At 46.2% G+C, this 144,179-nt stretch overlaps 2 protein-coding genes across 3 annotated transcripts in view; both read left to right on the top strand.

The window, feature by feature from the left end:
* YIPF3 (Yip1 domain family member 3) overlaps positions 1 to 12,125 on the top strand; it is a 37,998-nt gene extending 25,873 nt beyond the window's left edge. The window contains exons 5-9 of the mRNA XM_068115103.2: positions 7,826 to 7,918; positions 8,217 to 8,348; positions 9,536 to 9,649; positions 9,886 to 10,009; positions 10,791 to 12,125. Coding sequence (XP_067971204.1) covers positions 7,826 to 7,918; positions 8,217 to 8,348; positions 9,536 to 9,649; positions 9,886 to 10,009; positions 10,791 to 10,933 — 606 coding nt within the window. The 3' untranslated portion in view covers positions 10,934 to 12,125. The remainder of the gene's footprint in view (positions 1 to 7,825; positions 7,919 to 8,216; positions 8,349 to 9,535; positions 9,650 to 9,885; positions 10,010 to 10,790) is intronic.
* Positions 12,126 to 24,380: 12,255 nt separating this feature from the next.
* LOC137426515 (uncharacterized) lies at positions 24,381 to 88,192 on the top strand. Of its 2 annotated transcripts, XM_078779375.1 has the most exons (17): positions 24,381 to 24,454; positions 34,076 to 34,166; positions 34,297 to 35,233; positions 36,568 to 38,690; positions 38,806 to 38,893; positions 46,461 to 46,549; positions 59,827 to 59,892; positions 59,993 to 60,178; positions 72,312 to 72,440; positions 72,529 to 72,711; positions 72,881 to 72,977; positions 75,161 to 75,284; positions 83,128 to 83,302; positions 83,818 to 84,006; positions 84,614 to 84,723; positions 85,342 to 85,441; positions 85,576 to 88,192. In XM_078779375.1, exons 3-17 carry the CDS (start codon positions 34,594 to 34,596, stop codon positions 85,693 to 85,695), a joined length of 4,419 nt encoding a protein of 1,472 aa, XP_078635501.1. In that variant the 5' UTR covers positions 24,381 to 24,454; positions 34,076 to 34,166; positions 34,297 to 34,593; the 3' UTR covers positions 85,696 to 88,192. The 2 variants fall into 2 exon arrangements, with proteins under 2 accessions (XP_078635501.1, XP_078635502.1); XM_078779376.1 differs by lacking the exon at positions 34,076 to 34,166 and having other exon boundaries at positions 24,396 to 24,454.
* Positions 88,193 to 144,179: the final 55,987 nt, after the last annotated feature.

Genomic DNA, 144,179 nt, shown 5'->3' with positions numbered 1-144,179 from the left:
TGAAGCCGAGCTAGGTGTGAGGCAGGAGCACCGGCCCATAGGGGAGAACAGTATTCCATTGAGCTGCGGATGAAAGCCTTGTATGTGGTGAGGAGCTCAGCTGTGCCGAGGAAGGACTTCGCACGACGGAGGATGCCCAGTCGGCGACTGGCTTTGGAGGCCAGCTTGGAAATGTGGTTTTCCCAAGAAAGATCATGGCAGATAGTGAGACCCAAAATCTTGAGCGACAGAACTTCTTGGAGAGGATTGTTGAGAAAGTAGATGGGAGGGTTGTCCAGTCGATCCTTTCGGAGAGACATAGTAAGAGTGTGAGATTTGTCAGGATTGAAAGACATGTTCCACTTGTTTGACCAGTCTGTGATTTTGTCCAGGTCTTCAGAGAGTGAGGAGGCAGCAGACTGCCGATCTGAGGGAAGAGGAATGGAGCGGCAGAGAGTGGAGTCATCAGCAAAGAGATAGAGAGGATTTTCGAGAGAGTCAGAGAGATCATTGATGAAGACCAGAAAAAGCACGGGGCCCAGAACACTGCCTTGGGGAACTCCAGCCTGAACAGGAAGAGGAGATGAGAGAAACCCATTCAGGGCCACACGTTGACGACGACGAGAGAGGAAGTCCGCCAGCCATGCGTGGAGATTTCCATGGATACCAAAGGAGGAGAGTTTGGTGAGCAGAGCGGGGTGCCAGACCGTGTCGAAGGCACGTGATATGTCGAGGGAGACAGCTCTAATTTCCTGTTTGGCATTGAGGACCTCCATCCATTGTTGAGACAGCAGAAGCAGCATGTCCAGAGTAGAGTGACCTGGTCTGAAACCAAATTGATGATCAGAGATCAAGCCATTGGAGAAGAGGAAAGATTTCATATCCGAAGCAATGATGGATTCCATGACTTTGCTGATAATTGGGAGAAGGCTGATTGGTCTGTAGTTGCTAGGATCTGTTTTTGCACCTTTTTTGTGCAAAGCGGTGATGTTGGCTGATTTCCAAGCAGATGGCAGTTGACCTTGAGCAAAAGAGAGGGTGAAGAGAACAGAGAGAGGGTGAGATAGAGCAGCAGAGCAGGATTTTAGGACCCGTGGGCTGATGCCGTCGGGTCCAGTTGCAGAATCAGAGTCGAGGGTTGACAGAAACTTTTCCACCTTGTCAGGAGGAAAGGACACGGAGTCCAGGAGCAGCAGGGTACGACTGGGTATGGTGGGTACAGAGAGGGATGGGTTTGGGACACAAGATTTAGAGGCAAACACAGAGTTGAGGCATTCAGCTTTTTCACGTGCGGAGTCAGCTGTGTAGCCGTTTGAAGTAAGGGAGGGGATGGAGGGGGAACAAACACCAGAAACGGATTTGACCAGACGCCACCAGGATTTGGAAGAGGGAGACAGATAAGAGAGTTCGGTCTTGAGAACGGAGAGATATTGTTTCCTGGCTCTCCTGAGGGTGGACACACACTTGTTTCGGGCTTTGTGAAAGGAAATGAGATTTCCTTCCGTTGGATTTGCTTTCCAGGAGACGAAGGCAAGTTGTTTCTGGGCAACAGCCTCACCACAAGATTCCGTGTACCATGGACGGGAGGAAGGGTATGACAACTGAAGACGAGATGGGATAAATCTGTGCATGAGAGAGAGCAATTTACTTTGGAAGAATTCCCAGGATGAGTTGATGTCAGAGGTGGTAGAGATGGGAGACCAGTCCAGATGATTGATGGCTGCTTGAAGACCGTGCCAGTTGGCCTGAGTGAAATGCCAGACTCGTCGACGCTGAGCAGGCTCCCTGACGATGGTCAGAGAGATGTCCACTTTAACAAGGACATGATCAGATGATCCGATCGGAGCAGAAGAAGAGCAGCAGACATTTTCAGGGAAGTTAGTCATAACCAAGTCCAGAAGAGAAGATGTTCCGTTGACTGAGATCCGGGTCGGGAAATTGACAGATTGTGTCAGTCCCAGTGAGTCGCAGAAGTCCTTTGCTGAAGAGCCATGGCTGGTGAGAGAGGTACCCACACCCAGCCAACTGGCATGGTGACAATTGAAATCACCACATATGAGGAAGAGAGAGTTGGGATGAGTAGATAGAAGTTGGTCCATATCATCAGACAGCGAGATGTAGATGGAGTCATCACTGTTTGGTGGACGGTACAACACACATATGAACAAGAGGTGGGAGCGAAGGGGAAGCCGTAGCCAGAGGTATTCCTGGGGGTGAGGTGGAGAGAGTGCAGTGCAGGGCGAGTGAGGAAGAGAGTTTTTGATAAAGATAGCAACCCCGCCTCCAGGACGAGGCTCAGGTCTATCATACCGGAGGAGGGAGTAGCCCGGGAGAGATACTATGGAATCAGAGACATCATAAAGGAGGAAAGTTTCTGTTAAGCAGATCACGTCTGGTTTGACAGAAGCAACCTGTATGGAGAGATCAGTTAAGTTTGAACGAAGGCCCCGGATGTTTGAGGTCCATACCGTTAATGAAGAGGAAGGGGGAGCATCAGATACAGAACAGGGGGGAGGAGGGGTAGGGTAAGATGTGGAAGAGGTGGAAGAGATAGGGAGAGCTGTTGAGGGTGTGTCAGAGATTTCAGAATAGCTCGGAGAAAGGGAAGGATGGGGCGGACAAAAGGTTTGATGGTGATTGGGTGAGCCACAATGAGGTGTTATTTGAGGAGGGGGAAGAGCGAGGCAGAAGGTTGGGGGAGATGGAGGTGAGAGTTTGAAGGGGGAAGAAGCGGGGAGGACGCTTTGAGGAGGGGGAGTGAGAGGGGGGAAATTGAGAAGCAATGAGGGTGGGGAGATTTGAAGGGGAGGGGTGAGGGGGGAGTTTGGGAGGGAAGGGACAAGGGGAGGGATTTGAAAGGGATGGGATATGGGGGAGATTTGGAGGGGAGGGGTGAGGCAGGAGTCTAGGAGGGGAGGGGCGAGGGGGCGTCTTGGCGGGGAGGGGTGAGGGGGTAGTTTAGGAAGGAGGGGGCAAGGGGGGAGATTTGAAAGGGATGGGTGATGGGGAAGATTTGGAGGGGAGGGGTGATGGGGAAGATTTGGAGGGGAGGGGTTATGGGGAAGATTTGGAGGGGAGGGGTGAGATTGGATTTTTGAAAGTGTACGATTTATGGGAAACGAACATTTATTGCAAAATGAGTTTCTTGTGACCTTCGAGTTAAAAATACGTTTAAGGACGCTGGATGGAGGATGGAGTGCAGGAGAGTTTAGGGAATGTAGAACAAAGGCACTATAGGAGATGGATATTTTTTTTGGGATGAATTGATTTGGTGAGCAAGTCGAAAGCAGCCTTTTAAAGAAGAAGAAGAAAAAGGTGTTATAAAATATGACGGAATACATAACTTGAGGGGAAAGTGTAAACATTGAAGGTTAATGAGTGAAAACTATCTGGGGAAATGGGGGAGAAACACGTGGTCGAAGAACGAACGAACGAATAAGAATGAATAAACGAATGAGAACAGAGAAGGAAATGTTTTTTTTTTTTTTTTTTTTTTTGAGTTGAGATTTACACAAGGAAGTAGGCTATGGGTGAAAAGCCTGGGAATACAGAGAACGAAAGTTATTGGATCACAAACGACGGACCGCTGAGAGAAAAACAAAGCCTCAAGGTTGTACAGTGCACACTGTACAAGGCCTCAAGACACGACACGGCAAACAGACGATCAATTTATGAAAGATAAACACCGAGAAACAACCAAAGTTGCACACAATAACTTCACACACCGAAAGATAAATACAGTTTCGACAAAATACAATTGTGAACAGACTTAACTTCGAAAAACGTGGAGACCGTGTGGAGCTTCGAAAATCCCTGCCGCCGTCTCCAAGATCTCGCGAGATCCATCATTAATTGCGAACAAATCATCAATGAACCTGAAGATGTTTCCGCATCTTCGTGCAGTTGTTAATTTATTCCTGCACATGTTCTGGACCCAAACTCGTACATGTGCAGAAACAAATTTGCAAAGAAAGGGGCCGGATCTGAACCCATGGGTATGCCCACTGTCTGCTGGAGTATCTTGGGATCTGAACCCATGGGTACGCCCACTGTCTGCTGGAGCATCTTGGGATCTGAACCCATGGGTACGCCCACTGTCTGCTGGAGCATCTTGGGATCTGAACCCATGGGTATGCCCACTGTCTGCTGGAGTATCTTGGGATCTGAACCCATGGGTACGCCCACTGTCTGCTGGAGCATCTTGGGATCTGAACCCATGGGTATGCCCACTGTCTGCTGGAGCATCTTGGGATCTGAACCCATGGGTATGCCCACTGTCTGCTGGAGTATCTTGGGATCTGAACCCATGGGTACGCCCACTGTCTGCTGGAGCATCTTGGGATCTGAACCCATGGGTATGCCCACTGTCTGCTGGAGCATCTTGGGATCTGAACCCATGGGTACGCCCACTGTCTGCTGGAGCATCTTGTTGCCAAATGTAAAGAAACTGTTGTTTAGCAGAAATCGAATACTTTCTTTGAGTTTACTTTTTGAAAAACTACATGAATATTGATTATCCTTTACAGACCAGTGTGCTCTGTTTTGATATACATTAATGTATACTCTATTACCTCCTGCAAATGCTTTATCTATTGGTCTGTCCAATGCGGTTACGAGCTTGTCATGTGGAATGTTTGTGTACAATGTGGAAAAATCAAAGGTTGAAAGACATTTTGCTTTACCTTTGTTATTAATGTTGTGGACACTGTCGATTACCGGTTTGGAATTGTCAATGATCCAGAATTTCTTAATACCAGAATAAAACTTCACTTTTTCATGGTAGTTTTTTAAAGCATTTATGGATTAGTTTCATTGCCGCTGTTACACTGCCCGACAAAGGTTTCAAACTTCATTCTCTACTTGCGATGATGAACCTCATCTTACAAGGGTGTTTGTGCATTTTTGGGATCCGGTAAATGAATGGTAATTCATGGTGTTTATCCGGAACGAGCAGTCTTCTCACCTTTGAGTGATTTGTATGGTGTTCTATCAAGTCTGTTTTGTTATCGTTACTTATTTTGTTGGTCTTTGAAATTCCCGTGTCGAAGCCCAATTCTTCCAAAAGTGTTTGAATGTAGAATGTTTTACATGCAAATGCGATATTATTATTTGCTTTGTCAATTGGAACAATAACATATTGTGTTTGAAGCTGCCTTAAGCAATCACGTGCCTCTGGATTGTTTAAAATTGCCTTCGGATTATTGATTCGAACTTTTCTTTTCAAATCGACAACTCTCCTTTTCACATGTTTCTCTACCTCCTCCAACCATGAAGCCATTTGTGTGTTTGATACTTTGTGTTTATCAATTTGTTCTTTCATCCATTCGCCCAGTCCCATCATTGTAAGTTCCATTGCTTTATTCCAGTTTATTCTTTTGTTTTCTCTATAATTTGGTCCTTTTGTAAGTAATGCACGTAATCTTTTATCTTTCACTATTCTGAGATCACCTGTGATGACGTGTTTATGATGTGGATCTTTGAATGCGGAATGTTCACAATTACAATGATGTGTGTTATTTAACCATTCCTCCACATCTATAGATTGCACAGTGTCCTTGTAGTTGAAGATCTTTCCCCGAATTGAATTTCCCAAAGTGTACACAACTCTTGGTCGCTCTCTCTGTTGTATTGTTTCTGGAAGTTTACTCCACACTTCCATATGTTGAATTATTTTCTCGATATTTATCATTTCCACCCCTTTGTTATCAAACATAATTTTGATGATATCGTTGTCTTTTTTACGATTCACTTTTTTAGGTTTCTCTTTGTACATTTTATGATCAATCATGTCCAGAATTGCTTCCATGTGTTGGATTGGGAGTTCCTCTTGATCGTCCTCTTCCATTAATCTGTTCACGATTTGCCAAACTTCTGTCAGTTTTTTTTAAAGGTATTGATCTTAATTCTGCTTTATTGATCTTAATTCTTATTAATCTTAATTCTGATCTTAATTAACACACACACACACACACACACATACACACACACACACACACACCGCACACCGCACATCGCACATGCACACGCACACGCACACACACAGTCAGCTGAAGGAGCAAAAGAATGTCATTGTCTTGCACGAATGGTTTATTTAATTGCAGAAGCATAGCCTGGTACTTTGTAAGGAGTTTGTCAGTGTAACTTCCATGGGATAGGGTGTCTGTCACTCCACTGCATCAGAGTCCACTGTACCTGCGATTTATTTTTTAAATTTGCTTTAGATAATGGACCCAGATTACGTGTATCATATTCCGGTCAGGAAGCGATTCATTGTTACCCAGCAACGCCGGGTACTTTTGCTCGTGGATAATATTCCTGGACTTAAAATGTGCATGAAATAATACCGGTAATACAGATGAAACTGCAGGTCCATGTGGATGCTTGTAATATGTTGGAGCCTTAAGCGAGTGCATGTGGTACGGGAACGATACCCAAGAGACAATGTCACTTCCCCCATTAGAATCATTGTAATCGCTTCAGCCATTATTGTGCTGGGCTCCTCTTCTTCTTTAACGACCACAATTATTCCCACGTTATTGTGGTGTTGGCCAGAGGAAACTTGGCCCAGGTCAAGATCTGTTTCATGAACTGGCTGGCCAGGCTTGACCGTTGACTGGGTTAGGGCAGGAATTTGTAATTTGTTCAGGGTGCCAGCGATAGCTCGCCTACTCAATAGGACACCATGGGAACTTTAACATCCACCAACTAATGCTGGCAGACTGGATGCTCATTTGATTGATTAATCACCTGTTTGATTGATTGATTTTGATATTTTTTCTGTACTGCTGTACTCCATGATATTCATAAAGTGTGGCCTTTCTCATCCCAGAATACCTTCCTGATTTGTTTAATTGAGAAATTGAGGGGTGTAAGTGTTTCAGTTTATTTGACTATGAAAAACTAGAGTTCAGATAACATCTTACCCCACGTAGTCTTGAGAAATAGGACATGGGACTTTATCGGAAACAGTTTTTGAAAGAAGAAGAAGAAGAATCTCAAAGTACCCCTGCCTTGAGATTGCGAGCGTTAATTTATATTTGACGATTTGTTAAATCTTTTGTTAATTTATATTTGACAAATAAAATTTGATTTATATTTGACGATTTGTTAAAATGATCTTTGAGAAAAAAGATGCACTAAACAGACATTTTTTTGGACGATGTTCACTCTGTTGTTGCATCGCTGGGTGCCCCCCATTGTGTCTGAATCTTGCTGTTACTGCACCCTCAGAGTGCGTGGCAAATTTGATTGGTCAAGACGGCGTACAATTTGCCCAAGTACTAATAAACTGAAGGTTTGTAGATGTACAAACAAGGCGATTTGTGTTTTACAGCATTAAGTATATACGTAATTCGATTGAAATAAATAAATAAAAGGCTGTAGAAAAACAACAACAACAACAAAGCATAGAATCGGAAGTTTACTGCCATTGATGCACCCTCTTTTGCACCATCTTATTTAACTCGTTAAATTAGTTATTTGTGACTGTTGTTTGTGTCCTTTATGATGTCCCTAAAAACATTACGCTTCCTGTTTAGAATGATTTTCAAGTTTGTTTCACTTCCAGACAGGCAGACGGACGGAAGCAATTGCCTTACCGTGCTGTGCGCATGTGTGCTCGGGACGAGACACCATACAATGTGTCGAACTCAGAGCCAAAGTACTGTTTGGCAGTAGTTTTGTGTTCCGGTTCATGTTCTACAGCGTTCAAAATGGAATATTCAATTGAAATTCAGTATTTTCTCAATCAGACAGCCTGAACCAATTGCTTAACCTTGCTTTGCGCTACGCACGTGCGATACTAACCAATATCCCTGAACTTCCCTTGTCTGCCCACTGTTCTTAGAAGCTTCCCAGGGAGCTGTACGGGCCTCTCATGCTGGTATTCACCATGGTGGCCATCCTGCTGCAGGGCATGAAGACTTCCGGCACCATTGTGGTACACCTCGCAGTGGACAGAATATGGCATGGCGGTAGAATCAATTGAAGGATAAACATTATAATGAAAAAGAACATTGAAAGGTTTTGGCGTAAGCTTGTCTCGAGAGAAAACAGGCTAGGAATGCAGATGGATGTCTGGATATAAGGAATGTAGAGAAACACGAAGATTCTTTCAGAGCTACAAGTTGGAGGTCCAAAAATATTATTTAAGAAAAAAAAAGTTTTACAAAGGAACTTTTTATAAACTTTTGAAGGACTGTTTGGTGGTTAAGCCATAATGCCATGGTGTATCTCAGAGTCAAGGCACCCTGATGGGGACGGCCATCGGGACCTGTTTTGGCTACTGGCTGGGTGTTTCTTCCCTCATGTACTTCCTGTCTTACATCTGCAACAGCAAGATCACCATGGTGCAAATGTTGTCCATGCTGGTACGATCATCTGTTGTATGTTGCCCATGATCTGAAATAGCACGGACTCTATTAATATTGATGGAAAGCATTCCAGTCGTAAGAATCCATTTTGTGAAATTGCCATTTTAATGCATGCGTACAATGACTGTATTTTGACGTACCAAAATACCATTTACGGAAGTATTATTGTACCGTATATCAGTCTGATAGGATGAAGCAGAGGTAGACGCACTTAGCTTTGAGCTGTCAAGTCGGATTTTGATTCTCGGCCTGACTATAAGGTGTCGGATTGGTTAGTCACTGGCAGGGCGTTGCGCCATCGAGTTCTCCCACCTCCGTCGGATGGACGTTAAGCTGGAGACCCGTCTGCTAGCATTAATTGATCGTGCTTCACGATCCCCGAATCTTTTGTTGAGTCTTAGGTGAGTTAGCCCAGGCACTCTGGTCAAATTCCAAATTCCTGCAGCTAATGTGCACCAGCGGCACCGTCGCACCTCAGCAGCAATGATGCAACCAGTAGACCCATTCTGTAATCTAATCCTGGTACAATTTACATTCACAAACGAGTACTGCAAAGCACATTATGCTTCCCCTGCCAACTTGAATACCCACAATAAAATCCATCGACTGGAATGGGTGGTGTTCATGTAGCCCAGTCTCACTAATTCTAACATTGCCGTTTGAAACATTTATTTAATTTTATTTAATTTGTTTATTTAATTTAAGCAATTTAAATTTAATTTAAAATTTTATTTAATTTAAAATAAATAATTTTAAAATGTTTATTTAAGAAAGCGTTTGTTTATTTAATTTAATCAGATCCATATACAAACATATGGTGGTTGGAGCCTGTATCTATTTTCCTCTGCTATTTGGCTGAAGGGGTTCATCACGTTCTCAAATAAGTGTCACATGTAATGATGGAATTGGTGGAGTAATTAATTGTTAGAGCGTCTGCTCTGAGTCTTGGAGGACGGTGGTTCGAACCCCGGTCGAGTCGTACCGAATATTTAAAAAATAGTATGTGCTGCTTCCTTGACAACCACTTAGCAACCACCGTGGAGGCCTGATGGGCCTGGCCTCCTGCGTCGAGGTTTCTTGTAAGGCAACTCGTGTTGGATATTAATGGCATCCGTTGTGTTGGGTTTTCAGTGTCATTTGGACGTCGTAGCCATTGAGCGGTCACGGTGTGCGTTTCCTTGCAGGGTTACGGCATGTTCGGTCCCTGCTTGGTCTTGTTCATCACTTACAACATCCATTTGCATTCATTGTTCTACGTGCTGTGGCTATTGGGTGGAGGACTTCCGACATTACGCATGGTAATGCTGAACCAACCTGTGCACTTCCGCTGCAAATAGACGTGTGATGTGTTGCCGTATGTGCAGTTTGTCTTGCTAACATTATTTATGAAAGATCCAGTTTCTTGAGTTCTTCTTTTTCTCATTACAATAAAAAATGGGAAACAAAGGACTGTTTGTCCGAAGTACAGATTGTAGTTTTGATTGCAGTTTTGTGCAGGTACTATTCCCGCCCCCATCCCTGTCCGCATGTGCAGGTGTGTGCACTAAGTTCGCGCACGACGGGACAGCGTCAGCGCCTTGTGCTCTGTTGCACACTTGCCTCGTTGCACCTTCTCTTCCTGCTCTACCTCCACTTTGCCTACCACAGGGTGATAGAAGGTCAGTTTCCTTTCCAGCCGCACCGTTCCTTTGAGACTTCGAGAGTGTCTGTTGCACACTTTGAGAGAGGAGTCGAAATTATCAGAATTTTGTTTCCACATGCATGTGCTTCATGTGTGTATTTGAATGATCAAAGATTGCCGTGTTCTCTACGTTATTGCTAATCCAAGAGTTTTTTTGTTTTGTTTTGTTTTTTTGTATACAAGATCGAGGCTCGTGTAAGAGTTAACATCAATCACAAAAAAACAAAAAACCGACACACACAACATACAATAAAGGGAGCGGGAGACAAGATGGGGAGAGAGAGGGAAGCACACAAGCACAACAGCAGAGAACAGGGACAACGGAAGATCCATGGGAGGGAGAGGGCTTGGGGGGAGGAGGCATGGGAAGGTGGGGGGGGTGGGGGGGTGTGGAAAAGGTATAAAACACATGGACACTGCAATAACTTCCAGGAAAGAGAGAAGACGGGATTAAAAAAAAAAAGTGGATCTGGGGTGAATTAGCAGGGGTAGAAAAGATCAAGGTTTTGGATGGGGGAAGATAAGAGATGGTGGTGAACAGCTGCTTTAAAGACCTGGAGGGAGGAGTGGGTGTGGGTGGAGGACTAAACCAGTTGCATTATATTATTACTTATTTTGACAACCCAAGTAACCAAAACTAAGTTTGAAATTGGATGTGAAAGGTTGACTGTTACCGTTGTCTATCAGAAGAATGCCATCAAAGATTACCTTCATTAAATGTCACCCCTTGCCCCCCATACACTCGCCACACGCAACAGAGTTGCTGGTCACGTTGGAGGAGCAGCCGGCTATTATCCCCCGGCAACAACGAGAACTGGTCCCTCCAGCGGTGGCCACCTCTCCTGCTTCGCTCCGAATTGCCACGATGTCCCTCATCCGCAGCTCCCCAATAATTTTGTAGCATCGCAGGACAATCTGCACCTCCTCTTTCGATCCGTTCCCGTCGGCCTTGCCATCATACCACATGTACTTCACCGCCAATGTTTTCTCTCCAAACCGATCACTTTTATCTTTGCATGTGTGTGCGCGCGTGTGCATACTTGTGTGTTAACTGTTTCAGTCCTTCGAATGTTCGAATGCACCACCATTCAGTCCTTCCACTTCGATTGTTACTGATTGGATGGTTACAGGTTGGCAGGAAGTTTAATTGTGGCCAATCATTATTCCTCATATGTGCATTATTTTATTTTTTGTTGATGTTTTATTGTTAATCTTAAACACCTGCGCCTTGAACAAAGTGCTTATTTGTTTATTTCACTGCAACCGTAACGTTTGCACTTTGGTAGCTTATTGAACTGTATATTGGGTTTGTAGTACTTGCGACTTGTAGTTGCATCTCACCTTTGCATTGTAGATTTGCTTTATTTTATTTGGACCCTTCAGAATAGTTGAGGCCGAGTGTTATTAAAACTACATGATTGTAAAGGATATGCTTGTTATCACACTGATGCTTACCTTGTTTCTCTTCTATTTAAGCCTCCTCGTAGAGGACAGCAAGGGCCGTATAGCTGTTTTGGCGTTTGTTACTACAATTAGCGCCCCCAATTTTAATGGTACCCCAGAGGTTCTCAAACCCCAAGAAGTACTAAACCACAATTTAGGGGGTTTGTTTTCTTTCTTTCTTATACACTCATAACTTCCTGAGCTGGATTTCGGAGCCGGTTGGGACTTTCGGAAAGAAAATTTGCATCAATAATGGGAATGTAAGGTATGTGGGGTTGACATATTTTTGTTTTGACCTTGACTTATTTTTTTAAGGCATGACCTAATTATAGACATTTTAACATTTTCCACCATAAGTCAACTGAGGTTTTTCCGATCAGCACAAAATTCCCCTTTCTTGATAGCCTGGAGCAAATCGCATTTACACATGATATACATCACGATTGGGGTCACCCGTGGGAATCCCACTGGCATGGACGTGTGTGACATTTGGACATCTTCATTTCGATGCTACACATTCAGTTTTACAAAATGGTTACTGGCAATTTATCAGATCCACAAATGATGTAATCGACACAATGTATTTACTTCTGATAACATGTGAATGCATGTGTGTACATGGGAAATACAGTTTGAAATGTGTTATTACATCTCATGGAAAATGTGACTTCAAGAGCTCAAATCCTCTCCCTCCCCGCCCCCATCCATCCCACATCACGCACACTGCACCGGGGAGTGGGTCACACACACACATGGGGGAGTGGGTCACGCACACACATGGGGGAGTGGGTCACGCACACACATGGGGGAGTGGGTCACACACACACATGGGGGAGTGGGTCACACACACACACGGGGGAGTGGGTCACACACACACACGGGGGAGTGGGTCACACACACACACGGGGGAGTGGGTCACACACACACACACACACACACACACACACACACACGGGGGAGTGGGTCACGCACACACACGGGGGAGTGGGTCACGCACACACACGGGGGAGTGGGTCACACACACGAGGGAGTGGGTCACACACACAAACACAGGGGAGTGGGTCACACACACACACACATGGGGGAGTGGGTCACACACACACACACACACACACACACACACACACACACACACACACACGGGGGAGTGGGTCACACACACACACACACACGGGGGAGTGGGTCACACACACACACACGGGGGAGTGGGTCACACACACACACACACACAGGGGAGTGGGTCACACACACACACACACACACAGGGGAATGGGTCACACACACACACACACACACACACACACACACACACGGGAGTGGGTCACACACATACACACACACACACACGTGGGAGTGGGTCACACACACACACACGGGGGAGTGGGTCACTGTTACGTGCTCCTCCCCAGACCCCGGTCATGGTGTACCTCCGAGCCCCGAGAGGAGCCACGGCAGAAAGATGTGTTATTCTGTGTCAAAGATCAATGGTGAAACCACACCAATTGTTACCAACAAACAAATATTGTATTAAGGTCACACAAGAATAACAACACAAAAACAATAGTAATCAATTGTACAACCAATATATATTTCCTATGATGGTACCATCATGTTTGTACAACATAACTCACTGTGCTCCAAATGAGCGAAAAGAAGTAGATTCCCAATGTCTCTATTCCCGGCTTCAAGCCAAAGTTTATTCCGGCTTCAAGCCAAAGTCGATCCGCTCCAGCAATCGTCCGTACGATGTCCTATCGAGACCAGAATCCCATTGGGTTGACAGCCACAGTCACGCGGCCAAAGCTGCGCAAAGGCACCCTCAAAGCGACTGGGAAATCCAAAGGCGCCCTCCAGGCGACTGGGAAATCACACCCTCGGGTATGGACGTTTCACAGCTCCCAATCGGCGAACCGCAGATTTTCCACTCAAAAGCCACGTCACACACACACCAGATCCACGTCTGAATGCGGTGACAATGATTAAAGCGAGGCGAAAAACCTTGAACGATGCAAACTCGCGCAGGCAAATCCTGCGCGAGTCAAAATGGCCGACGGCCCGTTCTCGTGGCGTAACAGCACTCTGATGATTCTCTCCGGAATCAACCACAAAACCTGACACGCAGGTTGATCTGTCACAGCGATAACAACTGTGTCGCAGGAATCCCTTTCCTGGGAAACCCAAAGTTCACTCGCGACTCTCGTTCGCCAATCGTTCGCTCCAGACCTCGAAGCAGCTAGATTTCTTGTCCAGCTCACTCACTCTGCCTTCTTCTCCTCCTCTTCCTCTTCTTCGGCGTCGTCCGGTTCTGGTTTCATTTAAAACATTCACTTTTTTACCTTTTGAAAATAGTAACCTCCATTTCCCTCAAACGACAACAATAATAGTACATGGAATCAAAAATGTTTACAGTGGATGAAAACCACAACAATGGAATTGACAAATCCGTAACACTTCCCCTCCTCAAGAAAGAAAGTTTGAACATAATGAAAACTTTCTTTGCAGGCAAAAACTCTTTTAACAAACAAAAGTAAAACTCACACCCAAATAATCAATTCACGTGAGCAACAATAATATTAATATTCCCCAAAATAAAGCAACAAAACTTCCAACAACCTACAGGCATTTCCAAAGTTAGTTAACTCTGGATAAAGCATCAGCAACGACATTGTCCCTGCCCTTTACATGCTCAATTTCCAAGTTGAACTCGTGCAAAGCCAAACTCCATCTCATCAACCTCTGGTTTCTATTTTTCATTTTTTGAATGAGGGTTAAGGGGTTGTGATCAGTGAAGACTTTTATCGGAAAGGTAGTAGCTCCCAGATACACCTCATAATGCTGAAGCGCTAGCAGGAGAGCATGGGTCTCTTTTTCCACGGTGGCATAATTTGCCTGGTGTTTGTTAAACTTTTTGGAATAGTAGCACACCGGGTGATCCACTCCATCCTCATCTTCCTGTAATAGAACTGCCCCAGCCCCCACATCACTTGCATCAATGGCCAACTTGAAAGGTGCTTGAAAATCCGGGGCTGCTAGGACAGGAGAGCTCATTAATATTGCTTTGACGTGGGCAAAGGCAGCCTGACATTTGTCATCCCAAATAAACTTGGTCTCTTTTCTCAGCAAATTCGTTAAAGGGGCTACCACATCAGAAAAAGTCCTGCAGAACCGCCGGTACCAACCAGCCATACCCAAGAATCTCATAAGCTCCTTCTTCCCTTTTGGAACTTGGAAGCGATCAATGGCTTCTGTCTTGGCTGTCACCGGTTGCACCTGACCCTGACCTACTACATGGCCTCAGAACACCACCTGTGCCTTTACAAACTCACTCTTAGATAAGTTGATGGTCAACCCTGCCTCGGTCAGTTTCTTGAAAAATGCCTGAATTTGTTTAATATGATCTTCCATGGTCATAGTGTGGATGATGACATCATCCAGATAAGGCTCCACCCCTTCAAGGTCTGCAATAAGCTTATTAATCAGCCGTTGAAATGTAGCAGGCTGGTTTTTCAATCCAAAGGGAAGAACCTTGTACTGATACAACCCATTTGGTGTGATGACTAAAGCCGAGATTTCCTTGGCTCTATCAGTAAGAGGAATCTGCCAATACCCTTTCAGCAAGTCAAACTTACAAATTTAGCTGGGCCTATTCTATCAATACAGTCATCAATCCTCGGGATGGGATATGAGTCGGTCTTGGTCACTGCATTAGCCCGTTTTAAATCCGTACAACAGCGAAAACTGCCATCGGGTTTTGGAACCAACACACATGGTGAGCTCCATTCACTGCTGCTTGGTTCGATGATGTCATTCTCCAACATATACTGAACCTCCTTCCGAAGATACTCCATCTTCACAGGGTTCATCCGATAAGGGTGTTGTTTCATAGGAGTGGCTTCCCCCACCTCAATATCATGATATACCAAGTCAGTATGACCAGGTACATCTGTGAACAAATGTGCAAACTCAAAAATTAGGCTGGATAGTTGTCCTTGTTGTTCCCTCGTCAAATGAGCTAATTTCTCATCTAAATGACTGAACACTTCAGTGTTCGTCAATCTGGGACAAGCCTGGTCATCAAAGTTATCAAACTTCACACCGGCGTCAACCTCTGGATTCTCTTGCACCCCGACTACAGGCACGACAGGTGAGACAGGAACCATTTTTTTCACAGGCTTCCTCTCATAATATTTCTTCAGTCGGTTGACATGACACAGCTGCCGCTTTTTCCGTTGGTCGGGAGTTGTCACCACGTAATCTGTTTCATTAACCCTCCTTTCGATTGCATAGGGACCAAAATATCTAGCCTGTAGTGGCTGACCTGGAACAGGAAGCAAGACGAACACTCGGTCCTCAGGATGGAAATTTCTTATCTGAGATGTCTTGTCATGTCTCACTTTCATTTTATCCTGTGTCACTTTCAAGTTTCTTCTCGCAACTTCACAAGCCTTTGCCAATCTGTGCCTAACCGTTGACACATACTCCACCACTGTTGACTGTGACTCCTCCTGTAGCCACTGTTCTTTCACCAATTCCAACGGTCCTCGCACTGCGTGTCCAAACACAAGTTCAAAAGGACTGAACCCCAATGACTCCTGAACAGATTCCCTCGTAGCAAACAACAATAAGGGTATTCCTTCATCACAATCCTTGTCACATTCAAAACAATACGTTCTAATCATATTCTTCAATGTCTGGTGAAACCTTTCCAAGGCCCCTTGGCTCTCGGGATGGTAAGTACTTGATCTTACTTGCTCCACTCCCAACAAGTGTACCACTTGCTGAAAAAGTGTTGACATGAAATTGGAACCCTGATCAGACTGGATGACCTTAGGTAGGCCAACCAAAGTGAAAAATTTAATCAAGGCCTTCGCAATAACTGCCGCAGTAATTTTTCTAAGAGGCGCTGCCTCTGGGAACCTTGTGGAAGCGCACATGATGGTCAACAAATACTGATGTCCAGCCTTAGTTTTAGGTAAAAGGCCTACACAGTCAATAATGACACGGCTGAATAGCTCTTCAAAAGCTGGAATTGGTTTTAAAGGTGTGGATGGGACTTTCTGATTAGGTTTTCCCACCAGCTGGCAAGAATGGCAAGATTTACAGAAATTCGCCACATCACGTCGCAATCCTGGCCAGAAAAAATGTACCAATATTCTGTCACAGGTCTTGTTCACTCCAAGGTGCCCGGCCAAAGGTGTCTCATGCGCCAAACTCAATATCTCCTTCCGGTACGGCGGTGGCACCACAATTTGGTAATGAACTTTCCACTCATCGTTTGCTGCCACCTCCGGTGGTCTCCATTTTCTCATGAGTATTTCCCCTTTCATGAAGTAACCAACAGGTATATTCATAGCCTATTCCTCTGTAACGGCTTTACCAATTAAACTCCGGATCTCCGAATCTCCGTGTTGTTCTTCAACAAGTCTCTTTCGGACCAGCACCGTTTGCTCCACCTCGCTCCCAGATGTCTCCGACGGACACTCCATTTCCTCTTTCGTTCCAGATGCCATCTTTTCCTTAAGTTCCTTGATGTCACTCCCTTTCCTATTACCTCTTTCAGAATTTTCCTCCAATACCTCTAAGGAACCCAAATCCACATCGCCTTCCTTCTCCTTCTCTTCAGAGCGCTTCCTACCCATAGCACGAGTCACTGCACAGGATGGAAAGATACCCGGAATCTCCTGCTCTAACTGTGCGGTGTTATTTTCCATACTGGGCTTCTCAACCAACATTGGATTACCAGAAACTCGACCAACGACCAATTCATTCCCGATAATAAAAGAGATTCCCTCTACAGGAAGAGTGGCTTGTAAACCTACGGTGACCGGTCCTGACACCAAATCAGACTTCAAATGGATGACATGAAGTGGAGCTTTAACATAGCCACCAACCCCCTGTAAAAGAACACTAACACCAGTTGCCGTCTTCTCTGACAGTGGCAAAATGCCTTCAAGCATGATGTGCTCCTGTGTCCCTCAATACCCTAACAGGTCTCTGGTTAGTCAAGTCTCCATCCAGTGACACAAACCCCTCTGAAACAAGTGAATCCTCTTGGATTGCGCTGAGGTTCGGGCATGGAATTTCGAGCCTCGATCATGGTTCGAGCCTCGATCTTGTATACAAAAATAATAAGAACCTTGGGCCGAATCTCGCGCTTCACCAGTGCGCGTGCGCGAATTTACGTCACGTCGGCAGCGAGAAGGGGTTCCCCAACACGAACCAATCAGGAACTGCCACGTCACACTTATATGATCTCAGAATTCCTGTGACAGGAATTCGCGTTACACTGGCTGGAAGTCATTCGCTAGAGGCGCTTCCTCAGCGCTAATAATAATTATAAGAACCTTGGGCCGAATCTCGCGCTTCACCAGTGCGCGTGCGCGAATTTACGTCACGTCGGCAGCGAGAAGGGGTTCCCCAACACGAACCAATCAGGAACTGCCACGTCACACTTATATGATCTCAGAATTCCTGTGACAGGAATTCGCGTTACACTGGCTGGAAGTCATTCGCTAGAGGTGCTTCCTCAGCGCTAATAAAAGGTTTGTAACCCTCTTGAACAAGGTCGTTCTGTGATGCCGTAACTTAGGCATGGGAACCTTCACAAGGCACTGTCCTCCAAGGACGATTTCTCACATTTGCCAATGCATTCGGAGTTGTACTAGTCTGACTCCGCTCCTGATTTTTCCTTTTCAGGGCGTAACATTGGGACATCAAATGTCCAGGTTTCTTGAAAAAAGCGCAAGTGGGCCCGGAGGAAAAACTCGTGGTCTGCCTCGGGCCCCCCGGAAGATAAGTCTGTCTTGGAACTGTAGTCTTCTGATCCCGAAAAGTCGCGGTATCAGATTTGTCCCCATAGTCATCTCTCGGCCGCCTCGATGAATATTTGTTCTCCGCACCTGATTTACCATAACTCCCCTGGCTAACTCTAGGCGGGAAGTTACGTTTGTGGAACCCCATCCTGTGTGTCAAGGCATAGTCATCTGCCACGGTTGCTGCCTCAAAAAACTCTTTTACTTTATTTTCATCCAGATGTACTTTAATGTCCGCATGGACACACTGTTTGAATTCCTCCACCAAGATCAATTGTCGCAACAGGTTGAAGTCTTTCCCAATCCCCTTCGAGTCACACCACCGATCAAACATGGTTTCCTTCATTCTGGCAAACTCCACATGGGTCTCACTCTCCCTCTTCCTGGCATTCCTGAATTTTTGCCAGTGAGCTTCAGGGACCAATTCATAGGCTTTGAGAATGGTTTTCTTCACTATATCATAATCTGCACATTGGTCAATCGGTAAAGCCGAATAGATATCTTGAGCTTTACCCACCAGAACACTTTGCACTAACATAGTCCAGGACCCCACAGGCCATTTTAGCATTTGAGCCACTTTCCCAAAGTGTAAAAAAAAAACTTGGCTACCTCCTTTTCATTGAAGGGTGGAACCAGCCTCACATGCCTACCAACATCCCAAGTGTTCTGACTAGTTGTCGAACTAGCCGGCATGGATACTACTTCTCTCCGTTCTCCCATTAATTCCAGCTCCTTGAGTTTAAGTTCCTTCTGATACTCCATGTCACGTTCCTTCAACTCCCTTTCGGCTCTCCTTTCCTCTGCTCTTTCCTCTGCTCTTCTTTCCTTGAGTTCTCGTTCCTGTTCTGCTCTTTCCTTTTCTGCTTTCCTTTCCTCTGCTTTTAACCTTTCCTGGCTCCGCAGTTGCATCTCCATTTTCCGGAGCTCCACATTTTCTTTTTCCTCGGGGTTCCAATCCAAGGCTACCTCTTTCGATGTTCCTTGTCCCACCAGAGATTCTACCACCAATGTCTGCATCTCTGCTTTCTTCCTATTAACTCGGACCTCCAAGTTAAAATATTTGGCCAATATCAAGAGTTCCGATCCTTTTAACGCTTGGAACTGTGCCTAATTAGGGAACGCCGCAAACCTTTCTGCGTCAAACACCATGGTGACTATTAGTTAGCACCTGTTAACCTTCACACAAAAAATTTCGAATTTTTTTGAAAAATTTGGGAATGTTAGAAAAATTCCAAATTTGGGAATTTTGGGAATGTTAGGGAATTCTATCCCAGACGAGGAAGTTAGGGAATTTAATCCCGGACGAGGATGTTAGGGAATTCTATCAGCAAAGACGAGCCCCCAATTTCTGTTACGTGCTCCTCCCCAGACCCCGGTCACGGTGTACCTCCGAGCCCCGAGAGGAGTCACGGCAGAAAGATGTGTTATTCTGTGTCAAAGATCAATGGTGAAACCACACCAATTGTTACCAACAAACAAATATTGTATTAAGGTCACACAAGAATAACAACACAAAAACAATAGTAATCAATTGTACAAGCAATATATATTTCCTATGATGGTCCCATCAGGTTCGTACAATATAACTCACTGTGCTCCAAATGAGCGAAAAGAAGAAGATTCCCAATGTCTCTATTCCCGGCTTCAAGCCAAAGTTGATTCCGGCTTCAAGCCAAAGTCGATCCGCTCCAGCAATCGTCCGTACGATGTCGTATCGAGACCAGAATCCCGTTGGGTTGACAGTCAGTCACGCGGCCAAAGCTGCGCAAAGGCGCCCTCAAGGCGACTGGGAAATCCAAAGGCGCCGTCCAGGCGACTGGGAAATCACACCCTCGGGTATGGACGTTTCACGGCTCCCAATCGGCGAACCTCAGATTTTCCACTCAAAAGCCATGTCACACACACACACCAGATCCACGTCTGAATGCGGTGACGATGATTAAAGCGAGGCGAAAAACCTTGAATGATGCGCAAATCCTGCGCGAGTCAAAATGGCCGACGGCCCGTTCTCGTGGCGTAATGGCACTCTGATGATTCTCTCCGGAATCAACCACAAAACCTGACACGCAGGTTGATCTGTCACAGCGATAACAACTCTGTCGCAGGAATCCCTTTCCTGGGAAACCCAAAGTTCACTCGCGACTCTCGTTCGCCAATCGTTCGCTCCAGACCTCGAAGCAGCTAGACTTCTTGTCCGACTCACTCGCTCCGCCTTCTTCGCCTCCTCTTCCTCTTCTTCATCGTCGTCCGGTTCCGGTTTCATTTAAAACATTAACTTTTTTGCCTTTTGAAAATAGTAACCTCCATTTCCCTCAAACGACAACAATAATAGTACATGGAATCAAAAATGTTTGCAGTGGATGAAAACCACAACAACGGAAGTGACGAATCCGTAACAGTCACACACACACACACACACACACACACACACACACACACACACACACACACACACATGGGGGAGTGGTTCAGACAAACACACATGGGGGAGTGGATCACACACACACACGGGGGAGTGGGTCTCAAAGACACACACGGGGGAGTGGGTCTCACACACACACACCCACGGGGGAGTGGGTCTTACACACACACACGGGGGAGTGGGTCTCACACACACACACACACACGGGGGAGTGGGTCTCACACACACGGGGGAGTGGGTCTCACGCACACACACACGGGGGAGTGGGTCTCACGCACACACACACGGGGGAGTGGGTCTCACACACACACACATGGGGGAGTGGGTCTCACACACACGGGGGAGTGGGTCTCACACACACGGGGGAGTGGGTCTCACACACACGGGGGAGTGGGTCTCTCACACACATGGGGGAGTGGGTCTCACACACACGGGGGGTGGGAGGGGGGGGGGGTTGGGACTGTTCTGAGACTGCTCGGAGTATAAAACCACCACTAAGGTTTTGCCGTTTTTTTTGTTTCCTTCTGCCAATGTCCGAGCTCTATCTCATATCCGTCTGGGACTTTCAGAATGACATTTTTCATCAATAATGGGAATAAAGAGTATGTGGGTTGACTTCTTCACCTAATTTTTAAGGTCATGATGTAATTATAGGCATTTTAACATTTTAAAACATAACTCGACTGAGGTTTGTCTGATGATAACTAAATGGCCCTTTCTAGATCGCCTCGGCCTTGGAGGAAGGCACATTTGCTCCTAATTTACATCAACCCCCTTCAGGTCAAAGTTCAAGGTCAAATGATGGTCTAAAAAAAAAAAGACGTGTTTTTTTGTCATAGCTCGATTTTGCCAATGCGGAATCTCAAAGAACGCTTGGCCCTCCAATATTTTTTTGCATCATAATAGTGTACCTGCACTGAAGTTGTGCACCTGATATTTGTTTCGTGTCCTTGACCTACTTTTTTCAAATTGTGACCTAATTAACAAAAAACACCTTTGTGATCATAAATGGAATAATTTTCCTCTGATTTTAATGATGTTGAGTTTTATTGATGTATATTCAATGGGGACACATTTTCTTAATTTACACTCTATCCCTAAATGTTGAAGGTCAAGGTCATGTGGTGATCCGAAACCAACATGGCTTTCAATGGATTCGGACCAATGATAAGTCACGGGCGATCGCCAAGGGTAAGGCTCCCCTGAGGCTTACCCTTTGGCGACCGTTTAAAGACGTTGCGGACTCTTTCTCTATCCAAGGTGAGGTTTATGCAAGCACTCAGAAAAAGTTTTAAAAAACAATTTTTCCAACACCTCTGTAACTACCTGAACAGGGGAAACCACATGTTTCTGGTTTTGATGGAGAAGTGCAGACAGGGCCTTTCACGAACATGCAAACATCTGACTTGACTTGCAGTCTAGTTAAGGGGCAGTGTAGAAGTGAACTCCATTACAGGTGATAAAACCCTAACGCAAGAGGCAAGGAGTAAGCAGGATGCTGCAAAATGAAGGCGAGAATATATTTTCATCCACCGAAGCACTCTCAGCATTACGTCCTATATCTTGATGGCACATATGGACTGTGATTGCTGCTTTTGGCAGGCAATGTACAGTGTGTTTTGAAATACAATGTAAACAATGCGGTGGGATTATCGTTATATTGCAATGGCGAATAATCCATAGAATCGGGATATGAGAATGATTGTGAAAGATTCTGTTATTTTTCGAGTATTTGCCTTTTTCGCTAAATAAATAAATGAAGGGCCCTTGCTCTCATCCTGTAGTCTGTGGAGCAAGGACAACAAGGGAGGACAAGAACAGTCTTTTTCTCTTTTTATGCAATTTCCCCACCCTTCACCTTTCATTCACCTTTCGACATTTCTCACCTTCACTCCTTCATTCCTCTTTTCTCCCGCCTCTGGAACAAACTCCCTCACTCTCTTCAATCCCTCTCCTCCCTCCAGGTCTTTAAAGCAGCTGTTCACCACTATCTCTTGTCTTCTCCCATCCAAAACCTTGATCTGTTCTACCCCCGTTAATTCACTCCAGATCCACTTTTTTTTTTTTGAAATCCTGACTTCTTTCTTTCCTGGAAGTTCTAGCAGTGTCCATGTGTTTTATACCTTTCCCACCCCCCACCTCCCCCATGCCTCCTCACCCCGCCTTCCCATGCCTCCTCTCCCTCCCACAGATCTCCCGATGTCCCTGTTCTCTGCTGTTGTACTTGTGTGCTTCCATCTCTCTCCCCATCTTGTCTCCCGCTCCCTTTATTGTATGTTTTGTGTCCTTTTTTTGTGTGATTGATGTTAGCTCTTCCACGAGCCTCGATCTTGAATACCAAAAAAATAAAATCTTGATATAATTTGTGTGCAATTTTCTTCTTCCTCTTCATGCACTGTCCCGCAAAGAAAGCTTCCTGCCATGTCCTCGTCCTTGGAGCTTCACCAAGCCCCCTCTCCAATTTCTGTGTGTAGGCAATACCTGTAAATAGATGGCAATCAGTCCCCTGCACCTGTCAGTCCAATATGAGAGTTGCGACTGAGGTAGTGACATGATGTCGACTGGATTTGCTTGCTTGTAGATGATATTGGGGCAACTGATGTTGCAGAAGATTTTGCAAGACATGTAATGTAATCCGACTTTGTAGGATCGATTGTATTTGGAAAATATCCCGACACACGTAAAGCTTACCTGGTATTACCTGGCGGGCTGGTATATTACAAATGTGTGAGTGCGCGGGGTAAGTATATTCTATGAATACCATCTACATTTGCATTCAGGACAATGGCAATTGCGCATATTATCTCTGAGGCGTGCGTACGTCGTGCGTACGTCGTGCATAAGTGTACGTGCATGCGTCAGTGCGTTTTCCAGCATTTATTGCGCCGTTACCTCATTTTTAGGCACCGAGCTAACAGCGTTTTGTTTCACATCGACAAGTGGACAAAAGCTTGGTGGGACACGACACCGTTCGTTAATCTATCTATAATTCCAGTAATCTCTCTGTGTGTGTGTGTGTGTGTGTGTGTTTGTCTGTGACCGCTGTTTCTCGACAACCACGGGTCCGATATACTTCAAACTTGCCAGGTATATTGTTGGGGACCTGAGGATGTGCCTTTTCAAGGTTTCATATTAATCGGAGAAGTAGTTACCGAGCTATGGCCATTTATCTACCAAACTCCGCAAGCCGTTCGCTTTGGCTTTGCAAATTGAACCAAACCATTTCATGTAAATAGAGGGGGGGGATTGTCACCGTACTCGCAAGCCGTTCGCTTTGGCTTTGCGAATGCACCAAACCATTTCATGAACCAAACCATTTCATGTAAATAGAGGGGGGGGGGGGGGGGGATTGTCACCGTACTCGCAAGCCGTTCGCTTTGGCTTTGCGAATGGACCAAACCATTTCATGTAAATAGAGGGGGGGGGATTGTCACCGTACTCGCAAGCCGTTCGCTTTGGCTTTGCGAATGGACCAAACCATTTCATGTAAATAGAGGGGGGGGATATAATTTTAGATATATATATATAGTACGGGCACGCCCTAGTTTATTAAATGAATACATAAATACAACAATGAAAGCGATTCGGCAAAAAACCACAGCTATCACGTGCTCCGAGAGAACCATTCAGTGGCGCTCACGTGGCTCGCGCTTCCGTGGACCAATCAGGAAGCGACTTGCTGTTCGTATGCGACAAATCACGAGACGCGATGGTGCTTCGTGGAGGCCTTGACTTATGCACCGGGGTAAGACCGGATATTTTGCTATTTATCCTTTTGTTTCTCACTTTTATCCGGTGAACAATTGCTACGAACTTGGTTTAAAATGAATCGCCATTTGGCGTTCTGATAAAACATGACTTTGATCACGTTATTATAAATCCGAGCTTCACTATAAGTGTAAAGCTGCTCATGCTGTTCCGTTTTGTTCGATGTCGGATTCGCTGGACTCGCTCTGGTGTTTAATACTTATTAGCCTTCCCACCTCCTCACGCTTCATACAGGATATTCTGAATTCCCCAAAGGTGTTTCTTTATTAAATGAATGTTCTGTAGACGTGAAGCAAACCCTTCATTCCCTATTGTCGTGAAAGAATGGAAAAAGAGGTTTATAATTATCGTTGTGACGTTTGAAGGAGACTCGGACTGGAGGCGATTTGCAGCGGATCTGATGGTGATGGACATGTTTAACATAATGAAAACTATCGATAGACTAGAGTAACTATGAGTATAAATGGCGAAACGTCTTTCAGCAGAATAGACCCTGATACTGATAGGACGAGACCAGGCTTGAGAGTGAAGAAGAGGAGCGTTAGTACTACGATGAGGGAAGGAAGGGTCTTTCACTCCGAGACTGGTAGTGACAGCAGAAACGGTGCATTTCAGGTTTCAACTGGAATTGGAGAGTTACCTCGAAGCGCTGGGGGTAGTAGAGGGGTATCTAGATACTGGTAGAATGAGGGGAGTAGAGGGGTACCTAGATACTGGTGCTCCTAGTCCTGGAAGCACTGACGGTAGTGGAGGTGTACTTGGATACTGGTGCTCCTGGAAGCACTGAGGGTAGTGGAGGGGTACTTCGATACTGGTGCTCCTGGAAGCACTGAGGGTAGTGGAGGGGTACTTCGATACTGGTGCTCCTGGAAGCACTGAGGGTAGTGGAGGGGTACTTCGATACTGGTGCTCCTGGCAGCACTGAGGGTAGTGGAGGGGTACTTCGATACTGGTGCTCCTGGAAGCACTGAGGGTAGTGGAGGGGTACTTCGATACTGGTGCTCCTGGAAGCACTGAGGGTAGTGGAGGGGTACTTGGATACTGGTGCTGCTGGAAGCACTAGGGGTAGTGGAGGGGTACTTGGATGCTGGTGCTCCTGGAAGCACTAGGGGTAGTGGAGGGGTACTTGGCTGCTGGCACCCTGGAAGCACTAGGGTAGAGCAGTACTTAGATACTGGTGCTCCTGGAAGCACTGAGGGTAGTAGAAGGGTACTTAGATACTGGTGCTCCTGGAAGCACTGAGGGTAGTAGAGGGGGTACTTAGATACTGGTGCTCCTGGAAGCACTGAGGGTAGTGGATGGGGTACTTAGATACTAGTGATCCTGGAAACACTGGGGGTCGAGGAGTACTTGGATACTGGTGCTCCTGGAAACACTCTTGGTAGTAGAAGGGTACTTAGATACTGGTGCTCCTGGAAGCACTGAGGGTAGTGGATGGGGTACTTAGATACTAGTGATCCTGGAAGCACTGAGGGTAGTAGAGGGGTACTTAGATACTGGTGCTCCTGGAAGCACTGAGGGTAGTAGAGGGGTACTTAGATACTGGTGCTCCTGGAAGCACTGAGGGTAGTGGATGGGGTACTTAGATACTAGTGATCCTGGAAACACTGGGGGTCGAGGAGTACTTGGATACTGGTGCTCCTGGAAACACTCTTGGTAGTAGAAGGGTACTTAGATACTGGTGCTCCTGAAAGCACTCTTGGTAGTAGAAGGGTATTTAGATACTGGTGCTCCTGGAAGCACTGAGGGTCGAGGGGTACTTGGATACCTGGTGCTCGTGGAAGCACTGGGGGTCAAGGGTAACTTATATACTGGTGCTCGTGGAAGCACTGGGGGTCGAGGGTAACTTATATACTGGTGCTCGTGGAAGCACTGGGGGTCGAGGGGTACTTAGATACTGTTACATGTACATCATCGAGCCTGATGGTGTCCTGCATTGTATTTAACTTGTCGGATTGGGTGAATCTTTTTCTCCTTCACGTTCTCAATGCCGTATGATAGCGTTCGGGTCACAGCCCTTAATCGGCCCTTCATAGACGAGATACGAATCGTGTACATGTGTGAAGTGGTCAACTCAAGAGGTCACACAGAATGCTGAGCCACATACCCACAAAGGGATCTTTTTATTTTGTTGTTCTTTAATTACCTCCACCACCAAACGTGGATGGAGGTTATGTTTTCACCCCTGTCTGGCTGTTCGTGAACAGGATATATGAAAAAGTTATGGACGGATTCAGACGAGCCTTAGTGAGCTGGTTGGGTGGGTGATGAGTAAGAATTTATTTGATTTTGGTGAAGGTCTGAATCTGGATCTGAGAATTTTTTTTTCAAGTGGTTCTTTACCATTGAGAGATGGGGCCAAAAAGATGTATATCATGGTATTTCAAAAAGTTGTGGAAGAGTTATGACACAACTTGTTGGATGAGCTGGTGAAGCAACAAGAACAAGCCAATTCGATTTTGGTTCCTGTCGTCCGGATTCAGACCTGACCTACCAGTGGGATACAAAACGTAAATTGTTCAGCCTGGTGGAGGTCTGATGCTCTACCTCTACTGAGTGCCATCTACTTGATATGGTTCTACAATGTATATGGTGGTGATGGTGGTCCAATCATTTTATGCATGTCATGAAAATACCATAATGTTGCTTCTCGGGGCAAAAATGCCCGGTAGTGCCAATCTCACTACCGAGGAAGATTCCTGAGCAGCCACGGGAATCAAACCAACATCAATGGAAGCAATAAATACAACACTTTATACATCCTCCACCACCATCCTGCTTGATGTTGGTACGATGCAGTAATACTGTTCGTCCTTATTTGAGCGTAGCAATAACAACTGGAACGGCACTCGTTAGAGTGCATACCTCCACCAGGCTGAGCAGTTTACGTTTTGTATCCCACTGTTAGGCCGCGTCTGGATCCGGACCTGAACCAAAATCTAATCGGCTTGTTATTTTCACCCAACCAACTCGTCCACCAAGTTTAGTCATAATCGGTCCACAATTTTTTTGAGATATGCTGCTTGTAGGCAGTCAAACAAGCAGACGTCATGCAGAGCACGGATACTTGCAAAATCCACCTCTCCCCCCACCCCCCCCCCCCCCAAAAAAAAAGGTTGCCATCGATGCATTGAATTATCAATTTCATTGAGATTAAAATTGATGATTTTTCAGGTGAAAATTGATGTTTTAGATGTTTATAATTATACAATTGCATATTTGTATAATTGTATAAGTGTATAATTGCATGCAGATGGGGTTTACCGTGGGAGTTGTTGTATGCAGATGATCTGGTGTTGATTGCGGAAAGTATGGATGGACTGAAGGAAAAGATGAACAAGTGGAAGGAATGTATGGAGACGAAAGGTCTGAAGGTGAATATAGGAAAGACGAAGGTGATGGCAAGTGGTGAGGTGGAAAGAACTGGGAGGTGGCCGTGTGCTGTGTGCAGGAAGGGTGCCGGAGTAAACTCCATTCAATGTACAATGTGCGCTGAGTGGGTTCATCAAAAATGTAGTGGTCTGAGAGGGTAATTAACGAGTGTGGCAGCTACATTCAAATGTAAGGTGTGCACAGAGGGAGCTGCTGATGGAGGAAATGTTGAGTTGGATCTTGGAGACGGCGTGAAGCTGGAAGGTGTGAAAACATTTTGCTACCTCGGAGACATGCTGAATGGAGAAGGTGGATCAGACTCGGCAACGGTTGCTGGAGTGAGATGTGCATGGAAGAAGTTTCGGGAACTGAGTGGCATGCTGACGAGGACGGGAGTGTCGTTGAAGCTGAAGGGAAAGGTGTATGCTGCATGTGTGAGAAGTGTTATGATTTATGGGAGCGAGACATGGGTAATGAACGTAGAGCAGCAACGAAGGCTGGAAAGGGTGGAAATGCGAATGGTTCGATGGATGTGCGGAGTATCGTTGAGAGAGAGGAAGACAAATGATGAATTGTGAAAGATGATGGGAATATTGCCTGTGATTGATGCTGTGAAGAGGAACAGGTTGAGATGGTTTGGTCATGTGTTGAGGAAGGATGAAAGTGACTGGTTGAGAAGAGTGATGGAAATGAATGTAGAAGGAAGTAGAAGATGGGGAAGACTGAGAAAGACTTGGCTAAAGATGGTGGAAGAAGAAATGCGGGCAAGGGGGTTAACAAGGAGAGATGCAGAAAATAGGGCAAAATGGAGAAGATTGTCATGGGGACCGCAAGGCTAACCCCCGCTCTAGCAGGGAAAATGGCCTTAAAATGCATGTTGTTGTTGTTTGTTATGTGTATAATTGTGACCTGTAGGCAGGTGACAAACAAACAGACAGACAGGGGTGAACACACAACCTCCATCCACCTAACAGCTTGGTGTTGATAGCAATTGGTGTTATAAAATGTAACTTTATAGCTTGCGCAGTTTGGTTAAATATCTCGCTACTCCTGGTTGGTTTGTCCTTCACCTTTGTTGGAATTTATTTCACATACAGTATATGAATGACGGTTCTTTTTTTTGTTCACAAGACAAACCGAACCTTGTGAAAGTAGCAAATCTCTAGGTTCATGAGAGCCCACAACATAAATGGAATTTTGCAGCCATTGTGTAATTTGTGTGTGGCTGATCTTGTGAGCTCACATGGTCACAACCGCACCTTGTTTGTTACTCAATGGTGTCCGTTATAGCCGCCTGTCTGTAAAATATGTCATTCTACACATTTATTACACTCGTCAAGGAGGTTTGCTGTCACTTGATTGAAAGTGCATGAAAACCGGTGATTGAATAGAACAAAAGTTTTTTGTGTCCTCTATTTTTACGGCGTAGCCCATAGGGCAAAGCTGTCTAGAACGGTTTTTTTTTTAAATGTACAAGATCGAGGCTCGTGTAAGAGCTAACATTAATCACACAAAAACGGACAAATAAAACATATAATAAAGGGAGAGGGAGACAAGATGGGAAGAGAGGGGGAAGCACACGAGTACAACAGTAGAGAACGGGGACATCGCGATATCTGTGGGAGGGAGAGGATGGGGGGGGGGGGGGGAGTGGGGGAGAGGAGGGAGGTGGGAGAGGTATAAGACACATGTACACTGCTATGACTTCCAGGAAAGAAGCCGGTATTTAAAAAAAAAAAGTTGATCTGGGGCGAATTAACGGTGGTAGAAAATATTGTTACGGATCGCGGTTAGATGTTATTTCGACCGAGCGGTGGTGTATTACCGCGACCTAACAGTTATTCCCCGACTAGACCCCGATTCCACCCAGACGTTGACCAAATCGCGCTATGCTAAATCAATGATGGAAAGGACACAACGACTGGGATAGATGAAACGACGCAAGGGGTACAGTTCTCAAGACCTCCGGAGGAGGATATAATTACAGTGGTGGAGAAAAGGGGTAGATTACAAGGTAGTGAGGTAAAGGCACAGAAGAGATAGGCACTTAAATACAATCTTATTTTATCCCAGACAGACCACAGACAAACGGGACAAGGCTGACTTACACAGGGATTGATGGCAGGAAGGGACAGGTAGTCGATAGCACAAGGTGCACCTTGGCTCGGGGACAGGATCAAGCAGGATCAGGATGAACCAAGAGATGCAGGGAGGTCTCACTGCGCTCGGAAGGGACGTCTCTCTTGCTTCAAGCTCAGCGTGCATCTGACGTCACCTCCCTCTTCCTGCGCATGCTCAGCGGGGAGTCACACGCCCTCGGCTGGTTGGCTCCGCCCCAGATGGGACCGGTCCGCCGCTTCCATTGGGTGCGGGGGTTACCGGGCTCCGCCCTTGACGAGGAGCTGACAGGGAGCCCCTATTTGGTAACCCCGTCGAGCACATGTTCAATGGCGGCTCGCTGGGAAGGCCTCATGCCCTCCCAACACCCCCTACCAACCAAGCCGGAGTGAGGACGCGCACTCCCTGTGCACGCCGCCGCCGTTGCTGTTGTTGTTGTTGTTGTTGCTGAACCGTGAGGAAGAGCTGCGGGGAGGTATTGGGAGGTCCTAAACTTCCTAACGGTGCCATACAATCACATTCTGGTGCAACGAAGGGTCAGAATTAATGGAAACGAGTCCTTAACTGACATAGACTAAGAATAACTAGCAAGATGTCCTATAGTTGTCTTACATGAGATGCGGTGAACCTGGGCACGACATTTAATGGGGGAAATAGGGGGAGGTCGGGTCTACAGAGTGTTGTTTACAGAAAATGGGACTAGGGAATGGGGGATTGGGGATAGTTGGGAAGTATTGAGGAAATAGGGGAATATTTACAAGCGGATATGGATGGATGCAAATCCCATATCCGCAACAATATCAAGGTTTTGGATTGGGGAAGATAAGAGATGGTGGTCAACAGCCGTTTTAAAGACCTGGAGGGAGGAGTGGGATTGAAGAGAGTGAGGGAGTTTGTTCCAGAGGCGGGAGAAAAAAGGAGTGAAGGTGAGCAGAGTCTTGATTTTGGCAGTTTAACCATAAGAGGGTTGCAGGCAGATCTTGTACGACCTATAGGAATATTTGGGGGACAGAGCCCAGAGAGAGCTGGGGGAGCAAGACCGGAGAGGAGTCGGTAGAAGACGGAAAGACCACCAACCTGCCTGCGGTGAGTAAGTGAAAGGCCCTCGGAGATAGCGTCATCGCGGGAGATTCCAATGATTCTGAACGCTTTGGTTTCAACAGCGTGAAGACGAGCTAGGTGTGAGGCAGGAGCACCAGCCCAGAGGGGAGAGCAGTACTCCATTGAGCTGCGGATGAAAGCCTTGTATGTGGTGAGGAGCTCAGGTGTGCCAAGGAAGGACTTCGCACGACGGAGGATGCCCAGTCGGCGACTGGCTTTGGAGGCCAGCTTGGAAATGTGGTTTTCCCAGGAAAGACCATGGCAGATAGTGAGACCCAAAAGCTTGAGTGACAGAACTTCTTGGAGAGGATTATTCAGAAAGTAGATGGGAGGGTTGTCCAGTCGATCTTTTCGGAGAGACATTGTAAGAGTGTGAGATTTGTCAGGATTGAAAGGCATGTTCCACTTGTTTGCCCAGTCTGTGATTTTGTCCAGGTCTGCAGAGAGTGAGGAGGCTGCAGACTGCCGATCTGAGGGATGAGGAATGGAGCGGCAGAGAGTGGAGTCATCAGCAAAGAGATGGAGAGGATTTTCAAGAGAGTCAGAGAGATCATTGATGAAGACCAGAAAAAGCACAGGGCCCAGAACACTGCCTTGGGGAACTCCAGCCTGAACAGGAAGAGGAGATGAGAGAAACCCATTCAGGGCCACACGTTGACTACGACGAGAGAGGAAGTCCACCAGCCATGCGTGGAGATTTCCATGGATACCAAAGGAGGAGAGTTTGGTGAGCAGAGCGCGGTGCCAGACCGTATCGAAGGCACGTGATATGTCGAGGGAGACAACTCTAATTTCCTGTTTGGCATTGAGGACCTCCATCCATTGTTGAGACAGCAGAAGCAGCATGTCCAGAGTAGAGTGACCTGGTCTGAAACCAAATTGATGATCAGAGATCAAGCCATTGGAGAAGAGGAAAGATCCCTTTGGTTTCGACAGCGTGAGACAGGAGCACCAGCCTCGAGGGGAGAGCAGTATTCCACTGAGAATGAGCAGTATTCCACTGAGAATGAGCAGTATTCAGTAGCAGTATTCCAGTTTGAGCAGAGCAGTAATCCAGTTTGTCCATCTGTATGTCCCTTCAAACATATACCAATCAGAGCTGAGGGTCTGGTCACATGACAGGGTGATGTGATTACGTCTGTCACTACAGCCATACGGTGGCTGACTCTCCTCACACCGCCATTTTGATTTATATGCAGTTCATGCCGAACGTATCGTCGAAACTGTCATATATCACAATCGCCATGCTCTACCTTTACGTTTTTAATTCTGTGTGAAACACAAACAAACCGATTGTTAAAATGACCATCAAATATCGAAAGCATCGGCGTTACGTCTCTTCCATCAATACGGTACGTATAGGCCTTGGGCTTCATGCCTACCCTTCGGACCGTTTCGGGCAAATTAAGCTCAGGTTTCTTGATACAGTCGTGTATCGTTTCAGTTGTATCGTTTTCGTAATAGTAATAATAATAATATAGTAAATATGACCATAACACTCTAATCCCAATGTCCTGAATAGTTCTTTCATGAGTTTCGTCTTGCACTATTGCAATAGTCACGAGTATAGTCTTACAATAGTCTTACTATTGTCTTACAGTCAATAGTCTCAGTATTACAAAATTACAAAACAAAATTAAAATTACAATCAGAAATTGATACAAAATTACAAAATTACAAAAACAAAATTACAATCTTGCAAAAGTCAATACTCTTGCAATCTTATAGTCTTACAATAGTCACGAGTATAGTCTTACACTTTTAGCTCTCACACGAGCCTCGATCTTGTATATCAAAAAAAAATACACAATGTTAAATTATTGAAGCGGTGTATGGTTCATGAATCAATGATGAGTGGTGTACGGGACTAAACCGTGGAAGTAAGGAACCCCGCCTCCGTTTTTTGATGGCATGTTATTAACGCAACCCTTGTGAGGTTTATAGATTACAGTAGATCTTCCCTCAGTTCTTCAAGTAAAACCTACCCCACGGGTGTCGGGATTTCTCCAACTTTCTTTGTTGAATGTTATAAACAGCATTAGCGACTGTTTAAAACGCTAATCATATATGTGTTTGTGGTTTATAATATATTACAAGCCCAGCTATGCCACTGTTAGACTTTCGGTCTTGTTTATTTTTGTTCCAGGCTCCAAGGCTCATGGAGAAGCTGTGACACAAGTCACCCACACATGTAGCCAAATCCATGACATTGAATTAGACCTGACTTTCATACAAATGCAGCGCTGATTTTGGGGGAAAGTGACGTCACTTCTTTCAAAGCATTCTGGGTTGCCAACGACGTCATCTTTAGGACATTGCTTTTCTCTCCGAACTCAGCAGGGCAATCAAGGAGGAATTTCCTACTCCCCATGAAAGCTAATTTTTTTTCTCCTTTTTTCCTGCTCTATCCTTCAGACTGATGCTGAGATTTTAAAAGCGTGTGGTCTGACTCGGCTGGGGTTCGAACCACCGACCAATATAGCACTCGTTGGTCGCTGTGACTTTTTAATTCTAAATTATATTACCTTTTTATTTTGCTCTCTGTTCAGCCGTTTGCTGGGCAAGCATGCTATTATTTTAGAATCTCGCGAAATTATTAGGACGTAAATTAATTGTTCTAATATAATGGAGTGTGTGTGTGTGTGTGTGTGTGTGTGTGTGTGTGTGTGTGTGTGTGTGTGTGTGTGTGTGTGTGTGTGTGTGTGTGTGTGCGTGTATTATCTACTCCTCCGAGAGGATTTGACGAAGGAAGCTGAAACTTTCAGAGATTAACGATGGCACCCTGAAGTTGTGCATGTGCAAGTTTTGTTTTAATTCCATCAACTTTTGGAGAAATTTTGTTTTTCATTCGCCAATCTTGGTATTTTCCTCCTTTTGTGGAGCGGATTGGTGTAATTGAAATTGTCTGAATGATATTAAACCACAGTGTTTTATGCAGTATATGCACAAAAGCAGTACGCATCGTTTTTGATTCCTATGCGTAACCCGGGTTTTTTTTTTTCCGTAGTGAACTAGACAGCGTCTGTTGCCTATACACCACCCAAGTAAAGGGATGTCAGAATAACGTGCTGCACGCTTGCAACAAGATCGCCCGTAGGGTGGGTACTCTTCTCGTAAAATATAATAGAAGCAGCCAAATTTCCTAGTTGATCTACAATAATGTACTGAATGCCAGTAGTTATTTAACTCTTTGTTTCTCTCTGTCTCTTTCTCCCTCTCTTTCTGCAGGTGTTCTTATTTTCAGCTGAAGTTAATAATGGCAATATTTGTTTGTTTATTTCATCCATCTGCAACAAAGCATCAATGTTCAGGTGAATTTGGCAATTTTTTTGACTTTAACTTGCATGGTCAGTTTAATCACCCATGCTGAATGCACCGTATAGTAGTTGACGAGCTCTCCAATGAAGGGAACATGCCTGCTTCTTTGGAAGATCATCTTCATTTGAACCAAAATGTGTTTGCCTAATGGGTAGAGTTCTTCGAAGGGGATTCTACTGCCAGCCACACTTTGGTTATTGAGACGCCATGACCTCATCACCCACGCGTTCAGGACTGTCTGGTAGAGCAACTCGAGCAGCAAGATCCCCTCGAAAGCTACTCCTTGTTCTCATTGCCTTTACGCTTGTGTCTGTGGCAATACTGATGCGCTTCATGAATGATGGACGTGCAATAGGGGTCGGTTCTGCAGACCAGCTGGATGGTAGTCAGAGACAACCAAAAGCCCGGACAGTCTGCCCTGTACCATCGCCACTCTTGTTGCCGTCCTTTAGCCAGCGGCGACCTACAGATGGCCCTCACCTTCCTGCAGACTCCATCGCCCTTATAATTTTAGAAAGTGGAATATCATCGCTTGGTCGCGAGATTGTGGAGACCCTCCAGGCTGCTCGCCTACGCTACCGTGCAGAGACTGTGACTGAGCTTACGGCCCGTGCCACCAAGGTGGCTGCCCCAAATGAAAAGTTATCTGATGAGGCTTGGGCATCTGCATTGCCATCACTGAAAAGCCCGAATGGGCGTGGTCATTTTGCCATTGTGGTGTTTGAAAGTGCCCGGCGGTATGCAGATGCTCATGGTAAATGGCGTACTGATCTGGATACATACTGCCGCCAACATGGAGCTGGCCTTATTGGATTCGCTCGCCGGGGAGATGCTGGACAGCTCGGAGGTTTGTTTGCTGCTTTTATGCCAAGTTTGTGATTAAGCCTTTGTTTAGAATGCAGAACTAGTCTTGATTGTGAAGACTCGTGTCGATCTGTGTCAGCATTAACCCTTCGTCGGAGCAAAAGATAGCGTCTGCCTGAATGGGTATTATTCTTCTGATAGGGAGGATCCATTGCTCTATTTTGCTCCGACGAAAGGTTAACCCCCAAATATGTGAGCTTCTCGTTGTTGCCCACGGAATGCGGTTAGCATTCTTCAATCAATGTCATGCCGATTTCATCTATTAAGCTTTTATTTTTACATATTTTATTCTTCATACTTTGCTGACAAATGTTTGATTGAATGGTTGGGTTAAATGTGTATGTAAGTTTAGATGTATGTATGTATGTGGTTGGTCAATAATTTGCGAGTTGTCAACAAATCGACCGGTTACCTTCCAATTCCTCTTTCATCTTCAAGCTTCTGTTGTGCACTCTTAATACTGTCCAACAGGTCCAACGCTTACTTTATAGGTATGTATCTGAGGTGTGAGATATATCGTACTCTTTACAGAACGTCGGTGCTGCCCAAAAACAGTTTCTCTGCGAGGGTTATACTGGGTGGTTTGCCATTGCCTCACAAACAGTCAGTCAGGGTAGGAATTTGTAATTTGTTCATGGTACCTGCGATAGCTTTCCCCTTATATGCGAATGACACCGTAAGAACCTTAACGTTCAGCAACTAATCTTGGAAGACAGGATGCCCGCTTAACGTCTGAGGGACGACTGCTCTTGTGAAAACATTGGTGTAAGAGCTACAAAACGTGCGATCCTAATGTGGTTGAAATGTCTCTTTAATCACCTTCAATTTTTAGGGGATCATATTTGCTGTGGGTTATTTGCACCGATTGATTACTTGTTTAATAATTTGAGCCAAATTGTTCCTCAAGTTACACTTGTAATTTAATTGTTCCTTGTGTTCACAATATCCTCTACACTGAGAATATTGTCAGCCTAAAGCAAATGGTGTTTGTCAGTTTTTGATAATTTTGGCCATATGAAAGGATTTAGGTTTTTGCCATGCACTCGTGGACGTTTAAGTAAGTATGGCTTAACTTTGGTTATGATTCACCATTTAATTTGGCAATAAATATACTATTTGATATGATGATTGTCTATGTATTGGCATTAATTTGGGAATTTGTCTTTTGTGTGGCAATTTGGACAATTCTTTCAACTATTTGCTATTTTAAATTATTTTTTTGCTGATATGCTATTTTATCTGGCCTATCCTTTGTACATCATTTATACCTTTCCCTCCCCCCTACCCCCCCCCCCCCCCCATCTGCCAATCCCCCAGGCTTTCCCCTGCATCTCCATCCAAATGTAGGGCTGCGAGATGGACGTGCTAACCCTCGCTCGCCGCTGCTCTATGCAACTCGCCCCACTGCCTTCGCTCCAGGCCCCCTCCCACCTGATCGTGATTGGGTTGTGTTTTCATCGCCCCACCCATCTTTTGAACCTGTGCTTTTGGCCACACCAGATGGTCCCAGTGTGGCAGCTTGGCGTTTTCGTCCATCCCCCGAAGCTTTAGAGCGACGGCGACTGCGCCGGGAGGCAGAGCGCAAACGTGAGGAGGAGCGTACTTGGAAAGCCTGGAGGAAAGTCGAGAATAGAAAGAAAAACACTGTAGAGACTGTGAAAATGGTGAATATGGAGCAGCAATGGAGAGATACCATTCCACAAACGAAGGTATTCAAAGGTAAGATTTATCACATGCCTTGTGCTCGATCAAAAGCGCAGAGCAAGAAAAGGAAACAGCGCGTTTCACGTCGACAAAAGACTGAGTGCCCATCGAAAGTGAAGGAAGTAGACGTTCCCTCTGTGCTGAGTGCTGGTCCACACCGTGACATTACAGTGCAGGCAGCCCAAAACACCGTGAGTGGGACAAGACGTGAAATGAAGCAAACAACTGTAGTACCTGAAGGAAAGACTCCAGACTTGAGTCAAAGGCAGGTCTTGTCCCAGATGCTTAAAGAGGACAAAGCTGGGGAATTTAGAGATGTTGGACATGAATTTAGTCCAAAGAAGCAAAATAAAGGAAGTACATCCACCAATCTGAATATTGGCTCAATGAAAGTACATAATGAGATGAATTATTTGCCCAGTGGAAAAAGGGAAGATATTGTAACCACTGGAGATAAGCCTTCTGTAAGAGATAAACAAGGAAAAGCAGATTCCAACTCCCAATTTGAAATCCACACTGATGGCCACGATGAACGTTTGTTGGACAAAAAACCCAGGCAAGATTTTCTCCAAATGGGGCTCTCTGCCTGGAAAGATGCAGCTTCACAAGGAGCAAGTTTTGACTTGCATAACAGGGAGATGAAGGCCGGTGAAAAGTCCAGCACTCCGCTTGTTCCTGCAAGTAAGAGAAATGATTACGGTAGGGACTCCTTGAAGTCTCCAGATGCTGCGAGTTTTAACAAAAACGGTCTGGAAGAACAATTGGTCACCAATGATGCAATTCTTAAGAAGGTTGATCCTTTGAATAAGGTAACTTCCATAAAAGACCAATCAGATCTGGAGGACAGTATTAAGAGTGCACAGCACAAGCTTGAAGATGCAAGTGTAACAGGACAGCAGCCAGATGGTTTGTTGATGACTGCTGCCTCACAAATTGCTGATCAACCAATTGTCTTCAATAAAAAGTATGAAAGTTTGCCTTTCAGACAGGTTGGGGAGATTGGCGTAGCACAGAAGAAAGACATTTTTAGGCCTCTAAATGAAAGACGAACAAATGTAATCAAACGTGTGCAGTTCACAGGAAAGGCCGACGGGTCCAATCGTGCTGACCGTGGGGTTGCGTTGTCAGGGGTGATCTCTTCACCCAGAGTGCGTTTGAGACCTGTAGATGACTTGACTCATGGTAGTAGGATTCCAGAGGTCTTGCAAAGGCACAGTTTAGTTCCTCAAGCAAATCCACCATGGACCACCTCTCACATTGAAGAGGAGCCTTGGAAGCAGGACTTGGCAGTTACGGTCTGGTGGCATGAGCCGTTACGACGTGTTGCAAGGAAAATACTTTCTACAGAAGAAGTGCAGTCTGAGACGGACCATAAGCCTGAACTTCAGGCACAAAATGGCACCAATTTAACGTTGCAAGAAAGTCAGCACCCGGAGGACAAGATCGCCACGTTTGAAAATCAGAAAGCCATTGCCCTCTCAGTAACTGCAGGCCGGGTTGCTTCAGGTGGTTTATGTGCACCAGTGGTGGAAGACCGTGGTGGGAGGGACGGTGTCCGCCGTGCTTTCTTTGGGCACGGGCTGGCGAGTTGGCTTGTGCGCCTTGTCTTCTGGGACGCGCTGGTGCGTCTTAGTGGAGGTCGTTTGGGCCGTGGTCTTGGCCGTGCAATCCTTGTTGATGTGGATGATGTATTTGTCGGTCGCGAGGGCACACGCATGTTGCCTGCAGATGTCACGGTACGTTGGTATTTTATTCTTTCATTCTGATCTGATTGACAAGTATCGGTTGCAGATCAATAGTTGAATGTGTCATGGAATACATTTTTGTAAATACTTTCTCCTGCTCTTCCAGGCCATGCTGAGTTGCCAGTCTCGACTCAGGCAGTTTGTAGCAAACTTTACCTTCAACCTTGGTTTTAGTGGGAAGTTCTACCGTACAGGTGGGTAATGTCTTTCAAATCTTGATTCTTGCCGAGCACACCTTTGTATTTCTTTTTGTCTTTGTCTCTGTGCTATGTTCAGTAACAAAAGCAGCAAATAAATGCATGACTCGTAACATTCTGCACTTGATTCTCAAACGTTTGCAATTATCACAGTCAGCCTGTTGCACTCGAGATCACATGATTGAGAGCTGCAAGATCTCCAAACTGTAACGTCCTAGCATTTACCTTTCGTGCGTCGAGTCCTTTTGAGACAAATGCCATATTGTCTTTGCCAACAAAATACGCCATCACACTCTTCAACCAAAGATGATCTGCAAGCACCATTAGTGGGGATTGATGTGCCAGTCGAGAGCAATCTTACGAATGAGGGGGAGGGGGGGGGGGGGCTTGTCCTATTTGGTTAGTCCTATTAGGCTTGTCAAGCTCTCTACCAAATTCATATTCCCTTGACCTCAAAAGGTTTTCCTGGAGATTATAGACTTGACCTCAAAATGTATTTGCACTGAACCTGACCCAGAGGCATGTTCAGCGCAAGTCATTTTTCTGTTTTCCTGTATTTCTGCATGCATTTTGTATATGGTTCCTTAAGGAGCCATACAAAATTATCAACATTTTCATGACTACAAAGAGTAGTACTTTTCAAGAAACCCCCCATCTCCCTCCAAATTGGTGCTTCTTTAACGCTTTTCCCCCAGAAAAAAACTGAATCGGACTTTTCAAGTCAAATCCAAGAAAGTACATCATCAGACTTTTTATTATCGTACTAAAATACGCATTTGGTGTCTGTCTCTGCTTTTTTTTTTTTTTTGACCATGATACATTTGGTCGTTACTTATCCTATTTCAACCAAACCTGACAGGAGGACCTCAGGTCACATGACTGAGGTTGTTATGACTTCATTTGTACCTGTCCCTCCCAAGGGGTTTTTCCTCCTTGGACAAATGCCATGTTGCCATGTATAAATAGCTTATTATGGTGTTTCGTGGGCATGCTTACTAGAAGTAAAAATATTATAAACCACAAACATTTATGTTTACCTTTTTAAACAGTTGCTATTTCTGTTTAACACTAAACTGAAAGGGAGGAGACCCAACGTTCCTGCGGCATTATATGCTTGTCACGTCCCCCACAGACTAACGGACCTGAGCCTAGATCTACTGTAATCTATCTACCCCACAGATGATAATCTGACCCTCCCTGCCGCTCCCACAGGGTGTGGGTGTACTAGTAGTCAAAACAGGATTTCATACTGCACCATCACCTATTTGCATTTATGGGTGATATTAAAGAAATTGTCCATTGGAGAATAAAAATGCAACAAAAAAATAGTGTTTTGATGTCATTTGTAATAATTGCCATTGGAAACGTGCTTGACAGGATGAAAGGCCACCCTTTCTTGAGTGTATGGCTTTCCTGATCCTGGTGGTTTAGCAGTTGGTATCATGTACAGTATTTCAGATTGCTTACAGGACATCTGTGTTATTGTTCTGATTTTTGTCATGCTTTCCACCATGAACATACAGGGTGTGACAAACACCGTCAGCAATAGAGGCGTTGCGGGCATTTGGGGCAGGCTCCACTGGTGTCTACAAAGAATCCGTACCCTATCTGCGTGTGATAGCGAAACAGCGGTGACGTAGTTTTAGAGGACGATTTAATGCTCTGTCGTGTGAAAGGTCAAGAAGAGTGTGTGCAATTGTTGAACACTCTATACAGGAACCAATATGGACACACAACAACAACAACAACATGCATTTTAAGGCTATTTTCCCTGCTAGAGCGGGGGTTAGCCATGCGGTCCCCATGACAATCTTCTCCATTTTGCCCTATTTTCTGCATCTCTCCTTGTTAACCCCCTTGCCCGCATTTCTTCTTCCACCATCTTTAGCCAAGTCTTTCTCGGTCTTCCCCGTCCTTCTACATTCATTTCCATCACTTTTATCAACCAGTCACTTTCATCCTTCCTCAACACATGACCAAACCATCTCAACCTGTTCCTCTTCACAGCATCAATCACAGGCTCTATGGACACATAGATATGGACACACGCACATGTAAAAGTAATATGGGGAACCACTCGCACTGGCCGACCGTAATATCACAGCGTGGCTGACTGCAAGGAGAGGCATACCATGCTGGTATGATGCATGTGCTGATTTTGATCTACCTATAGGCTCGGTGCTTGGCCCTGTGTCGTAGCGATTTCATGCACTTTGGACGCAAGACGTTCGATTTTATTTTCTCCATTTTATTGATCTTGATGTTTATATTCAAGTTCGATATTTTCAAAAAGCATTTAAAATCGTACACGCGTAGCAACCTCCTTCTATCCATCCTCCCTCCCCCCCCCCCCCCCCCCCCAAATTCATACTCTTTGTACACCTGTGAAAATGTCGATAATTTCTGACAGCACCTAAAAGGTTTTTGAATTTATTCTTCCTTCTGAATGAACCTCATTGTCTGGTAATGTTTCATAAACGATTGGCACCATGTCTCAAATTTCACATTTGTAATATTGATAAATTTGAAACATTAATGTGCTGTTTGCGACTCATGTGCCAGGCTTGCCTGCACATGTGGGCGCAAAATGTCCATAAACTTTAACGCAGCACAAGATCGGTACATTTGGTCTTCCATGAATTTGTGCCAATAGAGACTGGATTGGGCCCTGGTGTTGGGCTAGCGGCTAGGGTGCCGGCTTAGGATCCTAGGATCCTGGGTTCGAATCCCGGTCAATCGCTGAATTAACGCCAGGGGGGTTGACTCAGCCTGTCATCCTTCCGAGGTCGGCTAATTGAGTACCAGTTCACTGGTAATTCCCTGTTTGTCGTTAAAGGCAGCAAAAAGGGTTGGCGTCAGGAAGGGCATCCGGCCGTAAAACATTGCTTCAAAAAGGGGACCGAAAAACAACAACAACCACGGTGCCCGAAAAAGGCCAACCCCCGCCTGCGGGGAAAAATGGCCTCTAAAGGTGGTTTAGAGACTGGATTGTAGATAAACCTGGTTTTGGTATCACTAACGTGTTGCTCTCTGCAGGCAATGAGTGTGTTGCCATTTGGATAAATAAATGTTTATGGTATCGTCTGGGATGTAGTTCCTCAGTCTTTTGCTCTCTATTTTGTCTTGCTTTATGAACTCTTATCTGAAGATAGTTATTTATTGCAGACTGTTTAAGATGTAAAGGATTGTGTTTAATTCATGTTGCATTGTCTCGGTTTATCCGAGTTCATTGTCATTATCCCGGTGTGTACCCTGGTTTAGAATAGGTACACCGTATCCCTGCGTGTGTCGTAGGAGGCGACTAAGAGGGTTGGCGTCAGAAAGGGCATCCGGCCATAAAAACATTGCCTAAAAAAAAAAGAGAACCATGACAATTACAACTAATATGGGCAGGGTACAGCCCGAAGTGGAGCTCAGTTTCTGAGGTTTGGGACATGGAATGTAGGGACAATGACGGGGAGATCAGGAGAAGTGGTGGAAGTATTGATCAGAAGAAGAGTGGACATATGCTGTGTGCAAGAGAAGAGATGGAAGGGAAGTGGTGTGAGAATGGTGAAGGGTAGGCAGGGACAGAAATACAAGTTTGTGTGGCAAGGGTGCCCGGAGGGCATGCATGGCGTTGGTGTCCTGTTTCCTGAGGAGTTTGTAGACAGTGTGGTGAGTGTGACTAGAGTGAGTGATAGGTTGATGACAGTGAAAATGATGATTGGAAAGCTCTTGGTGAACGTCATCTCGGGATATGCTCCGCAGGTCGGTCGGAGCGATGAAGAGAAGGACAAGTTCTGGTGTGCGATAGAGAAGCTGATGGAAAACGTGAAAGATGAGGAAGTTGTTGTGGTAGGAGGAGACCTAAATGGACATGTGGGAAGGAGTATTGACAGTTTTGAGGGAGTTCATGGGGGTTACGGATATGGTGTGAGAAATGGAGAAGGTGAAAGGATTTTGGAGTTTGCTGATGGAGCTGATTTGTTGATTTGTAATACTCAGTTCCAGAAAGAGGATAATAAGCTTGTTACATACATGTCAGGTGGGTCGACGACAACCGATGACTACCTGATGGTGCGTAGGCGAGATAGGGGGCACCTCCGGGACACAACGGTGATCCCGGGGGAGGAGGCTGTTTCACAGCACCACTTGGTTGTCTGCGACATAAGGGTGAAAGGTGTGAGGAGAGCTCGGCAGGGGAAGTACCAACCGAGAATGAAGGTGTGGAGGTTGAAAGAGGTGACAGTAAGGGAGGCATTAGATAACTGAGAAGGAAGTTGAGGAAGCGATAAAAGCAATGAAGAGTAGGAAAGCGGGAGGGCCGACGGGAGTTGTGGGAGATATGTTGAAGGCAGCGGGAAATTGGGGTGTGAAGAGAATGACAAAGATCTGCAATCTGGTGGTGAAAGAAGGCCGCATTCCAGTGGATTGGGAACTGAGTACCCTCGTCCCTCTATACAAGGGGAAAGGTGACCCTCTGGAGTGTGGCTCGTACCGAGCGATAAAGTCATTGGAGCATGGAATGAAGGTATTGGAAAGGGTGTTGGAGAGGAGGATAAGGAAGAAGGTGAAGATCGACGAAATGCAGTTTGGATTTATGCCAGGAAGAGGAACGACAGACGCGCTCTTTATTGTGAGGCAGTTGCAGGAGAAGTACATGGAGAAGAGGAAGAAGTTGTTTCTTTGGTTTGTTGATCTGGAGAAAGCATTCGATCGGGTTCCACGTGAAGTATTGACATGGGCATTGAGGAAGTTAGGAGTGGAGGAATGGTTGACCAGAGTAGTGATCGCAATGTACAAAAGAGCGTGCACAGCTGTAAGGACGAAGGACGGGAACAGTGGTGAGTTTGAGGTGAAGGTGGGAGTGCATCAGGGGTCGGTAATAAGTCCACTACTATTTGTAGCAGTGATGGAGGTGCTGGCTCAGAACGTAAAGGAGGGTTTACCGTGGGAGTTGTTGTATGCAGATGATCTGGTGTTGATTGCGGAAAGTATGGATGGACTGAAGGAAAAGATGAACAAGTGGAAGAAATGTATGGAGACAAAAGGTCTGAAGGTGAATATCGGAAAGACGAAGGTGTTGGCAAGTGGTAAAGCTTGTGGTGAGGTGGAAGGAACTGGGAAGTAGCCATGTGCTGTGTGCAGGAAGGGTGTCGGAGTGAACTCCGTTCAATGTTCAATGTGCGCTGAGTGGGTTCATCAAAAATGCAGTGGTTTGAGAGGGTCATTAACCAGTGTGGCAGCTACATTCAAATGTAAGGTGTGCACAGAGGGAGCTGCAGATGGAGGAAATGTTGAGTTGGATCTTGGAGACGGCGTGAAGCTGGAAGGTGTGAAAACATTTTGCTACCTCGGAGACATGCTGAATGGAGAAGGTGGATCAGACTCGGCAACGGTTGCTGGAGTGAGATGTGCATGGAAGAAGTTTCGGGAACTGAGTAGCGTGCTGATGAGGAGGGGAGTGTCGTTGAAGCTGAAGGGAAAGGTGTATGCTGCATGTGTGAGAAGTGTTATGATTTATGGGAGCGAGACATGGGTAATGAACGTAGAGTAGGAACGAAGGCTGGAAAGGGTGGAAATGCGAATGGTTTGGTGGATGTGCGGAGTATCGTTGAGAGAGAGGAAGACAAATGATAAATTGCGAAAGATGATGGGAATAGAGCCTGTGATTGATGCTGTGAAGAGGAACAGGTTTGGATGGTTTGGTCATGTGTTGAGGAAGGATGAAAGTGACTGGTTGAGAAGAGTGATGGAAATGAATGTAGAAGGACGGGGAAGACCGAGAAAGACTTGGCTAAAGATGGTGGAAGAAGAAATGCGGGCAAGGGGGTTAACAAGGAGATGCAGAAAATAGGGCAAAATGGAGAAGATTGTCATGGGGACCGCAAGGCTAACCCCTGCTCACGCAGGGAAAATGGCCTTAAAATGCATGTTGTTGTGTTGTTGTATTGTCTCGGTTTACTGATGCCTGCTTTGACAAACAATGATACCTTATTACTTCCCATATCAGGGCTAGACTTTGCTCTCGTATTTTCACGTGCCCGTTCGGATTCACAAACAATGTTTTTCACACTTAAAAAGGCGTTTTACAGATTTGATTTATAGAAGGGTTTCAGTACCCATGATGCAGTGCACGGGCGCCATATTGGTTGGCGAGCTAAACATGTGATAAAAGGTAAACGAGGCCAAAAAATTAGCATAACCTTCCATTGCAGTAAGTCAGAATAACGAGATAAACGTTCTGTATTGCAGAGCTACTTATTCTATCGTTGCCAGGGAAGTGAATACAGCCAACATGGCGGCGTTCACAGCATTATGGGATAGCTCTGAAAACCCTCTATACAGCCAACATGGTGGTGGGCGCAGCATGATGTGATGGCTCGGAAAACCCTCTAACAAACCAACATGGAGGCGCGCATGGCATAATGGGATTGCTCTGAAAACCCTCTATAGTCTATATCCAATGTCTATAGAGTACCAGATCTTCTTTGCAGAAACAGTCGTTTTTTTTGTTTGTCTGTTGTTGTTTTTTCATAGAAATCGCTTTTCCGAATGACATTAATTTGCTTTTTTTGGATAGCGTTGAGGCTCAGAGGAACTAGAACAGAGAACCGATTAGGACATAACAGAACAAAAAGAACAGTAGAAAGAGGGGATGTACTCCAACAGTAGGGTTGAGGGATAAAATGGAGGGAGACTCGGAGAAATGAGGGATGTGGGGGAAAATGATGGCATGGGAAGGACACTGGAGTGAACAAGGTAGATACAGATGGAATCACAGAAGTGAAAGGAAAAACTGGAAACCTGGAAAGAGATGGGCTTGCAGTGGGATAATGGGGAAGAAAAGATGAGCAAGTTAGATGCAAGTGATTTGACAGAGCCTTTGCTGTGGCGCTGTGCTGACAGGATAGCCTCGGCTCTCGAGGTATGTGTACTCTCATTTGAGCTGTCTCGGCTGGGTTAAAATCCCGACCCAGCTACAAACTGTCATCCTGGGGTTTTGCAGGTAGAGTGAAGCATCCCATATGTGTGCTGTCCCTCGGATGGACATTAAACTTGGTGTCCCTTCGGCCAGCATTAGTTGGTGGGTGTCTAAGATAATAATGTGTCCTTTGTGAAGAGTAGGTGAGTTATCACCTGCACCCTAGCCAAATTACAAATTCCTGCTCGAACCTTGTCATCAGGGGGCACTGCGTCTGTGGCACTGTTGCACCTCCATGATAAGTGATGCTAACCCAAAGGGATGCGCTGCATAGGAACTGCAACTGTGGTGCTGTGTTGTTGCCAATCTGACAACGACCTTTAATTGCCTCGGGTTCTTGGGCAACCATTGACGTTAAGCCCTGCATTTTTGTTTTGATTCTCCATTATGAGATTGTGTATGCATTACGACGCGAAATATGTGCTTTTAGGCTTTTGTATGGTATAATGGACCATATTATTCAAACTCTCGGTTGTGAGATATGTCATCTTTTACTGCGGTTGAGCTCATGGATATTTCAAACTAAAGTGTATCTCTGCTGATCCTGTTAGGGCAGGTTAACCCCAATGACTGACTGAAGAATATTTTTGCTCCTAGGTTTGCCGGAGGAGAATGCTGGGGATGAGCTTCTGGTGAAACACCGGCATGATTTTTGGTGGTTCCCTCACATGTGGGCACACACACAGGTACTCGTTGTTTCGGCGAATCACGGCTCTATTGCATTTGGGTGCATCTTGATGAATAATGGGTGCACACGCACACGCATACATACGCATGTGCACACTCACATACCATATTGTCGTGCGAATCCTTCCGATTAACACCAGGGACCGCGGAAGACCAGAACGGATTTAATGGAGGTGACGACCAAACACGGATTGTGCTCTAATAAGCGTGGGGAGGAAGAAGTGAAGAGGAAGAAGCGGGAGCGCGTAACCGTGGATGGCGAACGAACTCAACCGGACACGAGATTTGTGGGGAATGGAAAATATTACAAGGGTTTATTGTAATAAAAGGTAGGGACAGGAAAACGCGACACTAAATCAATGTCCTAAATTGGGATCCCACACACCAGACTTCAAATACGCCACACAGGAAGATGAATAACCAAAATAAAAACGTTCGTTATGTAATGTAAATGTAATGTAGTGTGCAGTCTTATCTGTCCGTAGTCTTGCAGTGTAACACGGCCCCACTCACGTGCCACCAGGCCCCGCTCCAAGCCTCTTGCCGCTCACGAGGTCCGTGCACAAAGCACTGAGCACCATGCGTCCAACGCCCCAAAAGCACCACGCGGCCCAAAGCACCGACAGCGATCTCCACACAAGGTCGATCTCCACTCACGATCGGTCTGCCAAGACGAAGAGAGCGTGCTGCGCAAGACGAAGCGCCGGATGTCCAAGAGGAAGGGCTAGGCAAACAAGAACCGGATGTGCTCTGCTCTCAATGTCGTTCGGCGCACGCTGATATAACCTTGCCGGTGACGTCAGCCTTGGCGCGCTACCAACCAGCGACTTCCACCGAACCCTCCAGCTTCGTGCCTCTCGCACTCGTTGGCTGGAGGTTCGCGCCTAGCACGCTGACCAATCACAGGACCGTAGCGTGGTGATAGCTCGTAGCGTGTAGCGTGGTCATAGCACGTGCTACTCGATGTTGCTAGGCCTGTCGGAGGTGTAACTGGCGGCGGCCATCATCGGCGGTGTCCTGGCCTGGTTTCCTTTTGCCTGTCTTCTTCCAAAGTCCTTGTTAGGGAAGGGAATTATTTAATGTTGCTTTAGGGACCCAACTAAGTGTCTATGTTGGTGTGCATTGCCAGAAGGGACAAAGGTTTGACTACCAGGTTTGACGCACAGGGGTTTATCTTTAATCCCTAACTATTTAACACTCGAACATCCTGGTATGTTCACAGGTATACATCTTAACCTGCCAAACCGGACTACACAGAACTTATTACAGGTAGATTCCCTATCGCGACAATCGAATACCTACCGACACAGATCTATCTGGCTTTAGATATTGCATTACCCCCCCAGACATAACAATATTTTTAATAACCTGCAGGCTATACGTTAAAATTGGTTCCACAAATTCTAACTGTGAGTTCTTTGGTATTTAAAAACCACATGTCACATGACATAACCACAGATGGCCAAGTTATAATGATCAAGGAGATACAAAAAGATGCAGTTTTTTTTGCAAGTTTATGTGTAACATCTTTAATGACAGCTCCTTCACATATTTTACCTACACCTATATATCTGATTCCAAAGTTATTTAAAGTACTGGTAAATCGTCCTCTGTAAAGCCCATAAAGTCTGTGTCTTCTGTGTCGCTGTGAAACAGCTGTATCACCTCGGAATCGGCAAATGTGGTGGTGTGCTCAGATCCCAAGTTTCTTGTGAAGCACTCGCAAAGAGGCTTGAGCACTCAAACAAGCGCTCAATTTAAAACCGTTGTTATGGAACAGCTGGTTTGGCAAGTGCCAGCTTGCTGCTTGGTAACTGAACACACCCCCAGCAGGTTTGTCGCAATCCATGACTTCACCACTCTTGTCCTCTTCTCCAGAAATCGGCTCACCTTTTTGTCAACTTTCAGTTTGAATTCGCCCATGAAACTTTTTACGTTTTCTCTTACTTGTACTGCCAGCAAATATTGTATTGCAGGGACTTGTCATGGTATGGACAGTTTAATGGCATGATGTAAAAATCCACAGCCTTCAGGGCATATATATATATCTACTATAGAAGAGGGATGGCTGTCTGTGTCTGTCGCCATTTTTCTCAGAGATGGCTGAACTGATCCTCGTCAAACTTTCAGAGGTTCATCAGTGACTACCTGGGAATGTTTCAGGCAAAGGAAAAAATTGTTTGTTTTTTTGAAAAAGAAAAAATCGCTCGATCGTTCCGAAGCTTTTTAAAATTAATGACAGTTACAGTCACGTGAAAAAGTAAGTACACCCCATGTAAAGTTTTGACTTTTTCAACATATTTAAACATACAACTATTTGATCTTCATTTCAACAATATTAATAGATAACGGTGATATTAAAGCGCGGCGTTACGCGCGCTGCTTGCGAGCAAGGAGGAAGCGGACAAGCGGTAACTTATAAGCGTCTTTATTTCAGGAGCTCACTGTAACACTGGCGCGCTCCGGGCTGCGAGCCCGGTGTATATCATGAGGCCACGCCTACCCCTCGGGCGTGGCCACCGCCCACTTGGTGCGCGGAATGATGTCACCACGCCAGTGGGCTTTTGTGTCCGCCACACGTGCCCCCCCAGAATTCCCGCGCACCTGGAGGGCCAGTTTGCGGGGCAGACGAATGACCCGGCCGAAGCGCCCCCTGGCGATCGGCGGCGTCCGGGGTGCAGGGATGCCAGGTGGGATGCCCCTGGCTGCCCCTGGGATGGGTGCAGGACCGGGGGGCGGCGTGGGGGTCGGGCCACTAGCGGTGGATGGTCCACGTCGAGGTGGGCCGGCTTGAGGCGGTCTACCGAAACGCGGTCAGGCGTACCGCCGATGTCCAGGGTGAAGTGCTTCGCCCCGGTCTCCAGCACGCGGAAAGGCCCGTCGTACGGGGGCCGCAGTGGTGTCCGGTGGGCATCGTGGCGGACGAAGACGTACTCCGCCGTGCGAAGCTCCGGGGCGACGTGTGTCGGTGGGTGCCCGTGGCATGCCGTTGGCACCGGGGCGAACCTCTGCGCGGTCTCTTGCAGAGCGGAGCGCTGCTGTGCCGCGGACCATGGTGCCCTGGAGTCGGGGAGGAACTCGCCCGGCACCCGCAGCGGTTGCCCGAAGACCAACTCCGCCGCGGATGCGCGCAGGTCCTCCTTGGGCGCCGTCCGGAGGCCCAGCAGGACCCAGGGGAGCCTGTCGACCCAGCCGCCGTCGCGGAGGGTGGCCCGGAGCGCGGCCTTCAATGAGCGGTGAAATCGCTCACACAGGCCGTTAGCCTGGGGGTGGTAGGCCGTGGTTTGGTGCAGCTGGACCCCGAGCCCCTGTGCGACCGCCCCCCAGAGCTCCGAGGTGAACTGGGGGCCGCGGTCGGACGAGATGTCCGAGGGGGCGCCGAACCGGGCGACCCAGGTGGCGATGAAAGCCTGCGCGACATCGGCCGCCGTTGTCGACGCCAAGGGCACGGCCTCCGGCCACCGGGTGGTGCGGTCCACCATGGTGAGGACGTAGGTGAAACCCCGCGAGGGGGCAGAGGTCCCACCAGGTCCACGTGGACGTGGTCAAACCGGCGTTCCGGCACCGTGCACGGGGCCAACGGGGCCTGGGTGTGCCGGTGCACCTTGGCGCGCTGGCACGCGAGGCACGTCCTGGCCCAGCCGCGGACGGCCTTCCGGAGGCCATGCCAGACGAACTTGTCGGCGATCAGCCTTTGGGAGGCCCTCGCGCCCGGGTGGGACAGGCCGTGGATGGCGTCAAACACCTGGCGCTGCCAGCCCGCGGGCACGATGGGGCGAGGACGCCCGAGGGAGACATCGCACAAGAGGGCCGCGCCTGCGCCGTCGAACGCCACCTCGGTGACGTGGAGGCCCGTGACGGCGGTCCGCAAGGCCTGGACGTCGGGGTCAGTGGCCTGGTCCGCTGCCATCCGGGCATAGTCGATGCCGAGGTGGACTGCGTGGGCGACGGCCCGGGAAAGGCAATCCGCCACCGGGTTGTCCTTCCCCGCGACGTGCTGGATGTCCGTCGTGTACTCGGACACGGCCGAGAGGTGACGCTGCTGCCGGGCCGACCACGGCTCGGTGACCTTGCCCATCGCGAAGATCAGCGGCTTGTGGTCGACGAAGGCAGTGAACGCACGGCCCTCGAGCAGATGGCGGAAGTGCCTGACCGCTATTGAAGCCCGAGCAACTCGCGGTCGAAGGTACTGTAACGGCGTTCGGGCGGGCGAAGCTGCCGGCTAAAGAACGCCAGCGGTTGCCAAGCTCCACGCACCTATTGCTCGTGCACCGCGCCCACCGCGTAGTCCGAGGCATCGGTGGTGAGGGCGATCGGTGCATCGGGCGCCGGGTGCGCGAGCATGGTGGCGTTAGCCAAGGCGAGCTTCGCGCCCGTGAACGCCGTGTCCATCTGCTCGGTCCAGGTAACGTCGCCTTTGCCCGGCTTACCTCGGAGAGCTTCGTGCAGGGGGCGCAGGAGCTGGGCGATACGGGGCAGGAACCGATGGTAAAAGTTCACCATGCCCAGGAACTCCTGCAGCCCTCTGATCGTGCGGGGGCGCGGAAACCCCTTCACCGCCTCCACCTTGGCCGGCAGTGGGACGGCTCCGTGCCTGGTGACACGGTGCCCCAGAAAATCTATTATGGTGGCGCCGAACCGGCACTTTGCGGGGTTCACAATCAGGCCATGCTGGCCCAGGCGTTCGAAGAGCGTGCGGAGGTGGCGTAGGTGCTCTTCGCGGGACGCGCTGGCGACGAGGATATCGTCCAGGTAGACGTAGACAAAATCCAAGTCACGCAGGACGCTGTCCATCAGTCGCTGGAACGCCTGAGCCGCATTCTTCAGACCGAAGGGCATGCGCAGGAACTCGAAGAGTCCGAATGGCGTGATGACCGCCGTCTTCGGGACGTCCTCCGGCCTGACGGGGACCTGATGGTAGCCGCGTATGAGGTCCACCTTCGAGAAGAAGGACATGCCCGCCAAACGGGCGTAAAAGTCCTGAATGTGGGGGACGGGGTAGCGGTCGGGAGTCGTGGCGTCATTGAGACGGCGATAGTCCCCGCACGGTCGCCATCCCCCGCCGGGCTTCGGCACGATGTGCAGCGGCGACGCCCAAGCGCTCTCTGAGCGCTGAACGATGCCGAGTCGCTCCAGGGTAGCGAAGCCGCTTTTGCCACCGCCAGCTTCGTCGGCTCGAGGCGGCGTGCCCGGGCGTAGACCGGTGGCCCGACGGTGGGGATGTGATGGGCCACCCCGTGCTTGACGGCCCCCGCTGAGAAGGTGGGCCGCGTGAGGGCCGGGAAGCCGGCGAGGAGGCGGGTGAATGCGTCCGCTGCCGGAAGCGTACAGACCAACGTGGCCGGAACCGACCCGTTCGGCAAGCCGCTTGGCAAGCCGCTCGTTGAGCTGGGCAACGCACAAGCGAGCGAGCTGAACGTCTCGGCCTGGACAAGACGTCTGCGCTTGATGTCGACCAGGAGCCCATTAGCGCACAGGAAGTCCGCGCCAAGCAGTGCCATGGGCACGTCGGCGGTGACGAACGTCCATCGGAAAACCTGCCCTCCGAACCGCAGAGAGAGGCAGCGTTTTCCGTACGTACGGATGGGCGTCCCGTTCGCTGCAAGCAGCGCGGGGCCCCCACCCGCGGCGTGCTTGTCTGACGTGCCGGCGGGAACCACACTCACCTGCGATCCCGTGTCGCACAGGTAACGGCGCCCGGAGAAGGTGTCCGTTATGAACAGCAGGCTGCTCGAACGGCCGGCGCTCATCGCCACTATTGAGCGCCGGCCCAGGCGTTTCCCGACCTGTTGAAGGAGCATGGCGGATGACACTGCCGAGCTTCGTGGCCGAACTTGGCGTGGAACCAGCACCAGGTGGTGGAGCTGGAGGAGCGCGGCTGGCTCCGCCAGGCCGGTGGAGTTGGCGGGTTTCCCCGCGGTGGCGGTTTTCGCCGCGGCGGTGGGCGGGGCGTGGCGGCGGTCACGAGGTGCGTATCAGCATGCTGCGTATGCTGTATAAGCTGATGCTGTGGATCAGCAGCATCAGCAGCAGCATCAGCAACATCAGCCACGAGGGCCGTGACGGCCACGCCGACTCTCGCCCGCGTGTCCGAAGCGGCGAAGTACTTGTCCGCCTCGGCTGCCAATGCTCGGGGTTCCGTTAGCCCGGTCCCGGCCAACACGAGGCGAACCTGCGCTGGAAGTTGCCGACGGAAAAGCGCACGGAATAGAGAACCGGGGGCTTCGTCGCCCAACAGTGACAGCATATGGTCCATTCGGACCGACGGGCGCGTGTCACCGAGCTGGGGGAGATCCAGGAGGCGGTCGGCCCGTGCGTCGTCCGTGAGGCCGAACGTGGCTAGGAGTAGCCGCTTGAGTGCCTCGTACTTGTGGCCGTCCGGTGGGTGGCGAAGGACGGACACAACTCGAGCGGCCGTGCCGGGCCCGAGGGAGGCGACGACGTGGCAATAGCGCGTGTCATTGCCGGTGAGGCGCCGAAGCTGAAATTGGGCTTCGGCCTGGACGAACCAGACTTCGGCCTGAGCCTCCCAAAATTCGGGAAGTTTGATGAAGTTGGCCATGGCAATGGCGTCGCGTGTGGAAGGATCGCTCCGGCAGATCCAACGTCAAGGGGGTCACCAGTAAAGCGCGGCGTTACGCGCGCTGCTTGCGAGCAAGGAGGAAGCGGACAAGCGGTAACTTATAAGCGTCTTTATTTCAGGAGCTCACTGTAACACTGGCGCGCTCCGGGCTGCGCGCCCGGTGTATATCATGAGGCCACGCCTACCCCTCGGGCGTGGCCACCGCCCACTTGGTGCACGGAATGATGTCACCACGCCAGTGGGCTTTTGTGTCCGCCACAATATAATATAACAAATATCATGAAACATTTACATTTTGTAGTCCATTGTATAATTTAAATAAACATAAATGCAAATTTCGCATGTGGAAAAAGTAAGTACACCTCTACATTTATCACTACTTCAAATACCTAAAATTAGAATCAGGTGCACCAGCTCAGGTGCAAATAATTAGAACATTGTTAGAGAGGATCTTGGAGGAACCTGATTTATTTAAACCTCAGACATTTAGTTTGCTTTGCTCTTTGTTGTTGAAGTGTGTGGCGTCACCATGCCTAGATCAAAAGAGCTCTCTGAGGCCTTCAGAAAGAAGGTTATAGATGCCTACGAGTCTGGGAAGGGATTTAAAAAGATCTCCAAACAATTTGAAATCAATCATTCGACTGTCCGGAAGATCATCTACAAGTGGAGAAGATTCCAAACAACTGCCAACTTGTTCAGGCCAGGCCGCCCCAGCAAGTTCAGCCCGAGAGCAGACCGCAAGATGCTGAAAGAAGTCTCTAAGAACCCTAGAATGTCATCACGGGACCTACAGGTAGCTCTTGCCACTTTTGATGTCAAAGTGCACGAGTCTGCCATTAGAAAGAGGCTGCACAAATTTGATCTACATGGGAGGTGTGCCAGGAGGAAACCTTTGCTGAACATCAGGAACATCAGAACATCAGAACTGAAAGAACATCAGGGCAAGACTAAAGTTTGCCAATGAACACCTAGGCAAAGACCAGCACTTCTGGAACAATGTGCTCTGGACAGATGAGTCAAAGGTGGAGCTATTTGGCCACAGTACCAGAAGACATGTTTGGCAAAAACCAAAGACAGCATTTGGACACAAGAACCTGATACCAACTGTAAAGCATGGTGGTGGAAATATTATGGTTTGGGGCAGCTTTGCTGCATCAGGGCCTGGGCAGCTCACCATCATAGAATCCACTATGAATTCTTCATTGTACCAGAGGGTGTTCGAGGATAATGTGAGGCCATCTGTCAGAAAGTTGAAGCTCAACCGAAGGTGCACCTTGCAACATGACAATGACCCTAAACATACCAGTAAATCCACCAAGGAATGGCTGAAAAGAAAGAAATGGAGGGTTCTGGAATGGCCAAGTCAAAGCCCAGATCTAAATCCCATTGAGATATTGTGGGGAGATTTGAAACGAGCTGTGCATGCAAGAAACCCCTCAAACATCGCACAGCTGAAAGAATTCTGCATGGAGGAGTGGGCAAAAATTTCTCCCAGTCGATGTCAGAAACTGGCAGACAGTTACAAGAAACGCATACTTGAGGTTGTTTCTGCCAAAGGGGGTAATACCACCTATTAGAGCCAAGGGTGTACTTACTTTTTCCACATGCGAAATTTGCATTTATTTATTTAAATTATACGATGGACTACAAAATGTAAATGTTTCATGATATTTGTTATATTATATCACCTTTATCTATCAATATTGCTGAAATGAAGATCAAATAGCTGTATGTTGAAATATGTTGAAAAAGTCAAAACTTTACATGGGATGTACTTACTTTTTCACGTGACTGTATATACATCTACACATTCGCATAAATAAATACAAAACAATCACCAGACATTTGAACACAAATAAATCAAACCATTCCGGAAGTGTACGAAGTTGATAGTACGGCTTCTTCTTCCTGATCGGCATCACACTCGACTCAAACGGGATGAACGCCACATTCACCAGCATATATTTATCGAAAAGGTGATGAACCCCCTTCCTCGCCTGCCTCCTCCCGTCCTCCTCCCCTCCTCCCGTCCTCCTCCCCTCCTCCTCACCCTCCTCACCTCCTCTCCTGCCCGGCAACGCCAGGTACTTCTGCTAGTATATATATATATATATATATATATATATATATATATATATATATATATATATACTATATATATACTATATATATATATATATATATACTATATACAGTGATCCCTCGTTTATCGCGGGGGTTACGTTCCAGAACCCCCCGCGATAGACGAAAATCCGCGAAGTAGCGACCATATTTTTATTTTATTATTTATATATATTTTAAAGCTTTATGACCCTCCCCACACTCCTATTAACCTTTCCCACACTCTTATTAACCTTTCCCATACTCTTATAAACACTTCCTATACTCTTAAACACTTTTTACACTCTTAAACATACGTAATTTTAACAACATATAAAATTCTAATGGGTACTCACGATTGAAGATACTGTAGCGACCCATGGGTTCCCCAAGCAAGACCAGCATCAGAATCTCCTTGCTCCAGCCGGTGACGTCACCGGCGGGGATCCCCGGTGCCAGAGTAGCTGGTCACGTGACCGCCAAAGCGTGCCGCGCGTGCGGGTATAATCAGCTACACCTGTTGATCACGTGACCGCCGAAGCACGCCACGCTTGAGAGGCGTGGCTTTCGGTTTCTGGTTGTGCTTTATAATGCAGCCTGATAAACGGGCTTTTCAGTGTTCCCGAGTTGGTTTTGAGAATAAATATCTTCTCGGACGAGTTTGTGTCTTGCCCGTCATTTCGTCCGTATCAAGCAAGAGCCCCGGCTCTTCAATACTACAACTTGCGTGATGAAGATGATGATGAATTAGCTGTGCAGTACTGATGACGATGAAGGTGATGACGATGATGAATGTACTGCACAGCCAGAAAGAGCATTACAGTTACCCATTACGTGGGTAACTAGCGCAAATGGAAGCTGCCGCATCTGCGTTTTCCATACGCACGACTCTTTGTCTCTTTGTCTACTGTTCTACTGTACACTATGTACAGTATTTTATTTCTTGTAATATGTTTTAATTACTGTATTTTTCTTATTTTTTTACGTTTTTTATTTTTTTAGGCTAGTAAATGCTTATTTTACCACAAAAATATTTAAAATAATAGTATATAAAAATACATTTATACCGCAAAATCCCGCGATATAGCAAAAAATCGGCGATATAATTTTACATATACTAGCGAGAAAAACCCGCGATGTACCGAAGCCGCGAAAAGTGAACCGCGATATAGCGAGGGATGACTGTGTATATATATATATATATATATATATATATATATATATATATATATATATATATATATATATATATATACAGTATATATATATCTTCTATATATGACATATCTTCTATATATGACATATCTTCTATATATTTGTATATATGACATATCTTCTCTATATTTGTATATATGACATATCTTCTAAATATTTGTATATATGACATCATTAAAGGTTAAAGGTTTCCCCCCCCATAGTTAGTCCACAAGCAACACGTAGGCCCACTTGGAGTATTAGTTATGTCATAGTATGTGTAAGAGTAGGCCATTTCCCTCGTAACATCTGCGTTGTGTAAAGAAATGAGCTTAGGTCCTTTCATTTTGCAGCCACCCTCCAATTCCACCAATGGGCAAACTCGATCCCGCGCCCCATTTTAGCTCATCCCTCCGTGTGTTTCGCTGCCCTTTGTTTGCTCGAAACTAGCCCAGTAACACGAGGTAGGCCTAAGAAGAGGGAGGAGCGCGGGGGTCGAGGAGGGGTGGCATCAAGCAGCACGTCAGAGGCGATGACGGTAAGGGCCACCAGCCAACCAGGGCTCTGAGGGCATGGCGTGATAGGGCGTGGTGAAGAACGTCTGGTGAGTTCCAGATGGTTCTAAGGGCGTGGCAATAAAACCCTTTGCACGAGGCCCCCACCTCAGTTATGAGAAGGGAGAGGCGCTCGTGAGTTCACGGTTGAGTTATGAGAGAGGACTTGTCGGCACAGGAGTTATGAGAAGGGAGAGGACTCGCGTGAACAAGACTGTATCCAGAGGACTGGAAGGAGTTGCATTGTATTGAACTATTACGTACGCAGCCACGCGAGTGATAAACCGCCAGAGCCCATCCTTCCGTTCGCCCCGTAATTATCCCGTGCGCGCCAACGACACGCGGAGAGCTCCTGCCGTCTATTTCATCTATTTCATCGGCTCCTGCCGTCTAGGCCTTGTTATTCCTTTTCTTCTGAATTAGACTGCTTTTGTGATTTCCATCATTGGGAAGCGTGGCACGAATAAGAACCGCTTGGATCGGGGTCTAGTCCTTGATAACGGCTCGGGTCACGGGTTCGCTACCGCTCGGCGTATCCACCAAGACCCTGATTCGGGCGGGGCTATTTCCTCGTTTCTGGGCAGCATGAGTAATTAGGTATTAGTGATTCTAGTCCTACGACCCTATTTCGCGCTGTCCAGGAAGGACGTCATAGGCTCCGGGTCCCGTCGGTCAGTCAAAGACAAGGGGACTAATCCCCCCTTGGTAAGGGGAGAAGGCCGGCGCTGAGATCCGCAACAATATATTATATATATAAAAGAAAGTGTTTTTTGTTTGTTTGTTTGTCTGTCTGCACGCGCTAATCTCCTGAACGGTGAAAGATAGGAGGAAACCTCTAAAACAAAAAATGTCGGGACGGGCCACGGGAAGGTTATATAGGCTAGGTGTCAAGGCCGCTTTGGCCAGGCTGGGCCCATTTCACAATTAAAAGCTGAGCTGAATTGCAGTAGTCAATCTTCTACGGCCACGAGTAAAAGCTTAATTATAGTCGTAAATTCATTCAAAAAGAACTGAAAATGTCGGGACGGGCCCCGGGGAAGGTTATAGGCGAGGTGGCGAGGCCAGTCGAGGCCCACCTCGGCTGAGCTGGGCTGGGCCCATTTCACAATTAAAAGCTGAGCTGAATTACAGTCAATCTTCTATGGACGCAAGTAAAAGCTGAATTGTATTAGTAAATTCATTCAAAAAGAACCCAAAATGTCGTGACGGGCCCCAGGAAGGTTATAGGCTCGGTAGCGAGGCCGCTTTGGCCGGGCTGGGCCCATTTCGCAATTAAAAGCTGAGCTGAATTACAGTAGTCAATCTACGGCCGCGAGTAAAAGCTGAATTATCGTAGTAAATTCATTCAAAAAGAACCGGGGCAACGTGTGTGTGTGTGTGTGTGTGTGTGTGTGTGTGTGTGTGTGTGTGTGTGTGTGTGTGTGTGTGTGTGTGGGTGTGTGTGTTGGTGTGTGTGTGTGTGTGTGTGTGTTGGTGTGTTTTCTCTCTTTGAATCAAAAGTAGCGCCCGATTTCTGTAATACTAATGTCAAACAAACAATCAATTGACAAATATATATATATGTATTTCTAATGAATGAGCAGCATGGTTTCCGGTCGTATCGGTATCGGAAACCACGCTGCTTTTTCACTCTTTGGCTACAGGCAACTTTAATTATTACAACAACGCTTTCTCAAGATATTCATTTTAATGTCAAGTGTTTCTTTTCCACACTTATTTGAAAAGAGCCGTTTGTTCGCCCTTGACAAAAAAGCCATGTCGGCTGCTGGAAATATTGCGATCGCTTATCTCCCGGTCATGTGGAGAGGAAAGCTGTTGTGTGTTCAGTTACCAAGCAGCCAGCTAGCGCTTGCCAAGCCAGCCGTTCTTTATCAGTAGTTCAGAATGGAATGTTTGCTTGAGTGATTAATAATAATAATAATAATTCATTTATTTTGTATAGCGCTTTTCCAGAAGCCCAAAGGCGCTTTGACAGAGTGGAAAACATAATGCATAACAATACATGAAAACAACAATTGCAAAAAGACAAGAATCAATAGGGAAATATTTAAAGCAAAAGGAGGGAGAAGGAGAAGAGATAGTCAGGGGTTAAATGCTGTGGGTTGAATGTTGAATGCAGTGTTGAACAGGTGGGTCTTTAGTGATGTTTTGAATGTGGTGAGTGAGGAGGAGTCTCTGATGGTGTGAGGTAGTGAGTTCCAGAGGGTGGGAGCAGCGATGGAGAAGGCCCTGTCCCCCCAGGATCTGAATTTGGTCCGGATGGAGGGGGTCAGGAGGTTAGCTACTTGGTGAGTGCTCTCCAATGAAGTAGTAGTACAATACAATACAAATTGTATTGTATTGCATCTTGTAACTGTGTTGTTATACACATACACATACACATACACATACACACACACACATACATACACACATACACACACACACACACACACACACACACACACACACACACACACACACACACACACACACACACACACACACACACACACACACACACATACCTCGAGCTACATTCCACCATGTAGGGCTCCATTCCACCTTTTGAAACCTGGATATGGAAATAACACACACACAGACACACACACACACACACACACACACACACACACACACACACACACACACACACACGTGCACACATACTGTGATTTGGGTCACACTAGGTTAAGTGATTAGTGTAAGTATTGTCATCGTCTCACAGATTTCTGACTTTACATCGTCGGTCTAAGTCAGGGTGGGGAGTCTTCGTCGTAAAAAAAAAAAGAAGAAAAAAAAAGACTTTTGGGATTTCCTCCACGGTCTCTGTTAATATTGTGTTTGGTATTTTGTGTTTATGCAGCCACACCTCTACCACAACGTTACGACACTGGAGGCCCAAATGGACCTGAACCAGGCCTTTGCACAGGTGTACTATCTTATTTCCTTGCTGTGCTTTTCAATTCTTTTTTTGGACCATGTTGTTCGGATTGATTGTTTATTTTTGAAAGTCTGATTTCAACACCCAGGAGTACAACCTGCCTGTGAGTGGTGAGTATGCAGTGGCTCCTCATCACTCTGGGGTATATCCTGTACACGAGCCTCTATTCACGGCATGGCGTGCAACATGGGATGTGCAAGTGACAAGTACCGAGGAATACCCTCACCTCAAACCTGCGAGGCTGCGCCGTGGCTTTGTGCACCGTGGTGTGAAGGTACGAGAAATTGAATCTTTAGTGAGAAGTTTCTTGATTTTATGTAAATGTTAATGAGATCTTTTAAAAACATATATATGATCTTCCATTAGATGCAACCATATAATCTATAGGATGTGATGATGCAAAACCAATACAGTGGTGCATGATCTCTTTCTCTCTCTCTCCAAATTTGTTGTCAAAGTAATCCCTTTAGCAGCTCACTCAGGAGGCTACACTGGGATGGTACGAGGATGCCATCAATGAACAATAGTGCAAAGTGAATAATAATAATAATAATACATTTATTTTATCTAGCGCTTTTCAAGAAGCCCAAAGGCGCTTTGACAGAGTACAAAAAACAAGTGCAAAAAGACAAAAATCAATCGCTAAATAATCAAAGCAAAAGGAAGGAGAAGGAGAAGGAGAAGAGATAGTCAGGGGTTAAATAAATAATGGTTAAATTGTAATAAGTGGTTAAATAAGTGGAATAAGTGGTTAAATTAAACTATAGGTTCCAGGGAACCTGAACTCAACTGGTCTATATCAATATGGTTAGAATATGCATAATAATAGAACCACAAACTATATAGTTTATATGTGCTAAAAATATATGACAAAAATTGATTTTTCAATATGGCCGCCTTGCCACGCCCATTTTTGGGCATGCAACGCCCAAATGCAATCCCAAACTAGTTTGTCTTAAAGATGCTGCATAACAAGTTTCATCAAATCTGATCAATATTTGTGACTTTTAGAGCATAGACGTCGAATTGTTTACAGACGGCAGACAGACAGATGGACGATGGACACTGGGTGTCGACAAAAACTCAGCTGGACATAGACCAGTTGAGTTAATAAATGCAAAACAATCACCAGACATTTGAACACAAATAAATCAAACAATTCCGGAAGTGTATGAAGTTGATAGTACGGCTTCTTCTTCTTCCTTATCAGTATCACACTTAACTCAGAAACGTGATGAATGCCACATTCACCCACCAGCATATATATGAACACCCACCCCACCCCCCCCCCCCCACCCCGCCCCCTTCCCACCCTCCCCCGCCCGGCAACGCCGGGTACTTATGCTCGTGTTTGGATAAATATACCTCTGAGCTGTCTCACCTGGGTTCCAATCTTGACCCAGCTATAAACTGTCATCCTGCTGTTTCACAGGTAAGGTGAGGCATCAACATGTGTACTGTCCCTCAGATGGACGTTAAACTGGGCGTACTGTCAGCAAGATCCCACGGTGTCCTTCGTGAATAATCGGCGAGCTATCGCTAGGACCCTTATCAGATTCCAAATTCCTCCCCTGAATTCCTGTGTTGGAGTGGTGACCCAACCTGTCCAGGATTAAAAACCCTCGCCAAGAAATTGCTTCGGCTAAACTGACACTGTACAGTTCATGATAATAATAATGATTACGCCACCTTGAAGGATGCAGCAAAAATGTGTTTCGCTGTCCAGTTCTCATAATTTCACTACCACCATGGGTGAAACGCGTTCTGTATAGTATGGAAATCATTTTTACCCTGCGCTCGTGAAGCGAAAAGCAGGGTTAAGCGATCGGGTGCATGCTTACGTTTGGCGTATGTATACGTGCATGGCTGCATTTTAAAAGTTAATTTTTTCAGCAACCTTTGATCTGATTGACACGAAATTTTACCAAAGGAGTGCATCCGGCTGAATTATTTTTTTATTATTCATAATTATGACGTCGTAGGTCACACGGTGCAGATGCCATCTTGGAAAAAACGTTACACCTCTATATCGCCGAAACCACTCGATGAAAAAAAAAAATTGAAACATAGCTCTATGTCCATGGGGATTAAGATATGTTGATGATAATGTCATCGTTGTCTTCATTAAGACGTCATAATTCGACAAGTACAATGCTTGATCTGATCAGTATGAAACAAGACCGAAAGTCTAACCGTGCTAGTCTAATAGCCGGGCTTGTTTGATACTTTAGTTGAAAAGGATAGTATGACCTGGGTGGAGATACCAGTCAGCAAATAATGTAAGTATTAAATTATTTTGAAGTACTCTAAGTCTCTAAGCTGTCTGTCACTGTGGAAGTGAAGAGATTGCATTGAGACACTGGTTTATTCTCTAAGTTGGTCAGGTAGTCAACACTATCCAAGTGACCTCAGCACCATCCCAACACACACCACTGTAACTCCTCTATTGCCAACGCATGAAGACCTACTAACCCGAAATAAAGGTGTTGTGGATTTTCTTTAATTAATTTAGTCTTCAAATTAATTTGACAAGACTCAAGAGAATTAAATGTCCACATTCGTCTCAGAAGACAATCAAAGATTTTAATGACACATGGGAATTCTTGATTCATTTCCACCAAAAGTATTTACAGAATACACTTCCATTTGAGTTACACATACACGAATAAAACGAAATCACCACGCTGGCTCAGAACACCACATTCAACACTACATTTAATACATCACAAGTGAACCAAGAACTCTCCGAGGGTGCCGTGGCATAGCTTTTTATAGTCAAAGATCAAAGAGAGAGGTCAGGTAAGGTTCAATGGAGATAACAGGCAGTTCGTGTCTTCAATTCCTTGGGTCAGCTTTTTCTTTCTTCATATGCAACTTCCTGCTTCTTCTTCTTCCGTCTTCTTCCCTGCTTGTCGTAAAAAGGCGACAAAAAGGGTTGGCGGCAGGAAGGGCATCCGGCCGTAAAACATTGCTTCAAAAATGGGACCGAAAAACAACAACAACCACGGTGCCCGAAAAAGGCCAACCCCCGCTTTGTGGGGAAAAATGGCCTCTAAAGGTGGGTTTTTTTTTTTTTTTAAATATGCAACTCTCCCAGCCATAAAATGCAAGTCAGAGATTTCTAACGTCTTACAAAATACACAAAGCCTTCTGTTTCTAATAGATAATATGCCTTCGTGTGACTGAGGAGATCGGTTGCTTCTCAATCTCTAAGATAAAAACAGGGTCGGACAAAGTTCGAATATACATCATTCTTATAAGTTCTATGTATTAAATCTTTTTAATACATATGTGTATATAGGTGTATTGAATTGTTATATAGTTCATAGAATGCAGTTAACACCGAATGCATTCATTAAGTTTACGTATTTTCAATGGCAAAGTCGAGGCTCAGGTAAATCTACTTGATTTACACAAATTACGTACACAAATTAATTTTCTTCTTCGACAATCCTCCATCTGATCATATAATGATCACAAATATAAAAGCCAAATTAATTGTTTGAGTCACAGGTTGACTCCATTTTGAGGAACAATCGTTCAGTTTTTTAAATTTGCTTCCACAAATAATTTATCTCCACCTACAGCATACACCATCCTGATGGAAAAGTTTGTTTGTTATTAGGCATCGCCTTGTATGTTGAATTCCTCCGTCGTTGACAGTTCAGTCTGTTGCGGAGCTCTTTTCATTCAAGTGATCCTCTGCAGCAGGATGAACGCTGAAACTCTGCTCCTGTCATCAAGGAGTGAACCTTACAGGTCACAATCTTTGTATCTTGCAATGCATAATCTGCCACATTTCAGCAGCACACAAGCCATTGCACGTTGAATCACCAATATGGTTCGTCGATGGGCAAGATCACAAAACGACCCTGCACAACAGGCAGTATCACTGCCATTCTTGCAACAAGCATTAGCAGATCTCCCATCTGACTTGCCCTCTAAAGAAGAGAGCGTGAGGAGCTGCACAAATCCAGCTCAATCAGCAGAGTTGTGTGAGGTGAGGATCAAAGCTGGAGGTGCATCGATTAAGGCTCCAGGATCATGATGTCCAATTGATCCATGATGCACACCAGAAACAGCCAACAGAGCCATGAAGGTCTAGTGTCCAGCGCATTCCAGCAGTCCCATCCAGGACTCGTCCTCCTTTGGCAATCAGCAGAGTTGTGATGTCATGTTGGAACATCAGGCAGGAGCTGTAGTTTGACATGCCAATGGAAGAAAACTTTGGCAGTTGATGTGAGCTCCAAAAACAGGTGTTCTGAAGCAGGTGGTCGCTTTCAGCCCACATATGACAATGTGGTTCAGGCAAATGGTCGTCTTAGGTGAACCACAATTTTCAAGGTGTCTTTCCGTGTTTCGGAGGTGCATGCCATTTTAATTTCATCTTGAGCCAGCCAAATTTACTGACAATAATCTCCAGCAATTCTTCCAAAAGCCTCTTTTTTTTTTTTGATTAGCCTGTTTTCAACACTGGATCGAGCAAATCATTTTAAAAACATAGAATTAACACATTATAACTGACAATGTAATCAATATCCCGATTATGTCCTACCTTATAACAATTTACATTGGTTCACAAGTTCCCTAGAACATTTGAAAGATTATATTTCATGTGTAACACCCAAACAAAACATTAAATCAGGGGTGTACATGTTTTTTTTAGCATAACCAAAGTACATATGAATGTATTCAATAAATCTTCAAAATTGTTTTTCTCTTTTTTCTTACAAAACAAAAAATACCCAAAATTCTATCACCCAGAATCTCAAATCTTATCATGTATTTCATCAACATTTGCACAATCCTGGGGTCCCCTCACCACAAGGTGAGAAGGAAATCTCATGTAATTCAGATGCTCAATTTTTCCAAAATTTTTCCCAAATCAAATCAAAGCAAAAAATCCAAAATTAACCATTTATGTATTTTTACCATAATTATCACAGATTTCCTTTGTATCAATTCCCAACAAAACCCATCTGTATATGTTTCACATTACTTTCAGCACATAATTCCTTGAAATCATCATTACGTCCCTTTTTCTTTATTTTATAACAAAAATAATAAAAAATAATAATAGGCTTCAATCCTTTTTCTTAATATCAACCATTTTCTCTCACCATGGAATAGTCCACCACTCATATAAATAATCATAAGAGTTCTGCGAAACATCTCCATCTTTAAAACTTAGCCAACCATTTTAAACCACATGTTTTCCCCCCAAAAAATAACAAGTCACATTCTTTGTATATTGCCAACATTGTTCATCGTTTAAGTATCATCCAGAACTAAATTTTTATAAACCATCAACTTGTAGATGCATTTATTTATATCCCATTAACCCAAGAACTCTCAATTGCTTGGTTATATTTTAGTAATGTCATATATCCATATTTCTTTTCCAAAATATTCCTGACATACACATTAATCCCACTAGATCTCAAGTAACCTACAATCCCAGAAATCCGTAACAGTCCAAATTTTCAAAGGACAGATAGCAGTTTTCTATATACCTACGGAACAGGTGCATGAATATGTAACAGGTGCATGCCCCCAGGGGCACTGTTTATTTCCTTTTTTATTCACCTTATACATATCCACACCACTTATTTAAAAAAAATACTATAAAATACATAATTCCGCTCTCCCTTCATTGAGGCCATGTTTTCCTTCTGGTTCAAGATTACTCATTTTATTCAATTAATTGGAGCATCCCTTCATCATTTTTTTTATGAATTGTGATAAACATCATTTGAACACAAATTGAACAAAATTAATCGAACAAAACACTTCCATTAACTCGACATTCTTTTCACAGCACAAAGTTCACTTGAACATCCTTTTCCTGGATACTCCCTCTTCATTATTTTTTTTTTTTTTTTTTTTTTTTACAAGAAAAATAACCGAGTTTTATCAACAGATTTACAATTTTCATATTTCCACTCTCACTAGTGAATACAAATGGCACCGGTATGTAGATATCGCACGTTATCAAAATGTATGGTGTTGGGATATATATCAGCCACTGGATCGTAATTTCAACCATGCTTCTCCACTTGTAACCCAAATATTTTCCATTAAATAAATAAAATGAATTTTATGAATCTTCTCATTGTTCGAAAGTTTACAAAATGTCCCAAATCTGTATATTATTTTCTACTGTTGTTATATTAAACCATTATTTTACAAAATCCAACTTCCAATAAACTGAAAAATGCTTTTCTGGACCCATGCAAGATTCATCACAAATTTTGCAAACTTCCCAAAGACATATCTTTCATTGCCTTTGAATTTGTGAACACACCCGTTTCGTACTTCCACTGCATGTCAGGAACCATTTAGAATGGTGAAAATGAATTTCATAATAGACTTACCTCAGCCTCTAAAAGTATTTCCTGCAATTTTCACGATTTAGAGGTCGAAATAGCAAACCAATCCTTTTTGGGGCTAGAACTATCCTCAAATTCATTACATTTATACCCTCCTTTCCCAACCTTGTACACCTGGCATCACTATCTCCTTAGATGACTACTGTTTGCAACCTTGGGAAACGACTACGTAATTCATCCCAACCAAAAGGAACTACCTCCAATGTGTACATTTCCATTCTCACTAGAATTTGGCATCTGTATACATTTCTAATAATTACTCTCATTTGCTATATGAATGGCTCTTGTGTGGGCTAAATGCCGAGAAGTATTAATTCTGTGTTATCATTTTTTGTGTTATTAATTCAGCAAATCTTTACCCAGAACCCACTCCCCAGTACATATCAAAATATTACCGTTCTCAGGGAGAATTATCAAATTTCTTTTCACAAGTCATCCGGCTCATTTAGTGAACTCTTGTCCATTATCACATCTGTCTTTGTTTACTAAACATACCATCCCACTGTGAGGCAGCTACACCGTCACTTTACATAAACCCATGCTTTATATACATTTGTTTGCGTCGGAATTCCTTATCATTATCATTATTCTATCAGGGTGGGTGTCATTCAACCGGGAACCATTTATTAGACGTAAGTATGGAATGTCATATGCCAAGTCGCAAGGCCCCCTCCCCCCCCCCCACAATCCCCCTCCTCCTATCTGGGGGGAGGGGGGTGGTTGTTAAATATGGTGAACTCACATGGCACTCGCAACGGGACTAATTATTTGAAAAGTCAGCTTATTTTACATCCTCTGTTACTGTAATATCATATTTAATGTCTTATTCCATCTCAGGTATTAGCCAAAAGTATGCCCTGTAACTGCATACAAAACACATATTGTTGGTGGGTATTCGATAAAAGTTCATATACCACATTACCCTTTACAACTATTAGTTCAACAGACAAAATTTCCTTTCTCATGAATGCACCTTTGTATATAAAAAATAATAATTTTAACCCCATAAGAATGCCTCGTATGCAGAGATATCTGGAACCGTAATCATATTCAATTTATTTTTCCAATGACTGCACATCCAAACCTAGATATTTTGAGTTTCGTAACTTTTAATACCCCAAATTTTCCATTCCTCCCTCCCTGATCCTTAGATATAGGGATGGGTTCTTTTTAGGATCATGTTGCATAGAGCATTATTTTCCCAGTGTGAACATTAAACTACACCATTACCTCTGCCATCCAACAATTAACATTTGGTAATTACAGTTACACCAACACCTAAAATATAATTATCTTTGTACCACCACCAATTCCAAATTTACCAGAATTAATCACCACCAAATGCATCACTACCAATTGTAGTGACGTGTAAATACCAATTTTGCCAGAATTGGGACACTACATCCATGGCGCGAACATCGCAATTTCCATCTGTCTACACCATGTCACAACTCTAACCTCTGATGTCTATCGGTCTCCTTCCACATTGATACTGTCCACCAGATTACACCCAAATTTGTCCATAAACCTCTGAGGCACACACAACCTGTCCAACGTTTCACAGTGAGGTGGGGTGCAGATCAACTCTGAAATAACAGAGGGTTTTGTCTGAAATTCGTCTCATGCAAACCCATCCAAGACTCCAGTGTAACAGACAGACAAACACATAGACACGCAGAAGACCCCAGGGTCCCATCAAACTAGCTTGTCCCCAGATCCACAAAATGAAACATGTAACTTACTCAATGAATGCAATTGTCATCCCAATTTCATTCCCTGTGCAAATTAAAGCACTCCGGACAATTTGCAGCCACTGTCAACAACTGAAGTTGTTTCTCTGACTCCAGGCAGTTACATATAGTTACATACATCCCTGCTTACGTCACACAAGACAACAGGTAATCCGCTATCAACAGACACCACACCACACAGAAACCTTTGGCAATGCAACAACCGAACTCCCAAGACAACAACAACAAAACATCCAATGCACCTCAATGGCTCACCTAGCAGCTCATTGTGTCCCTGTCTATCTCTTCTTGCATCTACACTGTTCACAGCAAGTCCAATTCATTCTTTAAGTCACATGTACCCAGAGTATATGTAACAAACACTCAAACTTAATCCAGCTACACATACCGGTTTCCCAAAAACTCACAGAGCAGTCCAAATCCAGACCAGTCATGCATTTACATGTAAATATTAGGTATAGTATCTAACATTAAACAAATGGTCGACTTGCAGCTCACAGATGAAAAGCTTGTATCTTTAAGATTGATCTAAGCTTCCGACATTTCAAATCGTCACTTGAAACGTCAGCTTATATCAAAAATACTTACTCATTTCTGGAATCGCACATTCAACCTTTTGTGTCATGACACAATATGTATTTAAAATAAATATTTTCCATTTATACATTCATAGAAATGTTAGCGTCGGTCACAATCCGCATGGATTGTAGCTGTCAGCCCGTCTGCAAACATCAATCACGTCGAATGTATTTCACACATATACATTCTCATTTACCCATGACTTAAACACCATTTTCAAAGCACACCATTTGAGCCTGCCTGGCTCGCCATTACTGTTGAAACCACTCTTCCTATGACAATTCAAGACACGCACGCAATTATTTACAACAATGCAACCAATGCCGTGCAAACAATTCCACGAATCACAAATGACCAATAATACATATACCAGAACCAGTAAATCGCATAACCAAAACGCCAACTGTAAACCCAACCAGAATTTGTACATTTCCAGATCAACTCAAATCAAGAAATCAACACAAATCCTTATTACCTTAAATCAACTCAAAATTAAATGAAACAATTCAAAAACAGATCGGATCAGCGATCACAAATCACTTTTCCAACCAACACAAATCAAATCCGATTCCAGGAATCAAATCATTAAGACAACAGAAAACCACAATCCACAATCAATTCAGGTCTAAAAGCAGGAATCGAAAACAGAGGAAGGAACAACCAACGACAATTCATTCAAAGCCACAATTATTTCAACACCAATGTACCAGATAAATCATACCAGATAAATCAACTCAGGAAAAATGCAATTTACCATGCACACAACACGATTTTATGCCCTATAGCAGTTCACTGACACCAAGTCCAGCTCGATATCAGCAACCAAGCTTAAAAACACAACTGTCACCTTACTGTGACAAATAAGCAATCAACTTACTTCACACTAAAACAAATAATTGTTCATCACCCTTTCTTCTGCAGCAAGAGTAAGTGAGTGAAACAGTTAAGAACCACCGCGACAAGATGCGGACACTTGTGTGAAAAACCGGTCGAAACCAGATCAGATCAGATCTGGTTTGGACAAAACACACCTGGGGTATTTCATGCGATCGAGCATCCGGTGTACCCGCTTACCGAATCTTTACATGGCCAGAACACACACCAAATCACACACCAAATCGCACACCTTTAGAGTTGTTTCACTCATTTTCAGAGCCTGGTGAACTCGAAACCGAATCAGATCTAACCAGATCACACACACTGAACATTACACCTCCACCTGCGAGAAGGTTTTACACCTGTACATAATACACCTGTACATAATACACCTGTACATAATACACCTGTACATAATACACCTGTACATAATACACCTGTACATAATACACCTGTACATAATACACCTGTACATACACCTTTTACACCTGTACATAATAAAGCAAACAAGCAAACAGGTAAACACACACTTTACACAATACATGGTCATTTAAATCAGCAATTGATTCTTTAATACGTTTCCAGATGACTTGGAGTGAGGGAAGAGAGAGTGCAGTACATGCGAGGTGGAGACAACTTTTAACAGGGTACACAATTGTCCCTTGCCTTCAATGGTTCGAAGTTCTTTGCATCCACCTTTCACGCACTCCTGTCTGCTCCCCCGTCGCTCCAAGCCTTCTTCAGTATCCTTGTCAAATGGTCGCCATTAACTGTTGTGGATTTTCTTTAATTAATGTAGTCTTTAAATTAATTTGACAAGACTCAAGAGAATTAAATGTCCACATTCGTCTCAGAAGACAATCAAAGATTTTAATGACACATGGGAATTCTTGATTCATTTCCACCAAAGGTATTTACAGAATACACTTCCATTTGAGTTACACATACACGAATAAAACGAAATCACCACGCTGGCTCAGAACACCACATTCAACACTACATTTAATACATCAGAAGTGAACCAAGAACTCTCCGATGGTGCCGTGGCATAGCTTTTTATAGTCAAAGATCAAAGAGAGAGGTCAGGTAAGGTTCAATGGAGACAACAGGCAGTTCGTGTCTTCAATTCCTTGGGTCAGCTTTTTCTTTCTTCATATGCAACTGGTGTTGGGCTAGCGGCTAGGGTGCCAGCTTAGGATCCTAGGATCCTGGGTTCGAATCCCGGTCGATCGCTGAATTAACGCCAGGGGGTTGACTCAGCCTGTCATCCTTCCGAGGTCGGCTAATTGAGTACCAGTTCACTGGTAATTCCCTGCTTGTCGTAAAAGGCGACAAAAAGGGTTGGCGGCAGGAAGGGCATCCGGCCGTAAAACATTGCTTCAAAAAGGGGACCAAAAAAAACAACAACAACCATGGTGCCCGAAAAAGGCCAACCCCCGCTTTGTGGGGAAAAATGGCCTCTAAAGGTGTTTTTTTTTGTTTTTTTTAATGCAACTCTCCCAGCCATAAAATGCAAGTCAGAGATTTCTAACATCTTACAAAATAAACAAAGCCCTCTGTTTCTAATAGATAATATGCCTTCGCGTGACTGAGGAGATCGGTTGCTTCTCAATCTCTAAGAGTAAAACAGGGTCGGACAAAGTTTGAATATACATCATTCTTATAAGTTCTATGTATTAAATCTTTTTAATACATATGCGTATATAGGTGTATTGAATTGTTATATAGTTCATAGAATGCAGTTAACACCGATTAATATATATATTCATTAAGTTTACGTATTTTCAATGGCAAAGTCGAGGCTCAGGTAAATCTACTTGATTTACACAAATTACGTGCACAAATTAATTTTCTTCTTCTACAAGGGGAAGGGGCTAATATAATGTCTGCTCTGAAGTAACTATTCTAAGGGACCTGTATGGTGGTTGCCATTACTTTTTAGTGGTTTCCCAAAACCGCAACAATATAAACGTTCCCTAAAGGGTGTTGAAAGAAACACAACTGGCAACCCCAAATGGCATTTCATTCTACCTTTCAGAAGCGTAATTGTCGGCTATAAAACTCACCCAATATGTGGGATAAACATGTGAGGGAGGGACACACATACATATGGAGAGACAAACGCTATAAACACAGGAACCAAACATCTACGCCGCAAAAAATCGTTTGTTTAATCACAAATTTGCCAGTTCTAAAAGCCTCTTTGGGAGTTTGAAGAAGAGGAAGAAGCGCTAATGTATGGTTTATTCACACAGCAGTTTGAACGGAAACATTTATTATTCTACAATAGTAGAAACCATTTGGAAGGACATGGAGCGAGCATACAAAATTATATAATTATACAGTAGTGATATGTTGCATTTTGCGAAGCAATAGGAAAATCTATAAAACTACACAGAAGAAGCCCACAAACAACCACAACCACGATAACAATCATGTTTTTGTTTTGTTTTGTTTTTGTTTTTTTTGTATACAAGATCGAGACTCGTGTAAGAGCTAACATTAAACACAAAAAACATAAACGGACACATAAAACATATAATAAAGGGAGCGGGAGAGACAAGATGGGGAGGGAGAGGGAAGCACACAAGCACAAGAGTAGAGAACAGGGACATGGGAAGATCTGTGGGAGGGAGGGGACAGGGAAAGGGTGGGGTGGGTGGGAGAGGTATAAAACAAATAGACACTGCTAGGAATTCCAGGAAAGAAGTCTGTATTTCAAAAATGTTTTTTTTTTTTTTCTGCTAAAAAGGTTTGTAACTGCTTTCCTTCATTGCAAATGAACCGTCTTCCTATTTGCCCGCTTTGCCAGGTCTTGCCCCGACAGACATGTGGTCTCTTCACCCATACCATCCGATACAATGATTATCCAGGAGGTCCCGCAGAACTGGAGCAGAGCATTCATGGTGGAGAATTGTTTTTGATGCTGCTCTACAACCCTGTATGCTTCATTTCACCTTTTTTAATGTAAATAATCTTAAACTACCACTTTTACATAGAGTTGGATGCCCAAAGTAACTGTTTCACAGGTGACCGTGTTCATGACCCACATGTCCAACTATGGGAACGATCGGTTGGCACTGTACACCTTTGAGAGTCTGATTACTTTTGCTGCATGCCAAACACGACTGCATTTCTATTCTGCACCACCTGGTAATCTTGCGGCCACTTACTTCCGCTTCTTCCATGAAGACACACAGCCTTTGTGGGAGGTTTGTTGTTCAGTTTTGTCTCTATATTTGCTCTTTATTTCATCGTTCTTGCTTCTGCTGCCTATGTAATCTCAAATCAAGCTTTTTACATTTGGTACAGAAATTGTATGTCTTTGTACATTGATCTGATGTATGACATAACAATGTCGGTTCTCTACCATATGTTTAGAGTCCGTGTGCTGACAAGAGGCACAAGGACATCTGGTCCAAAGAGAAAACCTGTGACCACCTTCCGAACGTTCTTGTCATTGGGCCGCAAAAAACCGGTGAGATCTTGCTTACACCGCTGGCCATTCTTATTCTTGTGACATTTATATTTGTCTAATTCCTCTGTCTGTGCTTTTGAATATCGTTTTCAGTCAACGCTTGCTTTTTACCAAACTCGCCAAATTGCAAGAACTGCAGAGCTGAAGTGCAAGATCACAAACAACTAATTTTGTCAAAAATGACAAAGTTTAATGAAGTGCATCTTCTCGGAGCTACATTGCAGCACCAACAAAGGCTCCAAAGTTTATGATTAGAATGGTTACTTACATCCGAAATTTTTGTTATACCGTACCCACCGCCGACAATGGTGGGCGTGAAAACTTTTTGAGTCTGATAGTGTCTAAAAACTCTGATTATAGTTTGATTGACAAACCTGCTTTTCAGAAACTAGTGACCAAGAAATGGTTTCAGAAACTTTCAGGTTTCAGAAACTTTCTTTCAGAAAGAAAAACTTTCAGAAATGCAGGTGCCAAAGCACACGGTACTCTTGGAAGCCGATTGTATTAGCCTGCATGACAATGTTTCTGCTTGGGTTACCTTCAAAGGAAAAACTTCTAATCACATCTTCCTTTGAAGATCCCGTTGACCTTTCAGGGTCCAATTTTCGTGCTTGTTTTTGCTCTCCTCACACCGTTAAGTGGGTAAGGCTGCTGAGGCAGTTTCATTGGCGAGGGCAGTGTTTCTCAGTCAGATTTACCAGATGATCCACCTCTCCTGGTATTTGGCTGCGGCAACGCCCTGTTATCCCCTAAAAGGATTGGAAATAAAGGCATGAATGAAGATTTTGAAAACATCCTTTACTGGGAAAATACTGGGTTTATTCAAATGGGGGTGGGGGTTTAACCCAATTTCTGGGAAGTCTTACTCTGAACATGGCCGCTTGTTCTTGACATTGACCAGCCTGTTTCTGGCTTAAGTTTTGATCACAACGAAGCTTGAGAATGCAAGTTCACATTGTTAAGTCGTTTGGAACCTCACTAGAACTTGTGTAACTACTTAGCACAGACAGGTCATGACTCCACCCCTTACCCCGGGAGCCCACACACAGCCCCCTTGCGGGTCACGACCCACCGTTTGAGAATCACTGGCCTGGGGTTGTGATCCTTGTCAGGTTGCCACTGTGATGCAGGATACTCGACTGAGAATGCAGGAATTTGGAATTTGTTCAGGGTGGTGGTGATAACTCGATCTTCATGAAGTACCGGATGTGCCTTTGTGCCGGAGGTGCCGGCATCTTTAATGTACACCAGCTCGTGCTGGCAGATGGGGTGGCCAGTTAACGTCCATCCCAGGGACGGCGCACACATTGATGAATCATCCTGCCTGGGAAACACCAGGATGAAAGCTTATTATATGGGTTGAGATTCAAACCCATGCTAAAAAGCTCTATTGTGAGTTTGTGTACTTCAAGGCTACCCAGGCCTGGTGTTGGCGTAATGGATAAGGTCGCTGGTTGGCTTAAGATCTAAGCGTCTTGAGTTTTTGAGCCCCTGTTATGCCATAAATAACACCAGGTGGATTAACTCAGCCTGTCATCCTTCTGAGGTCGGCAAAATGAGCTCTAGCTTTCTTTATTGGAAACAGCGGGCACTGCATCAGTGGCACAGTCACGCTCCCAGCAATGATACAGCCACAGAGTGCAAATGGAACAAATAGTATGACTACCCTAAAATCCCCCCTTCTGAATATCCATCTTGCTTCAACCCTAAAAGCACAGTTTCATCGTGATTATCGACGTTTTCTGTGGGGACAACATTTTGATGATTATTCATTTTTCTTACTTTGTCTTTACTTTTTAATCAGACACATGACCTTACAGTAGTATTTGATTGGTCGTTTTCCGAATGCAATTGCTCTATCAACCACGAGTCTGTGTCATTTCGTCCTTCCATTTGAGATCTGAGCACACATTGCCTGTGCTAGTTCCTGATGAATTCCACTCTGTGACTGAGATGTTGAACATTTTTCACTGTGCGGGTTTCACAATTTGATTGAATACGGATTCTCCGAACTTCAAACTCTTTGGCATTCAACAAAAATTTGATATTTTCTTTGCTAAGTTTGCTTCTTTATTCCTTTTTCATTTTTTTCTTCAAATCGTGCTCTTAAAATTTTTATCCCCCTCAACTGCTTTACTTTAATCCTGAAATGCCATGATTTTGTTTTCCTTCAACTGATGCAGGTACAACAGCCCTGCATACCTTTCTGTCGCTTCACTCTTCGGTGGCTTCAAGCCGCCCCAGTGCTACCACCTTTGAAGAGGTGCAGTTTTTCAACGGCAACAAATACTTCAATGGTTTGGACTGGTGAGGACTGCAGAGACCTCGCTTGTTGGTTGGCATGGTACACCTTTGTCCACAATAAGCAACCAATGAATATTTCTTTGCAAGTCAACATTTTGGCTTGATATCTATCATTGGTACATTAAATACCTCTTGCAGATCCTTATTTATCATTAATGGCTCTAAGGCATCGAGGATATCACTAGGTATTGAGGAAAATGTACATGGCCCACTCCATGTTATATTGTTTTGTGAATGCCTGTTGAGCCCTTGTTTGCCAAAAAACGGTTCTGGTTGTAGACCAAGGTTTCACGGTTTTATTTATTTGAAGCTGTGGTTGGAGCAAAAGCATGAAATGCTGTTTCAAAACATTGGCAACCCACTTCATTACCTTCACCACTGAAGGTGGACACAGATCGTTTTCACCACATCTGTCTGTCTGTCTGTTTGTCTGATGGTTGATCAGAGTAGTAATGGCATTGTATGAGAGAGCGTGCACAGCTGTAAGGACGAAGGACGGGAACAGTGGTGAGTTTGAGGTGAAGTTGGGAGTGCATGGTTCGGTACCAAGTCCACTACTATTTGTAGCTGTGATGGAGGTGCTGGCTCGGAATGTAAAGGAGGGTTTACCGTGGGAGTTGTTTTATGCAGATGATCTGGTGTTGATTGCGGATAGTATGGATGGACTGAAAGAGAAGATGAACAAGTGGAAGGAATGTATGGAGACAAAAGGTCTGAAGGTGAATATAGGAAAGACGAAGGTGATGGCAAGTGGTAAAGCATGTGGTGAGGTGAAAATAACGGAAGTGGCCATGTGCTGTGTGCAGGAAGGGTGTCGGAGTGAACTCCATTCAATGTACAATGTGCGCTGAGTGGGTTCATCAAAAATGTAGTGGTCTGAGAGGGTCATTAACCAGTGTGGCAGCTACATTCAAGTGTAAGGTGTGGCACAGAGGGAGCTGCAGATGGAGGAAATGTTGAGTTGGATCTTGGAGACGACATGAAGCTGGAAGGTGTGAAAACATTTTGCTACCGAGGAGACATGCTGAATGGAGAAGGTGGATCAGACTTGGCAACGGTTGCTAGAGTGAGATGTGCATGGAAGAAGTTTTGGGAACTGAGTGGCGTGCTGACGAGGAGGGGAGTGTCGTTGAAGCTGAAGGGAAAGGTGTATGCTGCATGTGTGAGAAGTGTTATGATTTATGGGAGCGAGACATGGGTAATGAACGTCGAGTAGCAACGAAGGCTGGAAAGGGTGGAAATGCGAATGGTTCGGTGGATGTGAGTATCGTTGAGAGAGAGGAAGACAAATGATGAATTGCGAAAGATGATGGGAATAGAGCCTGTGATGGATACTGTGAAGAGAAACAGGTTGAGATGGTTTGGTCATGTGTTGAGGAAGGATGAAAGTGACTGGTTGTGAAGAGTGATGGAAATGAATGGAGAAGGAAGTAGAGGACGGGGAAGACCGAGAAAGACTTGGCTAAAGGTGGTGGAAGAAGAAATGCGGGCAAGGGGGTTAACAAGGGGAGATGCAGAAAATAGGGCAAAATGGAGAAGATTGTCATGGGGCCCACAAGGCTAATCCCCGCTCTCGCAGGGAAAATAGCCTGAAAATGCCTGTTGGTGTTGTTGTTGTTGTTTGTTATTTGTCTGTCTGTCTGTCTGTCTGTGAACAGGATATCTCAAACCTTGAGGACGGATTTGGACGAAATTTGTTTGGGTGTGTGACGAGGGCGAATCATTTCGATTTTCCTGAAGATGCGAATGCAAGAATTTTTAAAGCGATTCTTCACCACTGAAAGATGTCCAAAAATGATATACTGTCATCCCTCGCTATATCGCGCTTCACTTTTCGCGGCTTCGGTACATCGCGGGTTTTTCTCGCTAGTATATGTAAAATTATATATTGGATTTTTCATTATATCGCGGGATTCTGTGGCCTATAGGTATTTTTATTTTTTTAGATTTTAATTATTTTTGCGGTAAAATAAGCATTTTCTAGCCTAAAAAATTAATAATAATATAAATAAAAATATAACACATTAATTAAAACCTATATTAAAAGAATATTACAGTAAATCGAAATAAAATACGCATTATAAATGAGTAGACAAAGAATCGCGCGTATGGAAAACCAAGCTTGGGTTGCTTGCGCTCGTTTGCCCAGATGATTTTGTACGCGGCACACTATTGGCAGATGGATGAGACGCGACCAATCAGAGCACGCTGTTCAGTATCCTGCGGTGTTGTGTTTTTGTGCATTTTGTGTAAAATTGTGAAGTTGTTTCAAGCCCTACGATGACGGGTAAACGTTCTGCGTCTTCTCAGGGTTCTGGCACTGAACCTAAGCGCCAGAGGAAGATGCTTAATATCGTAGAGAAGGTGAAACTCCTTGACATGTTAAAGGAAGGGAGAAGCTTTGTGGCTGTAGGCCGCCATTACGGGCTCAATGAATCTACGGTCCGGTACATTAAGAAGGACGAAAAGAATATAAGGGCGACGGCAGCAGTGTCCTTTAACCAGACAGCGAAAAGGGTGGTAACTTCACGCAATAAGGCCATTGTAAGGATGGAGTCTGCATTGGCCCTTTGGATCAGTGACTGCAGGAAGAAGAATATCCCACTGGATACCAACGTTATCCGTGAGAAGGCCAGGCAGCTTTACGCCAAGTTTGCTGAAGGCGCTGGCGACGACGACCCCGAATCCGAACCATCGACCGTATCTCCCACCAAACCAACCAAATTCAATGCCAGCAAGGGCTGGTTTGAAAAATTTCAAAAACGATTTAAGCTAAAGAGCGTGGTTCTGCATGGAGAAGCTGCTTCTGCTGATAAAGCCGCCGCCGAGGGGTACGTGAACGAGACGTTCAGGACGATCATCGAGGAAGGGGGTTATAAGCCTGAACAAGTTTTTAATATGGATGAGACAGCCTTATTTTGGAAACGGATGCCGACTCGCACTTTCATCATGATCGAGGAAGCCAGAGCCCCTGGATTTAAGGCCCACAAAGATCGGTGACTTTAGTAATGTGTGGGAATGCTGCGGGCTTTATGATAAAGCCTGGTCTTATTTATAAGTCCAAAAACCCAAGGGTCCTCAAAAACAAAAATAAGAACCTGCTGCCAGTGTATTGGATGCACAACCAGAAGTCCTGGATTACGAAACTCCTCACATCGGATTGGTTCCACCAGTGCTTCATTCCCGAGGTCAAGCTTTATCTCGCAGAAAAAGGACTCGAGTTCAAAGTGCTGTTGCTCATGGATAATGCAGGAGGTCACGCGCTCGACCTGTCGTATGATGGCGTACAAATAGAGTTCTTACCGCCAAACACCACATCGCTGATACAGCCCATGGATCAAGGCGTCATTCGCGCATTTAAGGCACTTTATACGCGAAACACCCTGCAGCACCTGGTCGAGGCTATGGACTCGGACGAAAACTTCTCGCTGAAGGCGTACTGGCGTGAGTACACCATTGCAACGTGTCTGCAAAATATTCAGATGGCCATAAAGGAGATGAAGACAGAAACTTTGAATGCCTGCTGGAAAAAATTGTGGCCAGAAGTAGTCCACGATTACGTGTACAAGGGTTTCTCTCGTGACGAAGTCCACCACTCTGCAGTAGATAAGGCAGTGAAGCTGGCAAAATTACTAGGAGGAGATGGCTTCAACGATATGACTCCCGATGACGTTGAGGAGCTGCTCGAGACCCACTCAGATCCGTTAACGGACGAAGACCTGGCGGAGATGACGAAGTCAGCAAGTGAGGAAGAAGAAGAGGAAGAAGAGGGTCCAGGGGATGAAGAAGAAGAAGGCCTATCACTGGAACGCCTCGCAACCCTAGTGAGAATGGCAAAAGAACTTAAGGAAAGGGCTGAAGAATGGGACCCCCAGATGATTCGTTCGTTGAAGTTCAGAAATGTAATCGACGGAGGCATTGAAGTCTATAAAAACCTCCTCGCCCAGAAGAAAAGGCAGCGCCAGCACCTGCCCATCACTATGTTCCTCACCCGAAAAAAGAAAGAAGACGCCTACGTCTTCAGCACGAAAAAAAGTTCCGGACGACGACGAAGATACTGCACCACCTGACGAGGCGCCTGCTGAAGTGGTGCCTTCAGAAGAGCTGTAATGCTCTTCTTTGCTGTGCAGTGCAGTAAAAACTATTATTGATATACTTACCCAGTATCTATTACAGTATTTTCAAATATACTGTACAGTGTACAGCTATATATACACATACAAATATTTTTCTAATACGTAAGGATGGGTCTCAAAAGTGTGTTTAAGAGTGTAGAAAGGGTTTATAAGAGCGTGGGAAAGGTTTATAAGAGTATGGGGAGGGTTTTTAAAGGCTTAAAATATATAAAAATAATAAAATAAATATATGGTTTCTACTTCGCGGATTTTCACCTATCACGGGGGGTTCTGGAACGTAACCCCCGCGATAAACGAGGGATGACTGTATAGCATGATATTTCAACAAGTTGTGGACGAGTTATGACAAAACTAGGTGGATGAGTTGATTAGGTGACAAAAACAAGCCAGTTTGACTTTCGTTCAAATCCAGATCCAGATCTTTTTTTTTTTTTTTTTGTATACTGAATCGAGGCTCGTGAAAGAGCTAACATTTATTTCACAAACAAATCAACCAGATAAACAAAATATATAAAAAGAGGGAGCGGAAGACAAGATGGGGAGAGAAGGGGAAGCACACAAACATAACATTTGAGAGCAGGGAGATGTGTGGGACGGGGAGGGCTTGGGGGTGGGGAGGGGCGTGGGAAGGAGGGGGGGGGGGGTGGGAGAAGTATAAAACACAAGGACACCAAGGACTTCCAGGACAGAAGTTGGTATTTCAAAAAAGTGGATTTGGGGTGAAATTAGTGGGGGTAGAAAAGATCAAGGTTTTGGATGGGGGAAGATAAAACATGGTGGTGAACAGCTGTTTTAAAGACCTGGAGGGAGGAGTGGGATTGAAGAGAGTGAGGGAGTTTGTTCCAGAGGCGGGAGAAAAGAGGAATGAAGGAGTGAAGGTGAGCAGAGTCTTGATTTTGGCAGTTTAACCATAAGAGGGTTGCAGGCAGATCTTGTGCGACCTGTAGGAATATTTGGGGGACAGAGCCCAGAGAGAGCTGGGGGGGCAAGGCCAGAGAGGAGTCGGTAGAAGACGGAAAGACCACCAACCTGCCTGCGGTGAGTGAGTGAAAGGCCCTTGGAGTTAGCTTCATCGCGGGAGATTCCAATGATTCTGAACGCTTTGGTTTCAACAGTGTGAAGACGAGCTAGGTGTGAGGCAGGAGCACCAGCCCAGAGGGGAGAGCAGTATTCCATTGAGCTGCGGATGAAAGCCTTGTATGTGGTGAGGAGCTCAGGTGTGCCAAGGAAGGACTTCGCACGACGGAGGATGCCCAGTCGGCGACTGGCTTTAACTTCTTTAAGTCGGTGACTGGCTTCGAATCTGGCCAATCAGTCGGATACAAAATGTAAACTGTTCAGGCTGGCGGAGGTTTGTGCTCTACCTTGTGGCGTTCTAGTTAAAACTTGTTAACTTGCACTACTCCTGCTTACTTGCATTCTTGATTCTGACATGCACAGCACAAAGGCGTGGCCAACATTAACAATTCGTCATGGTTTTGTTTTACATGTACTGCGTGTATATATGTGTACTGTATATGTATTTACAGTCGCGGACAAAAATCTTGGCACCCTTGCACTTTTTTCAAATAACTCACAATTTTCTCTAAAAATAAGTTGAAATTGACAAAAGCATTTTGTCCCCACAATTCTTTATTTCACTGTTAATATTACAGAACCTTCGTTTTTGATTCAGAACTTAATATATCCTTTTAAATCAGACAATACAAAGAAATGGCATTGACAAAATTATTGACACCCGAGACTTAATAGTGGATAAAATAACTGCAGTCAAGCGCTTCCTATAGCCATGAATGAGCTTCCTACACCCCTCTACTGGCAGTTTGGCCTATGTTTTTTTTTTTCCTTGTGCAAACTTCTTGTCTCTTGTGCAAACTGCTCCAGTTCTCCCAGATTTGAAGGGAACCTTCTCCCAACTGCTGTTTTCAGATCTCACCGCAGGTGTTCAATGGGATTTAGATCTGGACTCATTGCTGCCACTTCAGAACAGTCCAGTGTTTTGTCTTGAACCATTTCTGGGTGCTTTTTGAAGTGTATTTGGGATCATTGTCCTGCTGCAAGACCCATGACCTTCGACAGAGACCTATCTTTCTGACACTGCCACTGGGTTGAACATTATGCTCCAAAATGCCTTGGTGATCTCCTGATTTAATGATGCCATGCACACATTTAAGGCATCCACTGCTGGAGGCAGCACAGCAACCCCAAAACATCACTGAACCTCCTCCATGTTTGACTGTAGGGAAGGTGTTCTTTAATTTGCAGGCTTCATTTTGTTTGTCTGTAAACATAGAGATTATGTGCCTCCTGACCAAAAAGCCCTAATTTGGTCTCACCTGTCCACAGGATGTTCTCCCAGAAGGATTTTGGCTTTTTCAGATGTGTTTTGGCAAACTCCAGTCAGGTTTTCTCATGTCTCTGTCTCTCTCAGCAGTGGGGTCCTCCTGGGTTTCTTACCATAGAACCCCCTTTCATTGAGTTGGCGACGGATGGTGCAAGTTGAAAATGTCGTACCTTGTGTCTGAAGGTCAGCTTGAATCTGTTTGACAGTTGATCGAGGTGCTTTCTTCACCATTCGAACAATCATTCACTGCAATCTTTGATCAAGTTTTCTCTTGTGGCCATGTCCAGGGAGGTTGGCTACAGTACCATGGGCCTTAAACTTCCTGATAGCATTGCGTATGGTGGACACAGGAACATCAAGATCTCTGGAGAGGGATTTATAGCCTTGAGATTGTCTAAAATGTCGACAAGATTGTTTACGTGCTTTACAATCTTGTGTCTGACCTCCTCAGACAATTCTCTGGTTTTCTTTCTTTTCTCCATGCTCATTGTGGTACACACAGTGACACAAAACAGCAGAATGACTCCTTTTGTCTATTCAAACTGGTTGAATGAGTGATTTTTTATGTTGCAGGCATCTGCAACTCACCATAGGTGAATTCAATTCCAAAGTAAAGGAGAATCACCCGCTTGAAATCTAATTATTTCTCACAACTTCTGAAAGGTGCCAATAATATTGTCCAGGCCATTTTAGGATTTCTTTGTGGAATAAGCTAAGATTTCGTAATTCAGCTTTTTTTTTTTTGTTTCACTGCAAACTAAAGAAATACAAATGTGAATACCAAAATATTTTTTAATTTCAACAATTTACTGGAAGAAATGGTGCATTATTTGAAAAAAGTGCAAGGCCACCAGTGTGTGTGTGTGTGTGTGTGTGTGTGTGTGTGTGTGTGTGTGTGTGTGTGTGTGTGTGTGTGTGTGTGTGTGTGTGTGTGTGTGTGTGTGTGTGTGTGTGTGTGTGTGTGTGTATAATTATATATATATATATATATATATATATATATATATATATATATATATATATATATACATACATACATATATCTAATTATATATATATATATATGTATATACATATATATATATATTTTTTTTCTTCACAATCTTGTCAGAAAATCCCCTTGCTGTCGATGATGGATCCCATGAAGAAGCATGTAAAAAAAATTCTGCAATCGCAATCGTGTAACCTTTTATGCCGGGCAATGATAATCCCTCGTGTCTTGTTCATGACGTAAAGTTTGTATAAAGCCTTCTCTGTGAACTTCATTCTTCCATTTGAAAGAGGAAAAGTAAACAGGCTTCAGGAAAGGTAGCTTTTATTATAATTTTATTGCACATTTCACCGACTGCAACGGCATGTTTTTTAGGTACATGGACTTCTTCCCTTCGCCGTCGGAAACCCAGGCCGAGATACTGTTCGAGAAAAGTGCCAATTATTTTGACTCCATCAACGCCCCTCGTCGAGCAGCGGCGCTGCTACCTCACGCACGGCTCATTGCGCTGCTCGCGCCACCCGGACAAAGGGCTCACTCCTGGTACCAGGTACTCGGCAAGGCGATATCATGTGGGAAGCTTTTATGTTTTAACGTCCAGATGTTGAACTTGCTGCACTCTGTGGTATTTTGCCCTCTTTGATCCAAGACTTTAAAAGTGTTCAATAAAGTTTATTATTTGTACCTCTGTTGCAGCTTTGAGTTGTGTGTTTTGTCCAAGCATTCTGCAAGAGCTTTATAATGCACACATGCATGCACCTTTTTTTTAAAATTGGAATTATTCCCTCCAAACATCCACCCCAGATGTTTGATGCAATCTCTTTGATATTTGACTGATGTCCAACATATTGCAAAGCTTCTTTCTACCCACGTCTCCCAATTTTTGCTTTGATGAAGGACGAATGATCAAGCGCTCTTTGCTCCCCGTTGCTGTTAACGTGCTTTTTTATGCTTTGGTTGACAAAATCCTTTGTTTTGCTTATCTGCCAATGCAGACAGACAGTAGCCTTTGAGGAGACTTGTATTCAATTGCATCATCACCAAAAATGTACCCTTGCTGTTCAGCATCAGCGTTCACATGGAGATCCTGCAGCACTGAACCATTCGTTCTACGAAGTGGTGCGTGTTGGGATGAGCCGAAGTGGCAGCAAGCATCCAGGTCGCGCCCTGAATTCCCTTGCCATCAGATGCCTCAGCCCTGGCATGTATGCTACTCACCTCCAGCAATGGTTGAAACACTTTCCTGCTCGACAGGTGTGTAAATCTGGGGTTGGAATGTCATTTTCATTTGAATAATGTTTTGTATTTTCCTTGTATGAATGGCCTTTGATTTACCACAGGCATCTGCAGTTGTAATTCATGATAGTGATGCACCATACTGTTTACAGTGGTGGTGCTGCTGAAGCAATTTCTTGGCTATAGCTCGGCTGTGGTTTGCCATTGCCTTCCTTGCAGCATAATTGTTCAGGGCAGGAACTTGTAAATGTTCAGGGTACTGGCGATAAGTTGCCTACTCTTCGCTAAACACACCATGGGATCTTTATCGTCCACCAACAAATGCCGGCAGACGTTTAATTTCCATTTGAGGAACGGCAATCACACATTGAAGAAACACCAGGATGATGGTTTATCGCTGTGTGGAGATTTGAACCCAGGCTTGACAACTTTGAGATGAGTGTGCGTTGATTTTTGTGTATGATTGAGGCCATCCTGCCAAGCCGCAGATGGAATTAAAGTCGATCAAAAGCTAACTTTGCATATTTTGTGGAGGCTGGCCTTGGGGAATAATTAATTCTAACTTCACACCCTTCCTTCCTTCCCTTTTTTTCCCCATCTCATCATTGCTTTAAAAAAAAAAAAGTTGCTTCTGTTAGACGCTGGAGAGTTTCGAGTAAATCCAGTCCACATAATGCAGCGTGTGCAGAGTTTTCTTGGCCTTTCACCCCACTTTGACTACTCGCAAGCCCTGCGGTGAGTTTTTGGCCACGAGTGGCCAGGATTGGTGAGCATGCAATAGCGCAAGCCGGAAATGCATGTGGCCGTCCTTTGTGGCATGCACTATGTCTGAAGCTGACATTTTGTTTATACTTTGTTGCTGTGTACCAAAAATATCGCACCCATGACCGAAGGAAGCAGTTCAGTTTGGCATTTTTAATATGCAATACGCAAGGCCTAGAAACTTACGAAACCCTTTCGAATCGCCCTTTCAAATTAAACACGCTGGGTTGGAAAGGTTCTTCTTCATTTTGATAGAAAGAAGGACATAGCCAAATGTTGAAGTGGCTTCACCACTTTAAAAAAATACGAAAGGATCACTTGTTTGTCATACATTTTGAATGCTCCTTGTTCCAAAATGTTATCACAAAGTATTGTAACGAATGGCCTGTAACATTGTCTTGTGTTGTGCCTGATGTTCTTCAAGGGTCGTTGAAAGGCTTAGCCTGTAGCTCCCCTGGCTCGTGATTCGTCGTTAGTTTTGTGTGTTGTTTTTGTCTGTCTGCAGAGGTAAATCGACGAAACGGAAATCTGGAGGTGTTTACTGTGTGGGAGTTTCGGATTATTTATCTTCTCCTGCCTTCTTCCTTTCAGTTACGAGACAGACAAGGGCTTTTGGTGTGCGGTATCGGAAGGACGTTCGCATTGCTTAGGTCGCAGTAAGGGACGGCATTATCCGGACATGGACTCACAGGTGAGGGCTTTCCCAACATGCTTTGTTTTCTAAACATTATGAACGAGGTTGAGCAGTGAGGGTATGATATAATATTGGATAAAGTATAATGAAGTTAAAGCCGGATGCTCCACTGACACGGTATCTGCCACCAGAGTCGGCGCCTTCTCTCGGAATTTTACCGTGAAAGGAACCGTGAACTCGGACGACTGCTCGACTCACTCGGGCAGCCTTTTCCACACTGGTTGCGCGAAGAGCTTGGCCGCGTTACCTAATCCCTGTCATTTGGCTACCTCTAACAACCTGCTTTCCGATGGCTTTACATCTCGGTTACCACACAGGAAGAAGCTCCAAATTGTGGAACATTTTTGGAACCCAGATGTGAAAGCCAGATGGTTCGGTTCTGCACTTATTTTGCAATCGACTTCTGTTGCTGTAAGAATGTGAATTCCTCGTGTTGTCCTGCCAAGGATGCCACTTACATTGTTGTTCAGCCAATACTCCGGATGGACAACCAAAGGGATCTAACTTGCAACATCACCTTTTGCTGGTTCGAGCTGCTAGCTTGGATGTTCCACTCGGTGGATATGAACTTGAGTGCAAATGCTGATGAAACTATTACATAATGTCCAATCCTCACTTCCTCGTTTCTATCTTGCACAAGCATGAAGAGGCCATCAAACGGTGCATTGCAATTGGAGTGGGTGGTGGTACGGAGGGTTGGGAATTTTGAAAGGAAAGATTTGAGTATGGCGATGGATGAGGTGGTGTGTGTGTGTGTGTGCGTGTGTCTGTGTCCGTCCGACCAATGCACTTTTAGTATTGTGCATTTGATGAAATGGACTCTTCAACTGTTTGCACAACCCTGGTGAATTAGCTTCATTTCATCCTAAAAGGATACTTGATGGTGTTTTTTTTCATTTGATTTTTGTTTCTTCTGTTGTTGTTGTTGTATATACTGATTGTCCTCTCGCAAATCAAACAGTGCTGGTGCTACGATCTAATTTTGTATTGGAAAGTTTTGGCAGTTTTTAACCCACGAACCAAGCTTTCTCATTTTGGCCTTAATGGTTGGAATAATGAATGAATGAATGATTCATGAAATACATGTCGATTGCTGATGGTCTTTTTCCTCTTCTTCTTCTTCCTCTTCCCCCCTCCCTCTAAAAGCAGCTGAGCTGTTCTTTGCCTTTTATTTATAAACGTTTCCGTTGTATTTGTGGCTGCCTAATGACAAATACGATGTCTATGCAGCTTTTCATACTCTAGCTCAGTGAAGGAAAAAAACACAAACATTTTAATATACTGTATAAATTATTGCTACAAGAGATGCCTTTAGATGGACTGCTAGGTGTAAAGGGCTGACTGCAGTGTACACGGGTAGCTGAGAGTGGGTGAGGCTTTCATCAGGGCCTACATAGACTTGAGATATTCTTCTCCACTTTCAATAAATTGTGGAGTAAAAAGTTTGTGATAACTAATTGGAAATAAAAAATTGTGAAAACTCGCTGAATGACAGCTTGCCAGTGACTGACGCTCACCGACTGTGTGCTCGCGCTCTCAATAACATCTTAAAATTCACCGACGACTGAGGAGCACATGCCAAAATTATACCACCAGCTTAAAGCAACCATTGAGCTTTGCCGTACGAGTTTGATTGCTTTGGCACCCGAGACTCAATTTTAAACAACAATTCGGATGCAGTAGCAGCAGGGGGCGCCACATGTCAGATCATACAATCGCCTCCCCTCCCCCTGGCCACTGATGGAAATCTAAAGACAGCTTGTCCACTCTGTTCATTCTGTGGATATTAAGAATCCTATTGTGTATTTTAAAAAGAATAGCCGATGGTTTGCCGTCGCCCGAGCCAAGTCCCCACGCTTGGATTTAAATGTATAATTGCCATTACTGGAAGCAGATGTGAGTTCTGGCACGAGGATGTGGCACAGGTACCATGCACCAAATGGCCTGCTTTGTAAATGCGAACTGAGTCTGCTCCATCCTCAAAGGTAGTATATTCGTAACTGGCACCTGTGGTTGATGTAGCCTGTGATGAAATCCACTCTTTTGGAAGGGGGCTAAGTAAATGCTGTACCATGCCAGAAAGGAGGAAGGCTTAGGTGGGGTTGTGATCCTGATTTGGCAGATTTGAGGGGGGAAATATTTAATTGGTGTTAACTGCACCTTTAAAATTTTATTCTACCTAACATTAAATAATTCGATTATAACAACCATTCTCAGACAAAAGCCCTGGGACTGCCATCCATCATGGGATCGGATGTACATTGCCCGTGGCCATGGCCATTCTACAACCTTGATTCACCAAAAAAGGATTCAGGAGGAATTTGAACCATTTGCCACAGGTTTTGGGTACAGGTGAGACTTGAGCGTAACTACCTGGATTATTCTGTGTTGAAGTCATCCGCTCAGAGCATTTGGTAACATTTGGCCATTTTGATGCCGTCCGTGATATTCTTCGAATGTGGAACTTTTCAAACTTCTTTATTTGAACCCTTAATCAGTACAGGTTATTTCAAATGTTAGTTTTTTCTTTTTTCACCTCCACAATGATTTTGGCGATTTATTTTGGTGAGGCCATGTCATGCATAGCTTTTGTAAGGTATTTTTGAGATCCAAAAGTGGGTGGTTCTCATGTGTTGGAAATTGACGGTTCAAATTTGAGAAATTCCATGGTGGTGGTGGTTTTCTTTTTATGAAATATTTCATTGGTTGGAAAGTATCTTTTTAGTAATAAAGTTCATTTTAACCATGCTGGTGAGTGTTTTTGCTTTTCTGGGGGTAGGGTGAATGAAGGGTGCAGGTATAGTGCAACATCCCAATGAGGGGAAGCACAACAACAACAGGCATTTTAAGGCCATTTTCCCTGCTAGAGTGGGGGTTAGCCTTGCGGGCCCCGTGACAATCTTCTCCATTTTGCGCTATTTTCTACATCTCCCCTTGTTAACCCCCTTGCCCGCATTTCTTCTTCCACCACCTTTAGCCAAGTCTTTCTCGATCTTCCCCGTCCTCTACTTCCTTCTACATTCATTTCCATCACTTCTCAACCAGTCACTTTCATCCTTCTTCAACAGATGACCAAACCAGCTCAACCTGTTTCTCTTCACAGAATCCATCACAGGCTCGATTCCCATCATCTTTGGCAATTCATCATTTGTCTTCCTCTCTCTCTCAACGATATTCCACACATCCACCGAACCATTCGCATTTCCACCCTTTCCAGCCTTCGTTGCTGCTCTACGTTCATTTCCCATGTCTCGCCCCCATAAATCATAACACTTCTCACACATGAAGCATACACCTTTCCTTTCAGCTTCAACGACACCCCTGCTCGTCAGCGTTCCACTCAGTTCCCGAAACGTCTTCCATGCACAACTCACTCCAGCAACCGTTGCTGAGTCTGATCCACGTTCTCCATTCAGCATGTCTCATCGGTAGCAAAATGTTTTCACACCTTCCAGCTTCACGCCGTCTCCAAAATCCAACTCAACATTTCCTCCATCTGCAGCTCCCTCTGTGCACACCTTGCACTTGAACGTAGCTGCCACACTGGTTAATGACCCTCTCAGACCACTGCATTTTTGATGAACCCACTCAGCGCACATTGTACATTGAATGGAGTTCACTCCGACACCCTTCCTGCACACAGCACACGGACACTTCCCAGTTATTTTCACCTCACCACATGCTTTACCACTTGCCATCACCTTTGTCTTTCTGATATTTGCCTCCATACATTCCTTCCACTTGTTCATCTTCTCCTTCAGTCCATCCATACTCTCCCCAATCGATACCAGATCATCTGCATACAACAACTCCCACGGTAAACCTTCCTTTACGTTCCGAGCCAGCACCTCCATCACAGCTACAAATAGTAGTGGACTTTGTACCGACCCCTGATGCACTCCCACCTTCACCTCAAACTCACCACTGTTCCCGTCCTCCATCCTTACAGCTGTGAGCGCTCTCTCGTACATTTCCATCACTACTGTGATCAACCATTCCTCCACTCCTAACCTCCTCAATGACCATGTCACTACTTTACGTGGAACCCTATCGAATGCTTTCTCCAGATTAACAAACCCAAGAAACGACTTCTTCATCTTCTGCATGTATTTCTCCTGCAACTGCCTTTCAATACAAAGCACGTCTGTCATTCCTCTTCCTGGCATAAATCCAAACTGCATTTTGTCGATCTTCACTTTTTTCCTTATCCTCTTCTCCAACACCCTTTCCAATACCTTCATTCCATGCTCCAATAACTTTATCGCTCGATGCGAGCCACGGTCCATAGGGTCACCTTTCCCCTTGTATCGAGGGACGAGGATACTCGGCTCCCAATCAATTGGAATGCGGCCTTCTTTCACCACCAGATTGCAGATCTCTGTCATTCTCTTCATACCCCAATTTCTCGCTGCCTTCAACATATCTTCCACAACTCCCGTCGGCCCTCCCACTTTTCTACTCTTCATTGCTTTGATCGCATCCTCAACTTCCTTCTCAGTTATCTTCTCTGTCGGTCCTAAAACTGGGTTACTCTCTATGTTGCCATCCCATTCATTCTCTGCATTCAACAGTATTTCCATATATCTCTTCCATCTTCCTTTAATTCCATCTGGGTCCACAACGATTTGTCCCACTTCATCCTTCAAGCAACTCACCCCGATCACATCACACCTCTTTCGCCATCTGCTTTGCAATCCTGAATACCGCTCTCTGACCCTCTTCCGAATCCACGCGTTCTCCAAACATTTTCATATATGCCTCTTGCGCCTTTGCTACCTCTTTCTTTGCAGCCTTCTTGGCTGCCTTATAACTTTCATGCTCTGCTTTTTCTGCTCCCGTACCCTTCGCCTTCTGCCACGCCTTGAACTTCTTCCTCTTCTCGTCAAACCTCTTTCCAACTTCATCGTCCCACCACCATGTTTCCGAGTGCCTCGGTGGTCCTTTTGTCCATCCACATACCTCACCAACGGCTCCCAACAGACTGTCTTTCATTGACATCCAACCACTTTCAAGCTCAACCACATCATCCTCCACCATCCTCAGCCTCTCTTTTAATGCCTCCCTCACTGTCACCTCTTTCAACCTCCACACCTTCGTTCTTGGTTGGTACTTCACCCGCTGAGCTTTCCTCGCACCTTTCACTCTTATGTCACAGACCACCAAGTGGTGCTGTGAAACAGCCTCCTCCCCCGGGATCACCTTTGTATCCCGGAGGTGCCCCCTATCTCGCCTACGCACCATCAGGTAGTCAGTGGATGTAACAAGCTTATTATTATCTTCTTTCTGGAACTGAGTATTACAAATCAACAAACCAGCTCCATCAGCAAACTCCAAAATCCTTTCACCTTCTCCATTCCTCACACCATATCTGTAACCCCCATGAACACCCTCAAAACCGTCCATACTCCTTCCCACATGTCCATTTAGGTCTCCTCCTACCACAACAACCTCCTCATCTTTCACGTTTTCCATCAGCTTCTCTATCGCACACCAGAACTTGTCCTTCTCTTCATCGTTCTGACCGACCTGCAGAGCATATCCCAAGATGACGTTCACCAAGAGCTTTCCAATCATCATTATCCCCATCATAAACCTTTCACTCACTCCAGTCACACTCACCACACTGTCTACAAACTCCTCAGAAAACAGGACACCAACACCATTCACGCCCTCCAGGCACCCTTGCCACACAAACTTGTATTTCTGTCCCTGCCTACCCTTCACCATTCTCACACCACTTCCCTTCCATCTCGTCTCCTGCACACAACATATGTCCACTCTTCTTCTGACCAATACTTCCACCACTTCTCCTGATCTCCCGGTCATTGTCCCTACATTCCTTGTCCCAAACCTCAGAAACCGATCTCGACGTCGGGCATCAGACGTTTCGTCGTCATAAGTGGAGTGATTTCCCCCTTGCTTCGATCGGTTTCCCCACCTTGCTTTTTGACGAGAGGGGGTGAGGACCCCCACGGGGTACTTCGGGCTGTACCCTGCCCATATGTAATTGTAATTGTCATGGTTCCCTTTTTGAGGCAATGTTTTATGGCCTGATGCCCTTTCTGATGCCAACCCTTTTCATCGCCGCCTTTTACGACATGCAGGGATACGGTGTACCTATTCTAAACCGGGGTACACACGGGGCCAATGGGGGGGAAGGAACAAATGAAAAGGTTTTTTTATATTTTATTATTACCTGGTCGAGGCTCATGAAAGAGTGAAGACACGGAATAGCAGGAAAAAGGGGAAATGCCAACAGCAGGGTGGAGAGAGAAGGGATGCAGGTAACGATGAGGGTGATGGGAGAAAGGAAGGGATGAACAAGATGGATACATAGCACAAAGTTTTGGGAGAATAGGGGGTGCTTTAACGGGTATAGAAAAAGATAATGGCTTTTGATGGAGGATGACCTGAGATGGTCAACAGCTGTTTTGATTACCGGGATGGAAGATTGACATTGAAGAGGATGTGGAAGTAGGTTCAACATGAATGAGTTGAGTCTGTGAGCACTGGTTCTGGATTTAGATAGTTTCACTAGGAGGGGGTTGCTGGTGGACCGCGTGAGTCCTGCAGATAATTGTGGGGGTAGGGAGCAGAGTACAGAGGGTGCAAGACCAGGAATGAGGCGGAAGAAGACAGAGACCACCGACCTGTTGGTGGTTGCGAAGTGATAGGACAATAGACTCAGCTTCAACGTGGGAGATTTATTTTGTTTAATTGAAATAATCTCATCAACCACATTACTTTCTGATCGTTGTTCAATTATAACACAGCGGGAGAGGCCACTTTAAGTCCTGATTATCTATTAAAACGTGAAGGAGCAGCCATGGCGGTCCGATGAGCGAGAACCTTGTGTAAGTGTCTGATCCGAGTAAACTAAGCTTGCAGTCCAAGTAAACATCCCCGAGATCGAAAGTGTAGCTTTGGGGTATTCCAGCACAATGTGATTGAGCTGTAGTTCGAATGTTGGTGTCGGCAGGTTGAAAGGGGGCGGATATGCATCTTTTCATGCTCACCTGCTCACCTGGAGCAGTAAAGTTTCAGCACCATTGTGATCTCACATGAGCCCTAATATTTTGAAATACCAAGGCTTTGGTTTACATTTTCTTTTCTTGTTTCTTTACAAATCAGCAAATATCAACAGCAGTCCCAGGGGTTTTCGTGCAGCTGTAGCCGGGAGATATTTACTTTGTAGTCAAAGGCATGTTTTACAGCTCCCCATCCACCCTTATTTATATATATATATATATATATATATATATATATATATATATATATATATATATATATATATATATATATATATATATATATATATATATATGTATATATACACATACACATACATACATACATACATACATACATACATACACATATATACACATACATACACACATATACACATACATATACACATACATATACATATACACATACATACACACATACATATACACACATACATACACACATACATACATACATACACTAGCCTGAAAGCACCCAGCGTTGCCCGGGTTCTTTTTGAATGAATTTACTACTATAATTCAGCTTTTACTCGTGGCCGTAGACGATTGACTACTATAATTCAGCTCAGCTTTTAATTGCGAAATGGGCCCAGCCCGGCCGAGGTGGGCCTCGACAGGTCTCGCCACCTAGCCTATAACCTTCCCGGGGCCCGTCCCAACATTTTTTGTATTAGAGGTTTCCTCCTATCTTTCACTGTTCAGGAGATTAGCTTGCGCAAACAAACAAACAAACAAACAAAAACTTTTTCATATATACACCAGCCGAAAGCACCCGGCATTGCCCAGGTTCTTTTTGAATGAATTTACTACCATAAATCAGCTTTTACTCATGGCCGTAGAGGATTGACTACTATAATTCAGCTCAGCTTTTAATTGCGAAATGGGCCCAGCCCGGCCGAGGTGGGCCTCGACAGGTCTCGCCACCTAGCCTAAAACCTTCCTGGGGCCCGTCCCGACATTTTTTGTATTGGCGGTTTCCTCCTATCTTTCACCGTTCAGATTAGCTTGCGCAGACAAACAAACAAAAACTTTCTTTTATAATATTGTTGCGGATATGGGATTTGGCCTCCATATCCGCTTGTAAATATTCCCCTATTTCCCCAATACTCCCCAACTATCCCCAATCCCCCATTCCCTAGTCCCATTGTCTGTAAACAACACTCTATAGAACCGACCTTCCCCTTTTTCCCCCATTAAATGTCGTGCCCAGGTCCACCGCATCTCACGTAGACAACTTTTGGACATCTTGCTAGTTATTCTTAGTCTATGTCAGTTAAGGACTCGTTTCCATTAATTCTGACTCTTCGTTGCACCAGAATGTGATTGTATGGCACCAGTAGTGAGTTTAGGACCTCCCCATACCTCCTCCCATCATCTCATGGAACAACAACAACTACAACCAAAGCGGGGGCGGCGCGGCCGCGGTGCGGGGAGTGGGCGTCCTCACTCCGGCTCGGTTAGCCGCCATGGCCCATGTGCTCCAGGTTACGGGGTTACCACGAAGGGGCTGGCTGTCAGCTCCTCGTCAAGGGCGGAGCCCGGTAACCCCCCCGCACCCAATGAGAAGCAACGGGCCGATTCCATCTGGGGCGGAGCTAACGAGCCGAGGGCGTGCCACTCCCCGCCGGATATACGCAGCCACTTACCGGACGTGAGGTCAGATGCGCCCCCAGCTTGGAAAGACAAGTCGCGACCTCCGAGCGCTGAGCGACCTCCCCGCATCTTTGAACCGGACCGGGTCGATTCTGTCCCTGAGCCAAGAGTGCACCTTGAGCCATCGACTACCCGCCTTTCCTTGCCATCAATCCCCGTGTGAGTCAGTTTTGTCCTGTTTATCTGTCGTCTGTCGGGGCTACTATAAGACCGTAATTAAGTGCCCACCTTTCTATGCTGTCTCTCTTGTCTTTGTAATCTAACCTTCCGCAATATTATAACCTCCTCCGGAGGTCTTGAGAACCGTACCCCTGGTGTCGTGTCATTTTAAACCCAGCCGTTTAGTCCATGGGCCAGACCAGATATCGGTACCACCCGAGGTGGCAAAAGTTCCATGGTGCCAATTTATTTGTTACACCCATATAAGTAAAATAATATGTGATAGCAATTCCAAATGGGTAGCTTTTTCATTTTTCTTGCAGGAAAGCTGTTTTTGCATTAATCGCGATACCGCAACTCCGCGCTGTTGTTACTAGTATCATCTTCCAAATCATTTTTTTTAGCTGAATAGACAATGTAACATGCTTAAATATCTTAGCAAATGGATGTTTGTAATAAAGACATGTATGTTATACTATATAATACATATTCTTGTATTTATTCATGTGTGGAAACTAACTTTTTCTTCAGTTTTAGTGTCTTAGTTAAGAACAAAATATATGTTGGATGCTGGCAGTGTCCAGTTTTCTTCCGTATTCCGTATACTTGGCCACTGGTGGATACTTCCTGGTAGGTGAGGCAAGAACAAGAGGCTCTGCAATAATTATGTCTATTTAGTTAAGCAGAAAATATATGACAGATATGTAAAGTGCTGATTTCCCCTCATCAGTGGTGATATACATTTGCAGCCTGGTTAGAATAAGTCCAGTCATGAATGCTTGATTTGCTTTCAGATATCAGTCCACTGGTTTCACCAGTCTAATTAAGTGTAATTAAATATAATTAAGGACTGGCAGACTACTAATTTGTGCAACATAGTAATGTGGATTGATAATTATTCTATGTTGCAGGTGAAAACTGACTGAACATGGCCTCTGACGGAGCAAGCAGCCTGCCACTAAAGCGGCCATGAGTGGAGTGCATCATCCACTGTTCCAATGACAATACAGACAAGCTGGTTTCACTACAAGACATTGACTCATGGAGAACATTGCTGAGGACAGCCCAGATCAGAAAACATGCAGCAATTTTGAAACTAGCTACGAACCTTCCTGATGGACAGATTCCAACAATCCAGTACCACAGAAAATGTCGCAGTCTCTTCACCATGAAAAGACATCTTGATGGCATCCTCAAATGTGCCAGTGCCAGTGAACCTGCTCAAGACACAGGATCACAGAGAGCAGCTAGACAATGTGCAAGCACATCAAGGACTTATGAGGCAGAGTGCATTTTCTGCCAGAAAGACACCAAGTATGCTAAAGGACAGAAGACGAGAAAAATCCTCATACAATGTCGAGAACTGCGAGCTGACGCCACAATCAGGAATGTAGCCATGGAGAAAATGGACAGCAGAATCCTTGCCATAGTCAGCAGAGACCTGGTAGCTGCAGAAGGTCACTATCATAGGTCGTGCTATCGGTTCTATACCAAAAGAGAGGTTCGCAGTGGACAGGATGCAAGCCAAGATGATGATGCTGAAGCTCAGTATGGCGCTGCTGTGGATCAGGCCTACAATGAGCTGTTCCTGTTCATCAGAAGGGAGCTTTTTGGCAATCCTCAAGTGATGACAATGACTGATCTCTCTTCTAGACTGGTGGCTTCAATGAACTCTCTTGGTATTGCCCATGTAAGGGAATCAACCAAGAAACACATACGACGGAAACTGGAAAGCGAGTTTGCAGACTCCCTGCACATCTTCTCTGAGGGAAAAGGGAAACTCCTCCTGTTTCCAGACAACCTGTCCATATACGAACTTGCCAAACAATACCAATCGCTACAAGCAGAGCTGCATACTCAGAAAGGCCTCCATGCTGAAGATGTGGTCTCCAAAGCAGCCCTGAAAATGAGAGCCGACATCAAGAACCAAGATGCCCCTCAAGCCTGGCCACCGGAAGTCAAACCAGAAGCAGAGGACACTACCATTCCAGAGTCGGTCATGGTCTTCCTGTGCTATCTACTTACAGGTTCCAATGACCCTGATCATGCATCTCAAAGAGTCCAGCGGCTTCTGTGTTCACTCGGCTATGACATGGTATATGCTGTAACACGTGGACTGATAAAGCCCCCGAAGCACATCGTTCTGCCATTCGCTATCAAGTCACTGACCGGGAATGTAGAGTTGATACACATCCTCAACCGACTCGGCCATAGTGTGTCCTATTCTCAGATGGAAGAGATCGACACTGCTCTGTGTCTCCAAAAGCTCTCGCTATCAGGGAGTGATGTTGCCCTCCCAGGTAACATCCATCCTGGCATATTCACAACCTTAGCCTGGGATAATATCGACCGTCTGGAAGAGACCACCAGTGGAGAAGGAACATCTCACAGAGTGAATGGGATTGCCGTACAAGCAAAGCCAATCACCCCAGTGTCCACCAGAACCATGCTGACTGTAGGAAAAACAAAGCAGAGAAGTATTGATGCACCACCACCAATGCTACCAGCATACAACGCTGGACAACGAGTGGGACCACCACAGAGCAAAAGTGCAGATGCTGACACTGCAGCTGAGACTCAGCTCGCCAAAGAGAAGAATCTTGTCTGGGTCATGGCACGCATGTCGCAACAAGAAGAGCAATCAATCAGCAGCTGGACAGGCTTCAACATCCGGACTCGAGATGACGTGACAGTCATTCCAGACAATGTAGGCTACCTGCCTACCATTAATGCTCCAGCGACACAAATGTCGACTGTGAATGAAGTGCTAAACCAGTCACTGAACATCATGCACTCCTTGGACCTGACAAAGATTGTCTGTGTCTTTGACCAGGCACTGTATGCAAAGGCTGTGGAGATTATATGGAAACACCCTGACAAGTTCCAAAACACCATCATCACCAGGCTCGGAGTATTCCACACCATCTGCACACTGATGGGAATAATAGGGAAGCGATTTCAAGATGCTGGATTGCGAGATCTCTGCATCGAGTCTGGTGTGATCGCAGAAGGTTCCATTAATGGTGTCATGGATGGCCGCAAGTACAACAGGGCAGTCCACCTACACAAGAATGTCTATGAGGCACTCACTCGACTGGCCTGGAAGGGTTTCCTCTCGTGGCTGGAAGCCACTCACGCCAACGATGTGGTCCACATGGATGAGACACTGAGGATCATTGACAGCCTCTGCAAAGATATCTCACAGGCATCCCTGAAGCAGGTCCTCGGTGACCGCTCATGCGCACGCATCATGGAACTGTTTGGAATATACCTCGAGTTCCTCAGAGGTGGAAACGGTAGCCTCTCAGCATTCTGGATGTCGTATCTGGACATTGTCGAGATCTTGCTGGGTCTCATTCGAGCATCAAGAGAGGGAGACTGGGTGCTACACCTGGCATCAATTCGTGCAATGATCCCATGGTGCTTCGCATATGACAGGCTGAATTATGCACGCTACCTCCCATACTACTATGCCCAGATGTCCCAGCTGCCCACCACACACCCAGACGTGTATGCTGAGTTCATGCGAGGGGGATTCTCAGTTCAACTCGGTCCCAACAACCCCTTCGGAAGAATCCCTGTCGACCAAACGACCGAAGAGACAGTTAACAAAGACACCCAGACGGCAGGAGGGACAAAGGGGTTCAGCTTGAAACCAGGGGCTGTGAGCAAGTACTACCTGACAGCTGAGTACAGGACCATGTATCTGAGAGCACTGAGGGACATGATAGGTCAGGGCAGTTCCAAACTGTCTCATCCAGATATACATGCTCCAAGGATCAGGAAAGACGAAACTGCTGTCAAGTCCCTCATAGATCTCATGGAAAACAACTGGCTGAATCCAATGTTCCCTGACAACACTGACCTGATTGGTCTGTCCACTGGCACCATGGCTCCACCCGACGTGGCCAGGGACCTTCTGAAGGCGCTTGAAATAGGAGAAGAAGCGTACCAGACATTCAAGAAGACAAGGTTAGATGAGGATCAACCATCTGTCAAATTCCACGACAAGATGTCCAAGCAAAGCCTGAAGACATTCGCCAATGTCACCACAAAGACATCCCGTGGAAAGAAAGCACAAGATGTTGTTCTGAAGGCAGATCGAAAACTGTTCAGCCATATGATCCTTGTCGCTGAGAGCAGAAAGGTGAACATGAAGGATGTCCTGGCCCACCCACTAGGTCCGTTACCGTGGGCACTGGCAAATGCTGATGGATCCCTACGAAAGACGAACAAGGCCGCAGTTGCCAGGGAGCTTGAGAAGAATGTATCTCCTGCAGACACTATCCCAACACCTTCGACGTGCATCATTGATGGGATGAGTCTGGTGCAAAAGATTAATGGAAACAACAAAACCTTTGCACAGCTAGCAGAGGTGGCCTTGTCTAGGGTCCTGCATGAGTGTGGACAGAGTCAGAGGGTTGACGTGGTATTTGATGTTTACCGCCAGCCTTCGATCAAAGATGCTGAAAGGCTCAACCGTGGTGCAAGCACAGCCCTTCAGTACAAGAGCCTTGCAGGGGGGGCACAACATCCAGCAATGGAGAAAGTTCCTGTGTAGCGCCTGCAACAAGACCAGCCTCATCAAGTTCCTGGTGGAGTAGTGGAAACTCCCAAGGTTCCAAGAGATGCTGCATGACAAGGAACTGTATGTGACTTGTGAGGAAACATGCTACAAGATAACAGAAAATGAATGGGTGGAAGTGTCAGAGCTGCAGTCGACACAAGAAGAAGCGGATACCCGTCTGCTCCTGCATGCATTGCATGCTGCAAATGCTGGCTCAAAGGCAGTCGTAGTCACAGCTGAGGACACTGATGTCATGGTGCTCTGTGTCGCCTTCCAGAAGGAGATCTCCTGCCCCCTCTACCAGAAATGTGGCACACAGAACCGCACACGGTTTGTCGACATCAGCAAACTGGCAACCTCAATTGGAGACAGCATGTGTGACAGCCTGGTTGGGCTACACGCCTTTACAGGGTGTGACACTGTGAGCGCATTCGCTGGCCGTGGGAAGCTGATAGCACTGAAGCTGGTGAGGAACGACAGTAACTACCAGGAGACGTTTAGACAGCTTGGTCAGTCATGGGATGTCAACCCAGAACTATTTGAGAAGGTACAGCAGTTCATCTGTCGCATGTATAGTGCAGCTGCTAGGACTGGTGAGGTCAACGAACTGCGCTACCAGCTCTTCTGCGCAAAGAGGGGAGGAGTCGAGTCCAGCCAGTTGCCACCATGTAGAGACTGTCTCTTCATGCACGTCCTACGAGCCAACTACCAGGCAGCAATATGGAAGTGCTGTCTGCAGGCTCGCCCAGCGGTGCCAAACCCTACCGAGCATGGATGGACAGTGGATGAAGATGGCAAGCTCGCCATCCACTGGATGCGTTCACCACCAGCACCAGATGTGGTCTTGGAACTCTTAGCTTGCAAGTGTGTGCGTTCCTGCAAATTGCCAAAATGCACATGCCTGACCAATGGACTGTCATGCACAGACATGTGCAAGCTACAAACCTGCAGTAACCAGAAACAACAGGAAGATGAAGAATCCTTCGAACTCGGAGACTCCGATGAAGACGAGCAGTTCGATGACTGACTATGATATCGCTAGTTTGGTACATTGACATACTCAGTATTATTCTGAAGAGCACAGGACGTGCTTTCCCTGGAAACACCCTCAGAATACATGTAGACATGTAGACATTTTGATAATGTGTTGTGTCATTTCATCTTTATGTGAAGCACTACCTGACCATACCGGGTACATAGCCTACAGTCTGTTAGTTCTGTTAGTATGTGATTTCCAACCATTTTGTATAACATTTGAGTACTAGTACTGTTTATAGCTATTGTGGCATACATGTACTTGAGATGGGCTCAGCAGATGAGCTCAGTACAGCCTCTGGACTTTCTTTCCCTTGATTCAGAAAACCGTTTGATTAATATGTGTTGTGACCTTTTCATGTTGTGACATGTTTATGTGACAATTTCCATAACAATCACGTACGTGTATTATAGTAGCTGTTGTATTCCAAAATTACACTATGTGAAGATTGTATGTTTAAAATAAGACATAAAGCGATAATTTTGGGATCTACGTTGTCTCAGTACTTTCTGATTAATATGCCCAATTAGTCCATGGGCCCGTACCCAAAATTTCACACATGGACGAAATCAATCCGAACCGTCGAACGCCTTTTCACAGGGTGCGGGTATAAAATAGCTGATAACTACCACTAAGCTACCAGTCCAGAATTGCTATCACATCAGCATGTATCCCACATACATGCACCTTTCCAAAAATCATTACTAGAACTTGCCACCTCGGGTGGTACCAATTAGTGAAATTTCGGGTCCGGGCCCATGGACTAGTTGTGTCCTTTCCTCAATTGATTTAGCGTAGCGCGACTCGGCCAAGGTTCGAGTATAATCGGGTAACTTGTGCGAACACGGCGGCCATTCCGCTCGGCCCACCATAACATCAAAGTCGTGTCCGTAACAATTGGTGTCAGGAGTGTCGGATTCGGACCTGGGACTAAATTTATTAGGCCCAAATTTTGGAACACCAATTGTACCATTAGGGTAACATTTTGGTGTTGGGAAGTAGAATTCGATCCGGAGCGCGTTTCCCGCGCTCGAAATTATAACGGCGAAATTTGATTTTGTTTTACGAAAATAAAAACCCGAATTTTGAAAGTCGCGCTATGGCAGACCAAGTCGGCTGGGTTCCGGTAGAGGAGAGTGAGGCAGGGTCGGTCCAGGACCAAATTGAGGGACGTGAGGAGAGCGAAGCAGCGAGGGTAGCAGACGCACAAAACGGCGCCTCGCACATGGCCATGGCGACCGTGGTAGCGCCGCTGGTGGATTCGAACCTTTTCCTCCTGCAAATGAAGGCCCTTATGGAACAAATGGGAGACCAAATGGTGGGAATGAGGGCTGATAGTGAGCGGTTGGGAAACCAAATGGGGGTAATGGGAAACCAAATGGGGGTAATGGGGAACCGGATGGATGCTCAGGGTGAGCGATTGGAGGGCCAAATGGGGGTAATGAGGGACGAAGCGAGGGGTACCAGTGAGGGGTTAGACAATAATTTTAAGGAGTTAGACAAGAAATTTGGGAAGTTAGACAATAATTTTGAGGGGTTAGACAACGGGATAAAAGAGGTGAGAAATGGGTTAATGGGGGTAGAAAACAGAATGGCCGCTCAAGAGAATCAAATGGAAGGGATGCAAAAGGGGTTAGAGGGGTTAGAAAATAGTATGGAAGGCAAATTGAGGGACATGAGGGACCAAGCGGAAAGGGAAGTTAAACAAATGGGGCAGCAGATAGAGGGGGTCAGAATGGGGGTAGAAACCAAACAGGATGCTCACAGAGAGGAAATGGAGCAGATGAGGGTGGCATCTGGGCAGGAGATGCAAGTGATGGGAGAGGAGATCAGAGGAGGTGTGAGTGAGGAGGTCGGAGGAGTGCGCGAGGAGGTGAGGCACTGTAAGGAGCGCATGGAGAAGGAGGTGAGAAAGGGGACTGTAAAATTGCAAGGGGGTATAGAGGAGTTGACGCAGGAGGTGGAACAGCTGACGGAGGGACAAAAAGAACTAACGGACCAGGTAAAGAAGAACACAGCGGTAATAGGAGGGTTAAAAGCGACACAAAATGACCTAAAAAATGACTTGGTAGCGACGAAGAGGGAATGTCAGATGGTACGTGAGGGACTGACAACGAGGTTGGACGAGGTAATAGAGGTAATGGAGACGAAGGACCGACAGGTGAGGACGCACATGGAAACGGTCAAGGTAGCTTTGGAGGACGAGCTTGAGGAGACGTACTGGGGAATAAAAGAGGTGAAGCAGAAATTAGAAGAAGTGGAAGAAGGGGTGAGCGAAATTAAGAAGCGACGGAGAGGGGATAAGAAAGAGATAAAAGAGGAGATAAAAGAATTGGTCCAAAGTCTGTGATCGGATCGTAATGATGTGCTCATTAACCGGATGATGGATTCGCAGGTGATGGAGGAGAAGCGAAGAGGAAGAGGACCCGGTGTAAGTGGTGACCAATATGGTCGTGCGTATGATGCGCCAGGGGATTTAAGGAGCTTGGGGGTCGAGATGGACCTGGGTGTTCGTGAGAGGCCGTTGGTGAAGTGTGCGACAGGTCTGGTGTGCGAAAAAGGAGGTGTGCAAGAAAGTCCGACTCTGGGGTGTGTGAGGAAAAAGTGCATGCCAAGGAGTGAGGGTGCTGGCGAGAGTGAGTCGGTCGTAGCGCGTGTGCGAGGGAGCACATGGAAGCGCGGTGTGGTAAGTGTTACAGAGGGTGTGACGGGAGAGTGTGCGCAAGAGTGTGCGCGAGAAAGGTGTGTGACGGACAGGTGCATGGGGAAAGAGTGCGCTGTCAAAGGCAAGGAAGAATGCACGCCTGTGGTGAGTGTTACAGAGGGTGTGACGGGAGAGTGTGCGCAAGAGTGTGCACGAGAAAGGTGTGTAACGGACAGGTGCATGAGGAAAGAGTGCGCTGTCGGGAGTAAGGGTGAGTGCGTTGTCAAGAGTGGTGGTGAGAGTAGTGAGAGTGACAAGGAGCGTGAGTTGGTTGTGACAGGTGAGCGAGGATGTACACCTGGAATGGAAGGATGCACACCTGGAATGGTAGAGCGTGAGTGGGAATGCACGCTGGAATTGGTAGTGAGGCACGTGGTTGGGTGTGCGAATGAGAGCACACCTGTGATTGTCACAGAGGAGGTGACAGAGGAGGGGGCGCGAAGAGGTGTGTTGGTGAGGTGTGCGACCAACGAATGTGTGCCAAAGTGTTCGGTGGTCAGGTGTGTGACCAAGGCTGTGAGTGGAATGAGTGTACCTGGGTGTGTAAGGAAAGGTACGAGGAGCATGGGAACGGCTGGATGTGTGAGCAAGGAACGGGCTGCGGGGTGTAAGCATGCAGGTGAAGCATCGACGTTAAACGGAGCAGCGGTTAGAGCGACTTATAGCCGAATCGGGCCCTCGGTGCGTGCCGGGCCTCGCTTTGAACGGCCGCGTCCGTGCTCCACTAGGCGGAGCGGGCAGCTGGATAGGAAGGGTCGTCATGGCGACCACTTTTTGTTGAGGCATTCCGGCAGGTCGAGATCGAGCCATGGGATGGCTCCGTGCCGAGATGGTGCGTGGGATCTCGGCCCGGGTAAACCTCCTTCCCTGCACCGAATGCGGGACGTATCCAGCCGCTGGCACCAAACAACCCGCATTCATGGCTTGGCTGTACGAAGCCGGGCTTTGGACAGGAATTGGCGCACCGAGAGGCATTAGTGAGTAGACTGTGGGATGAGGTTAGTGTTTTGGCCCCGAAATTAGAAAAAAGCAAAATTTGATGATTGGCAAAGGAGTGGCAGTAGTGATTGGCAGATGATGGGTAGTGATTGGCAAATTTTTGATTTGTTGAAATTTGATGTGCAAAATTGGTAGTGAGCGATGGGCCCGGTGGGTAAGGGGGGCATCCCTGCCACCCTTCCCATGTGGGATTGTGGGGGCAAAGGAGCAATAGATTATGGGGTGTATGGCAGTGAAAACTAGCCCGGGTGGGTTAGGTTATATTGTAGGGATCTAGCGAAGATGACATTAGGTGACGTTAAGTTTAGTTAGTGACTGATACCTGTAGTGGGGACGCAGGTAGATTAGTGTGGATGATAATGACGTGGGAGCGCACTAGTTAAAAGGGACGACTGGGAAGCGCAAGTTTCAGAGGGGAGTAGTTAGATGAGATGATGCTGTGTGAGGATGGAACAGGTGTGATTGCACAAGTGTGCAACTGGACAGGTGTGTGGAGCAGTGTATGAGTAGTGAGTGTGTGGATCAGCGCAAATGCGCTTGGGGAGAGAAGGGTGCAGGTGGCACCAGGTGTAAGAGCACAGGTGTGTGGAATATATGGAGCAGAGAATGAGTGGTGTGGAGAGAGTTGGAGTAAGTGGTACGGAGTGGTGTGCATGGTGCGAAGGTGTGGATGGGGGAAGAGTGGACCCCTTTCACGAGTACCCGGGGCGGGGCGGGTAGTGTAAGTGTTAGGTAGAGGGTATAGGTAAATTGTGGTTGGATATTGGCATTTGTGGTGCGGTTGCAGAATGGTGTTGTGGATGGGTGCATTAGTGTTGTGGAAATGGCTGGGCGTGTAGCCTGTTAGTGTGTGTAGTTGGTTGGGCACTCCACCACTGTGAGGATGTCGGCCAGGTGAGGCCGCAGGTGGGCTCTGGGAGCCGGTAGTTGTGGATGGGGCCCGAGGATCCGGAGGACGGACCCGGGTAGCCCAGTGCCAGAGAGGGCACCGAGTGGGGAGAGCGCCAGAGGGCCTTCCCCAGGTAGATAGGTTAGGGTGAGGAGCAGGTAAGCTCGGGAGGCAACTGCAGTGGTGGAGGTGTGCAGGTGGGTAGACCCGCTGGGAGAGGTACACGCCACAGCCCAGAAATTGTGCGAGGGCACCGGGAGATGAATCGGGGGAGTGAGACCCCAAATTGAAAAGCACCACAGTTTGGTCAATGGGAATTGGTTTTTAGAACCCATAGGGTAAGAGGGCCAATGGTTTGGCAGGGAAAGACCCCGGGTAATGTAAAGTTGTTAAAGTCATTTAGGAAATAGTTAGGATTGATGAACCTGTCGCACCATACGCAGCCACTTACCTGTGGTGATGATGATGACTCCACACCTGTGTTTTCTTTGTTTTGTGTTGCAGGAAGTAAGGATTGCTGTTGGATTTGTGAGACGCATCACGACGTGGATGAGACATTGGGGTGATTCCATCTCTCCCTCCTTTGGAGGGACTGATGATGAATTGGTAACGGCAAATTTTGATGTTCAGTTGGAGATGGCAAATTTTGATGAGGGTTGAAAATGGCAAATTTGATTGGTTAGGAGGGAGAGAAGACGAATTTGGTTTATGGGAGGAACGGGGAAGACAGTAGGGACGTTTGTTGATTGGTAAAGTAGATGTTTATGGGTAGTGTTGTGTTTTGTGGATGCAGTAAGGGGTAAGGGAGGGGCCATGTAGGTTACCTGGTGGGGGGGGGGGGGGCGTACGGTAGGAACGTACCTGTCTCACCTGGTTCCCATGTGCCCCCAGTGTGCATCATCTTGTATTGCGTGCACTTTTGCGCCCTTACCACCTTACTCACTTGTCTTCTTCTTTTGTCTCCCACCTCCGAGGATCTGGCTTTGGGGCAGAGAGAGAGGAGAGAGAGGTGCTGGCTCCGCAGTTGTGGGCCTGCACTTTCGCTGCTTGCTGCCTGGATCGATACACCATATGGACCGCAATTTTGGTGGCCACCCACAATGGACCGCAGTTCTTTTGCGGCCAAGCACCACCCGTGGATGGACCTATGGGTCAACGTGGCACCTACGCCATACAGGTGAACCACTTATAGTTGGCCCCCTGACGGCCACAATAAAGAAATGGACGCGGTTGGCGCCTTTCTTTATTTTTTAAAGAAGTAAGAAGGCCAAGTGCACCACACGAAGGCAAGACCAGCGGCAGAACATCGGCCGGCTGCGACACCACACCATGATTATTAAACATTTTATTGGTGCACCGGATGGTGCTGACTGTGTGATGGGGTGGTGCTTTTGGTGCTTGGAAGGGGTGCTCTGCACATTATTAAAGGCCGTAAGGCCACAGAGCACTCGTGGGTTGGTGTATCGATGCTGGCATGCGTGCTCTCTCTATGCATAACATCTGCATGTGTTCCTCCAAAAACAGGTCCTGGATCGTAGTGTAAATATCAGCGTAGTCTTGTAAATAATGCTCCCTACCGGCTGTATGTTTAGTTTGCGAATTCTTTCCGCAATTCGGTTATCCTGTGGGTGTGTTTCTGTGAGGAGAAGGGTGCAACGTCGCAGGGGGACATATTTACTCATTTGTGAATATCTGTAAAACTGTCGCACTCAGGGTAGAGTTAATAGTAGAGGGAACTACATCTGAGTGCCACACTAAAATAGGTAAAAATTTATCGGGTCGGGACGCCCCGAGGGTAGAGAAGGGTGCAATGTTGCGGATATGGGATTTGGCCTCCATATCCGCTTGTAAATATTCCCCTATTTCCCCAATACTCCCCAACTATCCCCAATCCCCCATTCCCTAGTCCCATTGTCTGTAAACAACACTCTATAGAACCGACCTTCCCCTTTTTCCCCCATTAAATGTCGTGCCCAGGTCCACCGCATCTCACGTAGACAACTTTCGGACATCTTGCTAGTTATTCTTAGTCTATGTCAGTTAAGGACTCGTTTCCATTAATTCTGACTCTTCGTTGCACCAGAATGTGATTGTATGGCACCAGTAGTGAGTTTAGGACCTCCCCATACCTCCTCCCATCATCTCATGGAACAACTACAACCAAAGCGGGGGCGGCGCGGCCGCGGTGCGGGGAGTGGGCGTCCTCACTCCGGCTCGGTTAGCCGCCATGGCCCATGTGCTCCAGGTTACGGGGTTACCACGAAGGGGCTGGCTGTCAGCTCCTCGTCAAGGGCGGAGCCCGGTAACCCCCCCGCACCCAATGAGAAGCAACGGGCCGATTCCATCTGGGGCGGAGCTAACGAGCCGAGGGCGTGTCACTCCCCGCCGGATATACGCAGCCACTTACCGGACGTGAGGTCAGATGCGCCCCCAGCTTGGAAAGACAAGTCGCGACCTCCGAGCGCTGAGCGACCTCCCCGCATCTTTGAACCGGACCGGGTCGATTCTGTCCCTGAGCCAAGAGTGCACCTTGAGCCATCGACTACCCGCCTTTCCTTGCCATCAATCCCCGTGTGAGTCAGTTTTGTCCTGTTTATCTGTCGTCTGTCGGGGCTACTATAAGACCGTAATTAAGTGCCCACCTTTCTATGCTGTCTCTCTTGTCTTTGTAATCTAACCTTCCGCAATATTATAACCTCCTCCGGAGGTCTTGAGAACCGTACCCCTGGTGTCGTGTCATTTTAAACCCAGCCGTTGTGTCCTTTCCTCAATTGATTTAGCGTAGCGCGACTCGGCCAAGGTTCGAGTATAATCGGGTAACTTGTGCGAACACGGCGGCCATTCCGCTCGGCCCACCATAACATCAAAGTCGTGTCCGTAACAATATATATATATATTTTAAATGTATATTTATATGTATATTTATGTAAATGTTTATGTATTTGTATGCTAGCATGGATTTGCTCACTACGCTCGCCTCACCACACGTCGTCGCCGCAGAGGCACGGGCTTGTTTAAACTGAGGATAATGACCTGACTGAACTTGAGTTGCTGTGTTGTCATGATTTCCACCAATCATAATATAAAATTTATTTTGTACAAATTTATTTGTAATATTGGTGATATTATTTATTTGTCATTTATTTGTAATCAAAAAAGGTCCAAGTGGTGTCAAGGTCTAAATGGTCAAGGGTCCAAGCTGTCATCAGTCTGAAGGGTGGAAGGGGTCTAAATGGTGTTAAGGTCGAAGGAGTCGAAAGGGACTTCATGGGTGTAAAGGCTTAAAGGGTATAAAAGGCTGGAAGGGTTGAGGGATCTAAAGTATTGAAAGGGTCTTAAAGGTAAAAGTGGTCTGAAGGGTTTTGGGGGGGGGGGGGGGGGTCTTCAGGTTATTGGGGTCTAAAGGGTCTTATGGGTCTCAAGGGAGGGTGTTTGGGGTCTATTTGGTCCTCTGAATCTTTAAAGGTCTTCAGCCTAATTTCGTTCTTCGGGGTTTTAAGTGGTCTTTTGGGTATTTTTGGTCTTCGTCATCTTTAAGGCTCTTCAGGGTATTTTAGTTATTTGGGGCCTTCAGGGTCTTTTGGGTCCTCTGGGTCTTTTGTTTCTTTAAGGGTCTTTGGAGTTTTTTAGGGTATTATTGGTCTTGAGGGTTTTGGGGGACTTAAAGGGTCTTCAAAGGTCGAAGGGCTAGCAGTAGTCTAAAGGGTCGAAAGGTATTGTTGCAGTTTTGGAAAACAGCTCAGAGGCAATGGCAACCACCATCCAGATCCCTTAGTGTAGTTATTTCTGAAGTATAAGATTAGAATAGCTCCTCCTTCTTGTGTTGTGGGATAGAGTATCCATAAATGCGTTGGTGAAGGAGCGTAGAGGTTTTTTTTCCCCCTCTTCTCCCCATTTTCTTTTGTAAATTGTAAATGATATGAGCTCCATGGGCGCACTATACAATGCGTGCTAATTTGCATATATTGGCAAAAGCTGGTTTGAATTGCGCACTGTTGGCACACTGTACAATGTGCATGCTAATTTGCATATCGCGCCAAAAGCTCGTTTGAAATGCGAGCCAAATCTCCCCTACCCCTCATATTGGAAATTGGAAATCTCGCGAGATCTTGCCGGCAAGGTCACGTCTTTTCGAAGCTGTCCACGCTATCGAAGTTAAGTAATTATTGTTCACATTTGTATTTTTGTCGAAACTGTATTTATCTTAAGGTGTGTGTCCCTGGGAAGATTCTCGGTGTAAATCTGTCATACCTGTATAACAAATCGTTGGTTTTTCGTGCCGTGCTTTTTTGCGGCCTAGTACTTTGTTTCCTACCTTAAGGCTTTGCTTTTCTCTCAGCGGTCGATTGTGGTCCATTTACTTTCGTTCTCTCAGTTCACTCAGTTTTTCCCAGTCTTTTCACCCCCATTCTTCCTTGTTTAAAATCTTAACTCAACAACAACAACAAAAAAACATTTCCTTGTTTGTTCTTATTCATTCGTTCGTTCTTCGACCACGTGTTTCACCTCCATTTCCCCAGATAGTTTTCACTGTTTAAATTTAAAAATGCACAAACTTTCCCCTGAAGTGCTGTATTCTGTCATGTATTTTAACACTTTTTTCTTCTTCTTTAAAAGGGTGCTTTCGACTTGCTCACCAAATCTAAGCATTTCAAAAAAAAAATCCATCTCTTACAGTTCCTCCTTCCTACATTCTCTAAACTCACCAGCATTCCACCCCTCCTCCAACGTTTTCAAACATATCTCTGACTCGAAGGTCACAAGAAACTCATTTTGCAATAAATGTTCGTTTCCCATTAATAGTCCAACACTTTCTAAAATCCAAACTCACCCCTCCCCTCCTAATCTTCCCTATCACCCATCCATTTCAAATCTCCCCCCTTGCCCCTTCCCTCCTAAACTCCCCCCTCACCCCTCCCCTCCTAGACTCCCCCTCGCCCCTTTCCTCCAAAACTCTTCCTCGCCCCTCCCCTTCAAATCTCCCTACACTCCTTTTTTTTCTCCAATTCCCCCCTCTCACCCCTCCTCCTCAAAGCGTCCTCCTCGCTTCTTCTCCCTTCCAACTCTCACCTCCATCTCCCCTGATCTTCCCTCGCTCTGCCTCCCCCCCCCCCCCCCCCCCCTCAAACAACACCTCACTGTGCTTCACCCAATCACCATCAAACCTTTCTTGTTCTTGATAAAACAAACTAAAAAAACACCTTTAGAGGCCATTTTTCCCCGCTAAGCGGGGGTTGGCCTTTTTCGGGCACCGTGGTTGTTGTTGTTTTTGTTGGTCCCCTTTTTGAAGCAATGTTTTACAGCCGGATGCCCTTCCTGCCGCCAACCCTGTTTGTCGCCTTTTTACGACACACAGGGAATTACCAGTGAACTGGTACTCAATTAGCCGACCTCGGAAGGATGACAGGCTGAGTCAACCCCCCTGGCGTTAATTCAGCGATCGACCGGGATTCGAACCCAGGATCCTAAGCTGGCACCCTAACCGCTACACCAACACCAGGCTGCATGGGCGCACTATACAAAAATCGCACTATACACTGATAATCAAACGGAAAACCAAATACTTCATTGGAGTCATCATAAGGGACCGGAATAAGTCAAGAGCAAAGATGGAGTCATCAGGAGGAACCGGCATCAGTAAAGAACAAAGATGGAGTCATCAGGAGGAACCGGCATCAGTAAAGAACAAAGAAGGAGTCATCAGGAAGAACTTGGATAGGATTCGGGTTTCATCCACCCCTTGACAACCCTCAAACCCATCCAAGATAGATAGATTTCAGCAGTTGCTCCCCAGGTTCAAACGCAGAAACAGGTACAAGGTAAGTTGGATTACAACAATCGCTAGAAATTAATAAAACACTGTGATGTTATTCATTTTCCTCTAATTATGAAACACACGGGGGACTCTCATCGGGGCACTCCCGTTGCGAAGCACTAACCTGGCGGTACGCACACTCACTTCTGGGCCGTCTAGCCTAGGTTTGAATCCCGACCCAGCTATAAACTATTTGGTGTTTCACAGGCAGGGCGATTCCTCAATGAGTGTGTTGGCCCTCGGATGGATGTTAAACTTGGTGTCCCGTCTGCATTCATGAGGTGGTGGACATTGAAGATCCCACTGTGTGTCCTTCGTGAATAGTAGGTGAGCTATCGCCGGCATCTTGTAGAAGGAATTACAAACTCCTGCCCCTACAACGTGTAGCATGTGGTGTGGTCTTGTTGTGGTGTGGTCTTCTCCAATGCCCATTGACACCACTGCTTGCAATCTCAGGCTGTGGTTGCTGTCTGAGCAGCAATTTCTGCACTGTAAACTAAAAGATCAGGTGGTTGGCATGTTTCAGATGATCGGCCATCTTCGGATAAAAACAACCAAAGCATGTGGGTGTTTGTGTTTTTTTTTGCCCTGAATGCCCACGTTGGTTGTAAAACATCAGCCTGGATCGGAAGAAAGAATATCGGTAACGTGCTGTCCCAGTGGTTGCTGTGCAGCTGAACTTCAGAGATTTGCACCAGAGTCAAAAATCCATCAATTGCTCTTCTAAACTAAAAACTTTAATTAACGTAATTGGATTGAACGTCCTATTAAAACGTTCCCTTACAAGCTTCGAATAAACTTTTCTTTTCTTTTTGTATTCAAGATCGAGGCTCATGCAAGAGCTAACATTGATCACAAAAAGACCAACTGACATATAAAACCTATGATAAAGGGAGCGGGAGAACAAGATGGAGAGCGAGAGCAGGGACATCGGGAGATCTGTGGGAGGGAGAGGGCTTGGGGGGAGGAGGCATGGGAAGGGGGAGGAGGCATGGAGAGGAGGGGGACGGGGGAACCTGCTCATTGCAGAAGGAGGCTGTTAGACACATTTTTGCCTGTGTTGTGGTTACCAAGCTATGGTTTTCTGTGTCCCCTCTATCCTTTTTAAATGCGGAGCGTCAAGTAAGGAAGGAGCCCGTATCATTTTAAATATCTTTGGTATGATTCTGGGGTTCGAACCACCCATATCTCAGATCGAGAATGGACGCTTTCAAACTGTCAAAAAATAAAAACGGGAAAACTATGAAGTCTCGATCAGTCGTATTTTATAATTATTGAGCGAGTTTTCTTTCTATATGGAAACCTTTTCACAACAATGGCCTCTGTGCTGGTTGTTGTATTGACCCTGTACCGAAAGAGGTCGCACGCATCCGTGCTGTGCTTCGGGTGATCTCCTTCTTGTACTAAGTTGGTAGTATTTTCCGTGTCAGTAATAAAACTGAATTCATATGAGGCTAACCGTGTGGGCATCTACCTCTCGAACAATTACTGATACATTTGTTTAAAAATATATTCAAAATGTGAATATGGTGCATTTGTAATAAAATATAAATATTTGTGGGTATATAATAGTGATGGGCCGATTAAAAGAAATTTGACTATAACCGATTACCGATTAAAAAAAACAAAACCAAAATAAAAAACCGGTCGATACCGATTATAAAGTGGTAAATAATGAGGTCATTGTGCATACATGAAGTGGATACCGTGCTGAATCGGTGCGTGCCAGGAAATGACGTTATTGAGTGTCTGTGAATCGATACATTTTAAATCTCTTCTCTAATCGATTGGCGCATCGAACGGCACAGCATCCTGTAATTTTTAAAGGAATCATTAGCTACCGTGTGCTCATTCGATAAGCTATTGACAGATATAAAATGAAGAATGTAATACTTGTCTGGTCATGTGAAATACACGTTTTATACAAAATCCCGAACAGGGATTCCCCGGATCACAAAGGGGTTCCGTTCTGAACATAGAGTAAGTAAATGGAATTGGCCATTGATGCAGTGTTATAAATGGTGTTATCAGCGCATGAGTGGGGGGTACTTACCCAGTGATTTAACAAGCTTAGCGGCAGACCAACCGTTACCTTGTTACCCCTGTTCTCGCATCGTTCTAAAATAAGGAAATTGCCACGTTTAAGAGTTTTCATATTTGCAGTCCACAAAGCTCAGATTTGTTTTGAAAAAGATAATAATAATAATAATAATTCATTTATTTTGTATAGCGCTTTTCCAGAAGCCCAAAGGCGCTTTGACAGAGTGGAAAACATAATGCATAACAATACATGAAAACAACAATTGCAAAAAGACAAGAATCAAGAAAACAAACAGCAGCGATATACGGCATATATATAAGACAAGAATCAAAAAGACAAGACAAGAATCAATAGGGAAATATTTAAAGCAAAAGGAGGGAGAAGGAGAAGAGATAGTCAGGGGTTAAATGCTGTGGGTTGAATGTTGAATGCAGCGTTGAACAGGTGGGTCTTTAGTGATGTTTTGAATGTGGTGAGTGAGGAGGAGTCTCTGATGGTGTGAGGTAGTGAGTTCCAGAGGGTGGGAGCAGCGATGGAGAAGGCCCTGTCCCCCCAGGATCTGAATTTGGTCCGGATGGAGGGGGTCAGGAGGTTGGTACCAGCAGAGCGGAGGTTGCGGGTGGGAGTGTGTCTGGAGAGGAGGTCAGCCAGGTAGGATGGGGCCAGGTTATGGAGGGCTTTGTATGTCAAGAGGAGGATTTTGTACTGGATTCTCTGGGGGATGGGGAGCCAGTGAAGCTTGTAAAGGACGGGGGTGATGTGGTCACGGGTCCGGGAATGAGTGAGTAGACGGGCAGCGGAGTTCTGAATGTATTGGAGTTTATTGGTGATTTTTGAGGGTGAACCATAGAGGAGGCTATTGCAGTAGTCCAGACGGGAGGTGATGAAGGCGTGGATGAGGGTTTCTGCAGCCGTGGAGGAGAGGGATGAGCGGAGACGGGCAATGTTTTTCAGGTGAAAGAAGGCTGACTTTGTGATCTGTTTAGTGTATTTGTCGAAGGAAAGGGTTTGGTCAAAGATGACGCCAAGATTCCGGATGTGAGGGGAGGTGGATACTGGGATACCGTCGATGTTGAGGGCAAAGTTATGGGTGGATTTTGTGAGCGTTTTTGGGCCAATGATGATTATTTCAGATTTATCACAGTTAAGCTTGAGGAAGTTGATTTGAAGCCAGGATTTTATTTCAGTGATGCAGTTTGTCAGGATAGAGTGGGTGTCGGTGGAGACGGACTTGGTGGAGATGAAAAGCTGGATGTCATCGGCGAAGCAGTGGAATTGGAGACCATGACGGCGGATTAAGTGACCGAGCGGGGACAGGTAAAGGATGAAGAGGAGGGGGCCAAGAACTGAACCTTGGGGGACACCTTGGGGGAGGGGAGCAGTGGGGGATTTGCAGTTATTGATGGAGATGAGTTTCTCTACCTTGTCAGATGAAACACAGTTTATTTTGTTATCATTATTTATTTTATTCTATTTTGGTATCATATGCTGCACATGTAAATCAGCACTGAACAATCCAGAATACTTAAGCAGCCCAGAATACTGTCGGTCGGGCTGCCTTTGAAATGTGAAAAAATAAATTTAACAGACGCCTTGATGCACTCGGATACGCTGGAATGTACGACGTCAAGATGTACTCGTGGCCAGGAAGGTGCAGGAGGCTTTAACTTTTAACTTCAGCAGCGTACGAGATATCGCCTTTTCCTTTGTTACTGCGGCAATTTCCAAAGCAATTGGTTATTTTAGATGAATCGGGTGTGCTTTAGAAAGGTTGTGTTGTTTGTCTTCGTGAGTTTTAAAGCAAAATAAATTTGATAACCGATTTCTGAGCTGTTCGCTGTATTCACATGATTTCCAAATTAGCGAGCCAAACTTTTTTTCTACCAGTCACATGGTGATTGTCAGCTGTTTAGAAAGAATAATGTGCATTTTGTAAATAACCGTTGGTTTGTGTGAATATTGCTAATTACCATCACCAGAGGAGAATGTATTGAATGTGGGTCCGTTTGTTTGTTACTTGTCAATTTTTTTTTGATTTTGAAAAAATTGGAAAATTTTAAATTAATTGATTTTGAAAAAATGTTGATTTTTTTTTTTTTTTTTTTTTTTTTTTTTTTGAGAAGTATGTTGATCACTCCGGATTGTTTGTGTGTGTTTGTGTGTGTTTACCTGTCCACTCACTTATACTTGCCTACAGGTCACAATTTAATCTGGTCTCCATGAAACTTCACCAAATGGTAGAGTTTGTGGTCCGACAGAATCCTATTTTGTTTTAGGTCAAAAGGTCAACATAGGCCAAAGGTCAACCACTTTATCCGAATTTCTAAAATCCTCAATTTTCATCCGATTGACTTGAAATTTGAATAGGATTTTCATATCAGCTAACTGAATTCAACCACCATCTATTTTTGAGATCAACATAGGCCAAAAGGTCAACATTGGCCAAAGATCAACAACCTTTTCATATTTCTAAAATCCTAAATTTTCATTCGATTGACTTGAAATTTGAATAGGATTTTCATATCAGCTTACTGAATTCAACGGCCAACTATTTTTGAGATCAACATAGGCCAAAGGTAAACATAGGCCAAATTTCTAAAATTGTCAATTTGCATCCGATTAACTTAAAATTTGAAGACAATTTGCATATCAGATCACTGAATTCAACCACCAATTATTTTTGAGGTCATAAGTATGCTCTACTGAGTTCCATTCTACGTACTTTGTTCTCTTGCCAAGTGTTGCTCCATGAGTAATTTTTCATTTGTTTGCCTCTGTTTGTTTGTCTGCACAGGTCGTGAGTATGCTTTCTTCTGCAACCGTTGGTCTGATTGCCAAGAATTTTTCAGCGAATCGGCGCCTCCTCCAGCAGAAAGTTTTATGATAATTATGATGGTACGAGCGCCACCTTGGAAAATGTGGTACGAGTGTGGTACAAGCGTCGCATGTGGTGCGAGCGCCATCTTGGAAAAAACGAAAAACTTTGCACCTCTATATCTCCGAAACCGCTTTATGGAATTTTTCTTAAACGTGGCTCATTGTCAAGTACTCCTATTGGGGGACAACATATAATAATGATGATGTCATCAGTGCCTTCATTATGACGTCATAATTAGACAAGTTGAACACTTGATTGGATCAGTTTGAAATTTATTGAGCATGATGTACCCAAACATTGTATGGGGTAATTAGATTGATGACATCATCGGTCACGTGGATCGGCAGCCATACTGCATTGAACATAAATCTACGTTGTCAATAAAACACACAAACACAACAGCTATTATACACCACACAAAATACACCACACAAATACGTCCTGCGAGGGTCTGCAATCTCTGATTGTTCTTTCCTGTTGTAATTGATTTTATTTGTAAAGCGTGTAAAGGATATTTAATTATCATCATGCGCTATATAAACCTAGCATTAATAATATTATTATTATTTATGTATAATTGGACCATGACACTGTCTATTAATTACGTGTATTAATTATTGATTGTTGGAACATACCATTTAGACACAAACAACAACAACAACATGCATTTTAAGGCCATTTTCCCTGCAAGAGCGGGGGTTAGCCTTGCGGTCCCCATGACGATCTTCTCCATTTTGCCCTATTTTCTGCATCTCCCCTTGTTAACCCCCTTGCCCGCATTTCTTCTTCGACCATCTTTAGCCAAGTCTTTCTCAGTCTTCACTCTCCTCGACTTCCTTCCACATTCATTTCCATCACTCTTCTCAACCAGTCACTTTCATCCTTCCTCAACACATGACCAAACCATCCCAAACTGTTTCCCTTCACAGCATCCATCACAGGCTCTATTCCCATCATCTTTCGCAATTAATCATTTGTCTTCCTCTCTCTCAACGATACTCCACACATCCACCTAACCATTCGCATTTCCACCCTTTCCAGCCTTCGTTGCTGCTCTACGTTCATTACCCATGTCTCGCTCCCATAAATCATAACACTTCTCACACATGCAGCATACACCTTTCCCTTCAGCTTCAACGACACTCCCCTCCTCGTCAGCACGCCTCTCAGTTCCCAAAACTTCTTCCATGCACATCTCACTCCAGCAACCGGTGCCGAGTCTGATCCACCTTCTCCATTCAGCACGTCTCCGAGGTAACAAAATCTTTTCACACCTTCCAGCTTCACGCCGTCTCCAAGATCCAACTCAACATTTCCTCCATCTGCAGCCCCCTCTGTGCGCATCTTACACTTGAATATAGCTGCCACACTGTTTAATGACCCTCTCAAACCACTACATTTTTGATGAACCCACTCAGCGCACATTGTACATTGAATGGAATTCACTCCGACACCCTTCCGACACACAGCACACGGCCACTTCCCAGTTCTTTCCACCTCACCACATGCTTTACCACTTGCCATCACCTTCGTCTTTCCGATATTCACCTTCAGACCTTTTGTCTCCATACATTCCTTCCACTTGTTCATCTTCTCCTTCAGTCCATCCATACTTTTTGCAATCAACAGCAGATCATCTGCATACAACAACTCCCACGGCAAACCCTCCTTTATGTTCCGAGCCAGCACCTCCATCACAGCTACAAATAGTAGTGGACTTAGTACCGACCCCTGATGCACTCCCACCTTCACCTCAAACTCACCATTGTTCCCGTCCTTCATCCTTACAGCTGTGCGCGCTCTTTTCTACATTGCCATCACTACTCTGATCAACCATTCCTCCACTCCTAACTTCCTCAATGCCCATGTCAATACTTCGTGTGGAACCGTATCGAATGCTTTCTCCAGATCAACAAACCTAAGAAACAACTTCTTCCTCTTCTCCATGTACTTCTCCTGCAACTGCCTCACAATAAAGAGCGCGTCGTTCCTCTTCCTGGCATAAATCCCAACTGCATTTCGTCGATCTTCACCTTCTTCCTTATCCTCCTCTCCAACACCCTTTCCAATTACCTTCATTCCATGCTCTAATAACTTTATCACTTGGTACGAGCCATACTCCAGAGGGTCACCTTTCCCCTTGTATAGAGGGACGAGGGTACTCGGTTCCCAATCCACTGGAATGCGGCCTTCTTTCACCGCCAGATTACAGATCTCTGTCATTCTCTTCACACCCCAACTTCCTGCTGCCTTCAACATATCTCCCACAACTCCCATCGGCCCTCGCGCTTTTCTACTCTTCATTGCTTTTATCGCTTCCTCAACTTCCTTCTCAGTTATCTTCTCTGCCGGTCCTAAAACTGTGTTACTCTCTATGTTGCCATCCCATTCATTCTCTGTATTCAACAGCATTTCCATATATCTTTTCCATATTCCTTTAATTCCATCTGGGTCCACAACGATTTGTCCCACTTCATCCTTCAAGCAACTCACCCCCATCACATCACACCTCTCTTTCGCTATCTGCTTTGCAATCCTGAATACCGCTCTCTGACCCTCTTCCGAATTCAAGCGTTCTCCGAACATTTTCCTCCATGCCTCCTGCGCCTTTGCTACCTCTTTCTTTGCAGCCTTCTTGGCTGCCTTATAACTTTCATGCTCTGCTGTTTCTGCTCCCGTACCCTTCGCCTTCTGCCACTCCTTGAACTTCTTCCTCTACTCGTCAATCCTCTTTCCAACTTCATCATCCCACCACCATGTTTCCGAGTGCCTCGGTGGTCCTTTTGTCCATCCACATACCTCACCAACGGCTCCCAACAGACTAGCTTTCATTAACATCCAGCCACTTTCAAGCTCAACCACATCATCCTCTACCCTACTCAGCCTCTCTTTTAATGCCTTCCTTATTGTCACCTCTTTCAACCTCCACACCTTCATTCTCGGTTGGTACTTCACACGCTGAGCTCTCCTCGCACCTTTCACTCTCATGTCGCAGACAACCAAGTGGTGCTGTGAAGCAGCCTCCTCCCCCGGGATCACCTTTGTGTCCCGGACGTGCCCCCTATCTCGCCTACGCACCAGCAGGTAGTCAACGGTTGTCGTCGACCCACCTGACGTGTATGTAACAAGCTTATTATCCCCTTTCTGGAACTGAGTATTACAAATCAACAAATCAGCTCCACCAGCAAACTCCAAAATCCTTTCACCTTCTCCATTTCTCACACCATATCCGTACCATTACACACCGTACCCTTGCACACCATTACACACCATACTTTACCATACCATTACTTTACACTTTACCGTACCACACCATACTTTACCATACCATTACCTTTACACTTTACCGTACCACACCATACCATTTAAACACATACCTTTTTAATAGGACGTTCAATCCAACTGAACGAATTCGAGTTTATAGTTCAGAAGAGGAATTTTCTTCATGTCGTGAAGACTATAAAATAGTTTTTTTCGTTAATGAAGAGACGATGAATTTTTGACTCTCTGGTGCAAATCTCTGAAGTACAGCTATACAACAACCACTGGGACTGCGCCTGTTAACAATATTCTTTCTTCCAATACAAGCTGCTGTTTTACAACCAACGTGGGTATTCAGGGCAAAACAAAAGGAACACAAAACCCACATATGTGCTTTGGTTGTTTTTATCCGAAGATGGCCGTTCACCTGAAACATGCCAACCAACTGGTCTTTTAGTTTATAGTGCAGAAATTGCTGCTCAGACAGCAACCACAACCTGAGATTGCAAGCAGTGGTGTCCAATGGGCCTTGGAGAAGACCACACCACAAGAAGACCACACCACATGCTACACATCGTAGTGGCAGGAGTTTGTAATTCCTTCTTCAAGATGCCGGCGATAGCTCACCTACTATTCACGAAGGACACACAGTGGGATCTTTAATGTCCACCAACTAATGTCGGCAGACACGACATCAAGTTTAACGTCCATCCGAGGGACGACACACACACATTAATGAATGTGTGACACCAGGATGGCAGTTTATAGGTGGATCGGGATTCGAACCCAGGCTTGGGTGTGCGCTGATTGGGTGTGCCATTGTGATTCACAATGGGTGTGCCCTGATTAGTCCTGAGTGTGCATTCGTAATTGGAGGAAAATAAGGAACATCACAGTGTTTTATTCATTTCAAGCGATTGTTGTAATCTAACTTACCTTGTACCTGTTTCTGCATATCAACCTGGGGAGAATCTGCTGAAACCTATCTGTCCCAGTTCTTCCCAACATCTTTGTTCTTTTCGCATTTCTTTCGCATTCTCTTTATTCATTCTAATTATTGTTTTTTCTTTATTTCTCTCTTTATGTGTCCAAATGTCTAAGAAGTGAATTCTTGCAGAGATTTTTCTATAAGTCTCATTTATCTGCATGTGGATGGATTTGAGGATTGTGGAGTCGCGGCTGAAACCCGCATCCTATCCAGGTTCCTCCTGATGACTCCATCTTTGATCTTTACTTCTTCTCGTTCCTCCTGATGACTCCATCTTTGTTCTTTACTTCTTCTGGTTCCTCCTGATGACTCCATCTTTGATCTTTACTTCTTCTAGTTCCTCCTGATGACTCCATCTTTGCTCTTTACTTCTTTTGGTTCCTCCGGATGACTCCATCTTTGTTCTTTACTTCTTCTGGTTCCTCCTGATGACTCCATCTTTGATCTTTACTTCTTCTAGTTCCTCCTGATGACTCCATCTTTGCTCTTTACTTCTTTTGGTTCCTCCGGATGACTCCATCTTTGTTCTTTACTTCTTCTGGTTCCTCCTGATGACTCCATCTTTGATCTTTACTTCTTCTGCTTCCTCCTGATGACTCCATCTTTGATCTTTACTTTTTCTGGTTCATCCTGATGACTCCATCTTTGTTCTTTACTTCTTCTGGTTCCTCCTGATGACTCCATCTTTGTTCTTTACTTCTTCTGGTTCCTCCTGATGACTCCATCTTTGTTCTTTACTTCTTCTGGTTCCTCCTGATGACTCCATCTTTGTTCTTTACTTCTTCTGGTTCCTCCCGATGACTCCATCTTTGTTCTTTACTTCTTCTGGTTCCTCCTGATGACTCCATCTTTGCTCTTTACTTATTTTGGTTTCTCCTGATGATGTCTCCATCTTTGTTCTTTACTTGTTCTGGTTCCTCCTGATTACTCCCTCTTTGCTCTTTACTTATTCTGGTTCCTCCTGATTACTCCATCTTGGCTCTATACTTATTCTCGTTCCTCCTGATGACTCCATCTTTGTTGTTTACTTATTTTTTGTTTCTCCTGATTACTCCATCTTTGCTCTTTACTTGTTCTGGTTCCTCCTGATTACTCCCTCTTTGCTCTAAACTTATTCTGGTTCCTCCTGATTACTCCATCTTTGCTCTATACTTATTCTCGTTCCTTCTGATGACTCCATCTTTGCTCTATACTTATTCTCGTTCCTTCTGATGACTCCACCTTTCCTCTTTACGTATTTGGATTCTTCCTAATGACTCCATCTTTGCTCTTTACTCATTCAGGTTCCTCCCGATGACTCCATCTTTGCTCTTTATTTATTCTTGTTCCTTCTAATGACTCCATCTTTCCTCTTTACTCATTCAGGTTCCATTTGATGACTCTATCTTTGCTGTGTACTTATTCGGGTTCCTTCTGATGACTCCAATGAAGTATTTGGTTTTCCATTTGATTATCAAGAACAAGAGGTCATGTCTAAATAGCCTGGATCAATAACTTTCAAGCATAAAGTTGAACATTGGGCACTTCTGTTCCTCAGAGCTGGCACAAGTTTCTCTCTCGTACTAAATGAAAATTTGGGCTGAAGACCTCACTTGATTACTTCTGATAACAGTTAAACTAGGAGGTACTCGGAAGAGGGCATACACCGCCAGGCTGAATGCTTTTTGTTTTCTATACCACTGATCGGTGCACATGGTTTTTTTTATTCCACTGAATACAAAGCAACATGGTTCCATGCTACACCAATGGCTGAAAGACTATAGGTTTGCCAGAAATTGGACGACGTTTGTCTGAATTCCCCGAGTGTGAATGCCTATAAAATGTTCATTTTTGTGCTCGGAACATTTTACAGAGCACCGTTATGAAATAACAAAGATGACTAGATCTTGTGGTTAACCACCACGATTGAGAGAGGATGCTATCCCTATGAATAAGCGGAAGAAACAGCCTTCGCTCAACATTGTAAGATCATCCAGCACTAACCTCCCATCAACGATCATCCCCACAATACCCACCACCACCACCCCACACCCACTTTCTCTCCCCTCCCCACCCCCTCCTTCCATTATCCCTCCACAAGCCTCCATCAACCATCACCTGAACAATACTCACAATCACTCCATCCTCTCTTCCCCCAAGCACCACTCCCCCCTCAACTGGGGTGGAACATTATCATGGCATGACACACGTGGACACGACACCACGGCACTGGACACAGCAATGGTACAACATGGCACAGACACAGACACAAATGGCCGGGAAAGTATGAATCGGGACAATCCCGTAACATACAGGACACCTGGTGAGCCTGTGATGTTGGGACAAAGCATTCGTCACCCATTTTGTCGGTGGTGGTGTCCTTGTGCATCAGCGGTGTCAGCTGTTGGGCCATTACGGGTATCTCTGCTGAAGTAATAGAACTGTATCAGTTCATACAAATCCCTTATAATCCGTCAATGAAACGGAAAAAAACCTACCAATCTGTAGTGAACATGCGACCGGCGTTTTCACCTTCACTGATGCTTCCATTGTCGCCATCTTCATGGGAATCCCTTGCATTAAGGCTCGAAACAATATGATTCCATAATTCTCTCGGACGTGTTTCTGTCACTAATTTTGTCTCCAATAGTTTCTTCGAAGTCCCACTGATCAGTTTCACCATACTGAGAACCTTCAGAGTTGTGAATAACGGTGGAATCGATATCGGAATCTGAGCTCGACATGCACTGTTTCTCTATGCAAGCCGCCATTTTGATTAAGGGGGGTTCTGAGTGTGACGTCACTGACAAAATCGAAAATCGACACTTTAGGGCTTTTTTCTGCACATTGTGATTGGGAAAAAAAAAATTCAAAGGGATGTTTCCTTCCAATTAGACAGTGATTGATGACTTTCAACGGTTTTTGGAAAGAAAAAAAAAATTGCGTTTGGGTTCCCCTTTAAACCCCATGGACCCCAAATAACCTTTGGACCTGTAACAACTGTTGGAACATAACTCTTAGATCTTTTAGATCTTTTAGGAACCTTTAGATCCCCATTTGATCCTTTCGAGCCTTTTAGACCCCTGAGACTCCTGAAGACCTTTCCACCGTTTAGACCACTAAGATCCCTTGACCCTGAAACCATTTAGACCTTAAGACCCATTTGACCCTTTTTTAGACTCCTTGGATACGTTTAGACCCTAACTACTATTGGAAAATACCCTTTAGATTTTTTTAGAACCCTTTAGACCACAACCCTTACAAATCCCTGTAGACACTTTGGACCACTTAGACCCTTTAGTTTAGACCTTTACACCACTAAGACACCTTCGACCTCTTTCGATGCACACCACACAAACATCTGTAGTTTTCTTGCATTACACAGTTTATACTTTTATGAGCAATTAATGCACAATCTCCCCCCATCCGGAAGTTGGGTACTCTGCTAGTTTGAGCAAAATGTTACATACCGCATTGGGACATTGAATTGGTTCATCAGTAAACACCTAGAAGTGTATTACTTGGATTTCACAAGTATTGTGCGATGCATGGAATCTTTCTTCTTTATCTGTTTGTGAGCAGGATATCTCAAAAAGGTATGGACGAATTCAGATGAAACTTGGTGGATAGGTTGGGTGGATGACAAGAACTAATTTTTTAGCATTTGGTGAGGATCCATATCTGGATCCGGATACTATAATTTATTTATGATTCTCCACTATTGATAGGGCCATAATCATAATAATAACAAGAAAGAGTAATCAGAGATTGCAGACACTCGCCAGAACGTGTTTTTAGTGGTTTTTAAGGCTTTTGTGTTGAAACACATATGGCGGCCGAACCACGTGACCGATGACGGCATCATTTTTTCCCCATCCAATTTGTCCCTCGATGATGCTCAAGAAATTTCATCTTGATCGGATGAAGTTTTGTACGAGTCGAATTATGACGACATATTGGAGGAACATATGACATTGTAGCGGTTGCCGCTGAACATACACAATCGCCTTGCACCTGCCGGGGACGCAACCGGGGAGCGATCGCTGTGCCGGGCTCGCCCAGACCGCCTGGAGACGCTCAGTCTCACCTATCCCGGGCATGTCCGGACTCGTCTTTCCCGGGCTCGCCCAGACCGCCCGGAGACGCTCAGTCTCGCCTTTCCCGGGCATGTCCAGACTTGCCTTTCCCGGGCTCGTCTGGGCCGCCCGGAGACGCTCAGTCTCGCCTTTCCCGGGCATGTCCAGACTTGCCTTTCCCGGGCTCGCCTGGGTCGCCCGGGCACGCCCACTATCGCCGCGTTTGATTGCATGTATATATTGCCGCCCGATAAACGGGCTTTTCAGAGTACCCGAGTTTGGTTTTGTGGAATAAATAAACTCGGATGAATTCCCGTCTTTTGTCGCGTCAATCCTTTAAACTCGCGTAGGAGCACAGCCCCTTCATTGGTGACCCCCGAAATGGACACGGCAGTTGCCCTTAAACTGCCTACCTTCTGGGAGGCTCACACGGCGGTTTGGTTCGCACAGGCGGACTCCCAGTTTGCCCTGCGAGGCATTACCGCCGACGACACCCGCTTCCACCATGTGGTAGCGGCACTCGGCTCCGCCACCGCGGCCCGCGCCCTGGGCCTCCTCCAGCACCCGCCAGCCGCTGACAAGTATGGCGCGATCAAGACGCTCCTCCTCGACGCATTCGCCCTCTCACCGGCAGAACGCGCACGACGCCTGCTCGACCTGCCCGAGCTTGGCGACACGTGCCCGTCCGAGCGAATGGACAACATGCTCTCGCTGCTCGGTGAGCACTCCCCGGATTTTCTTTTCCGAGAGCTGTTCCTCCGCCAGCTGCCTAGCCAGGTACGCTTCGCCCTGGCAGGCACGCAGATCACTGATCCCCGTGCCCTCGCCAGGGAAGCCGACAAGATCTCCTCGGCAAGCCAGCACATCGGGGCGGCTACCTGGAGCCCGCCGCCGTCCGAGGCGATGCCCATGGCGCCCGAGCGCCCGGTGCGGTTGGAGGCCGAACTGCCGGTGCAACTGGCGGCCGCCACGCCACGCCGACCGCTCCCAACACGACGGCCGGAGCCTCCACCTGACCAGGCGTGGTGTTACCACGCCAGGTTCGGACACAAGGCTCGGACATGCCGACCCCCGTGCACTTTCGGTAAGTCGGGAAACGGCCGGGTCGGCGTTCATTACCAGCCATGAGCGCCGGCCACTCGGGCAACTTGCTTTTTATCAAGGACAAAGCGTCCGGGCGGCGTTTCCTTTGTGACACCGGCGCCCAACTGAGCGTCATACCCGCCTCCGAGCAGGACCGGCAGACCGCCGTTTGCGGCCCCTCCTTGGTCGCTGCCAACGGATCGGCCATCCGCACCTTCGGCCCGCGCAACGTCACCCTCTGCTTCGGCAACCAGCGCTTTAACTGGACCTTTGTGACGGCGAGCGTGCCCATGGCTTTGCTGGGCGCCGACTTCCTCTGCGCACATGGGCTGCTGGTCGACGTCAAACGGCGTCGCCTTGTCAACACCGAGACTTTCAGCTCCCTGGCATGCACGATGAGCAGCTCCACGCTGACCGAACTAGCATGCGCCCTCCCGGCGGCCAACGAGTTCGCTCGCCTGCTCATGGAGTTCCCGGCCCTCACGCGGCCGACGTTTTCGGCCGTCGCGGTGAGACATGGTATCGAGCACCACATACCAACTACGGGCCCGCCGGTCTATGCCAGAGTCCGCCGCCTCGACCCGGCCAAGCTCGCCGTGGCGAAAGCTGAGTTCGACGCGTTGGAGCACTTCGGAATCGTGCGGCGCTCCGATAGCGCGTGGGCCTCGCCACTACACATCGTGCCGAAGCCGGGGGGCGGCTGGCGCCCATGTGGCGACTACCGCCGCCTCAACGACGTTACCACCCCCGACAGGTATCCGGTCCCGCATATCCAGGACTTTTCCGCCCGTTTGGCGGGGCGGGTCATTTTTTCGAAAGTTGACCTAATACGGGGATACCACCAGGTACCTGTCAGGCCGGCCGGCGTCCCAAAAACGGCCGTCATCATGCCGTTCGGCCTGTTCGAATTCTTGAGAATGCCGTTTGGCCTCAAACGCGGCCCAGGCGTTCCAACGCTTGATGGACGGCGTGCTGCGCGACCTGCCGTTCCTCTTCATCTACTTGGACGACATCCTTGTCGCCAGCACGTCCCGGGCCGAGCACCTCCTCCACCTCCGAACACTGTTCGAGCGCCTCAGCGAGCACGGCTTAATCGTCAACCCGGACAAATGCCACTTCGGCACGACGGCCGTTGACGTTTTGGACCACCACATCACCAGAAACGGGGCCGTGCCGCTGCCAGGCAAGGTCGAGGCCATCACCGAGTTCCCGCGTCCCCGCTCCATCAAGGCCCTTTTTTTTTTCCTTTTTTTTTTTTTTTGTATACTGAATCGAGGCTCGTGAAAGAGCTAACATTTATTTCACAAACAAATCAACCAGACAAACAAAATATACAAAAAGAGGGAGCGGAAGACAAGATGGGGAGAGAAGGGGAAGCACACAACCACAACATTTGAGAGCAGGGAGAAGTGTGGGAGGGAGAGGGATTGGGGGCAGGAGGCGTGGGAAGGGGAGGGGGGGGGGGTGGGAGAGGTACAAAACACGAGGGGACCGAAATTAGCGGGGGTAGAAAAGATCAAGGTTTTGGATGGGGGAGGATAAGAGATGGTGGTGAACAGCTGTTTTAAAGACCTGGAGGGTGGAGTGGGATTGAAGAGAGTGAGGGAGTTTGTTCCAGAGGCGGGAGAAAAGAGGAGTGAAGGTGAGCAGAAAGTCTTGATTTTGGCAGTTTAACCATAAGAGGGTTGCAGGCAGATCTTGTGCGACCTGTAGGAATATTTGGGGGACAGAGCCCAGAGAGGGCTGGGGGGGCAAGGCCAGAGAGGAGTCGGTAGAAGACGGAAAGACCACCAACCTGTCTGCGGTGAGTGAGTGAAAGGCCCTTGGAGTTAGCTTCATCGCGGGAGATTCCAATGATTCTGAATGCTTTGGTTTCAACAGCGTGAAGATGGGCTAGGTGTGAGGCAGGAGCACCAGACCAGAGGGGAGAGCAGTATTCCATAGAGCTGCGGATGAAAGCCTTGTATGTGGTGAGGAGCTCAGGTGTGCCAAGGAAGGACTTCGCACGACGGAGGATGCCCAGTCGGCGACTGGCTTTGGAGGCCAGATTTGAAATGTGGTTTTCCCAGGAAAGATCATGGCAAATAGTGAGACCCAAAAGCTTGAGTGACAGAACTTCTTGGAGAGGATTATTCAGAAAGTGGATGGGAGGGTTTTCCAATCGGTCTTTTCGGAGAGACATCGTAAGAGTGTGAGATTTATCAGGATTAAAAGACATGTTCCATTTGTTTGCCCAGTCTGTGATTTTGTCCAGGTCTGCAGAGAGTGAGGAGGCTGCAGACTGCCGATCTGAGGGATGAGGGATGGAGCGACATAGAGTAGAGTCGTCAGCAAAGAGATAGAGAGGATTTTCAAGAGAGTCAGAGAGATCTTTGATGAAGACCAGAAAAAGCACAGGGCCCAGAACACTGCCTTGGGGAACTCCAGCCTGAACAGGAAGAGGAGATGAGAGAAACCCATTCGGGGCCACACGTTGACTAAGACCAGAGAGGAAGTCCACCAGCCATGCGTGGAGATTTCCATGGATACCAAAGGAGGAGAGTTTGGTGAGCAGAGCAGGGTGCCAGACCGTATCGAAGGCACGTGAAATGTCAAGGGAGACAGCTCTAATTTCCTGTTTGGCGTTGAGGACCTCCATCCATTGTTGAGAAAGCAGAAACAGCATGTCCAGAGTATATTGACCAGGTCTGAAACCAAATTGATGATCAGAGATCAAGCCATTGGAGAAGAGGAAAGATTTCATATCTGAAGCAATGATGGATTCCATGACTTTGCTGATAATTGGGAGAAGGCTGATTGGTCTGTAGTTGCTGGGATCTGTTTTTGCACCTTTTTTGTGCAAAGCGGTGATGTTGGCTGATTTCCAAGCAGATGGCAGATGACCTTGAGCAAAAGAGAGGGTGAAGAGAACAGAAAGAGGGAGTGAAAGAGCGGAAGAACATGATTTTAGGACTCGTGGGCTGATGCCGTCAGGACCAGTTGCAGAATCAGAGTCGAGGGTTGACAGAAACTTTTCCACCTTGTCAGGAGGAAAAGACACAGAGTCCAGGAGCAGCTGGGTACGGTGGGTACAGAGAGAGATGGGTTTGGGACACAAGATTTAGAGGCAAACACAGAGTTGAGGCATTCAGCTTTTTCACGTGCGGAGTCAGCCGTTAAGCCCTTTGAGGTGAGGGAGGGGATGGAGGGGGAACAAACACCAGAAACAGATTTGACCAGACGCCACCAGGATTTGGAAGAGGGAGACAGATAAGAGAGTTCGGTCTTGAGAACGGTGAGATATTGTTTCCTGGCTCTCCTGAGGGTGGACACACACTTGTTTCGGGCTTTGTGAAAGGAAATGAGATTTCCTTCCGTTGGATTTGCTTTCCAGGAGACGAAAGCAAGTTGTTTCAGGGCAACAGCCTCACCACAAGATTCCGTGTACCATGGACGGGAGGAAGGGTATGACAACTGAAGACGAGATGGGATAAATCTGTGCATGAGAGAGAGCAATTTACTTTGAAAGAAGTAAATTACTTTGTGCCCCGCGCGTCCGGGCGGCGTTTTACTTACGTTTTAGTAAAATAATTTACTCCCTGCAGGAGTTCCTCGGCATGGTGAATTTCTACCGCCGTTTCGTGCCCCGCGCTGCTCAGCTCATGCGGCCCCTTTACGAAGCCCTCCGGGGCAAGCCGGCCAAGCATGACGTCGTCTGGTCCGCAGCCATGGACGTGGCATTCACAGGCGCAAAGCTGGCCCTCGCCGACGCAACGCTGCTGGCTCACCCAGTGCTCGACGCTCCAATCGCCCTCACTACGGACGCCTCCGACTACGCGGTGGGCGCCGTACGCGGACAATGGGTGAACGGGGTTTGGCAGCCACTTGCTTCTTTTAGCTGGCAACTCCGGCCGAACGATATAAAATACAGCACTTTTGACCGCGGGCTCCTCGGTCTATACCTGGCCGTTCGCCATTTCCGCCACCTCCTGGAGGGCTGCCCGTTCACGGCTTTCGTCGACCACAAGCCGTTGGTTCACGCGATGGCCAAAGTCACGGAGCCATGGTCGGCCCGCCAGCAGCGCCACCTCTCCGCTGTGTCGGAATTTACCACGGACATCCGACACGTCGCCGGAAAAGACAACGCCGTGGCCGACTGTCTTTCTCGGGCCACCGCAAACGCGGTCCACCTCGGCGTGGACTTCGCGCTTATGGCGGCCGACCAGACCACCGACACCAAGGTGCAAGCCCTCCGGGCGGCGGACACGGGCCTCCGCCTGGCCGACGTCCCCTTCGCGGACACTGTCCTGCTGCGCGACATCTCCCAAGGCCAGCCTCGCCCCATCGTGCCCGTTACCTGGCAGCGCCGCGTTTTCGCCTCCCTCCACGGCCTTTCCCACCCGGGCCAGAAAGCTTCCCAGAAGCTGGTGTCGGCGCGTTTCGTCTGGCACGGACTTCGACGGGACGTCCGCGATTGGGCCAACGCCTGCACGGCCTGCCAGCGGGCCAAGGTCCACCGCCACACCCAGGCCCCGCTGGCGCCTTTCACCGTGCCCGAACGGCGTTTCGACCATGTCAACGTGGACCTGGTGGGCCCCCTTTCCCCACCACGAGGTTTCACACATCTGCTCACCATGATGGACAGGACCACCAGGTGGCCGGAGGCCATTCCCCTCGTTTCCACCACCACCACCGACGTGGCGCAGGCTTTCATCGCCACCTGGGTCGCCCGCTTCGGCGCACCGGCGGACATCTCTTTGGACCGCGGTCCGCAGTTCACCTCCGAGCTGTGGGGCGCGGTCGCCCGCAACCTGGGGGTCGAGCTCCACCGTACCACGGCCTACCACCCCCAAGCCAATGGGTTGTGCAAGCGTTTTCACCGCTCTATGAAGGCCGCGCTCATGGCCGGCCTTCAGGATGGCGGTTGGGCCGACCGGCTGCCGTGGGTCCTTTTGGGCCTCTGCACAGCCCCCAAGGAGGTCCTCCAGGCATCCACCGTCGAGCTCGTCTACGGCCAGCCGCTACGCGTCCCGGGCGAGTTCGTGCCCGACGCTACCAGTCCCTGGTCCGCGGCTCGCCAGCGCTCGGACCTCCAGGAGGCCGCCCGACGGTTTGCCCCCGTGCCAACGTCCCGCCACGGTGGCCCCCAGTCCTACGTCCCCCCAGCACTTCGCACAGCGGAGTACGTTTTTGTGCGTCATGACGCACACCGGGGGCCACTCCGGCCGCCGTATGACGGACCCTTCCGGTTCCTGCGACGGGATGACAAGTCTTTCGTCATCGACGTCGGCGGCAGGTCGGACCGGATTTCGGTGGACCGCCTCAAGCCGGCGCACGTGGACGTCGACCAACCACCACGGTTGGCCCTTCCTCCGCTGCGAGGCCGCCCCCCATCCACGGTTCCCCCCGCTCGACCACCCACCACCACACTGGACTCCCCCCCCCCCCCATGACACTCCAGGGGTCGCTTCGGCTGGGTCATCAGGACCCCCCTTAAATTGACCCTGCCGGTGCAAGTCGATTCTGGGGGGGGGGGGGCACATGTAGCGGTTGCCGCTGAACATACACAATCGCCTTGCACCTGCCAGGGACGCAACCGGGGAGCGATCGCTGTGCCGGGCTCGCCCAGACCGCCCGGAGATGCTCAGTCTCGCCTTTCCCGGGCATGTCCGGACTCGCCTTTCCCGGGCTCGCCCAGACCGCCCGGAGACGCTCAGTCTCGCCTTTCCCGGGCATGTCCAGACTTGCCTTTCTCGGGCTCGCCCGGGCCGCCCGGAGACGCTCAGTCTCGCCTTTCCCGGGCATGTCCAGACTTGCGTTTCCCGGGGTCGCCCGGGCATGCCCACTCTCGCCGCGTTTGATTGCATGTATATATTGCCGCCCAATAAACGGGCTTTTCAGAGTACCCGAGTTTGGTTTTGTGGAATAAAGAAACTCGGATGAATTCCCGTCTTTTGTCACGTCAATCCTTTTAACTCGCGTAGGAGCACAGCTCCTTCAACATCATCATTAACATATTGTATTCCCCATGGAGAGTTCTTTACAATGTGCCATGTCTCAATTGTTTCTATGCAGCGCTTTTGGAGATATAGAGGTGCAAAGTTTTTCGGTTTTTCCAATATGGCGCCCATACAACGTGACCGATGACGTTATAATTATCATTTAAAAATGCTGCAGGAGGAGGTGCTCTGAGGTTGAAGATTTTTTTTTTTTTTTTTTGTATACATGATCGAGGCTCGTGAAAGAGCTAACATGAATCATACAAAAAGTCAAAGCGACACATAAAACACAAAAAACAAGCATTCTGAGTATTGCGCTGCAATACATGTCCCCTACCAAAGTTCAAAGTGCCATAACTTTGTCAAAAATGATCGAATATGCAAATTTATGCACGGTTGATGCTGGTTTTCAAACTTGATCTGAGGTATGCTGAGACACGTGTGTCACGCCTCGCCTCGTTGATAAGCCCGCAAGGTCGCTCCGTGGAGCGGCCTGCACGTATTGCACTGTGTGAATTATATAAACTAGGGCATGCCCGTACGTGGGTGCCCGTTCCTTGCCAAAAAAAACAAAAACGATACCCGTACGCTCTACCCCGCCCGTACGCCCGTACGCCCGTAAACAAAAAAAACAACGCTCTTCGCTTCCGCCCTTCGCTCTGACTGAATTGGGAGAAATAATGCGCATAAGAAATCGAGAAATTATTATTTTCTCCGGAAGAAATCGAATTACGAACCGTAATGGCGCACGCGCTTGGCTCGGCTCGCTCTCACATCGGCCACGCCTACGCAACAAAGCGTTCTGTGATTGGCTGCCGGAAGTGAAGTCTTCACTGTCCGGAAGGTCGCAAATCGCAGTTACGATGAATCGCAAATTAGTTTTAATTAGTTTTAAAACATAGTTTAACGGCAACATAGTTTTCCAACGTGAAATAAATGAATACGCTCTCAAATGTGCCGTCCGAGGCAGAGTCTGTTCGCCACGTTCGGCACACGTGATAGCTCGCTGCTCTCTGATTGGTTGAATCGTTTTTTGGACATAGCTCGGTAACTACTTCTCCGATTAATATGAAACCTTGAAAAGGCACATCCTCGGGTCCCCAGCAATATACCTGGCAAGTTTCAAGTATATCGGACCGGTAGTTGTCGAGAAACAGCGGTCACAGACAAACATACAAACATACATACATACATACATACATACAAACATACAAACATACACACAGAGATTACTGGAATTATAGATAGATTATTACCAACTCACGGTCTGAGGTACTAGCGATTCAAGAGATATCCATTTTTTTTATGGCACATTGGAGAAGCCAATGCGAGGTTTCTTCTTCCTCAGCTTGTCACAACTCTGTCAAATGCAATCGAGTTAAAAAAGTCAGAATTTGACAAAATCTGTTTTATTCGCTTGTTAATATACCTCCACGATTGACAAATCTTAAATTAGAATTTTATTTGAGGTTAAAATGACCGCGACAGGTCGTGTCCAACGATGCTTTCAGTCTGTACATGTGATAAATAATTAAATCCGCACCCTTGACCCATCTTCTTCTTCACGCAATAACAACTTCTAGCTTCCAGACCGTACATCCAATCATCTTGAAATTTTGCACACTTGTTACTCTTCATGACTTCTACTATATTATGAAGTTTCACGTCGATCAATAAAGCGATTCAAGAGATATCCATTTTAAAAATATTTTCGTTTAATTAACGATATCTGCCAAACCACGTGAGCTATCGCAAATTACAAAAGGACATTTTAGTAGACTGACATGCGGAACAGATCTGTGAAGTTTCCCCTCGATTGGATCAAAAATGAGGGAGGGGCTCGGTTTTAAAGGTTCATGCTTAAAAACGTCATAACTCTGAAACCATGTGATGCATGACGTCAGGCTCCCTGACTTTTTTGTTCGACATGGGTATGCGATTCTGCCTGCAAAGTTTGGCCTCGATCTGTTCAGCCGTTGCAGAGGAAAAGGGGTTTTCGTGTTGTCACGAAAAACAATATGGCGCCCGAACCACGTGACCTGTGACGTCATAATTACCATTAAAATATTCCACAGACCGAGTCCCTCCTATGGTGAAAATTTGGTCTCAATCGGTCCTATTATTGCAGCGAAAATCTTTTTTAAAGGAAATTAAAACTTAAAATGACACTGAGTTAAGGATCATCAGAATTATCAGAATTCCCAAAGTTCACAGTGCCATAACTTTGTCAAAAAAGATCGAAACGTCGTGAAGTTCGAACTTGATCTGTAACTTATCATGAGGAAACCATGTGCCAAGTTTGAAATCATTAGCATTAAGCGTTTAGAAAAAAAGCCCGGAAAACTGTTCTTTGCATGACGGACTGACGGGCGGAGGGACGGCGTGCAAACCTATAGTCCCCTCCGGTGTACACCGGTAGAGGACTAATAAGGGGAGCGGTAGACAAGATGGGGAGAGAGGGGGAAGGACACAAACACAACATTTGAGAGCAGGGACATCGAGAGAAATGTTTTAGGGGGAGGGCTTGGGGAGAGGTGGGAGAGGTATAAAACATGTGACCACTGCAAGGACTTCCAGGAAAGAAGTTGGAATTTCAAAAAAGTGTATCTGGGGTGAATTAGCGGGGGTAGAAAAGATCAAGGTTTTGGATGGGGGAAGATAAGAGATGGTGGTGAACAGCTGTTTTAAAGACCTGGAGGGAGGTGTGGGATTGAAGGGAGTGGGGGAGTTTGTTCCAGAGGCGGGAGAAAAGGGGAATGAAAGAGTGAAGGTGAGCAGAGAGCCTAGATTTTGGCAGTTTAACCATAAGAGGGTTGCAGACAGATCTTGTGCGACCTGAAAGAATATTGGCGGGACAGAGCACAGAGAGAGCTGGGGGAGCAAGGCCGGAGAGGAGTCGGTAGAAGACAGAAAGACCACCAACCTGCCTGCGGTGAGTGAGTGAAAGGCCCTCGGAGTTAACTTCACCGCAGGAGATTCCAATGATTCTGAAAGCTTTGGTTTCAACAGCGTGAAGCCGAGCTAGGTGTGAGGCAGGAGCACCAGCCCAGAGAGGGAACAGTATTCCATTGAGCTGCGGATGAAAGCCTTGTATGTGGTGAGGAGCTCAGGTGTGCCAAGGAAGGACTTCGCACGACGGAGGATGCCCAGTCGGCGACTGGCTTTGGAGGCCAGCTTGGAAATGTGGTTTTCCCAAGAAAGATCATGGCACATAGTGAGACCCATAAGCTTGAGTGACGGCACTTCTTGGAGAGGATTGTTGAGAAAGTAGATGGGAGGGTTTTCCAGTCGGTCCTTTCGGAGTGACATTGTAAGAGTGTGAGATTTGTCAGGATTGAAAGACATGTTCCACTTGTTTGACCAGTCTGTGATTTTGTCCAGGTCTGCAGAGAGTGTGGAGGCTGCAGACGGCAGATCTGAGGGATGAGGAATGGAGGGGCAGATAGTGGAGTCATCAGCAAAGAGATAGCGAGGATTTTCCAGAGAGTCAGAGAGATCATTGATGAAGACCAGAAATAGCACAGGGCCCAGAACACTACCTTGAGGAACTCCAGCCAGAACAGGATGGGGAGATGAGAGAAATCCATTCAGGGCCACACGTTGCCTATGACCAGAGAGGAAGTCCACAAGCCATGAGTGTAGATTTCCATGGATACCATAGGAGGAGAGTTTGGTGAGCAGAGCTGGGTGCCAGACCGTATCGAAGGCACATGATATGTCAAGTGAGACAGCTCTGATTTCCTGTTTGGCATTGAGGACCTCCATCCATTGTTGAGACACCAGAAGCAACATGTCCAGAGTAGAATGACCTGGTCTGAATCCAAAATTGATGATCAGAGATCAAGCCATTGGAGAAGAGGAAGGATTTGATATCCGAAGCAATGATGGATTCCATGACTTTGCTGATAATTATTGGAAGCAGGCTGATTGGTCTGTAGTTGCAAGGATCTGTTTTTGCACCTTTTTTGTATAAAGCGGTAATGTTTGCTGATTTCCAAGATGCTGGCAGATGACCTTGAGCAAAAGAGAGGGTGAAAAGAACAGAGAGAGGGTGAGATAGAACGGCAGAGCAGGATTTTAGGACCCGTGGGCTGATGCCGTCTGGTCCAGTTGCAGAATCAGAGTCGAGGTTTGACAAAAACTTCTCCACCTTGTCAGGAGAGAAGGACACAGAGTCCAGGAGCAGTTGAGTTCGACTGGGAAAGGTGGGAACAGAGAGAGATGGGTTTGGGACACAAGATTTTGAGGCAAACACAGAGTTGAGGCATTCGGCTTTGTCATGTGCGGTGTCAACTGTGTCGCCATTTGAGGTAAGGGAGGGGATGGAGGGGGAACAAACACCAGAAACGGATTTGACCAGATGCCTCCAGGATTTGGAGGAAGGAGACAGGGTTGAGAGTTCAATCTTGAGTGTGGAAAGATAGTGCTTCCTGGCACTCCTGAGGGTAGACACACACTTGTTCCGCGCTTGTTGGAAGGAACTGAGATTGCCTTCAGTTGGATATGCCTTCCAAGAGGCAAAGGCAAGTTGTTTCAGGGCAACTGCCTCACCACAAGATTCAGTGTACCATGGACGGGAGGAAGGGTAAGACAATTGAAGCCGAGATGGGATAAATCTGTGCATGAGAGAGAGCAGTTTGCTTTGGAAGAATTGATGTGAGGCAGTAGAGATGGGAGACCAGTCCAGATGATTGATGGCTGCTTGCAGACCGTGCCAGTCATCCTGAGTGAAATGCCAGACTCGTCGGCGCTGAGGAGGCTCTCTGAGAATGGCCAGAGAGATGTCCACTTTAACAAGCACATGATCCGAATGGAGCAGAAGAAGAGCAGCAGACATTTGCGGGGAAGTTTATCATAACCAAGTCCAAAAGAGAAGATACTCCATTGACTGAGATCCGGGTCGGGAAATTGACAGATTGTGTCAGTCCCAATGAGTCGCAGACGTCCTTTGGTGAGGTGCCATTGCTGGTGAGAGATGAACCCACACCCAGCCAACTGGCATGATGACAGTTGAAGTCGCCACATATGAGGAAGAGAGAGTTTGGATGAGTTGATAGAAGTTGGTCCATGTTGTCCATGTAACAGGGAAATGTAATTGGAGTCATCACTGTTTGGAGGACGGCACAGAACACATATGAACAAAAGGTGGGAGCGGAGAGGAAGCCGTAGCCAGAGGTACTCCTGGGGGTGTGGTGGAGACAGGGCAGTGCAAGGAGAGTGAGGAAGATAGTTTTTGATAAAGATAGCCACCCCACCACCAGGACGAGGCTCAGGTCTATCATACCGGAGGAGGCAGTAACCAGGAAGAGATATTAAGGAATCAGCGACATCTTGAAGGAGGAAAGTTTCTGTTAAGCAGATCAAGTCTGGATTGTCAGAAGCAACCTCAATGGAGAGATCAATCAGGTTTGAGCGAAGGCCCCGGATGTTTGAGGTCCATACCGTTAATGAGGAGAGAGAGGGGGAGCATCGGGTGCATGACAGGGGAGGGGAGGGGTCGGGTCAGATGAAGGATGAGAGTGGGAGGTAGGAAGAGCAGTTGATAGTGTGTCAGAGATTACAGAAGAGTTACAAGAAAGGGAAGGATGAGGAGGACGAAAGGTTTGATGGTGATGGGATGCGGCACAGTGAGGGGTTGTTTGAGGGGGGGCAGAGGAAAGTAGAAGGTTGGGGGAGGTGGAGGTATGAGATAGAAGGGTGACGAAGTGGGGAGGAGGCAGCTTTGAGAAGGAGGTGGGAGGGATGGTTGGGGGGGAGATTTGAAGGGGAGGGGTTTGGGGGGAGTTTTGAATGGGAGGGGCAAGGTAGGAGTTTAGGAGGGGAAGGGCAAGGGGGGAGTTTAGGAGGGAAGGGGCAAGGGGGAGCTAAGGAGGGGAGGGGCAAGGGGGAGATTTTGAGGGAGGGGCAAGGGGGGAGATTTGGAGGGGAGGGGCAAGGGGGGAGTTTAGGAGGGGAGGGGCAAGGGGAGAGTTTAGGAGGGGAGGGGCAAGGGGGGAGTTTAGGAGGGGAGGGGCAAGGGGGGAGATTTGGAGGGGAGGGGCAAGGGGGGAGATTTGGAGGGGAGGGGAAAGGGGGGAGATTTGGAGGGGAGGGGCAAGGGGGGAGTTTAGAAAGTGGATGGTAATGAAAGATGAACATTTTAACAAATTGGGTTTGTTGTGATTTTCAAGTTAGCGATCCGTTTAAGAACGATGGAGGAGGGGTGGAATGAATGAGAATTTAGAGCATGTAGTGAGAGAATTATAAGAGATTGAATATTTTTTTGAAATGGAATGAGTTGAAGAGGAAATTGAAAGGAGCCTTTTAAATAGGAAGAAAAACAGCGTGTTGTAATAAACCACTGAATAAAACACTGAAGGGGAAAGTTTAAACATATTTAAACAGAACCCTGAAGAACAATCTTATATTTTCAAAAATACCAACGGGGAGAGGGAGCTTGGAGGGACACCACGAGTCACTTGAACAGGGCAAAAGGTGGAAGGCAAGGAGATAATGGGGACGGGTCGGGACAGCGCACATGGACAGAGGTGCACGATGGGACAAAAGCACACGAGGAGAAAGGGAAATAAAACAGGGGAGGGGAGGCCTGCCTCACCCCTCCCCTCCAAATCTCCCCCATATCCCATCCCTTTCAAATCCCTCCCCTTGTCCCTTCCCTCCCAAACTCCCCCCTCACCCCTCCCCTTCAAATCTCCCCACCCTCATTGCTTCTCAATTTCCCCCCTCTCACTCCCCCTCCTCAAAGCGTCCTCCCTGCTTCTTCCCCCTTCAAACTCTCACCTCCATCTCCCCCAACCTTCTGCCTCGCTCTTCCCCCTCCTCAAATAACACCTCATTGTGGCTCACCCAATCACCATCAAACCTTTTGTCCGCCCCATCCTTCCCTTTCTCCGAGCTATTCTGAAATCTCTGACACACCTTCAACAGCTCTCCCTACCTCTTCCACCTCTTCCACATCTTACCCTACCCCTCCTCCCCCCTGTTCTGTATCTGATGCTCCCCCTTCCTCTTCATTAACGGTATGGACCTCAAACATCCGGGGCCTTCGTTCAAACTTAACTGATCTCTCCATACAGGTTGCTTCTGTCAAACCAGACGTGATCTGCTGAACAGAAACTTTCCTCCTTTATGATGTCTCTGATTCCATAGTATCTCTCCCGGGCTACTCCCTCCTCCGGTATGATAGACCTGAGCCTCGTCCTGGAGGCGGGGTTGCTATCTTTATCAAAAACTCTCTTCTCTCCCGGGCTACTCCCTCCTCCGGTATGATAGACCTGAGCCTCGTCCTGGAGGCGGGGTTGCTATCTTTATCAAAAACTCTCTTCCTCACTCGCCCTGCACTGCACTCTCTCCACCTCACCCCCAGGAATACCTCTGTCTACGGCTTCCCCTTCGCTCCCACCTCTTGTTCATATGTGTGTTGTACCGTCCACCAAACAGTGATGACTCCATCTACATCTCGCTGTCTGATGATATGGACCAACTTCTATCTACTCATCCCAACTCTCTCTTCCTCATATGTGGTGATTTCAACTGTCATCATGCCAGTTGGCTGGGTGTGGGTACCTCTCTCACCAGCCATGGCTCCTCAGCAAAGGACTTCTGCGACTCACTGGGACTGACACAATCTGTCAATTTCCCGACCCGGATCTCAGTCAACGGAACATCTTCTCTTCTGGACTTGGTTATGACTAACTTCCCTGAAAATGTCTGCTGCTCTTCTTCTGCTCCGATCGGATCATCTGATCATGTCCTTGTTAAAGTGGACATCTCTCTGACCATCCTCAGGGAGCCTGCTCAGCGTCGACGAGTCTGGCATTTCACTCAGGCCAACTGGCACGGTCTTCAAGCAGCCATCAATCATCTGGACTGGTCTCCCATCTCTACAACCTCTGACATCAACTCATCCTGGGAATTCTTCCAAAGTAAATTGCTCTCTCTCATGCACAGATTTATCCCATCTCGTCTTCAGTTGTCATACCCTTCCTCCCGTCCATGGTACACGGAATCTTGTGGTGAGGCTGTTGCCCAGAAACAACTTGCCTTCGTCTCCTGGAAAGCAAATCCAACGGAAGGAAATCTCATTTCCTTTCACAAAGCCCGAAACAAGTGTGTGTCCACCCTCAGGAGAGCCAGGAAACAATATCTCTCCGTTCTCAAGACCGAACTCTCTTATCTGTCTCCCTCTTCCAAATCCTGGTGGCGTCTGGTCAAATCCGTTTCTGGTGTTTGTTCCCCCTCCATCCCCTCCCTTACCTCAAACGGCTACACAGCTGACTCCGCACGTGAAAAAGCTGAATGCCTCAACTCTGTGTTTGCCTCTAAATCTTGTGTCCCAAACCCATCCCTCTCTGTACCCACCATACCCAGTCGTACCCTGCTGCTCCTGGACTCCGTGTCCTTTCCTCCTGACAAGGTGGAAAAGTTTCTGTCAACCCTCGACTCTGATTCTGCAACTGGACCCGACGGCATCAGCCCACGGGTCCTAAAATCCTGCTCTGCTGCTCTATCTCACCCTCTCTCTGTTCTCTTCACCCTCTCTTTTGCTCAAGGTCAACTGCCATCTGCTTGGAAATCAGCCAACATCACCGCTTTGCACAAAAAAGGTGCAAAAACAGATCCTAGCAACTACAGACCAATCAGCCTTCTCCCAATTATCAGCAAAGTCATGGAATCCATCATTGCTTCGGATATGAAATCTTTCCTCTTCTCCAATGGCTTGATCTCTGATCATCAATTTGGTTTCAGACCAGGTCACTCTACTCTGGACATGCTGCTTCTGCTGTCTCAACAATGGATGGAGGTCCTCAATGCCAAACAGGAAATTAGAGCTGTCTCCCTCGACATATCACGTGCCTTCGACACGGTCTGGCACCCCGCTCTGCTCACCAAACTCTCCTCCTTTGGTATCCATGGAAATCTCCACGCATGCCTGGCGGACTTCCTCTCTAGTCGTCGTCAACGTGTGGCCCTGAATGGGTTTCTCTCATCTCCTCTTCCTGTTCAGGCTGGAGTTCCCCAAGGCAGTGTTCTGGGCCCCGTGCTTTTTCTGGTCTTCAGTAATGATCTCTCTGACTCTCTCGAAAATCCTCTCTATCTCTTTGCTGATGACTCCACTCTCTGCCGCTCCATGCCTCTTCCCTCAGATCGGTAGTCTGCTGCCTCCTCACTCTCTGAAGACCTGGACAAAATCACAGACTGGTCAAACAAGTGGAACATGTCTTTCAATCCTGACAAATCTCACACTCTTACTATGTCTCTCCGAAAAGATCGACTGGACAACCCTCCCATCTACTTTCTCAACAATCCTCTCCAAGAAGTTCTGTCGCTCAAGATTTTGGGTCTCACTATCTGCCATGATCTTTCTTGGGAAAACCACATTTCCAAGCTGGCCTCCAAAGCCAGTCGCCGACTGGGCATCCTCCGTCGTGCGAAGTCCTTCCTCGGCACACCTGAGCTCCTCACCACATACAAGGCTTTCATCCGCAGCTCAATGGAATACTGTTCTCCCCTATGGGCCGGTGCTCCTGCCTCACACCTAGCTCGGCTTCACGCTGTTGAAACCAAAGCTTTCAGAATTATTGGAATCTCCCGCGATGAAGCTATCTCTGAGGGCCTTTCACTCACTCACCGCAGGCAGGTAGGTGGTCTTTCTGTCTTCTACCGACTCCTCTCCGGCCTTGCACCCCCAGCTCTCTCTGTGCTCTGTCCCCCAAATATTCCTACAGGTCGCACAAGATCTGCCAGCAACCCTCTGATGGTTAAACTGCCGAAATCTCGGCTCTCTGCTCACCTTCACTCTTTCATTCCTCTTTTCTCCTGCCTCTGGAACAAACTCCCTTACTCCCTTCAATCCCACTCCTCCCTCCAGGTCTTTAAAACAGCTGTTCACCACCATCTCTTATCTTCCCCCATCCAAAACCTTGATCTTTTCTACCCCCGCTAATTCACCCCAGATCCACCTTGTTTGAAATTCCAACTTCTTTCCTGGAAGTCCTGGCAGTGTCCATATGTTTTATACCTCTCCCACCGCCCCCTTCCCACGCCCCCCCCCCCAAAGCCCTCGCCCTCTCTCAGATCTCTCGATGTCTCCATGTCTCTCGGTGCCTGCTCTCAAATGTTGTGTTTGTGTCCTTCCCCCTCTCTCCCCATCTTGTCTACCGCTCCCTATGTTATATGTTTTATGTGTCGGTTTGTTTTTCTGTGTGATTAATATTCGCTCTTTCACGAGCCTCGATCTTGTATACAAAAAAAAAAAAAAAAAAAGTTTTTTTTTTGTGTGTGTTTGGGGGGGGGGGGGGGGGGGTGGGGCTTACAACGTTAGACAAAGAGTAGATGTTCGGTGAAGTTTGGGGGAGAAGGGAAGAATAAAAAAACCTAGCAAATACAGCGAAGGAAGGAAGAAACTTCGACGGGGAAGCCTGAGGCTGCAAGGCCTCACACGCGGCAAACAGAAACGATTAATTTATGAAATAAACACCGAGAAACTTCCAAGGGGCACACTATAGATTCACATACCGAAAAATAAATACAGTTTCGACAAAATACAATTGTGAATAATGACAACTTTGAAAACGTGGAGACCGTAGTGTGGAGCTTCGAAAATCCGTGACGTCGTCTCCAAGATCTCGCGAGATTGGTTCATTTCCTGTCAATCGGACCAACAGTTGCAGCGAAAATAATATTTATTCTGTGCGGACAAACAAACAGACAGACAAAACAGACTCAAATGCAATACCCTCTCCTTTGTCGAGGATAATAACAGTAGTAATCAATATATATTTAATTTATCCTATTTATTTATGATATTTAATTTATTTATTTGTTTTATTTATTTATTTATTCTATTTATTAATTTATTTATTTATATCTATTTATTTATTCTATCTATTATATATATATATTTCTTTTTAATCAACTTATAATTTAATCAATCTATAATTTATTAATGATTCTCAAGCATTGATAGGGGCATAATCATAACCATAATGATAGGGCCATATATGGCATGGTACTTCAAAAAGTTGTGGACGGATTTTGACGAAACTTGGTGGATGAGTTGGTTAGGTGACAAGAACAATCCGATTCGATATTGGTTCAGGTTCGAATCCAGATCCGGCCTTTCAGTGGGATAAAAAACGTAAACTATTAAGTCTGGCAGAGGTCTGGCAGATTAAGTCTGGCAGAGTCTTTACCGAGTCCCTTTCCAGTTTTCAATGTAATTTCAGTAATAACAGTGGAATAGTAGTTTCTTCGAGAACAATCATAATAAATATTTTCATAAGCGACGCAATTATAATTTTCATTATGAAATATTGTTAATTCCGACGAACTGAACCATTAAAGTTTCACTTTCATATTTGTTCCAGAGAGTAAAGCAGAAGCGGAAATCTGTGGTTCACGCAATTCGTCCACCCTTGCTGTGATACAAATCCATTGCTTCTAAGACGGCTTTGTTCGTTACATCACATTCAGCGGCCTCGATGTTGTTCACCGTTCCCTGCATCTTACGGATCCATTTGCTCAGATAGAGGATGTCTTTGCAGCTGCAGTCCCAGGGGTTGTCGTCCAGTTTATGGATAAATTAATGATCCATTTCAAAACTGCACCTTGTTCTGCTGTAATACTCATAATCTGCGTTCGTAAAAATATATATTTATAACTAACAAAAGTACCCACACCCAGTAATGGGAAAAGCAAGCACAAGTACCCGTCCTCAGTGATGGGAAAAGTTTAAGTTAATCTTATCAATTTAAATTATTTAATGGAGTTTTAAAAGTTTAATTGTGTTGCACTCTTGGTTTCACTCTGAGCCAAACCTTTGAGCGACTTGCACCTCCTAGTTTGAAATGGTGGTGCAACATCAGGTGGTGGAGATTCGACTTGTCTAAAAAGATGGAAAGATATATATACATACGTACATACGTACATACGTACATATGTACACACGTACACACGTACACACGTACATCTACAGTCACGTGAAAAGGTAAGTACACCCCGTGTAAAGTTTTGACTTTTTCAACATATTTCAACATACAGCTATTTGATCTTCATTTCAACAATATTGATAGATAAAGGTGATATAATATAACAAATATCATGAAACATTTACACTTTGTAGTCCATTGTATAATTTAAATAAACATAAATACAAGTTTCGCATGTGGAAAAAGTAAGTACACCCCTATATTTATCACTACTTCAAATACCTAAAATTAGAATCAGGTGCACCAGCTCAGGTGCAAATGATTAGAACATCGTTAGAGAGGATCTTGGAGGAACCTGTCTTATTTAAACCTCAGACATTTAGTTTGGTTTGCTCTTTGTTGTTGAAGTATGCAGCGTCACCATGCCTAGATCAAAAGAGCTCTTTGAGGCCTTCATAAAGAAGGTTATAGATGCCTATGAGTGTGGGACGGGATTTAAAAAGATCTCTAAACAATTTGAAATCAATCATTCGACTGTCCGGAGAGATCATCTACAAGTGGAGAAGATTCCAAACAACTGCCAACTTGTTCAGGCCAGGACACCCGAGCAAGTTCAGCCCGAGAGCAGACCGCAAGATGCTGAAAGAAGTCTCTGAGAACCCCAAAATGTCATCACGGGACCTTCAGGTAGCTCTTGCCACTGTTGATGTCAAAGTGCACGAGTCTACCATTAGAAAGAGGCTGCACAAATTTGATCTACATGGGAGGTATGCCAGGAGGAAACCTTTGCTGTCCAGAAAGAACAACAGTGCAAGACTAAAGTTTGCCAATGGACACCGAGGCAAAGACCAGCACTTCTGGAACAATGTGCTCTGGAGAGATGAGTCAAAGGTAGAGCTATTTGGCCACAGTACCAGAAGACATGCTGGGTGAAAACCAAAGAGAGCATTTGACCACAAGAACCTGATACCAACTGTAAAGCATGGTGGTGGAAATATTATGGTTTGGGGCAGCTTCTGCGACTCACTGGGACTGACACAATCTGTCAATTTACCGACCCGGATCTCAGTCAACGGAACATCTTCTCTTCTGGACTTGGTTATGACTAACTTCCCTGAAAATGTCTGCTGCTCTTCTTCTGCTCCAATCGGATCATCTGATCATGTCCTTGTTAAAGTGGACATCTCTCTGACCATCCTCAGGGAGCCTGCTCAGCGTCGACGAGTCTGGCATTTCACTCAGGCCAACTGGCACGGTCTTCAAGCAGCCATCAATCATCTGGACTGGTCTCCCATCTCTACCACCTCTGACATCAACTCATCCTGGGAATTCATCCAAAGTAAATTGCTCTCTCTCATGCACAGATTTATCCCATCTCGTCTTCAGTTGTCATACCCTTCCTCCCGTCCATGGTACACGGAATCTTGTGGTGAGGCTGTTGCCCAGAAACAACTTGCCTTCGTCTCCTGGAAAGCAAATCCAACAGAAAGAAATCTCATTTCCTTTCACAAAGCCCGAAACAAGTGTGTGTCCACCCTCAGGAGAGCCAGGAAACAATATCTCTCCGTTCTCAAGACCGAACTCTCTTATCTGTCTCCCTCTTCCAAATCCTGGTGGCGTCTGGTCAAATCCGTTTCTGGTGTTTGTTCCCCCTCCATCCCCTCCCTT

Source organism: Myxine glutinosa, chromosome 5, assembly GCF_964187855.1.
Source record: "Myxine glutinosa chromosome 5, kmMyxGlut1.1, whole genome shotgun sequence".
NCBI classification, from domain to species: Eukaryota; Metazoa; Chordata; class Myxini; order Myxiniformes; family Myxinidae; genus Myxine; species Myxine glutinosa.
The sequence above is the reverse complement of the archived record's forward strand: the minus strand, read 5'-3'. Positions and strand labels throughout refer to the sequence as shown.

Coding starts and splice junctions, on each gene's coding strand:
- LOC137426515 (XM_078779375.1), top strand. CDS start 34,594: ATGACCTCATCACCCACGCGTTCAGGACTGTCTGGTAGAGCAACTCGA. Junction 35,234..36,567: donor AGATGCTGGACAGCTCGGAG/GTTTGTTTGCTG, acceptor CCAATCCCCCAG/GCTTTCCCCTGCATCTCCAT. Junction 84,724..85,341: donor GACTACTCGCAAGCCCTGCG/GTGAGTTTTTGG, acceptor TCTTCCTTTCAG/TTACGAGACAGACAAGGGCT.